At 51.3% G+C, this 135,852-nt stretch overlaps 12 protein-coding genes and 4 long non-coding RNA genes across 21 annotated transcripts; 12 read left to right on the top strand and 4 right to left on the bottom strand.

Annotated features, from left to right (window-relative positions):
* Positions 1–23,586: 23,586 nt before the first annotated feature.
* Positions 23,587–26,743, top strand: HOXA13 (homeobox A13). The gene is made up of 2 exons (XM_016135912.2): positions 23,587–24,531; positions 25,252–26,743. The coding sequence occupies exons 1-2, from the start codon at positions 23,610–23,612 to the stop codon at positions 25,494–25,496; spliced, it is 1,167 nt and encodes a 388-aa protein (XP_015991398.2). The 5' UTR covers positions 23,587–23,609; the 3' UTR covers positions 25,497–26,743.
* A 7,768-nt stretch (positions 26,744–34,511) lies between these two features.
* Positions 34,512–39,012, bottom strand: LOC107505655. Its single transcript, XR_004953942.1, has 4 exons — positions 37,439–39,012; positions 37,147–37,235; positions 36,850–37,043; positions 34,512–35,184 (listed from the first exon to the last, which is right to left on the bottom strand). It is a non-coding gene; the product is annotated as an uncharacterized LOC107505655 (long non-coding RNA).
* Positions 38,448–41,956, top strand: HOXA11 (homeobox A11). The gene is made up of 2 exons (XM_016135911.2): positions 38,448–39,221; positions 40,669–41,956. The coding sequence occupies exons 1-2, from the start codon at positions 38,507–38,509 to the stop codon at positions 40,899–40,901; spliced, it is 948 nt and encodes a 315-aa protein (XP_015991397.2). The 5' UTR covers positions 38,448–38,506; the 3' UTR covers positions 40,902–41,956.
* A 7,471-nt stretch (positions 41,957–49,427) lies between these two features.
* On the top strand, positions 49,428–52,548 carry HOXA10 (homeobox A10). Its single transcript, XM_016135947.2, has 2 exons — positions 49,428–50,388; positions 51,571–52,548. Exons 1-2 carry the CDS (start codon positions 49,428–49,430, stop codon positions 51,843–51,845), a joined length of 1,236 nt encoding a protein of 411 aa, XP_015991433.2. The 3' UTR covers positions 51,846–52,548.
* Positions 52,549–52,803: 255 nt separating this feature from the next.
* On the bottom strand, positions 52,804–53,641 carry LOC107505677. The gene is made up of 2 exons (XR_004953941.1): positions 53,291–53,641; positions 52,804–52,927 (listed from the first exon to the last, which is right to left on the bottom strand). It is a non-coding gene; the product is annotated as an uncharacterized LOC107505677 (long non-coding RNA).
* A 388-nt stretch (positions 53,642–54,029) lies between these two features.
* Positions 54,030–58,880, top strand: LOC118610666. The gene is made up of 4 exons (XM_036230211.1): positions 54,030–54,037; positions 54,150–54,180; positions 54,219–55,889; positions 58,804–58,880. The coding sequence occupies exons 1-3, from the start codon at positions 54,030–54,032 to the stop codon at positions 55,266–55,268; spliced, it is 1,089 nt and encodes a 362-aa protein (XP_036086104.1). The 3' UTR covers positions 55,269–55,889; positions 58,804–58,880.
* On the top strand, positions 57,983–61,375 carry HOXA9 (homeobox A9). The gene is made up of 2 exons (XM_016135948.2): positions 57,983–58,893; positions 59,929–61,375. Exons 1-2 carry the CDS (start codon positions 58,314–58,316, stop codon positions 60,165–60,167), a joined length of 819 nt encoding a protein of 272 aa, XP_015991434.2. The 5' UTR covers positions 57,983–58,313; the 3' UTR covers positions 60,168–61,375.
* A 5,482-nt stretch (positions 61,376–66,857) lies between these two features.
* On the top strand, positions 66,858–70,029 carry HOXA7 (homeobox A7). The gene is made up of 2 exons (XM_016135946.2): positions 66,858–67,586; positions 68,527–70,029. Exons 1-2 carry the CDS (start codon positions 67,208–67,210, stop codon positions 68,841–68,843), a joined length of 696 nt encoding a protein of 231 aa, XP_015991432.1. The 5' UTR covers positions 66,858–67,207; the 3' UTR covers positions 68,844–70,029.
* LOC118610713 lies at positions 69,873–72,214 on the bottom strand. Its single transcript, XR_004953940.1, has 2 exons — positions 71,684–72,214; positions 69,873–71,417 (listed from the first exon to the last, which is right to left on the bottom strand). It is a non-coding gene; the product is annotated as an uncharacterized LOC118610713 (long non-coding RNA).
* HOXA6 (homeobox A6) lies at positions 71,052–79,692 on the top strand. Of its 2 annotated transcripts, XM_016135941.2 has the most exons (4): positions 71,052–71,258; positions 71,342–71,423; positions 76,161–76,422; positions 77,888–79,692. In XM_016135941.2, exons 1-4 carry the CDS (start codon positions 71,068–71,070, stop codon positions 78,145–78,147), a joined length of 795 nt encoding a protein of 264 aa, XP_015991427.1. In that variant the 5' UTR covers positions 71,052–71,067; the 3' UTR covers positions 78,148–79,692. The 2 variants fall into 2 exon arrangements, with proteins under 2 accessions (XP_015991427.1, XP_015991428.1); XM_016135942.2 differs by lacking the exons at positions 71,052–71,258; positions 71,342–71,423 and having other exon boundaries at positions 73,264–76,422.
* Positions 71,127–117,181, top strand: HOXA3 (homeobox A3). 3 transcript variants are annotated; one of them, XM_016135937.2, is made up of 6 exons: positions 71,127–71,423; positions 83,633–83,736; positions 96,843–97,020; positions 101,278–101,360; positions 112,629–113,274; positions 114,668–117,181. In XM_016135937.2, exons 5-6 carry the CDS (start codon positions 112,749–112,751, stop codon positions 115,468–115,470), a joined length of 1,329 nt encoding a protein of 442 aa, XP_015991423.2. In that variant the 5' UTR covers positions 71,127–71,423; positions 83,633–83,736; positions 96,843–97,020; positions 101,278–101,360; positions 112,629–112,748; the 3' UTR covers positions 115,471–117,181. The 3 variants fall into 3 exon arrangements, with proteins under 3 accessions (XP_015991423.2, XP_036086312.1, XP_015991424.2); XM_036230419.1 differs by lacking the exons at positions 71,127–71,423; positions 96,843–97,020; XM_016135938.2 differs by lacking the exons at positions 71,127–71,423; positions 83,633–83,736; positions 96,843–97,020; positions 101,278–101,360 and adding an exon at positions 101,735–101,789.
* On the top strand, positions 79,814–83,736 carry HOXA5 (homeobox A5). 2 transcript variants are annotated; one of them, XR_001595762.2, is made up of 3 exons: positions 79,814–80,746; positions 81,739–82,050; positions 83,633–83,736. XR_001595762.2 is itself a non-coding variant. In XM_016135939.2 (2 exons), exons 1-2 carry the CDS (start codon positions 79,852–79,854, stop codon positions 81,987–81,989), a joined length of 1,146 nt encoding a protein of 381 aa, XP_015991425.1. In that variant the 5' UTR covers positions 79,814–79,851; the 3' UTR covers positions 81,990–82,280. The 2 variants fall into 2 exon arrangements, 1 of the variants encoding a protein (XP_015991425.1); XM_016135939.2 differs by lacking the exon at positions 83,633–83,736 and having other exon boundaries at positions 81,739–82,280.
* Positions 93,004–95,074, top strand: HOXA4 (homeobox A4). Its single transcript, XM_016135940.2, has 2 exons — positions 93,004–93,713; positions 94,270–95,074. The coding sequence occupies exons 1-2, from the start codon at positions 93,086–93,088 to the stop codon at positions 94,614–94,616; spliced, it is 975 nt and encodes a 324-aa protein (XP_015991426.2). The 5' UTR covers positions 93,004–93,085; the 3' UTR covers positions 94,617–95,074.
* A 2,216-nt stretch (positions 117,182–119,397) lies between the features above and the next one.
* HOXA2 (homeobox A2) lies at positions 119,398–123,082 on the top strand. Its single transcript, XM_016135933.2, has 3 exons — positions 119,398–119,581; positions 120,322–121,329; positions 121,972–123,082. The coding sequence occupies exons 2-3, from the start codon at positions 120,945–120,947 to the stop codon at positions 122,709–122,711; spliced, it is 1,125 nt and encodes a 374-aa protein (XP_015991419.1). The 5' UTR covers positions 119,398–119,581; positions 120,322–120,944; the 3' UTR covers positions 122,712–123,082.
* A 439-nt stretch (positions 123,083–123,521) lies between these two features.
* On the bottom strand, positions 123,522–127,291 carry LOC107505668. Its single transcript, XR_001595761.2, has 2 exons — positions 126,987–127,291; positions 123,522–123,656 (listed from the first exon to the last, which is right to left on the bottom strand). It is a non-coding gene; the product is annotated as an uncharacterized LOC107505668 (long non-coding RNA).
* Positions 127,292–127,377: 86 nt separating this feature from the next.
* On the top strand, positions 127,378–130,142 carry HOXA1 (homeobox A1). 2 transcript variants are annotated; one of them, XM_016135936.2, is made up of 3 exons: positions 127,386–127,813; positions 128,017–128,111; positions 128,571–128,696. In XM_016135936.2, the coding sequence occupies exons 1-2, from the start codon at positions 127,463–127,465 to the stop codon at positions 128,074–128,076; spliced, it is 411 nt and encodes a 136-aa protein (XP_015991422.1). In that variant the 5' UTR covers positions 127,386–127,462; the 3' UTR covers positions 128,077–128,111; positions 128,571–128,696. The 2 variants fall into 2 exon arrangements, with proteins under 2 accessions (XP_015991421.1, XP_015991422.1); XM_016135935.2 differs by having other exon boundaries at positions 127,378–128,111; positions 128,571–130,142.
* The last annotated feature ends 5,710 nt before the right edge of the window (positions 130,143–135,852 follow it).

Raw genomic sequence — 135,852 nt, 5'->3', positions numbered from 1 at the left:
AAAAGATCTGTGTGTTCACAAGCAATTGAGTTCAAGCTTACATTAAATGAAAAAGAATAAGTTGTAAAAAAAAAACTGTATATGTGGTATGGGTCCATATTTGTTAAAAGCAGAAAGAAATTGTAAGTAAATGTCTGCAAATCACTCAGATATGATTAATGACTTTTTATTTCATGGACGATTATATAGAAAGTATCTGTATATTTTATATGTACATACATCTGGAGGACCATAGACCCAACTATTACATTGTTTATCTTTGAGGTGATAATGAGAAGGAAGTATGTGGTACATTAACTTGCCACACTATATATTTCTTCAGTTTGTTTTCTTTTTAAATAAGCATCTTAGTTTTGTATTTCCCACACGCACACACAAAAAATAAATGTTTTTAAAAATCATACCCCTTCCCCATCCCAAGACCTCCAAATTGTTATCACTTGTCCATCGCTCTCTGATCTTTTCATTATTATGTTAATTTTCTTTTCAACCTCCTCTCCTCCTTGTACTGTATCTAAGAAATTTGCATTATTTTTATTTCAACTAACGAATTGCCTATTTTGTATGTGCAAATAGTTTTTAAACTCTTCAACCAAAATAATGGAAGAAGTGAGAATATTTTACTTAATCTATTCATACAATGCAAACAAAAAGATTAAGTGCAGTATTTTTTGGCTCATGAAAGCATTGCAGTTTTCCATTGCTTCTCAAGCTCTGAGTTAGATGTGGCCTGTTTTGTCCTCTAGCCATACATACTCTCTCTCAATGCAGCAAACCATGAGAGTAGATCTTTAAAACGTGGATTTTGTTTCTGTTTAATCCAGAAAGGCTTCATACTTTATGAAAGAGTAGCATTGAAAAATTAAACAGGATTTCCAGTGACAGGAATTAGAGTGGGAAGGGCACTCTTGGCTAAAGAAGGGACACTATGAAAGAGGCTGGGAAGAGGGGATTATGACTTGGGACATAGGCTGATTCTGGGGTTGTTTAAATCCTTCTGAATGTTGTTCCAGAAACATGAGCTCAGTTCAGACTATGAGAAAGGAGCATGGCCACACTTCAAACAAGCAGAAATGAAGGGGTTGTCTGGCATTTAAAAATATTTATATAGAAAAGTGGCACCCAGCAGCAATAATCTGAGATGATCCGCCCCCATCGAGACGTCTGGTATGGTTCTTATTTACACATAAAACAACATCATATTTCCTTAGGCAAAATCTCAGAATATTCCAGGCACGCACATTCACAAACGTAACTCAAGACTTTTGTTCAGACCGCTGACATCCCTCCCTTCCTTTTCATATGCATTTGTATAAATAGCATCAGAGTAAAATGCAGGTGCTCTGAAAACAAACTTCCTGGCTCTGCCATATGTTAGCTTATGACTTTGGTCACGTTACTTAACTTTTCTGTTTTGAGGTTCATCACCTCAGAAATGAAGATAACAACACTACTCGTTTTCAATATGTTGTATAGTTTAAACAAGATGATCTATATAAAACTTTAGAACACCATTTTTAGAATATTAAGACTATAGCTTTAAAAATATAAAGTTTTTTAGAATACTAAGAATTCAATAAAAGCCACAATTATTATGTACTTTTGCCTCCACCCAAAAAGCTTATTCTCTCCTCCTTAAGATACTGCCATCTCCACATTCTCCAAATTCTTAGCTCCATCCCTACTTAATGGAGATTCTAACAGTAGCTCCTTGCCTGCTGTTTGCCTTCTCTTTCCTACCCGGCAGGAGGCAAACAACTGCACCATAGCCTAAAGAACACCTAATTGGAAACCTGAATTCTGTCTTCTTCTGTGATAATTTCTGAGTTTTTAAAACAACTTCATTGACATATACTTTATAGATCATAAAACTCACCCATTTCGGGTGTACAATTCAATGATTTTTAGTAACTTTACCAAGTGGCACAGCATCACAATAAATCAGTTTTAGAACGTTTTCACACATACCCCCCATAAAATCCGTCATGCCCTCTACAGTTAATCTCTCTTCCCACCTCCAGCCTGTGGCAACTGCTAATCTACTTTCTGTATCTATAAGTTTACCTCTCCTGAACATTTCAGACAGATAGAATCATACAATAGGTAGTCTCTTATGTCCAACTTCTTTCGCTTAGCTTGAATTTTTAGGTTCATCTATGATGTAGCATATTTTAGTAGTTTAATACTTTTATTGCCATAAATCAGAATGATTTCTGCCATGCCTGTAAGAATTACATTATATAACAATAATAACAATATGTAATTAAAACTAACTACATTAGTCTAGGCACTTGGCTAAGTGCTTTATTTAAGAACTTAAACTTTATGACAGTTTTATGGGCTAAGTGATATTATTATATCCCTTTTTGAGTTGAAAAAACCTAATTTTAGAAATGTGAATAGTCTTGCCCAAGGTCACAAAGCAAGTAAGTGGCAGACTGGGGTCTCAATCTAAGTCTGTGTGACTTCAAAGCTAAAGCCAGAGTCACCCTGCACTTCAAAATTAACAAAGGGCCTTTGCATTCTGGATCCTTCCATCAACACAAAAACAAAACATAGGGAAATATTCATAGTAACCTCACCAAACAGATGGGGAAATGGCCAGTGCTTTGTCAATTGTAAATCCCCACTTGTATGTAAGGAATCCTTACTCCACCATTTTCTCCATTCCTGATGCTGGCCCTGTTCTGAAGACATCCAGCTCCCTTGGGAGAAAAGCTGGTATCATGAAAGACTCAGTTCTGCTGAATTAGGATTTCCAGTCTCTGAAGAGGTTGCCTTGGGCATTCTTCTGGTGCATCTTCAGGCCAGGCTTCCTGAGAAAGGGAAGCTGGACTTTACCCATCACCCCACCTAACAAGGAATGAATGTGTAGGGGGAAAAAAAAATCCCTTGGGATCTATGCCCCCTACTGTTAGTTTTTAGATTGGAACTCACTGTAGCACTTGTAACAGTGAGGATGGACCATTCCAACCTACCACACTGTGGTACTTGAGGGAAATATTCAGTATGAAGAGTCTGCATGCACACGCAGAAACACTCGTCTCTAAAGATTTCTGAAGGAATCTCCGGTTGTTATACAAAGTAACAGAACCTCTTTGAGGTTTTATTTTGAGCCCCATTCTCCATATTTATGATGAGCCTCAGACTGAAGACGTTCACCTTCGAACATGTGCTATTATAAATGTATTAACATTTGTTTCAGTAACAATAAATACTGCAACAAGCCATGCTCCAAATCTGTCTTATTTTTTTGAGCCACCCTCAATTAGTTGCAGAAGGAAGGGTCCTCAGAGCAAAGCCAGCCCCTTCATTCCTGCGAGGAAGCCCAGAGATCACAAGAGGTGCCTCGGTGTTCTGTGAGGGGCGAGGGAGTAGGTGAGAACCCAGGCCTCCAGGCCCTTGAAAAGATCCAGAAAGAGCAAGTACTCAGGTAAACCTCGTCCCTGCTCAATGGTGGCCGACTTAGATAACAAGGACTCTAACTGAAGGCATTTAATTGGCTGTGCGCAGTGCTCTTTCATAGCATCGTTCATTTGTTGGATGAAAACTAACTATTCGTTGGCGTTAGACGCTCTGCTCAAGGGGTAGGAAGGTGCTGGCTAAGTTCAGATTCTTGGTCTGTGGTTTGTTACACAGGTGTGTTCACTTCATAGTATTTTGTTGATCTTATGATTGATGCACTTTTTGTACATAATATTTCAATTAAATTTATCCAAAAAAAAAAGGCACAGGTAAAAGATAAGTATTTCAGAATGAAAAGAGCTTAGCGCACTACCTGTCATATAGCGGACATCACATGTGTGTTCACGGAATAAATGATCTCATTTGATCCTGTCATGCGGGGTAAGCAAACACATACAGCATTATTAGTCTGTTTTCGCAGATTAGAAGTTTCACGATTTTGCCGCGGTCACTCCGTTGGTTGAGAGCTGGGATCCTCCGTCCCTCTCCCAGAGATGAAAGAAGGCGGGGTGTAGAGATCACAGTCCCCTTTCGCTTTCGCCGCTGCGCGGGCCACCGTGCCCTAGCCCCCCGCGAGGCGGGCGGAGGAAGCCGCAGCCCGGAGGCGGCTCTGTCGGCCCCCGGGCCCGGGGGCAGCGCCCAGGATGCGGCCCCAGGTGGCGAGGAGGCCTCGCCGCCTCCTCCTGCCCCCGGACGCCCTCGGGCTTCGGGTTCGCGCGGTCGCTTTGCCGGGGTCGCGGGTCCTCCCAGCCCCGTTCGTCCTTCTGTCGCTGAGTCTGCCCACCGGCGCCTTCCCAGCCTCTGCACCGGCCCCCGGCCCCCACGCCTGGGCGACCGGGCCCTCTGACCCGCCCCGGAAGAGAAGACCCAATTTCTCATCACTTTTGGATATCTTCCGCAGGATTTGATGGTGGCAGGGGGGAAACACAGAAATGTAGGAACAACGCAGCTTTTTCTTACGAGAACCACAAACATAGGCCTCGCGTTTGGGCTTCCTTCACCTGGATAGATTTAACAGGACAGGTCCACCTGCGGACCTGGTTCTGAGAGGCTGGGTCGGGGCTCTGAAACCTTGCAGGACCTCTGCCACCCAGCTGAGGGACCCTGGACAAATCACTGATCCTCTGCCTCAGTTTCCTGATCTGTAAAATTGAAGTAACAACAGAGCTCAATTCATGGAGGAGTCTTGAGGGGGGGTAAATGAAATAATCCCTACAGAGTACAGCATCTAGAACATAATGGGTGCTGGACAGGTCTTCCCAAAGCCTCCCCTCGTCCTTAGGCAAACTGGGTTTGTGCTTGCCCCCAGAATCCCCCTTGCGTCTCCCACCCTCTAGGCCCAGGGCGGCCTCCTTGCAACCTCTCCCACATAGACCCCGCATGCCCACACCTCTTAACACACGGCTCCTGCTGCTCCTCCCCTGGGTTCTTGTCTCAGCCTTGAGTGTGATCATTTATGTGGTTGTGTCACGCCATCTTTCTCCCACACGTGCACACACATAAGTCTGCTTGAGGGTGAATGTCCCCTCGTTCGTGTGAAATACCAAGGGGTGCCCAGCCTGGAGCCTTGCGGACTCAATAAATGTCTGTCTCAGGGCTGTGGGTAGAGAAGGCCTGTTCCGCCTCCAGCCTCCCCCTCCCAACCCCCACTCCTCAGCCCCCTCCCAACTTCCCTACAGCTGGTGGTGCTGAAGACTAAGCCTCCACCCCCTCCCCCCAACTCAGAAGCCATATTCACCCCAGCCGTGGTGACAGGTTGATGACTCCTATAACAGGCCCCTTTCCTCCTCTGGGGGGTTCCTGCCTGCATGGAGCCTGGTGGAGGGGCCACCAGCAGGGCCGGAAACCTGGGGAGAATGTCTCTGGCTGCCACTGACTTCTGTTACTAGAGTTGGTGTTTTTCTACAATTACAACCTTCCCTCCTTCATTACGTCTTCTGTGTTCCCGAGGTAGTAAATACCAGGGATATGCATTACATTTCACATAACTACTTCCAATGATCAGAAAAGCATCTATTAATAGACCCACTGTTGACAGGGAATCTGGCTCTGAAGCTCAGAGGAAGGCTTCTAGAGCAGTGGCTGCCTGCTCGGCGCAGAGATGGCCATCTCCCCAACTCCAGTTCTCTGGGCCACTGTCTCTGCCAGCACAGTAACAGGAGGCAGCAGTGATTAGCGGCTGAAAACATGGCCCCTGTCCCCAATGCCTGGGTCCACTCCTGGCATCACCCTTTACTTAACTGGATGACTTTGGGCAAGTTACCGAATCTGTCTGGGCCTCTGTTTCCCCATCTGTGAGATGGGAAAAACGATAATGAGAGTTCCTAGGGTTGTTTAGTGGATTAAATGAGTTAATATTTGTAAAGTGATTAGCAGTCTATAAGCACTCAGGGATTTTTGTCAAATACCTAAAGCTAGGTCTAGAGACCCTGACTCCTAGGTGCCTAGCTAGCCTTAAATGGTAATAACCTGTTCTAGGGAGCGACTAAAGGTGTCTGTGGTTAAAAAAAGAAAAAAGAAAAAAAGAAAAAAGAAAAAAGCGTAACGATCAATTTAACCCTGTTCTTACTATTGATAGTCAAGACTGACAGAACAGTCCTTGTGAATTTACCAGCTTCTCTCAGTCTTTACTTTCCTTCATTTGTGTTGTATATGCATACATTTGGGAAGGAAAACTCAAAAGAAAGAAAGAGAGAAAGAGAAAGGAAGGAAGAAAAGAAGGAAGGAAGAAAGGAAGGAAGGAAGAAGGAAGGAAGGAAGGAAGGAAGGAAGGAAGGAAGGAAGGAAGGAAAAAGGGAGGAAGGATCTAGGTGAGATGGTTGGATTGTGGTAAAAATTCTTTTTTAAATTAGTTTCCATGGGCATTATAATAATAATGTTGAATGTCAATAAATTATGCTGAACTCATACTTGCCTGGATGTTACAGTTCCCAGAAAACCAAGGTGAGAGGAGATTGCTGGGTCCCAGAGCTGGAGGGAAGCGATGGCCACAGAGCTACAGGACCCCTTACTGGGTAAGAACCTGCCTAAAGGCATCATAGGAACCAACTCTCACCCCAACATTCACAATAGGCTTTCTACTTCCTGATACACTCATCAGTGCAGGTTGCACCAAGCACCGCCATTTCCCATTTGAAAGCCAGATGTGTCAAGGAAAGGAGTTTTCTTTCACTCGAGGCTGCAGGAAAAGGTGAGGCCTGGATCTCGATTCTCCAGCATCTGTCCTAAACACACACACACACACACACACACACACACACACACACACACACACACACACACCCTTGATTAGTGTGTCTAAACGTTTGGATTATATGCCCTCGAAGCTACATGCTTGTCCAAAGGCTTCATGAAGGTGTTGCAGTGGCAGTGAAGACAGCCCTGAGAAGGTGCTCAGGATCCAGCTGCCCAGAGAGGCCACAAGAGAGAGGCCTCCATCCTGAAACCCTATGAAGATCATCTCAAGCAAAGCACTCCACGTTTTCCCTAGAAATGCTGGCCTGACAGAGGTCTATACCAGTGGTTCTCAGTGGGGAGCAATTATGGCCCCTAAGGGACAGTTCCCAATGTTCAGAGACATTTTTGATTGTCGCAACTGGGGTAGGGGCTACTGGCATCTAGTGGATAGAAGCCAGAAATGCTGCTTATCATCCTGCTATGTGCAGGACCTGCTCTGTGGCAAGGAATTATCCAGTCCAAAATGTCAATAGTGTCTAGGTTGAGAGATCCTGACCAAAACCAAACTCCTACTGCCTTGGAAGAAGTAACCCTAGAACTCCTCCAGCTTCTGCCCCAGAGAGCAAACGGGAACGTCAGGAGGGGAGCCCAAGAGAACCCTTTCCCAGGCCCCACACTAAGAACGGGGAGGTCCCAGCAGACGCCTTCCTCCTTCTGCTTTGCCTCCAGGACACAAAACCCTGGCATCTGAAAAGATTAAATAAAACCCATGATTCCCAGCCCCTCAGGCTGCATAACCCTGCCCCTCAGATCCTATTTCCCTCCTGCACCCCCTCACTCTTGGAGCACAGTTGGAAATTCAAATTGCAATCTTTACTGTCCAGCCCTCAAAGGCTCTGCCTGCTTCCTCTCCCAGGGACAAAGTCTCCTCAACGTCCTGCCTCCCTTTGAGATGAACCCCCCAACCCTGCCTTTTGCGCCAACTGTAAGTTTTTCTTCCCCACCTCCTTCTACCACTCGCCTTCTCTTTCTAATTAAACCACATCCAGGGTGTTGGGAGGGAAGGGGAAAGGATTCTGAAGACTTCCGTGCTGCAGGTTCTGGGGGCCTACAACTTCATGGTTTTTTTTGTGAGGTGCCAACCACGCTGTGATCATTAAACTCCACAGTGGTGGGGGGATTTTCTCATTGCTGTTAACCTGGGAGCCAGCTACATCTTGTTTATCAGACTTGTTTTAATTCAGCTTGGTCAGGTTCCAAGTGTTGAGGTGGAGATTAAAGGCAACTGAAGAATCCAATTAGCTGCCCAGTCTTCTTTAAGCCAAAAAAATCAGGTCACAAACTAGATCAAAGTGAAATTATTTCTCGACAGCTCTGTTCATTAAGGGGAGGGTGGGAGCTCACACTGCTAAGCTGGGCTCATTACAGGGACTGGCATTTTAAATACAGTATCTCCCCCAAATTACATGTTTCAGAGGTTGGAGGGAGAAACTGAGATTATCTTACGTGAAGTCTCTGTTTGGCTAATAGAAAACAGAAAGCTGAAGAATGAGCATATAACTTCTAGGAAAAGATTTAAACAAGGCCCCAATTTTCCTGGGCCAGAAAACTAACTTTGAATACTGGATTTGGCAACAATCTCTCCCAGCCAGAGAATTCCTCCTCCGGGGAGTCTAGACAGCTGAGAAATCTCAGTTTTCCAGGTGGCCCTGCTCACCCATTTTCCAGAAAGCCCACCCCCTTTCCCTGGCTGGGTACAGCTTCAGGGGAGGCCCAGCCTTCCCCTGACCCCAAAACACAGGCAGAGAAACCACTCACCATTTCTGGACTCTAGGTCCCAGGCAGAGTCTCCCCTGGGGCCTTTCTGTGTTTCTGTGGGCTCTTTTGAGGGGGCTGGAAAACAGAAGAGGAGGAGGCCCTGATCTCACTCGCTTCCCAGAAGGAGGATCAAATATTGGATTGCCCTGAGGGCATTCTGAAACCCTCGCTTCTATGAAAAATTACATTCAAAAGAGCAGTAACAAGACACATCCCTTCTTATATGAGCACCGATTTTACACTGAGCCAGGAAATCTACATAAAGTGTCTTTTTTCTTCTTCTTCTTCTTCCTATCCTCTTTTGCTTGCAAAAATTCTTAGCCTCTCAGGCAACTAGCAATCTCTGCGTTAGAAGATGACCTTTTTTTTAGGCCCTCTGGGCCACAAACCTGCGGAACACTAAATGTGGTTCAAGTTTCTTTTTCAGGCTTTCAGTCATGGCCACTTCCGGGGTCTCTGAAATCTGAACCAGTGGAGAGACCCTTCCTCAAACTTCTCAGTCTCACCGTCCCACTAGGGCCTGGGAGTAAAGCCGCTAGTGACTGGAGGCCTGCCTGACTCCCTTGAGTAGGGAAAAGATGGGAAAAAGGAAAGGAGATAGACCCAAGAGGAGGAAGGAAGAACGGGAGAGAGAGTCTCGTAGTCTGTACTTCCTGCCAGGGTCTTGCTGTCCCCAAGTTCTAGCTGCTGAAGAACTAACCTACTCCCGCCTCCAGGTCTGGGAACCAGGCATCCAAGGCACAGAGTTTATTTTGGAGTAGTAGCCACCCAGGACCCCCCACTAAGCTTTCCCTCCCCCCCCCTTTCTTTCTTTCTTTCATCTCCTGCAGCCAGAGCCTGCTCATTCCAGGGCGAGATTGGGAACTCACATCTTAGAAACTGGCCCCACCATTGATGGATCTGAGGACCCCAGACCCAGGAGCCCAATGAACTGTAGCCCAAAGGGATTCTCCTTGGATGCCGCTTTTGGAGCAGGAACAAATCACGTCTGGTGGGGTTTTTTTCCCCTTCCTCTGTGTGTATTTCCCTCCCTGGGATTATGTCATGCCTCCAGAGCCTTCCACGCCCGCCTATTCTCCATGCCCTGGGGCCGGCAACAGCGCTGCCAGGCCTCAGAAAATGCGCTCTGGCTCCCACAAGATTTTCTTACGTGCCCCGCAACACGAAATGAGCGCCAAATGTGTTTTTTTTATCTTGTTTTGTTTTAAATCAACAGCCTGAAATGAGTTGCAAAATCTGGTCCTTTTCTAAGGAGACGTAAGAGGACACAGGCCCGCGGCAGAATGTTGCGCTGGGATTCCTGTGGGGAGGCCGCCGGCCTCCAGCAAAGAAGCCCTCGGGCGGGCGCCGCAGCAGCCCCGACCCGCCCGCCAAGGCTGCCCTGGGGGTGGCCCAGCCAGAGGCGCACTGACCTGGCAGCGGGCTGAGCCTCGCTGCGCAGCACACCTCGGCCTTGTTGTTCTTTTCCTAAAAGCCTGAGCCGAAATAGGAATTTGGAAGGAAGAGCGTTGCTGTTGGCTTGCAAACATACTCCTTTTTCCCTCGGAGGCCAGGCACCGTCTCGGACTGCTGTCCCTGCACTGGTCACTGTCACTGAGCAGGCGGAGCCGCTACCCGAATATGGGGACCGAGGTGTACGTGTCGCGGGGATGGGAGGCGCCAGCACAAGACCTTACAAGTCTCCCCGAGAGGCCGGGTGGGGGTGGGGGGCGCTAGACCTGCCCCTGGGTGCGGACGTGCCAGTCCCGGGGTGGAGGCGGGGGGTCCCCCATCCCAGCTGTTCTCTTGGCCCCCGCAGCACCCAGGACCCAAAATAGCACGTTCACCCGGGGTCAGCCCTGTGAGAGCCGACCACGCACCCCACCCCAGCAAGGCCTCCGCCGGCCGGCGCCTTTTCGAGAACCGCTCCCAGGCCTGGGGCCTCGGCCTATGGGTCGCGCGTTTCATCCCCGAGCAGCCTGGGACTGGGGTCTGCGGGCGCGCGGAGGTGGCCTGATGAGGAGGCGACGGGCCGGCGGAGGAGATCTGAACAGTCCGGAAAAGGAAGAGTGCTTGACGCTGCCCACGGTGGGGTCTGCCCGCGACAGCCAGCGAGGGCTCCTGGCCACCAGCCCCAGCCGCCCCGTGGTGCCCGGCCCGGCCTCAGGGGACCCGCGCCGGCCGCGCCGCTGCGCTCCTCTGCGTCCGCCTTCTCTCTGGCACAGAAGCCGCCCCGATAGACACTTCGAACAATACGGGAGAAAGAAAAAAAAAAAAAAGAAAGAAAGAAAGAAAGAAAAAGGTTGTCCGAGTAAACGCTACGAATCACTCTCAGTTTTTCTGGCTTCTTGTAAAGGTGGCCAGGGCCGTTTACAGTAAGAGCAGAATAATGTTTGCGACTGTACGACATAATTATCTCCAGACTTGCCACTCCTCCGCTCCCGACTAGGGTTTTCACGAGCGAAAGCGGCTAATGCATTTGCACACATTAAACATCTTGAACGCATAATTACAGGCTGCAGACAGGCTGGACAATAAAATATCTCGGCTAGATATTTTTGGAAGCCTTTTGCGACTGTGCCTGGAATAAATAACAACCGCTTTCTATGTCCTCGGCCATCTAACTGCAGCCACCTTTATTTCAAAACATCCCCCCCCCCCCCGCACCCTGCGCAGTTGAGAGATGGGTGTTGGGGGGCGGGGATTGGCAGGAGGGTGCCACCTCCTGTAGGGGTCTCCCTGGCCAAGAGCCCTGCTGCGGGGTGCATCTGGGCAGGGGTGACTGGAGTAAGGAAAAGAAAATACGTTCCGTTTTCATCATTAGAGGGACTCAAGTGGGGATTCCTCCAGGCCTACAGCAGCCTCCCCATCCTCTCCCTACTCAAAGGCTAAAGAACGTGAAGAAAGTTGCAGATCGTCCCTACTCCCTCCTCGCAACCACCCTAAGAAGAACATCTCCAGACTGAGCTGGTTCCTGCTACCTGACCGACCTGCCGGAAAAGAAAGGGCCGGGTATTGAAGCAACAAGACTGGCAGGAGGAAGCCGGGAGTGGTTCTTTTCTCCGGGGACTCCTGGGACGTTCTAGCGGCCCTTGAGTCTTAGTTGCCTTGTCGGTAAAATGGAGATGATTATAAAAACCTCAGGACTTACTTCACAGGTCGTTATGAGGAAGCACTTTAAAATTTTTTTTATTGCCATATAACTTACATATAGCAAAGCATAAAAATCTTAAGCACCCAGCTCGCTGAATTTTTATGTGTGTATGCACTTGTGTAACTACTACCCAGACCCTGATATAGAGCATTACGAGCCCCCAAAAGTCTCCATGAAGAAGCACTTTTAAAATTGACTTTGGTCAGTGATAATATTATTGTCTTTAACTCAAGGGGTCAACAACCCAGTCAAGTACATAGAGCTTCTTGACTCTTGGGGACAAGAATTGACAAACACACATATATATATACATAAAGGATATCTACCATTCACTCCATGGCTAGGAGCTGTGGGAATCTCTAATCTGAATGAGCAGCTAGGGGTCTTGTCTACAAACCCTCAGGTACTCAGGGGTTGGGGGAATATTGAAGATAAGGTTTTAATTCATTTTGAGATAATGGAGTTCTGTTGCTTTGCATGGCTGGGGCTTTATATCTTGGCTGGCATGTCCATTTCCAGGTTAGGGCGAGCCCAGTGGAGAAAGGCCTGAGAACTCCTCCCAGGAGATGGAAATCTGAGTGGCAAACCTAAAAGGCTCTGTCCTAAGCTTTGGGGTGCCTTATTTCAATGCCTCCTCTGAATCCAAGTCTGGGTTGTTGTGTGAAGGGAATTCTCCAGAGGGGTGTTTGGCTCTGAGTTAAATGGGTACCCTCTTTTATGAAGAGTGTTACCCCAAAGCCTAGCACATGGAATTGCTGCCCATTACAAACAAACACAAAAGAATTTACAGTAATAAATGAATTCTCCATAAGACCCTCTGACCCTCCCTTCTTCCCAGAGGGGCCACCATTACTGGTGACTTGTCTGTCCTTTCGGCCATGTGTGCATCTGCTTTTTAAAAGCACGCCGGTAGCCTTCACTGTATGGTGCTGCACTGGCCTTGGATTTTTTCCTAAATAACTGCCCAAGACAATTCTCCATGACAAGTGTGTTGGTTCAGAAAATTATGTTCAGCCCTGATGACTCAGCCCAGCTGAAATTCAAGCTAACCTGTGTGGCCTGGCACTGGGAAGGACCACTATAGCCTGAGTTCTAGATCTTGACCTACGTCAAACAGTCTTGGCAACCTTCAAAACAAACAACTAACTTGGCACCATCATTACTAGCAATCTCCGACCCCTCCTTGGGCTACCAGAATCACACTGGGAGAAATAATCAAGGCGCTGACCATGATTTTGGACCTACAACCATTCTCTGGAGTCAGGGGAAATTGTAAGTGCCCCTTGGAATTTTTAACTATTCTGTCTAGTAGCTATAAAAACTGTGCTCAGGTCATTAGCCCACCCTGGGTGCCTGCCTCCCATCCTATTTGCTCAGTCCTCTTTGGAGCTGTATGGGATGGCGGGCGTCCTGGCCGCCACCGAGGCCTGGGCAGAGGCGGGAGGGCACAGTGGGGCCTCAGTCACAGACTTTGGACCCCGCAGTGTCCACCAGGATACATCGGAGGAAATGCGTTTACCACCTGGGCGACCTTGACTGCAGCCGATTAAAGTTTAATCCGAGGTGTGTACTCAGGCTTGCTATGTTATTTAAACACATCAAAGGTCATAAAAAGATTCCAATGGCGAGAGCGATCCCGACAAAGCCCCACAGGGAGCCAGCGTTTGATTCTGGTGGATTTCCAGAGCCAGGATTTGGAGCGCAGGGAGGGGAGGGGACCATAAGAAAGAAAGAAAACGGTTTATTTTCCCAGCGGAACACCAGACTTCCACAAGCGGCGGGGGAAACCGAGGCGCGGGCACCGGGAGCCGACAGCGCCCTGCAATTCCGATTAACTGGGAAGACATCTAGTGGGAAGAGGTCGGAACTGCAGCGGCACCCTGCGAGCATCCTCTGCCTCTGCCGACCGCCACCTTGACTGCCGAGGGGTCGGGTGAGGGCGGGAGGGCAGAAGACAGAAGACCTCCTCTCCCGCGGCCATCTGGAAGATCCCAGGGACAGGGCGGGAATCCTGCTCAGGGCCAAGGCGATACTTCCACCTCGGAGAGGAAAAGTCCGGCTCTCATTGGCTTTCCTCTCTCCAGGTTGGGGTCCTGGTCAGCCAACTGAGGACACGTGAGACCCAGGATCTCCGGATTCCCGTCCAACTCTTCCTGGGGCTCCTGAACCCAAAGAGGGCGGAGTCCTGGAGCGACTATATGTGGGTTCTCCTCGAGGGTCCTGAGTGACTCTAAGGACAAATAACAGATTGTCACAAAAATCCAGGTGAGGCAGGAGATCCAAAGGCCATCCCACCCAATGGTGGGCTTTGAGCCCTCACCACCTGCTGTCTGGTGTGGGCCAGGCCGGCTGCAGAGCTGTAGAAGCTGAGCTTCCCAGTGACTACAGGCAGTATTTTCACCACATCTCTGTGGTAGGGCCTTTGGACTTTACCATGTCTGCTTCTTCTTGCCAAGACTAATTTCGATGGAGGACTGGGCATCTCTTAGCACTCTGAGGGGATGAGCCCCAGAAATGACATGCTGTCTCTTACCTTCGCACTCCAGAGGCACCAGCATGCTTGCTTCCTAACCTGAGAGAAGGTAGAAAGAGAGGAAGACCCCATGCTGGCCTCCTCTACAGCAGAGTTGCCAGTCACAGCTTCTCTATGGGTGGGCTTCACCTGTTTACAGTGGGGTATCCCTCCTCTGGGCCCCTTGGTTGACCACTTTATCTGGGTCTAAGTTCACTGTCTTCTTCCACTTATTGTGGCATTACCTCATCTTGGAATTGTCAGGAAGGAAGAGCAACAACAGGAAGCCTTCTGAAGATACAGAGGCCAAGTAATACATATGTGTCACATTTCATTGTGGGAATCCCAGGAGCCACAACTAGGTTTCCCAGCACTGGGCATGTAGCTCTACTGGTAGACTGCCGTGGACAGGGATGAATGCTGAGAGTTACCCCTATAGGAGGATCCCACTTTATGCTCAGTTCTGGGCTGTGGAAAGTTGTCTCCCCTCCTCCTTTTGCCCATCAAGTTGCTTTCTCCACACCTACCCATACTCCAGGGCTTGGCCCCTCTCTGATTCTCAAAGGAGAGCTCAGGGAACCCCCCCCCCCTTTTTTTTTTGGCTTTCTGTTATTCTCTCACCACCCTTCCACCTCCACCCCAAGACGAAACCTGAGCAGGAGATAAGTAGACCATTCTAGGCAAATGCCTTGAAGCCCTTCATCAAAATTTAGCCAGCCCTGTCATACGCCAAAGTGCACCCGCAAGGGAGTCTAGGGTTCTGGCCCCTTCTGCCCTCCCCTCTTCATCACCTCTCAGCTGGGTGAGTCTTGTCCCACAGGAAGGGAGGCTCCCTTAGGTTTTATTGAATCCAATACAGATCATTGGAGCAGTGGTGGGTGGGGGCGAGAAGGACTGCAGCTGTGTTAACCAGCTTTAATTTTAGAGAAAGAAAAGCCAAGGTTTAGATCCTACAGTAGATATACCTAAAGGCCTGGAGCAGTCTGGGTCCCCCAGGAGCTCAACGGGATGATGTGTGTGCTTGGAGCAGACCTGACTCCTCATTCTCCTGTGCCGATACACACCACCCAGAAAGCCCCTCTCCCAGCCCAGCTAGGTAAGCCAGCTTTGGACCTGTGACTGGACCCTATGGCCCCAGCCAGTTCTGCTCTGCTCCCATCTCAGTCCCATTGGGATGTCTATTCCTCAGAGTGACAAATGAGTCTGCTTGCTCTCAATGACATCAAATTACTTTGCACCAGCCAAGGGTCCCATGACCTGACATAACCCCACATTAGGTCCTAAAAATGTAAAGAAATATGGCCTTTTTAAAAGTAGCTGAGAACACGTAATTGCTAGCAGGCTCGATGGGTTGTCCCAAGTCTGGCTCGAGACCTATGCCGGGACAGCTGATACCAGCCAGAACTCCTTGCTTGGGCTCTCTGTGGGCAGAAGTTTCTGCCCACATTTAATTCTGGACTTCAGTTTCTCAAATCCCAGATTACTTTTGTGCAGTTAAAGAAGTCACAGGGAGACTTGCAACCTAAGCATCTGCTCCTCACCAGCGGGGGCTCTCAGCCAGGCTTCCTCAGCGCACAGGCTTCCGCAGAGAACGGGTTTCTGCAGAGCTTTAAAAACACAGGCCTGCCTTGGGCTGCCCTGACTTGACTTTTTGTTGAAAATAATGTTTTTTATTGCTTCTTAATTTTTTGCCCTTCCCTCTCTCCCTCTTCTTCCGAATCTTCTCACTCTGCAGTCCCCGCCCTGACCTTGACCGGACCCTAACCCCCATGGTGAACTCCATCCTAGAGTCAGGAGACCAAAGACCCTCAAAGGAGCTGCTGTGCCGCAAAACTCCAACAGGTATCAATCTTGTGGATGCTCCACAGGCAGCATGGAAGAGACTCAGGGCCAGTGTCTCCAGGGGCTTCTGCTGGGTGCTGTTGGAGCTGTTAGAGAGTTGTATAAAAATTTATGCACATAATTCTCCTTGTGCTTAATTTACACATTCCGTATGAGTTTAGCCAAATAGCTCTTTTCTAATGTGATGAGTGGTTATATTAGCATATTTAGCATAAGAACATCCCAGATATTTTAAATGGCTTTAAAAAAAAAAAAAAAAAGGTCATTAAGGAACATAAACAATCCAAACAGCAAAACAACCCAACACTCTACCACAGAAAGGACAATAAGTATTCATTCAGATGAGTGGAGTTCGAATTTATGAAGTGGCTGCCTGGTATAGAACGTGTCAAATTCAGTGGTTTGTTATTTTCCATGCTCACTGTCAATTAGAACACAGAATAAAAACAAACAAAAACAAACCACAGCACCTTTATTAATTCTTTTTTAAAAATCTTACACTGTGGAGATTTTTAAAAATACAGGAAATTGCACTTCTTTTTGAAACTATGATTGCTACAATGAGATATCAATCCAGCACAATGTTCCCTTCCCAGCTTAATTATTAGACATCTCTTTCTAGTTTCTACCAGGGGAGGTATGCTAAAATGTGAAATTGTCATTTGTCCAATAAGAAGGGAATGTATGTCAGTTTAGGACATAGAAAGAACTGAGCCATGGTTTTCACCTCTTCCCCAAATCCTGATGCAGCAGTAGAAATCTTCAATTAAAGGATGGCACGCTCCTTGAAAAGGGTTGCATAAGCTTCCCTCACACGTATGTGTATTTGACAAAGAAGAGACACAAAATTTCAGGCAAGATGTTCCATATCCCCGACCCCTTTTCTGTTCGGTTTTCTTTAGGGTGAACACTCAAGTTCTTTCTAGATTGTGATCAGAACAATTGAAGTTCAAACACACTGACCCCTTACCCTCAGACATAGGAAGGATTCCTTTTTATTGAGCAATTTTGCTCAACCTTGAAACTTATTTTTGAAACCCTGTGTTGAGAGTGGAATGATATGATGTCTGGAATGTTCTTTAAAATACTCAAAAAATGTGGAAGTGAGTGATCAAACATTAAAGACAAAAATGATAATAGTGGTTGAAACTGGGAGTTGGGTATATGGGGGTTCATTATACTTTTGTGTGTGCTTGGAAAATTCCATAATATATTTTTTTAATGTTGTGGTAGGCAAAGGTGGAAAAATTATCCCTGCCAGGGGGCTCAAATAAAAACATAGTCCATTTGGGTAGCACCTGGAGGTACCCATTTAATCTTCGTTTTCCAAGAACGGAAAACGACCTTCCCCCTTTTCATTTCTCCGGAATCTGCCGGCCATCCCCATGCTTTCTTTCCGGCAATCTCCTTTTCCCAACCCATAAACTGAGCATCCAAACCCGAGGTTGGGGGCTGATTAATGGAGCTTCCGTACTCGGCTCCCCTGACCAGAGTGTAAATACTCATAAAAACTAATATCAAAAGTTTTTATTGAGCCGTTTCGTTTCCCTGAGCGCTGGGCCGAGCCGGGCCAGAGCGGCGGACAGAGCAGCGGCGGCCGCGCCCTGAGCAGCGGCGGCTCCGCGCGGGGCCCCAGAGCCAGCCGGAGTTTCTGGGGAGAACACCCGAACCAGGTAAATGCCAGTAGGGGGGCTCGCCTTCCCCTGGGGTCAGGTGTATTTACAAAGCCGCGGGGGAGGGAATGGCGAGTGGTCGGGAAAATCAAAATGGGTAGAGAGAGGCGCCAGCAACCCCGAAGTATGTCACCGGGCTAGTCCGACAAGGTGAAATATTTTTTCCTCGGGACTGATGCCTGTATTTCACCCACGTGACGTTGGATGTCTTGTTCACTGTGTGTGGGAGCGCATATGTGAATCCGTGTGTGCATACCAAGGCGCACACATCGTTATGATTACAGCATAGAACGTGCTGGTAAAAGTCTGATCACACCTCTGGGTTCTCTGTTCTGAGTTCTTCCCTGTGGCTGAGCTGGTGACTTTCCCTCCCTCAGTTAGCTGCTCTCTGCGTTAAGAATTCGCAACCCGGGTCAGGGATCTGGGAGTCTTTAGGGTTCTGGGAACGTATGGACTCACGCGGGCCCAGGCTGCCCGGCCGCCTGCACCGGCTTCTCTGCGAGAAAGGCTGGCTGCGCGGGGCCAGGCTTACGTCCAAACACCCTATTTCCTTCAAATGCTCGAAAGTCTTCAGTGTATTTGTTGACATAATGAATCCACGGCCCAGCGCTGGTTTCCTGTTTTGCTGCAGGAGAGAACATCGAGCAAGGATGGGGGTGGAGACGGACGGGTGCGATTGCTTTCGGGCAGTGGCGGGGACAGACCGCGCCGGGACACAGACCTCCCGGCCTTTTCACGTCGCAGCCACCCGGGTTGCCTCCGGCGTCCTGCGCTCTCCCGGCACCCTGGCTGAGCGACGGGGAGCTCACTCCCTGGGTGGCATGGGCCCCGAGTCCAGCGGGCCCATCCGTACTCCCGCCGCCAGCCGAGCTTTCGAGAAGGCTGTTCCTCCTTCCGGCTAAGCGCTTCTCCTTGTTCCCTCTGCTCCCAACGCATGCTCCCGTCCTTTGAGCGAAGGCTGAGCATCCGGGTCCAGTGAAGAGCAGCGCTGCGGGGGCATCGTCGGCAGAGGCCGTGCTGCCCTGACCATCACCACCGCCGCCGGCCGAATCACCCAGGCCTCCCTGAGCCCGAGGGCGGGCGGCCTCAGACGCAGAAACGCGCCCCTCACGCCAGGTTCTCGCCAACCCTGGGGAGTCAGCGCGGCTGGCTGACGGAGGCGGCTGCTCCTCAAGGGAGCCTGGGCACGGGGCCGGTTGTTCTACAAAGTGTGTGTGTGGGAGGGGGCGCCCCATTCCCTGCTCAAGGACTTGCTGGGGGAAACACTGCAGGGCAGCGCTGCAGCTGGGGTCCTCCCTGGGCTTCTGCCGCGCTGCCCTTTCCGAGGCGCTGTGCGCTGGTGGCCTTGAAGGCCTGGCACTCCAAGGAAACCACTAGGCAGTGGGAAAGCCGCTCCTCCCAAAATTGGTTCTCAAAATCCACTGCATGAAGGACGCTTAACGGCAAAGTGGGATCTGCCTGGATCTTCCTGGATCTTAGGCTTCCATTTTCCACCATGTTAGCATTGGGTCACCACAGTGTTACGTGACTTCCCACAGTCCAAAAGTGTTCCTACAGCTTTGGGCCTTTTTCCTGCTTGATGAATGCTTCGAATGGACAAAAATCTAGAGCCAAAGTTTGAGCAAGTGACTCAGAATGTACTATTGTCCTGCCTACTGGCCAGCTTCAGTCCAGGTTACTTCGGAACCTACCCTTCCTCCTGAAGAAAAAGGTTACAGCTTCCACCATAGTGGGAATAAGAACAGGGAAACTTTAAATGCCCACCGAGGGACCCCCACTTGTCTTCCCAAAACAGTTTGGTCAACGGCAGATTCCGAGGTGCTATCCTGTTCCATTGTTTTTCCCTGGCTCTCTTTTCCTCTTAGCTTGCTTCAGCTCCTCCGCCATTTCCCCCTCTGGATCTTTCTTCCTTTGCCATTATCTCTGCGCCCCCACCCCTCCTGCGGTGGGAAAGAGAGGGTTAAGATGTTCTGCAAATGCAGCTCGTAAAGCTGCTTGGATACATTAGAAACACATGAATATCCTGAAATACAAAGTGTCTTTAAAACTAACAGAGGAATGTTTATCCTAATGCTGGATGGATGCAGCGAAATAGTGCCAGGGAGCAGTGCTGACAGCCTCCTCCTAGTTAAAGTGAGAGCAGGTAAATTTCATTTGCTAGTGAAAATCAAACTCAATTAAAACCTGGTTTTCCTTTGTCCTTTTCTCTTCTAACCTTGAGAGCCCAGGGCCCCCTGGCCCAGGCTGGCAGCGAGTCCCCTGACTGGCCCTCCAAAAATAAAAAATAAAAAATAAAAAACATCCAACCCAGGTCTCTTTCATCAGCAGGAGGCTCCAGGGCAGTAAAGCCCCATGGGGCACCCCAGCCTGCCCTAGGAGGTAAGAAGCCATCCCTGTCAAGGGTCTGGCAGTTCCTAGAACAAAGGCCAAGCCACCCGGCTGCCACCACCCTCGTGTCTTGCCCATGCTGCCTACTTAGGACCCCTCCGGGGGAAAATCGGGGAGCACCAGGCAGAGGCCACCCCCACCCCTGTCACCCTCTTGCTCAAGCGGCCACTGCCTTCTGCCGATCCCAATAGATGCCCTGGCTTCCCCAGCCTATTGCTTACAAAGGGTCTGAAGATAAATTGTCATCGCCAAGATTTAAGCTGATGGCACCTCCCTGCAATCCCATAGGAATTCCTGAGCCTGGTAGACAAAAAAGCAGAAGGTCAGGAACAACTAGCCGAGCAGGCAAGTGAGTCTTGACCTTGCCATAGGGGAAAAAAAGGAAGATCACTGAGATAGTCCTGTGCTTCCCAGAGCACACTCCATTTCTTCACTGCCAACAACCATTCTTTTCCCACAGCGAGCCAGTTTGGTGGCTGTCTGGAGGGCTAAGAGAATAAGAAATGATATTGGGAACCATTAATGAATCTCTTGTGTCCCTCGACAAAGGATAAAAAGGGGAGGAAGATTTTCTTGAGTCAAAGTGAGTAGAAATCCTAAAAACCGAGACCCAAAATTATTTATAGAACTCATTCAAATTCTACAAACCATCCCCACTGGTTAGTGGCTACAATTCAATATCTAACAGGACCTGCAGACTTTTAAAAACAGTGACGCACGCCAGGACGCCATTGACTTGCCTGGTAGAAAAATAATTCCATATATATCGAGATCTAAGACATGAAAGGAACAAGCAGGCTGCCTCCCTCTAAGTAACCATCTCTCTAGAGGTTTTGAAAGTTGATAAGGAGCTAAGAAAACATCCAGATAACTCGATCACTAAAGATCCACCACAAAGCTCAATAAATAATTCAGGCCTGAAGCCTTTCCCTGGCGGAGCCGCCAACTTTAGGGAGCAAAGCCTAATTTGAGATGCAACCCAAAGCCTTCCCCCAGCGCCGTCCCTCCCAGACAAACCTGCTTGCGGCTCTTCAGCAGACAAGATGAAATCTTGTCTCACCATTTTTGGTGAGGAGGGACCCAGTCGACTTTGGCAGTCTGTGGAGCTGGGGCCCTTCCTCTGCACGCAGGGCTCTCGGTCTCCGGTGAAGTGGGGAGAGGGAGTGAGGAATGTGGAGCTGGCCTTGGCCGCTGTGTGCACCGGCAGCTGCGCCGTGACCAGAGGTGAGCTGGCACAGGCGCCAGCTGGTGGGGGCTCCCCGAGCTGTGTTTTCGTTTTTCCGGGTCTGGCTAGAAAACAGAAGAGGCTTGAAGCTCGGGCCAAGAGCAGGGCGGAGGCAGAGAAGAAGAGTCTGTAAACACCGCCCCAAAAACTCCACGAAGGCAGCAAAAAATGCTGGGTAACCAAACAGAGCCAGAAAAAGGAATTCCGAAGGAAAAAGGAATCAGGAGTGAGGAGAGGTGGGCGGTGGGCCTTTCACAGCTGCCTGGGTCTCCAGGCTTGGTGGCAGTTCTCACACAGACTAGACTGCAACTTTCAACTTGACCTTGGCCTCTAGCCGTGTCTGACCCATATGTAGAACAGCCCTTAAGTCCTCAGGAACTGGGGCCTTGAACCCTATCCTGTCTCTTTGTCACCGTGAGTTTTACAATGCTACTTGGAGGAAGGAAGGGGGGTAAATGAACGCCCCAGAAAGTAACTCAAAAATCAGGTCCCTACAGAGGCTGCTTCCTTAGTCTGCAAATAGCCAGTCAGGGAGGAGGTAAACTGGGGGCAAATCAATATTTACCCGGAGCTACTAAAAAGACAGGAGGGAAAGGGCACTCTGGTTATGTGTATGGTGAAGGTTTTATTGGGCAACACTTACATTGGTCCGGGCAAACCCAAGGATCAGGGTGGATAAAAGCTGGAGCCCAGCCTCCTTGATAGAGACCCTGCGGGAAGACCAGGACCTTTAGAGAGCAGACCCGGGTGAGGGCTAGGGGCCGGGGATGTTCTGCAGTGCCCTGAGTTTAAGGCTGAGTCTGCAATCGGAGACCGGAAGGCAGGTCCTACCTGGCTGTTCACCAGTCTGCCCCGGGGTAGAAGGGAGTTTAGCTCTCCCCAACCCTGATGTACCTGTGGTATATACCCACTTTCACTTTGAACGCATGTTTCCCTTCTGGGCATCTGACCAGATCGATCGCAACCTCCACGACAGGAAATGGAAGTATGTGGCCCCAAAGCGACAAGACCCCCAGAATCCCTCACCAAAACATGGTGGCTACTTGGCTCTTCCACCAGCAACATCTCACCATGCCCTCGGGAAAGGGTCCCATTCCCCCAGGCACAGAGGAGAAAGGCTTCTCAGGCTGGTTCTTGCATGGAGGAAGACCAGGCACCCTCCCTCGGCAGGCTGGAGACAGTGTTCTCCCCTAATCCTAATGTGAAATGAAGTGGCCCCAAAGAGTCCCTTTCTCCTGTCCCAGAACAGAGTGAATGAAATAAGGAGTGCTCAGGTGCCTGGAGAGTCAGCTCCTGCCCAGGCTCTATGAAACTTCATTAGGCTCCAGAAGGGGGGTTCTTTTGAGTCCCAGTCAGCACCCCAACCAGCCTGTTCCTCTTAAACTCCTTGCAGGACAGGACAGTGCGGCTGGAGGTGTGGAAGTGCCGGAGAGCGGGGCACACCAACTTCTCTCTTCAACTCACAGGCTCTGGAAGAGGAAAAGTTGGTGCTGCTGCAGAGTGAGGAAAACTCTGTATACAGAAGTGTGAGCGTGTGATCAGGGTACACTTGAACCCGCGTGTGTCCATGTGGATATGATGGACTCTTCTAAGCCTGTGGGCCTAAGTGCGTGTGTATGAAATTGTCCACCAACGTTGTGGATGGGGAAGGGGAGGGGGCTCCCAGATGCAGTACAAGCTTTCCAGTGGAATGTCCTGGGACCCATGAGGCAGGCGCGTCCGCAGCCGTCCAGCCACTGTTCCCCTGGAAAGGGAGCCAAATCGCGACGCTCTAGAAGCGGACAGCGCTAATGTCCATGCGGGCGTCTCGCTGCAGAAAGACGCGTGGGTGGATATCTGAAAAGAAAACAGCGCGGGAGGCACCAAGAAACACCCAACCTGGACTACACCTCGCTACTATCCCATCCCCAGCCGCTCGCAGATTTACCTGACCTGTCCCCACCGCCTCAGGTCGCAATCCAACAGCGCGCCCCTGTCCCCTCCCGGTCTTATGCGGCTCTGAGCCCCACTGGGATAGGGGAAGGGAAGGAGAGCTGCGCGGACGCTGCCCTTCTCTCCCTGCCGCACCCTCCCGCGTCCCCCGCCTCTCCCCTGGGTGAACGGTACGCGGCCGCCCGGCGGGCGCTGGCGCTGGGGACCTCGCGGGCGGCGGCGCGGACGGCGGGTGCACAGCCCAGAGCCGGGGCTGGAGCCGCCCGCTTTGCATACGCCGTGGGCGGAGCAGGGGGGGCGGGCCAATGGGCGGCCGCCTGGCGCGACCCCGCGGGGCGCGATCCGCCCCCCTCGCTCGGGCCCCGGCCCCGCGCGGCGCGCTCTTCACTTCTTGGGGGCTTTTTAAAACAGCGCCACTGGGGTCTTCTCCATGCGGCTCGGGCTATGACAGCCTCCGTGCTCCTCCACCCCCGCTGGATCGAGCCCACCGTCATGTTTCTCTACGACAACGGCGGCGGCCTCGTGGCCGACGAGCTCAACAAGAACATGGAAGGGGCGGCGGCGGCGGCGGCGGCGGCAGCAGCGGCTGCGGCAGCCGGGGCCGGGGGCGGGGGCTTCCCCCACCCAGCCGCCGCGGCCGCGGGGGGCAACTTCTCGGTGGCGGCGGCGGCCGCGGCGGCGGCGGCGGCCGCGGCCAACCAGTGCCGCAACCTGATGGCGCACCCGGCGCCCCTGGCGCCCGGCGCCGCGGCCGCCTACAGCAGCGCGCCCGGGGAGGCGCCCCCGTCGGCCGCTGCCGCCGCTGCTGCCGCCGCGGCTGCCGCGGCCGCGGCCGCGGCTGCGTCGTCCTCGGGAGGGCCCGGCCCGGCGGGCCCGGCGGGAGCCGAGGCCGCCAAGCAGTGCAGCCCCTGCTCAGCGGCGGCGCAGAGCTCGTCGGGGCCCGCGGCGCTTCCCTACGGCTATTTCGGCAGCGGCTACTACCCGTGCGCCCGCATGGGCCCGCACCCCAACGCCATCAAGTCGTGCGCGCAGCCCGCCTCGGCCGCCGCCGCCGCCGCCTTCGCGGACAAGTACATGGATACCGCTGGCCCCGCGGCCGAGGAGTTCAGCTCCCGCGCTAAGGAGTTCGCCTTCTACCACCAGGGCTACGCGCCCGGGCCTTACCACCACCATCAGCCCGTGCCTGGCTACCTGGATATGCCTGTGGTGCCCGGCCTCGGGGGCCCCGGCGAGTCGCGCCACGAGCCCCTGGGTCTTCCCATGGAAAGCTACCAGCCCTGGGCGCTGCCCAACGGCTGGAACGGCCAAATGTACTGCCCCAAAGAGCAGGCGCAGCCTCCCCACCTCTGGAAGTCCACTCTGCCCGGTAAATGGCGCCCCCCTTCTCAGCCCCGGTCTTCCGGCTCCCCTCCAGCTTCTCCGCTCGCTCCCGGGTCACCCTGGTGCCCCTTTACTGTCTCTCCCTGGCCTGCCCTAGCGGCGCTGCACCCCTGGGAGCCCGGCCCCGGCTGACTGGCGCTGCCCATACTGCGCTTGAGTTGGACTGGCTCCTGGCTCTCTCTGGGTGAGGGATGGCTGGAAAGAAGCTCGCTGGGACCCTGGCTGGCTTCCTTCTCCCTCTGCGCCCCGCCCTCCCTAGCCCTTGACATCGGCTTAAGGATGGGAAATTGACCTGGAAACGGTTTACCAAATTGCCCGTATTCGTTCTCTCAAAAGTGGCTTCAGTGTAGAAGCGTCAAGTGTTAGTTAGGGCTTGGGGAATACAGAGGAGCTAGGCATAGAACCGGTGTCCCCTGAGCCTAGCGCTAATGTGTGGGCCGCTAGTCCAGGCGATCAAGCGAACCCAGCGCGCTGTACGGACTGGATGGCCAGCCTGGAAGGGTCACTGGAGGCCTGGACGATTTCATTTTAGCGCAGAACTAACCACCCTCTTCACCGAGCCTCCAGGTTTTGGCGGAGGGCTGGATTGTGCAGAGAGTGGCCAAGGGCGTCCGGGACTGCAAGGCGGGTGGCTCAGATCAAGTTGTCGCCTATGTCCTGCCTGGGTCTGATCCCTCTGTAACTTGCCTTCTTCCCTATCTTCCAGACGTGGTCTCTCATCCCTCAGACGCCAGCTCCTACAGGCGGGGGAGAAAGAAGCGCGTCCCTTACACCAAGGTGCAATTAAAAGAACTCGAACGGGAATACGCTACAAACAAATTCATTACCAAGGACAAACGGAGGCGTATATCAGCCACGACAAATCTCTCCGAGCGGCAGGTTACAATCTGGTTCCAGAACAGGAGGGTCAAAGAGAAAAAAGTCATCAACAAACTGAAGACCACTAGTTAATGGATTAAAAGTGGAGCAAGAGGGCAACTTGAAGAAACCTTCAGAACTGGTTGCTTTACCCAGATAATGATCATAATGCTTAATAATAATTGAAGAATGGGAAAGAGAAAGAGAGGCACTGGCAGTTTGCTTGTCTAAGGGAGATCTCTTTCTCCTTGGTGGAATCTACAACTCTTTTAAAACTTTAAGAAATGGTAAAGACTGCCAGTCCTTCCACCAACCCCACCAGACCATTAAGTGACAAACTCTAGAGTCAAATGTCAACCCCCAAATACGCAATTTCAGATAAGTTACTAATTTACTGAAATCTTGTAAGTATTTATGTGACCGTTATATTTTAGGACATTATGTTATATGGTTAATAATCCGAGAATTGGTTGCAAAAGCAAGCGGCTGTCGTAAACATCTGCTTGTCCTTGGGTTGCCATTGCCATTCCCTTTGCATGTTAAGTGACTGCTCAGGTAATTTTTAGTGAGAATCCTGCCGTTGTTGTATATTCTGCAAAACATGTCATGTATAAATTTAGAGGGGAAAAGAGAAGAAGGTACTTAAATAATGATTTGGGACTATTTACTATGAAGGGAGAAAGGGAGAGAGAGCTCTTCCCAGGATCATTTGTCTTGGTAGTAAATACAACCAGCTGAGCCTCTGAGGCTACAAGGGAACCCCAGGTCGGGAATGTCCTTCTCATAATAATTTTTATTTGCTTATAACAAGCACATTTTGTGGCATTTGGACTGTTTTCTGCCCTGGTATTGTTTACTTTCTGAAGGATTTGATATCTCTTTTTAAAATATTTAAAGCATCAGATGAGTCACAGAATTCACGTTATGGCAGATCTCCCGAGAGGTCCCACCCCAACATAGTGGACTTTGGTTTAAATACATTTACTTTTTCACTTAAATTGCTATTTCCAAATATTTACTAAACATTTTGCAGGAGAAATAATTTTCCTTTTTTATTTTTTAGAAAACTCAGAACAGAAATCCATTCCCCCTAAACATTTAGATGTTTACATTCTATATTTTGATCTATTAAGGGATTAGTATTTTTCCTTGTTTATTATGTTATGAGACTGCATTAGAAAGCTTAGGAATTCATCTTCACAGCACATTTTTAATCAAGCAGTTATTTCAATTAGCACATTCATTTTGTTCATATTCACTATAAAATGCTATCTTGTAAATAAAGACATTCAGCACACTGTGAAAATGTACTTGTGCACCTGCTTTCCAAATATTTCTACTAAAAATAATTATGAAAAACTTTAGACCTGTAGATAGTGCTATAGTGGTGTTCATTACCTTAATAAAATAGTTACTGCCATTAAAATCTGAAGGAAATACTGATTATTTTCCTATGCTAAATGTGCACCGCACAGAGAGAAAAGGAGCAGGCTTGTCCTATGCAAACCAAGGACCATTCTTTTCTATTATTATTTAGCTTTAGTTTTGCTACCAATTTTTTAAGCAAAGGGAGAAATTTCTCATAACTAAAATCCTAAAAATTTAGAAAACTGCTTCAAAAACGTTCAAGTGTCAGGTATTCTGGAAAGGAGAAAAGAGAAAGGAGGAAGAGATAGTAGAAATTCCCAGGCTCCCTGTGGAAAATGAAAACCAGTTGTTTAGTATCAGTGATGTCCAGGCTGTCGTATATTAAAATCCGCGCTTGGGTCTGCATGTGTCTGAGAGGGCAGGTTTTGATATTTGTTGAAATGACAGGACTAGGAAAGGCCTTAAACCTTGACCTTGACGAAAAAAGACAATTTGTGACCTTGACTTTTGACAGCTCATGAATTGGCCTCGGCAGGATTAGTAGATCAAGGGCGCCACCTCGCGTTGACAAGCTTCCTTGTAATTCTTCAGCTTCAAGGGAATGGAAAAGGTCTTACCTCCTTGACTTCTTAGAGATTTAGCACTCATTTCTCTGGCTCTAGTTGGAGTAAATTTGAATATATGTAAGTTATACACGTGCTTGTAAATATGTGAATATATATCATATATGTGTATACATATATGTATTTCCGTGCTTGTGTGTGCTTGTATATTTATTTGTAGAATCTGTACAGAGACAGTATCGTTCATTACTGATGACCCGATATTTTGTAATTTCAGATGATTTCTAGAAGTTGAGGTACAAAATGTACTTTACCTGATGCTGTTTTGCTCCTTTGCTTTAATGGCCAAGTTCAATTTGTTTTCACAGCAACTTGCTCTGCATCAGATTTCTGCAGATCTGCTTTTAAAGCTGTACATTTTTGTTACAATCTAAGCAGTGTTCTTAAATAGCCATTCTCTCCTGGCCCTCACCCTCCAAGGTGGTCTACCATCCTAATTAGAGCTAGAGGGGAGTCTATACGGCAAATAAAAAGTTTCAGATGCCTGCTAACTCTAGAGTTCTAGAGTTACATCTCAGAAATTCAAAGAAACCCACCTCTTAAGAGGCCAGTATGAGAGCTTAAAGACCTCATATCTACAAAATGACCATAATATGGATGCAGAAGGAGAGCTATCCTGGATAGCTCAGAGCCGAGTGCTGCTCCTGGGTTGCGTGCAATCTTATACTGATGTTTGAGAGTTTGCCAATTGATTTGTGGAAGAAATATATACATTTAACATTAACAGCCACCATTAAAACTATAATAATAATAATAATAATAATAATAACAATAATAATAATAAGTATTATATCTATGACTTACTGACCCCTAACAACACATCAGGTGCTGTGTTTAGTCATAAGTAATACATATGTATGTGTGTGTGTATAATGTATATGTACACATATACATATGGTAATGTATTTTTGTCAAATCCATACTATGCACATATGTATTTCAATGTTGGTGGGACCAGGATCCTTAGAATGTAGAATTTTGAGATGAGGTTAATTTCATCTTTACATTAGGGGAAAGTCATTGTAACCTGAAGAACCGTATTCATCATTTTATGGAAAACAATATTGATTGGTTGCAAACCTGGCTGATGGAAACCTCTCCAACCTGAAGATTTTGAGCTTCTTTACAAATGGACATTTATAGAAAGAATCTCTAAAGCTATCTCAAAAACAATAGAGTCTTGGAACATACTTATGGAATGGCCTTGTGAAGTGCAATCAAATTTTGCTGCCCTGAGGATTTTCACTCTATTTGTGGAAACAAATAAAAATGATGCCTCAGTTCAACCTTCCCAAGTCTCGTGCACCAGCACACCATTCCTGAAAGAGCTGCCGTCATTCCAAAGTCACAAATTTCTCCCCAAATGTTTAAAGTGGTGGAAAGTCTCCTGAAAACTGGATCAAACTGTGTGTTTATGAACAGCTCCAAAGGGGACTCTTCTGTTGATGGGGGATATTTTTCTTTAGATGTAAGAAATATTCTGAGCCTGAGGCCTAGGAAGGAGGCCAACAGCAGCTCTGCAGCCGGAATACCGCCCCTTTCACAAGCCATCGCCACTGCAGGAACTCTGGGTAAAGTAGTAGTTTTTCCTTTTTTTTTTCCTCCCTGCAGTTTTTGAAACTAATGACAGAAGATATATCAGATGGGTCTCCCCCCCCATTCTAAAAATAGTTGTTGTTAGTAATGTTGATTTTACCTAACTCCCTTTATTTAAAATTCCCGTGGATCTACCAGATAACCTGAAGTAAGCATGGATTATGATGGCTCCCTAATGACCAAATAACAAGTAGTCTAAACCTTCAGGAAAAAAAAAAAAAAAAGACATCTAAGAGGATGCCAGCCACCGTATAAGAAAAATGACAAAAGACACTGGGATCGTGTGGTTGAATAGCTGATTCAAGTATATTGTTTTCTAAAAGGAAACTTTTAGAATAAGACATAGTAAATATGGAAACAACTAGACACCATTTTCATCTGTTTAATTAACAAAGATTTCGAATCCTGTAATGGCCTGTCATGTTGCCATTAAATATATATATATTAAATATATATATATGATTTAGAAAAAAACTATTTTTTCCATTTGCTCTTAACACTGTCAAATTTATTAAGGTATTTTAAGTGAGTGATTGTAAAACGTCACTTTGCATTTCACCACTATTTTTGCCTGATGCAGAGCTGAAACCATTAATTTAAATTGTATGAGTTTCAAAAAAAAATTTGTTTTTAAGAAAGAAAGGGGGGAAAGGAAATTATTATTTTAAAAATTCAACCGAATTGAAATTTTTCTTAAAAATTCATGAGGCAGTGCAATTCAGCTGAGGGTGATAGTATGTATTCAGGTAGCTGGTGACACAAATTTCACCGTGTAACATATGTGCAGATTACACCCTGCCGAATGTGTTTGGAGGGTGGGGTGAAGATGCGGCCTCTCGTGTCCTCTCTGCGAATTCTCGAGCGGCTACCGAGGCCGCCCTGGGGACTGCTAAGCCTTAGACCGGTGTGGTCAGAGGCGCCCCTCTGGATTTGCGGAACTCTACGGAGGAGACGCTAGGGGCTCGCTGATTTATGCGCAGTCCTTTAAAGTTGATCGAATGCGTGTCAGCAGCCCGAGACCTGGAGAATCCGAGAAATGAGCAGCGAGTCGCTCGCGTCCCATTTTTCATAAGCAAAAAATGTAGCGTTATCCAAGAGGCCTGCGGAGATTTATGCCTAGGTTTTAAGACAGGCACACAATAATTAAGTTTTCATCTGCTAGGCCTCCGGGTAAATAACAGCCGGCTTCGTTCTTTATGAAAACACCCACTTTCTGATCTGCTGCTTGGGTCCTCGCGCATCTGTGCAGCGCTGACAAATGCCCGAAAGACATTTGCTATTTTTAATTGGATTTTAAAGGGAAGAAAAGAGACTCTGACACAGAAAAATCCCTCCGTGAAAGCAGCCAAGGCCTTGCCACAGTCGATTTCATTTCTGTCTGGCTCGGTAGCGCCGCTGAAGAGCTGGATCCACCCGGCAGGACTCAGGACGACGGCGCCGTGAGCTGGTCAAGCCCTGGCGCGCGGCTGGGCGGCGGCGCGGGGCTCGCCCCAGGTGCGGGGACCTGCGTGAGCCGGAGAAGCGCCGCTGCGGACACAGAGAGCTGCCTGATGTCGCGCCCGTCGGGGACCGAGAAGAGGCTCAAAATCCTCCACTCTTCCTCATGAACCCTCTACTCAAAATGGAGGCTCAAGCCCTCCCAGAGCCGGCCTCGCTCGGGGCTTGCGGGCGTGCAGCGGGACGTAGGCGGAGGTCAAGGCCCGGGCGCCCCCGGGCCAGCGCCGGAGGACGCGGGAGGGTCGCGCGCTCGAGCCGGCGGGTCGCCCCGCAGCTGCAGGCTGACGTCACCGCCGCCGAGCGGGCCTTCGCGGGCCTCTGCAGGCGTTCGGGGATGGGGACCAGCCGACGGAAACGAATGTTTTGTGTGGGTGCTCTCTTCTGCCCCGCCCCTCCCTCCCCAAGAGAATAATCGGGTATTTAATCTCTCCCGGTCTTAATTCTTGGCAGCGTGGAAGGTGGTTTGCAACGGGAAATAAAACTTGACAGGAGCATTTTCTCTAAAAGGGGGTGCTGAGACGGGCTGAAAAGAAACCGTGTTTTTCTCTACCAAATACTTCCGCTTTCCGCACCCCCGGCTGCGGGGTGGGGTGAGATCCGAGGGCGCGGAGAGCGAGCTGGGCCCGCAGGGCCACCCCGGGGATCCGAGCGACCAAATCCCGCGCCTGGGCTGCCGCGCGGGGCTCCGCCGCGGCGGGGAGACGGCCTCGGGCCTCGCTGCGCCCCGCGCCGCCCGCAGCCCGAGGCCGGGACCCCGCACGAGCGAAGCCGGCACGGCTGGTACCCAGAGTCGTACCTGGCGCGCTGGTTGCGGTCAAGCGAGAGAAGAGGGTGCTGGGGAGGGAGGGCCTTAGACAGCTTGGCTTTAGCTCCGAGTCCTTTGGCCTCGGGGAGCTGGGGACAGGAGCTCTGACAGGAGGTGGCAAGAGCATCGCTGAGGGCTTTGTTCCGGCTGCGGGCTTGCCGACGCTGCGCAAAATGGAAAGGGGAGTGGGGGCGAGCGGCGCAGCGGGCGTCGGTTGGCCGGGCTGCTGATGGGTGCAAGAAGCTGGAGACCGCGGAATCCCGTCCTGCGGGCTCAGAGAGCGACGTCCTCTGGAGCTGCAAAGGTCAAGTCCTCGGCGCCATGGCCGCCCCAGGGTCAGGGCCGCCGATCGGTGGCAACGGCCACCCACCCGAGGCGACAGGAAGGCACAGGACACACAACTGGGGTGGCAAGCCGCTTCTGATAGTCTGGGCTGGTGGACTGGAGGAAGGGATCTTTCTTGGCTTCCAACTAGGTAGCCCCCAGCCCTACTGAGTTCTCGCAGCCAGGGAGGGCCCAGGCTCTGCCTCGGTGGAGTCCTGGAAGAGTGGGGTCTAGGAGACTTCGGAGCCCGGGAAAGCCTGGCCCCGCTGAGAGGTAGCTCCTTGCAACGTGGGGAGGTTAGAGGTGGCTGGATCCAGTTCAAACTTTTGTAGAAACAAGGGCTCAGGCAAGGACAGTGGGGCCCACCCGGCCAGGAATTAGATGGGGGAGCAATGACCCCGCTGGGAGTGTCTCTTGAAGCCCCTGAGTCCAAGCCCGCTTTCTCAATGTGTGGCAGGCCTTTGGTGAGAACTTTGATGCTCTTCCTCTTCTGCTTAAAATCTGGGTCAAGAAGTGAGGTGCACTCTGCCAAAGGTAAAAATTCCTGATTCCTGGGCCCCAAGAACCCCCTCCCTGTGCTCTGGAGGTGTGGGAGCCCCTGCCGGCAGCAGGTCACCACATCAGGCCCAGTGGTCAGCAAATAGAGTAAGCCCAGTCTGCCGCTGAGCTTATTGCTTCAGGTGACTCAAAGAGGCCCTGCAAATGATTTTGTCTTTTTTTTTTTTTCTAATAGAAGACAAAAAAGCTAGACTTTGTCCTTAGGGCTGTGCCATGGAGCAGGGCCTTGAGGGGACACCAGCTGCTGAAGGGGTTGTCTGTGGTTAGGTACCTCGCAGAATTGCCTAGCAGGGCATGTGGCAGAGACGCTTAGGGCAGGGTTGGGCTGGACAGGGGCTCACTCTTCTCAAGTCTGGAATGTGAGCCATGGATCCTGGCTGAGTAGAAACAGAGAAGCCTGGGGTACTGTCTTGGGATGCAGCTGGGGCATGGGGTTTCCTGTGAGCCACAGCTGTGGAGACCAAGACCCCAGGGCCACCTTCTGGCTTGGCCACCCACATTTCTCCTCTTTATTGCAGACACACTGGGCCGGGAAAACCCGTATGGGCCGAAGTTGCAGGAAGAATGGAAGGCAGACGCTGAGAACCAGGGCTTTGCCCTTCAAAGTTCCCCTCACCCCATTTGTTCCCCCTCAGTAGGGGAAAAAAATCTCTAATGAGTGCACAATAAAAATAATTGTTCTCAAAGGAAGTAACCCTTTTTCTCCCATCAGTTTGGGACTCACTAAACTAAATAATAACCAGATTGTTTGGGTGTCTGAGACCCTCAGTTGAGCTCTATGCTTTGCCCTCCCTCAGAGGCCAGTGGAAGGATGTGGACTTTTTCAGATGTTTAGGGACCTCTGAGGATTGAACCTGTGGGTCAAGACCAACGAAAAGGTCAAGTTCAAGGCATTACCTGTTCTTATGCTTTTGTGCTTTCAGAAGGATAGAGGAGCTTGCGGACAGGTGGGTGCCTCGCCAAGCCAAGGGGATTAGTTAACTCTGCCTCCACCTGGCAGTGATATGGGGGGGGGGGTCCCAGATACTTCATGGTAACCTCAGTGTTGCCTCAGAGCAGCATCTGGAAATGTGATAGATTAGCCCTGATCTGCTCATAGACTTTTTTTCTGGTTTCCTGAGAACAAACATGAGGTGATCTCCTGGGCCTTCCCACACAACCCATCTCCCAGGCTCACCATGGAGGACAGATATACCTCTCGGACACCTCCCACTCGGAAGGAGAGAGCCCAGGAAGGGCTCTATGGCTATTACCACCCTGGGTCCTCCAGCTAGCTCTTGCACCTCTGTGCAGTATGGTCACCTGTGTTGAAATCATCTTCTGCGTGGTTTTCTAGAAACAAGTGTCATTTAAGGATAGAGGAAGGTAGGGGATCAGATCAGCAAGAAGAGGCAAAAAATTTGGTGCCCTAGCAATCCACAGATAAATGACTGTAGCTCTTTGGGAGAGAGTTTGTCTGCCAAGTGGGTCTGACTCCTCCCAGGCCGGCTGCTATCCAGGACTGCTGGGCCTAGAAAAGCGGGAGCTGGGTCTCAAGAAGAGAAGGCAGAAGTGTTGGTGAGAGAGGAAGGGAGAAGAAAAGGAGGCGGTAGGGCCTTGGAATGGAGTGCAGAAGAAGGTGAGAAATCCAGTCCAGATCCCTGGTGGAGGCCTGAACTGAGGAAGAGTCAGGAACCTAACAGCCCCCCTTCTCTGTACTTAAGTACTGGGTGCCCTCCAGTGGCACCTCAGTTCTTGCTCAGCTTACAGCCTACGGAAGCATAAGAAGAGGCAGGAGGCTGAAGAAGGGGGGCCTCGGCTGAAAAGAGGCCGAGGCCGGGTAGGAGAGTGACGAGTAGGAACCACAGGGAGACAAGACGGGCCAGGGAGGGACTGTGATGAACAGACAGCCTGGCGTTGGCATTCAGACTATGAAGCATCCACCAAGCAGTCAAAGTGCAGGCACTGGGGACGTCAGATTCTCAGATTTGGGGGACTGTGAGCCACTGCCGGCACCCAAGCCTGCCCCAGGGAAAGAAGAGGGCAGCCAGTTGCGGCTGGGAAACCTCGGAGTCTGGAGGTGCTCCCTGCCTCCAGCTCTATCCTCCACTGGACTGAGCAAATATTAAGCTGCCTATCAAGTGACAGTCTTTTCGGCTGGCTCATGTCCTTCGGTCGACTGTGCTAGAAACACCGCCAACACAACAACCCCGCTGGAAAGGCCTCACATTGCCCCGGTGTGCACTGACTGCCCCGAGGCTACCCAACCCTGGACACCTCCAACAGCCGCCCTCCGGCTGCTGCCCAGACCCCTCGGCTGCAAGAAGAAGCAGAGGCGTCAGTCCTGGGCAGAAGCACCTGGACACACTTTATTCCGATATCCCACCTGGGAAGGCGCGTGGAGCACAGGGCACACTCGACCCGCCTGAGGAGGGTCCCGAGGTGCTGAAGAAGCTCCCCGATCCCCCACCTTAAGGGCCAAATCAAAGGAAGCCTTGGAAAGGCTTGGTCTGCTTTGCTGAGCAAATCGCCTCGTTAGCTGTTTCCGCCTGACGAGGCCGGCGCGGGCTCCAGCCTTCTCCTCTCCGGGTGGCCATCTCCGAATGCTGCGTGGGGAGCGACAGGGCCGGCCCTGCTGGGGCTGCCTAAATCTTGAAGTTTGGAAAAACAAGAGGAGATTGAAACGGCTCCCTCCCTTCTCCGCAGACACACGCACCATCAGGCTGCCGCCACTTCCTGCCTTTGTTTTTCTTCCTCTCAAACATTTTTGGCCTCTTGCATTAGCTGCCGTGGGGCTTCGGGTTGACGATAAAAGGAAATACACACTGCAGACTGTTTTCTGGAGATGGCCCCGCGGTGTGGAGCTCCTGAGAAAGAGCAGCTCATGGGAAACCAGTCTCCAGGGCCAATGTCATAGCCTTGCCCTCCTCGGCCTCTTCAAGAAATGCAGCTCAGACTTGGCCTTCCAGGGCAGCCTAAGCCCCCATCGGGTCTTCCCCTGAGCTGGGTGGGCTCAGCTGCACTGTTGGTCCTGCAAAGCGGAAGAGTCAATTAGGCACAGAGCAAAGTCAAAACCGAGGACCCGCAGCAGTTCTGCTTCTTTTGTTTCCCCAAGATTTGGTCAGATCCTCGGAGCTGCACGCATCCTCGAACTCCTGCCCCCACCAAACGTTCACTCTGCCAGTGTAACCTGCATAAGAGGGGCGGGGAACAGTGGGCAGCCTTGGGGGTCTGGTCATCCCCTTCTGTCCCTGCTGGGGAACTGAAGCATTCGCCACTCCAGGCATTTCCCCTTCTCCTGGCATTAAAGCCTCTCCCCTTATCTATCTTCACGGCAGCGCCCCCACACACCCCCTTCTAGACTACAAGTCCCTCCCGGCACCCCACTTCAGTACAGCCTTCCGAATTGCCCTGTCTGCCACTCCCCGAGCGCCTTCCTCCCCTGCAGCCTTTCCTCTGGAACTCGCCTTTGTCTCCTGCAAACACCCATGGGACCTGCCAGCACCCTCTCGGCTTTGCTATCAAGGACACGGGAGGCGTTGGTTATGCGGAACAGAGCACATCCCCATACCGACCTTTCCATGGGAACCCCTTCTTCCTGGCACCAAGGGGAAAACCGATATAATTAGGAGAGAGGCTGCGGGCAGCTGGGGGAGGCGGCTGGTGTCCCCCCGCTGGCCGGCCACCGCAGCCGGTCTGCTCAGGCACAACCTGAAGTTGACTGCCAAAAGTGCTATAAAACCCCAGGTCTGTCTAGAACTGTTTTCGGTTCTCCTAGACGCCCCCGGGTTCAATTATAGTCTTAAAAGCCCTAATACAAGTGCAAGAATTTGTTTGCCTTCACCCAGGGGCGGGGCAAGCCCCGCAATGGTGGCGCCTTTGTTATGGCAAAGTCACTGAAACCCCTCATGCATTCCTTTTGTTTGAGGGTGAGGGGTGGTGGGGACTGGGTGGGCTACTAGGAGAGAGTTTGGGAGAGCCAAAATCAAGCCAGGGAATAACTCAAATACTGCTGTTCACAAACATCTCCTTCTCCCTTTTATGCTCTGTTTCCAGGAAAGAGATACTGTGGAGAAATAAATATTTTGCCTTGTTGGTCACTGCTGGAAATCGAAGTTTTTTTCGCTACAGGGCAATCCTATAACTGTAATTCCCAGCTTTAGGAGGTCTCAAGCTACCCTTCCCCAACAACCTTCCTTCTCACCAGACCTCCTCCCTCACAGCGTTACTGTCCTCTGCACAAGCCACAGTGGACAAATATGTCAAGCTGAAGATGCACAAATAATTTCGAGTTCAGCTCCCAGTGATTCAAGGAACATAAAAGTTCTTGCAGCAAACCCCAAATAAAGAGTTCATTAAACCAATGTGTCCGAGAAGTATGATTTGTGATAAGCCACCCTTGTAAAGGAGGAGGTAGGAGCCACATAAACATTAATGCTAATAAATTAGTTTACTCCACTACAGAGTAGTTACTCGATATTATTGATATTTACAGTGGGCATTCAAATGCAATAGTGGGCCATCATTTGAAGAAAATACATAATGAGAATATTTCTTTTCCAGTGCAATACATGATTAGATTTGTTATTGAGTCAGTTACAGTCCACTCAGCAATAAATAAATAAATCGATGTTGACACTTAAATACCAAAGATCTTAGAGTTTATACTCTAAATCTCCCCGAGATATATAAATACCTTTGGCTATTTCCTGGACAGGGAAAGGGAAAAGGTTATTCTTGTTCATTTTCGACTTTTCTTCAGGGGCATCCAGCTCCTTCCAAGAAGATAGGTGTGAGGAGGCCCCAGGCTGGGCCCCTCCCAGCTCCTGGCCCTGCCTGGCTGCTCTGTGTCCTCTTCTTTTGCTTCTCCCAAACATTGTTCATTCAATCCTGCAGGACAGTGAGCATTTTTCACCATCCATTTTTTAATTTCCTCTTCCCAAGAAAGCTCACACTAGTCGCTATGGCCTCTGCCTCTATCTTTAGTTCATACCTAGACTTTTTGAGGCGTCCTTTCCACCCAAGGTGCTGGAAGTTTGGGAAGCACGTCTCCTGTCTCTTTTCTTTGGCATTGTGTTCCTTCTGTGGGATGAGTAGTAGGAAAGGCACTTTTGAGTTTCTGCCCTGTGCATCCTTGGCTCTCAGGCTTTTCAAGGAAGGAGAGAAGGCGTGTTTCCCCTTTCTCAGCCACGATCTCTCGCCCTCGCCCCTTCTCGCTGTCCCCACTCTCCCTACAGCTCTGGAGTTCGCTAGCAGCTGGTGGGTCCCAGGAAGTTGTAGCATACCCAGGAGAAGGCTCCTCGGATGTCAGCGCCTCTAAAACAGCCCAAGTCTCGCCTCTACTGCTTGGTTCCCCGAGTCCTCAGCTCCAGAAGACCGGGCAGGAGGGCTAGTGCGCAGCGGCGCCGCCCCCGCGTCTCGGGCCCTGCGGAGCGACTCCGAACCCCGGCAGGCAGCGAGGAGGAGGGGGTTTCTCCGAGGGCAGGGCATGGGGTGAGGAGGCCGGCAAGGAGGATGAAAGGGAGGTGGATCCCGGGTAAGACGAAGGCCCTCCGGGACCTGCGGATCCCTGACAAACCGCGGGGGAAGCCGCCCTGGTTGTTGGCGGTTTAGGGACGGAAGGCACTAAAGCGCTTCGGAAGTGACCATGAATGCGAGCGTGTAATCAAGTCACCGTGCAAATCGGGCAAGCCATGAGGCCGGCACATCCACGGCTGCGAACCCTGGCCCCGAAGGGGGTCCGGCCAGAGTCTGAGGCAGAGGTGGCTCCCAGAGCAAGCCAGTGGGAGGGGGACAGCGAAGAAGGAGGCGCGACCGCAATCCTCCAAGCAAATTGATTCCAAGACCACGCACAGGACACGCAGCGACGAGCTCCCACCCGGCCACCCCCAGCGTGGGGCGCCCCTCACCCGGGGAGTGGTGGGTGGCAGAAGTTGAGTTCTCTCACCGCCCTGGGCGCGCTTGAGGGCCAGGACCGTGCAGCGGGGCGCGGCCCAGCTTTGCCGCGCGCCGGGGAGGCCCCCCAGCCAACATGAGTTACACCGGCGATTACGTGCTTTCGGTGAGAACACCGAGTGACGATCTGTTGCTTCCCCTGAGGTGGCTACAAAGAAAGGAAGCCGGGGAGGGAGGGGGGAGAAAAAAGGAAAGGGGGGGGGGAGGCCCGGACTAGCTCGCAGCTTGTCAATTTCAACATCGGGTCACATGACCAGCACCTCCCTGCTAAGGATGGGGATAGATTTCCACGTCAGCTTACGTCTCCAAATTTCTACTTCACGGATCCGCTTCAAAGAGGCAGCTGCAGTGGAGAATCATGTTAAGCTCGGCTACTGCGGAGAGCCCAAGGTAGCCCAATGATGGATTTTGATGAGCGTGGTCCCTGCTCCTCTAACATGTATTTGCCAAGTTGTACTTACTACGTCTCGGGTCCAGATTTCTCCAGCCTCCCTTCTTTTCTGCCCCAGACCCCGTCTTCGCGCCCAATGACATACTCCTACTCTTCCAACCTGCCCCAGGTCCAACCCGTGCGCGAAGTGACCTTCAGAGAGTACGCCATTGAGCCCGCCACTAAATGGCACCCCCGCGGCAATCTGGCCCACTGCTACTCCGCGGAGGAGCTCGCGCACAGAGACTGCCTGCAGGCGCCCAGCGCGGCCGGCGTGCCTGGCGACGTGCTGGCCAAGAGCGCGGCCACCGTCTACCACCACCCCACCCCCGCCGTCTCGTCCAATTTCTATAGCACCGTGGGCAGGAACGGCGTCCTGCCACAGGCTTTCGACCAGTTTTTCGAGACGGCCTACGGCACCCCGGAAAACCTCGCCTCCTCGGACTACCCCGGGGACAAGAGCGCCGAGAAGGGGCCCCCGGCGGCCGCGGCGACCTCGGCGGCGGCGGCGGCAGCGGCCACGGGCACCCCGGCAACTTCAAGTTCGGACAGCGGCGCCGGCGGCTGCCGGGAGGCGGCGGCGACGGCGGCGGCCGAGGACAAGGAGCGGCGGCGGCGCCCCGAGAGCAGCAGCAGCCCCGAGTCGTCTTCCGGCCACACTGAGGACAAGGCCGGCGGCTCCAGTACGTATAAAGGCAGCGCCCTGCGCTTTATGAAAGGGGAGTTGGAAATCTAGCGCAGCACCGCTGTTAAATTTTTATATGCTGTTTTATAAGCATATAAGGTTTATGAAGGGCCTTTAGGTTTCCCCCAACAAAACTTTGTTATAAAAGGCGGGATCACGTGGCGAGTGCTGAAATTGGCCGTGAAATACCCACCGGCCAAGCCATGCCTGCAAAAAAAAAAAAAAAAAGAAAGAAAGAAAAAAGAAAAAAAAAGAAAAAGAAGAAGAAAAAAAAAAGAAAGAAAGAAAGCCTCCCTTTCCCCCTGTTTTCCCTTCTCAGCTCCCAAAGCCCGGCAGCTCGACCCTGCTCGGGGCCAGCTTGGGGCTGGGGAGCCGGAGGTGGGCGCCTGTAAATTCCCCCTGCAAGGGCTCCAGGAGCCTTTGATAGCGAGGTAATCCGGAGATTTTTATAAAAGCCATGTGTTTCGCCGGGTCTCCAGTCCCGGCCAGGATTCAAAGGCATCGCTGTTTAACGACGGCGCTAGCAGCGTGTTTAACAGATAAAATAGCCCGCTTAGCTCGAGCAATATATTAAATGAAACAAATTAACCCAAACTTGGCCTTTTTGTCCAAAGGAAGCCATTTTCCTCTGGCGCGGTGGCAATTAGGTGCCGCCTCTGTCCAACTGTTATTCACAATTGTTATTCAATCTGTCAAAAGCGGGTTTTTGTTTTTTTTTCTTTACGTCTGGTGAAGTTTTATCGAAAAGGGGAGCAAGGCGAGGCTGCACAGCTGTGGGAAAGCCTTCTACCCTCCTCTCCATCTAAAACAGCAGCCCTGCCCTGACTCGGGCCCAGGAGGCTGTGTGGTCTTGGTGCTCAAAGAAGGCCCAGGAGAGGGGACTTCCACTGCCATCTCTTGACCTCGCGGAAGCCAGGAGGTTGGCCAGGGAGGCAGGAGCTGGTGGCCAGGACTCAGGCTGACAAAGAACCAGCAGCTGGCCCAGACGTTAACGAGGGGAAAGACTAGGGCTGGGGCCGCCTTTACTGCCTCGGAACCGGCCGCCCAGGTGCTGGAAGGTGAAATGTCCCCCGGCAGCTGTTTATTTAGTCTGGCCCGGCTGGAGGCAGCCGGCAACCCCCACTCTGTGGCTTTGAAAGCAGCCTCCGCAGCACAAACTCTCCTGTTGCTGTGAGGATCCCTCCTTTCTGCTCTGGAGGCACTGTAAGCAGCCTCCCTGGGGGCCTATCTAGGGAGCTGGCTTTTATCTGGGGCTGAGACTCCGCCTGCAGTCTGTCCCCAGCCCGCATTAGGAACCCGAAGGTAGTAGGGGCCTGGGGAGACCTTGACGGGGCTCCCGCAGGGCCTGCAGTCCCTGGGGCCAGCCCTTTCCCTCCACTTGGGGCTCTGGGATGGTTTTCAGACCCCACACCTGGCTCACTCCCTGCCTCTTTCTCCCTCCACAGGTGGCCAACGCACCCGAAAGAAGCGCTGCCCCTATACCAAGTACCAGATCCGGGAGCTGGAGCGTGAGTTCTTCTTCAGTGTGTACATCAACAAAGAGAAGCGCCTGCAGCTGTCTCGCATGCTCAACCTCACCGACCGTCAGGTCAAAATCTGGTTCCAGAACAGGAGAATGAAGGAAAAAAAAATTAACAGAGACCGTTTACAGTATTACTCGGCCAACCCGCTCCTCTAAGGCTCCAGCCAGCTGGAATTGGGTGGGGGGCTTCATGAGATTATATGCAGATTTTGCCCTTGACAAGGTCAAGGCACACGGTGACTTTTGAAGAAAGGATGTTGTGCAAGAGAGGGGCCGTTACAGAGATAGAGCCCCCCAAGGAGGCAGCCTGAGACTCTCGGGCATCTGTGGTTAAGATTCCTAATAATAATTGGATTCGAAGAGTCGTGCATCAACAAGAATGAATGGTTTGGGACCCCTGGCGGTTCGCTCTTGGAGACTGCTGGAGCTTCGGGCTGGGTGTGGTCTCCATCAGGGACTGGGCTCCCTGCCAGGCCCTCTGGAGATCGACCCCCGCCCAGGACCCTCCACATGGAGGCTGCCCACCCCCCAGGAGCCCTGCATCAACTAGCTATTCAATCTCCAAACACAGTTCAGCTTGGGGACAGGAGCAGGAAGAAATGGGAGGATTCCTAGATGTCCGTAATGGGGCTGCTTTCCAAAGCCAATGTGAAAGACGACTGGACTAAGGTGATAGGAGGCGGGAGACTGCTGCTGATCCTTGAGGGAAAACAACAACGACAACAACAAAAAACAATCTACCATTCCAGGTGGCATTAGTGGGTCTCCACCCCTCCTAGACACTCACTGAACTCGCTGTCTCAGGCCTCAGCTTCTAGCAGTTGCCTTCTGCAGCCTACCTAGCTTTTCTTACCAAGAAGGGGTCTTCATCGTGGTCCGCCATGCAAGCCTAAAGTCTGGTTGCGGAGCAGACTATTCCCTGAGGTAGAAGACATCAAAAAACTAAGAGGCTGCACCCAGGCCGCTGGCCCCGGGATCTGTGCAGGAAACGCTTGTGGACTGCGGTAGCTTGGCAAAGTCTCTGCCACGGTTAATCGAAGCTTGGATGTGCTCAGTGAAGGAGCAGGCGGGACAGTGATCACCAGCTATGAGGGACTCAAGACCACCAAAGCACCCGCTTCCGGAGCCGCACTCTGCCCTTCAATGCCCCAGAACTGAGCCTGGAAGCTTCCTATGACCTTCCAAGAGCTCAAGAGTGATTTGGAATTATTTTAAAAGATAAATATTATATTATATATATATATTTCCCTGCAGGAACCAAAGCAAATTTTAAAAGATGCAATGTAGAGGGGGGAAAGATGAAGAAAATATTTAAAGGCTCTATCTGTTTACAATGTTCCACGGTTAAACTCACTCACTGCTAAGAATATTTGAATGTACGCTTCATACAGGGATGGTGTTCAAAAGACTTGTAAATAAAGGAACCATAACCTATTTTGTTTGAATACTTTTTTGTTTGTTTGTTTGCCATTAGTTGATTTCCTTTGGACTGTTGGAGTGGGCGGGAAGGGTATTGGGAATGGTCTTTTTAATTTCTTGCAATATTTGGAAAGTGTTGGGTTTGCTCTGAGGTAGTTTAGCCCAACAGTGTCTGGGGACCTCAGCTGAGAAAGCCAGGACCCCTCCCATTGAATCTTTTCTGCCTCCCTGTGCTAAGAAGTTTCTGGTCACTCTGTTTGTAACAAGAGTGTTGGCCTGTCTGTCCTCCATTCTCACCAACTGCGTATGTCACAGCATGTATACAGGCGACAAGGCACAAGGAAAATAAAGACTGTGGAAACTTGAGTATTGGGTCCTGGTGTGACATTCCTCTCCTTGCTCACCTTTTGCTGCCAAATGTCTACCATCCAACACCATCCCCACCAGGAAAGGGGCAGGTCATCAAGCCCCTGAGAGACTGGGGAGGTGACTTAGTCAGGATTTTGATCCAAGGGAAGCCTGGCTTAGGAAGCCAAAGTGACTAGCCAGGTTCTTTGGGGGAAGTGGGGTCCCAGGAAAAGGGTGTCTCAGGACCAGGAATATGAGGATTCATCCTCTGACTGACCTCAGGAAGAAACCTCAGGGCTTAAGGTGGCCCATGGGTCTCATCCCAGGCCGGACTCCCTCACTACAGGACTAGCAGGATTGAAGTAGAACCACTCTAGGGTGCCCTGGGGAACCCTTCAGAAAGAAAGAGACCCATCTGGGTACAAAGAGCAGACTCTCGGGAGTCTCTAAGGGCACTTTCTCCCCAGCTCCCAGCTGAGGCTGCCTTTTCCCTTTGGGGAAAGAAAGATGCCGGTTTCCTCTTTGTTTCCTGCCTTTGAACTTCTGCCTTAAATTTGGACATCGCCCATAACCTTGAGGGGCAGGGCGGAAAGACCAGAGTCTTTTGTTGCCACCCCACCTCTACCCCACCCTCTCCCTAGCCACCCAGGCAGGGCCAGAGCAGCAGAGATCGAATTGGGAGAGGGGCCCCAGACCCCGCTTTGTTTATTTGTTTGTGTGTTTGGATAACTGGCTCCACTGGGGCAACCCAGCTGAAAGGGGAGCGGGACAGACACCCCAGATGAATGCCTAGGTTGATAGACACAGAGGTGAACAAGGACTCTGTTGGGGGGCAGGAAGGGGGTGGGGGCAGGGAAGCCCAGGGTTTGAGGGAAGACTTCCTTTGAGACAGTTAAAGATTAACCAAAGTCTCGCAGGTTGCTAGAGAGCGTCTAGACAGGAGGACTGCTCTCGGGCGGGCGGCAAGCGGGCGCGGGTTTGATTTCTGAGCCCTATAAAAGCCCATCCTCCGATGGCTGTGACAATGTGGTCGTAAACCCTTCCCGAGCCGGCCAATTTGCATATTTGGAATGCGCCACTATAAACCCGGCTGGGGTTTTGCAGCAATTTCTTAGATGTAAAAGTGAGATCTCTTTAGCAGCGGTCTGGGCACATTTTCTCCCTGTGTCTCTTCCTGGAGCTTGCTTCCCTCTCCCGGCTCGGGCTCGAGTTCGGGCACGGCCTAGGCGTTCATCCACCGCGAGATGGCGCACTTCCGATCAATGTCAAAGCCGCCAGGGAGCCGGGAACCCCAGCGCGATTCTTGGCCTTTGTTTGCTTCTGATACTAAGAGCAGCACGTTACATTATTTCACTGTCCCGCTCCCCTTCGTATATAAAAGGGGGGGGGGCTCACCTTCAAGAAGTGGTTGGTGTTGTAATTTAAAGCAACGCGCCTTCTCTAGACTTCGCAGGCGTCGCCGCGCGGAGAAGCCCGTTGTCCCTCAGCAGTGATTTCGGAAATGTGTCAAGGTAAGAGGCCATAGGTTTAGCAATTTCAGACTGGCTGGGGAGGGAGTGGGAAGGTGGCTGATGTCTGAGCAAGGCTGAGGGAAGTGGCTGAGTTTGTGAGCTCCTGGTTGACCGTATAGGTGCTCAGCCCACCCCACCCCCAACCTCTCCCATCGCTCCCTAAGGATGGAAAAGCAAGGGAAGGCCTAAGTGGAAAAGTTGACGATTTAAGCTCCCTGCGCCAGCTAAAAATCCAAGGCGATCTTTCGATTTTGTAAAAATGTTCATCACGGGATGAACCAGGGATGGAGAGGGGGGCATCGGAGCAAAGGGTCGCGCCTGTACCGGGATAGGAGGTTGTGTTGGCGACGAACAGGAGTTGGCGGTGCTGGGGAAAACAAAGTTTCTACTGCAAACAATGAGGCGATCAGTAATCGTGGCGGCTGCTTATTCCCTGGGGCAGATGTCGGGGTGGTCGCTAGTTTCTAACTAGGTGCGGCCTCTAGTCTGTCCAGCAGCCTGGGGTAAACCTTTGTTCTGAAAAAGGCGGATTCAGAAAAGTCGCATTTGATTTTCGAGGCTTCCAGAGAAGTCTGTATTGCCTTTTTTTTTTTTTTTGAATGTACCGCTATAAACCTGGCTGGCGTTTTGCAGCAATCGCATAGATGTAAAAATGAGACCTTTTGCTTATTTTGCAAATGTGCAAAAATTGTACTAGTAAATACCTATATATTTTCAAAAGCAGGCACTGAGAATAATCTCTGATCAACTTATCCCTCCATCAGGGTTGTCATAAAACAAGTTTTAAATAATCATTTCACTTACATGTTGGAGGCTAGATTCAAATGCTCTTTTCTTATATTTAAATCTTTACTCCAATATGTTTTCATTGGTTTATTGAAATGGTCATTCCCCCCCCCCCCAAATATACAGTGCATGTGTGTATAAGCTACCAAACGGCTTATGCCACCAGCCTGGCATTTACTCAGGCCCTAAGGGAATGTCAGAGAAAGTAGGTGCTGCCCGTGCTTGCGTGCATGTGTGTGTAAATTTTCCCTATTAAAGCCACTAGTCTTTGTTGAGCACTAGTTCCCAAACTCTGCTAGAATAGAGCAACCAAGGAGTGGGTGCCCACATAGTCCTCTCTGCAGCCTTCGCCTTCGCTAAAATCCCAGAGCCGCCTCGAGTTTCAAAGCCAGAGGTAGTTTATTATGGACAAAACTAAGGATATTGCAATTTAGGGGGTGTGTGAAAAGGCTCCAACACTTCCCTCATCAAGAGAGAAGGGCCGGATCAGTAGTTGAGTTTAGAAAAAAAAATTTTAAAGCGGGTCGTTTAAGGATGGATTGCACCTGATTGATTCAAAGCAAACACATCAGCTTTCCCTGGAAATGTTGATATTCTCAAAGACGATTAGGAAAAGAACATCATTGCTTACAAAAAAAAATTCCTAACTCTGCAGTAAATGCGTGAATCGGAGAAGTCCAGAATTTTTGTTAAAGCCCGATATGTGGAAGTAGTGTTTTTCTTCTATGGGGTTGAAGCCTAACGCCACCTCCAGTCAGATAATTTTGAGCCCAAAAAGCACTGATATCGACCTCCACATACAAATCATTCACTAGCGATCTCAGTCTCAGTACCTAGTATTTTAAAACAGAATTTTGGGGGGTAGTAACAGTTTATTATTTCTCCTCGTTCGTAAGGGCCTTCTTGGGAGGAGGAATCCACTGTCCAGTGAACTGCATCGTAACCCTTGCCAAACGGCTTATTCCACCCGCCTGGGTTTACTCCGGCTTCAAAGTCATGGGGAAGGGTCTGTTATTACCCAAGTAGAAATAGCTAATATTTACTCCTAGATGTAAACGTGGGCCTTGGTGGCTTTCACATAACTCTGCACAGGCCTGGTTGAAGCAAGCAGGCACCGAGAGTTTTAGGTCAAAGGCATCCCGAGGGCGAGAGAGAAATTCAGCAACTGGGAGGGAGGGGAAAAGGCAGAGAAGGCAAAAAGGCAAATGGGTGAGAGGGAGATGTGTCTGGAAGCCGACCCTTCCTGCAGTTGAATCGCTTTTCTTAATCTCTTGGAGTGGGAAATCTGGGGAAAACCTAGGCGATCAATAAATGGAATATTCCATAAAGGAAGCTAACACCTCGGTGTTATAGTCTGGGGAATGTGGGGCCTTGGGGGCGGTTGGGGATGCTGAGAGCTTGGAGGCAGACTGAGAGGATTTAACTGGAGCTTCTGCTGCGTGGATACTGCCCCATCCGAACCAGCGGCAGGAGACCAGTCTGTGTCCCTAGCATCCTCGCATGCTTTCCTCTGTGCAGCAAGCCCGGATGGGAGCGGGGCAGCGTTCCTGGCCCAGAGAGGGGCTCCCACACGGGTTCACACACTCTTTTTCTTGTTTTAAAGCAAGAAACAGCACGGACTCAACATCCCATTTGGTTTATTGAGGGGGGCGGATGGAGGTAGATGATGGAGAAAACATCTGGCTCTCCCCAAAGGTCGGCGAAGACCCAAGTGCCAATGCCATGGTCCGGGAGCCGGCCGCGGACCATCCACCTTCTCTACTCCGCAGCCAAGGGGTCTTCTTGTAGCAGATGCAGTACCAAGCTGACTTCTATATCTTGGGCTGGCACGTGCACAATCTTGGATTCCATCCAGCCTAGAAGCCCATTTGGCCACCCTACAGGGTCCTGACCAGACAGGGCCTGAGCTGCATGTACAAGGCACTGGGCTTGTCTTCCAATAAAATTGACAGGGCAGCTGAATTCCCCAAGAGCCCTGGAACATTCTGGAGGGCCTTCTCGGCTTTGAGGCATCTGCGAACGCCTTTAAAATGATGGATCGAATTGTGGGAATGCACAGATGTGCATTTTTCATAGGTTAAGATGCAGAACTTGGCTTTAGATTTTCCAAAGGGGCCTTAACGTTCAAAAAGGTTAAGAAAGACAGGTTTAGATCATTGTCTTTCACTTCATTTTCTTAGCCTCCACGACCTCGAACATTCTGTCTTATGGCCACAGGCCCTTCCCAGCCTGTGGCCTGGGAAGTTGGTTTCTGCATTTAGTCTAAAGAAGCATCAAGTCCCCATCCACTGGCCTGCTGAGGCTCATGATCTTAAGGAACTCTCTCTCCTGTTCTTGGGACCTACCTTCCACTTGGCAGAGCTTTCCTGAGAGGTATGGGCGGTGCGGAGGGGCAAAGCCCCCTTCTTAGCAGTCCTCAGCTTCCTGGCCTTCCCAATAGCACTGCTGAGCACAACAGTCCTGGTCAGTTCCACCCTCCTGGCACGGCGAGCTGGGTAAGGACAGGTCCCATCCAGGGAAGGGTCCTAGGCTTCGGTGCTCTGAAATTTTTTTGTACTCAAGTTTGTTGGCTTCAGGGGCCTAGCCAGGTTAGAATTTGCCTTGGCCTTGCGCATAAGAGCAATGAGGACAGCAAAGGGCAGCTCCTAATCCTGTGCACAGACCTGACTCAGTTTGGCTGCGTCGCTGCTGCAGCCTCAAGACCCCGTCTGGAGAGCACTGGCTTTCTCATGCTCTCTCCTCTCCCCTACTCTCTTTCCCTCTGTTCTCTCTCTCTCTCTCCTCTCTCTTTCTCTCTCCCTTCTTCCACCCCAGATGCTCAGTTCACAGAGTCAGTAATCTCCAGGCACAGTGGTGGAAGTGGCTGGAGCACAGCGCAAGCAATGGCGCAGCCTCCCGGGCTCCGCTCAGGGCAGCTTCGGCTGGCAGAGACCGCAACAGCTTGCATCTCAGAAGCCAGCCCTGAGGCTCTGTCGCAGCTCTCCCGTGCGCTCTCTCTGGGGCCTCTCAGGCTTTGCTTCCTCCTCTCACTGGGTTCGTACTGGGAGGAACAAGGCCAAGTGCCTGGCAAATCACCCAAGATGCCAGGGTCCTTCCTCGTTGCGTGCAGAGGCCCGAGCGGTCTGCTTCCTGGGATCCCGGTGTGCAGTAGCTCCAGTCAAAGCCTCTGCAGGAGCTGGTGCTGGTGGGGCGGGCAGGCCTAGGGCATCCTGGAGAGCTGTAGCCCCCAGATCAGGGGCAAGGCCGCGACCTCCTGGGCTCCACTAGATCCGGCCGGGCAGAAAAGGTCACATTTCCTGAAACATGTATGAGGCCCACACTTGGGGCTAGTGCCCTGTGCCGGCCATTTCCAGTTGACTAAAGACTAAGAGTGTGTCCTTATGGCCAGGGGAGAAAGGGTCTGCTGAGCAAAGAGCCTGGCCTCCAAAGTTCCTATAACTGGGCCAAGAGCCCAGCCGGGCCTCGCGGGGGACGCATTTCCTCACCGCGGGCCTCGTTAAAATGTGCACACCAGGGGAGTGAGGGCTGCTCTAGCCGGCGGGTTTGGAGGGGAGGGAGAGAGAGGGGTGGGGACAACGGAGAGGCAGGAGTGCGGTGACACTGGTTCTTGTCATAGCCTGCGGGAGCATGCGAATGCCAAGGCTAAAGGGAGAACTGGAGAATGTGTGGCAGAGGTGTCCGCTGGCCGCCTACCCCGCTCAGCCTCCCCGGCCGGGTCTTCGCCTAGAGCAAGCCATAGCCCCAGAAGACCAACGCTTCTTTCTCTTCCCTGAAGAGGCTTGAAGCTTGGAGCCTGCTAGGGTGTTGGGGTTGTGGGGTGCCTGGACCTGGCCCTCCTCACCTCAGAGCAGGGGTGGGGTGATTTTTCAGCCAAGGTTGCCAGTGGCTTCCAGCACCACCGCTTATGCCAGCCCACCGAGGCAGCCAGAGGCGAAGACCCTAACTGGGTCAACTGACTGGCAGAGGAGAGGAGAGTGGGGCTGAGAGACCCGAGCATTACGGTTTGGGGGAAATTCCCTGTGGGATACAAGACAGAAGGAAAATGGTCAGCTTCCCGTCCCCTCTGGATTTCGGACACTCTAAGGGACCTGGTGGCCTTGGGACCAGGTCTGTCACTTTTGGGAGACAGCTCCAGGTACAGAGTTACATGGGAAGAGCTTGAGGCCCCGACAGGACCCCTTAGTGCACCGAGGGCTAGTAGCTGATTCTGAAATAAGGATGGGGAGCACCCAAGGCAGACCGGGGTGCGCGCTATAAACATCCCACTTATTAACTACGCAGGGCCCCAGGGCCTTTCAAACAGACCCCAAAAGAGGGCTCACGTCCGGGCATCGGCTGGGCGAGCTCCAGGGCCAGGTGGCCCATCGGCCACGTTGGAGCAGCCCCCCGCAGCTCCTGGCCTTTGGGCTGAGGTATCGGGCGTGCGTCTCGCGGCCCATCAATACAGATTACATATTTATATCAATCGCGGGCTCGGAGGTCGCCCTCCGAGAGCGCCCCGCGCCTACGAAATCAAACTGGGAGTGGTCGCGCGGAAACTCTAGCTCAGGATTGGCTGCGGGCGCCCGCCGTGGTGCGGGGGGATTGCTAATCGTATTCAGCATGTTTTGCACAAGAAATGTCAGCCAGAAAGGGCTATCTGCTCCCTTCGCCAAATTATCCCACAACAATGTCATGCTCGGAGAGCCCCGCCGCGAACTCTTTTTTGGTGGACTCGCTCATCAGCTCCGGCAGAGGAGAGGCCGGCGGGGGCGGCGGCGGCTCGGGGGGCGGCGGCGGCTACTACGCCCACGGCGGGGTCTACCTGCCGCCGGCCGCCGACCTGTCCTACGGGCTGCAGAGCTGCGGGCTTTTCCCGGCTCTGGGAGGCAAGCGCAATGAGGCGGCATCGCCAGGCGGCGGCGGCGGCAACGGGGGCCTGGGTCCCGGGGCGCACGGCTACGCGCCCGCGCCCATAGACCTGTGGCTGGACGCGCCCAGGTCGTGCCGCATGGAGCCGCCCGAGGGGCCGCCGCCGCCGCCACCGCCGCAGCCGCAGCAGCAGCCGCCCCCTCCGCAACCAGCCCAGCCCCAGCCGCAGGCCACTGCGTGCTCTTTCGCGCAGAACATCAAAGAGGAGAGCTCCTACTGCCTCTACGACTCCGCGGACAAATGCCCCAAAGGCTCGGCAGCCGCTGCCGAGCTGGCCCCCTTCTCCAGGGGCCCGCCACCCGATGGCTGCTCCCTGGGCTCCTCCAGCGGAGTGCCAGTGCCTGGCTACTTTCGCCTCTCCCAGGCCTATGGCACGGCCAAGGGCTACGGCGGCGGCGGCGGCGCGCAGCAGCTCGGCGCCGGCCCGTTCCCCGCCCAGCCCCCCGGGCGAGGCTTCGACCCGCCACCCGTGCTCGCCTCCGGCTCGGCGGATGCAGCCCGGAAGGAGCGAGCCCTCGATTCGCCGCCGCCGCCGACTCTGGCTTGCGGTGGCGGCGGCGGGGGCTCGCAGGGCGATGAGGAGGCGCACGCGTCGTCCTCGGCCGCCGAGGAGCTCTCCCCGGCCCCTTCCGAGAGCAGCAAAGCCTCGCCGGAGAAGGACTCCCTGGGTAAGCAAGGCGCGCTGAAGGGCCTCAGGCGGGCAGGCAGGCAGGCCGGCCCAGAGAGGGGAAGGAGCAGGGAGCCAGGAGTCCGCGCGGCAGCCGGCTGGCCTTGGCCGGAGCTGCAGGCAGGCTGACCTTGTGAACTTGCTTTTTAATATTTGGGCGTGGGGATGCAGTAAAAATTCATGTCCAGCTTAGAGCCCCACACCAAGACGTCCTCCGCGCTGGCCTTAGCTCACCCCGACTGGGGGCGAGGACACCGGCGAGCAGCCCGCCTCTAATGCATGCCCTTCTCCGTGGGCCAGAGCACCCTCAGCCGTGGTCTGGGCCCAGCCTGCGAGGCTCGGCCCACGCTGGGGGAGGGGAGGGAGGGAAAGTAGCTCGCCCGCAGATAGCACGGATGTTTGTAAGGCATCCAAAATAAGCAGCCGCCAGCACCAATAAATAAGCCCATTAACCGGCGAAGTTCGAGTTTACGATCCCCCAAGCTTTTTTCAAAGTTGCTAGAGGGGCGGGAATCCTCCTTGCGGGTAGAAGAAAAAGCAGATCCCGCCCGGACGCCGGGGCTCTGAACTGATCCTCAAACACGGGCCGTTTCGCTTCCCCTGGAACTCAGAATCGCCCAGACTGCATGTCCCTGGCTCCCGGAGTCAGGGCGGGCCCTTGACCCCGAATAAATTTTTCGGGCCTTCCCCATGTCCCAACTGTGTCCTTCTCTCTCTCCTCAAATGGCCTTAGGCAAAGAGGGGTCTGGAGTGAGACATGGCCATGCTGTCCGCCCCCCCTTCCAAGTAAGCACCCCAGCTTCCAGCCTGGGGGGCTGCAGGAAATGCTTGTCTGCTTGGGGCCAGAAGCAAAGAAAAAATAAGGCGTTAAGTTCAAGATATACAGCCTCCCAGGCCGTTCATTCTGAGAGCACCTGGCAGCTTTGTGTTAAAACAGGTGTTTAGGAAAAGGTGAAGGGAAATTTAAATTGGGAGGGTAGGTGTAGATTGGAGGCCCACTGGATTTTGCACATGCCTTTTTAAGGCACATGCCATTTTTTTCCTGGGCAAGCGAAAGGGGGCACAATTCTCTTTATGTGACTTAGGGCACCTCTCTCGTGACAGAGGCCGCCCAAATTCACCCCGACAGGAAGTCCACAAAGCCTAGATTTAACCTTCCTCTCTTTATCCTCTTAAATGCCAGGCAATTCCAAAGGCGAAAATGCAGCCAACTGGCTCACTGCAAAGAGTGGCCGGAAGAAGCGTTGCCCCTACACGAAGCACCAGACGCTGGAGCTGGAGAAGGAGTTTCTGTTCAACATGTACCTTACTCGAGAGCGGCGCCTAGAGATCAGCCGCAGTGTCCACCTCACGGACAGACAAGTGAAAATCTGGTTTCAGAACCGCAGGATGAAACTGAAGAAAATGAACCGAGAGAACCGGATCCGGGAGCTCACAGCCAACTTTAATTTTTCCTGATGAAACTCCAGGCAATGCCGTTTTTTTTTGGGTTTGTTTTTGTTTTTGTTTTTGTTGCGCTTCCAGAGAGCCGTTCTCCTCCCTCTGTCTTCAGCCTTTGCCCAGGAACTCGCACCTGTGCGGGAGCCCCATTCCTCCCTCCCACACTCCCCATCTCCCTGGCCATTACATCTGTGCAGGGCTGGTTTGTTCTGACGTTTTGTTTGTCTGTTTGCTAGGTGCTGGTTTATGTGTTGTTTTCTGGGGGAAAAAGCCATATCGCTCTAAAATTCTATATAGATAAATATTATCCTTAAGTGTCAAGTGGTGACTGGGATAGTTTGCTGTCTCAGGATTCCACTGCTCAAGATGGCCCCTGTCGTCCCGGTGGAGCTGGTTTCCTGTGGGGGCCCCTGGGCAAATCTAGCCCGGAAGGCTGAGGTCCCATTGTAGGCGCTGAGGTGTCTGGCCTGAGGTCAGTGGTGCAAGGAGCTGCCACCGGGCTGCCCGGCCTGGAGTGTTGGGCTGTGTTTAATCAGGGGATATAGGCCCCAGGGTTTCTTTTTTCTTTCTTCCTTGGCAAAGAGAAGGGCTTATGGGCATGGACGTACAGGTTGGCAAAAGGGCTTGACTTTGGCTGATTGGAAAATCGAGAGTTAGAAAGATGAATTTTTCCTTCCTCTGTAAGATATCCCAGCTATAAAAGAAAAGAAAAGAAAAAAAAGACCAGGACAAGGAAACTTCTCTTCCAGATTGTGTAAGGTCTTGCACTGCAGGACTAAATTATTTCCCTTACCTCTGAATTTCCATATCCTCTGGCTGTAGATAAATAATCTAATGTAGTTTTATTTATACCTGCAGATTTAGTGGATTTGTTGTCATTAAATAATTGTTACCACTGGTAACGCACGACAAGCACACCACAATTCTCCCTATCTTGTGGAGGGTTTTTTTTCCCCCACTTTTTTCTTTTCTTTTCTTTTTTTTCTTTCCAAAATTCATGGAAGCCGAGGTGGGCTGGGGCAAGCAGAATAGACAAGAAAAGGGAGACATTGTTTGGGTTTCCTTTATACTGTGAAGTTACATGCATAAAAGGGTCAAACCTGTAGGTGCAGAAAAAGAAAAAAAACTATAAATGCAAATCTGTATAAATGTCTATTATTATGAAAAACTGCCAATCTTGTTTTATGCAAATGCATTCTACGTTATTATAAATGTTAGTTCTAGCTCTATTTACTTCTAATCTTAAATCAGAATAAATTAATATTGTAATGCTGCTGTGCGTTGAAAAAAAGACGATGTTTATGTTCTTATAGAAGAATAAAAGCTGTGGAATGAAGCTTTTTAATTTCACCTCTTTTTTTTGACTTATCTTCACCTTCCACTTTAGCCCGTCCACCACTTTTACAACAGGAGGACTAGCCCTCACCCCCTGCAATTACTTTAGGCATCTATTTAAATATTACCTAGACAGTCGTAATTTGTCTGGGCCCTATGGCCCTGGTGCCGTAAGGTTTGTCGGCTTTTGTTCGGTTTTATGACTTGCTAGTATATCTGGATTGTGGCTGTCTTGGACCGGTGGTTTCAGTTGAGAGGGGAGCTGCATTAGACAGAGGAAGCCAAACAGGATTTCTTTCGGGAGCCCCAGGGAAGCTCGCAGAGGCTGGTTATTTTGTGGGTCCCCTGGTCCTTGATAACCCCCAATCCGGGGAGCAGGCTGGGCCCAGGACGCGTCACTAGCGTCCACGCAGCGGTTAGGTAGACCGCTGCTGGGCTGCCTGGGGGTCCCCTCCCCCAGCACGGCCTCCCCCACCTGGTCGCCCTCCGCGGGGCCACGCGCTTCCTGCTCGCGGGAGGTGGGGGTGGGGGGCGGCGGCAGGGGGAGGGGGCGCGGGAGCGCGCGCCGGGGCTGGCTGCCTCGCAGGGAGGGAGAGAGGGGGAGAGCGAGCCGTGGGGAGCGAGCGCAGGAGGCCGAGACCAGACAGGGAGCCGGGCTCCGGGCTGTCCCTGGCGCTTTGGAGTCGCCCAGAGCTGCCGCCTCTCGGCGCCAACTTGCCGAGCTGCAAGATTTGGGGAACCAGCACGCACCCTGCTCGTCCTCCGTTCTCGTTCTCTCCCCTCCTTCCATTTTCCTCTCTCTCCTTTACCTTCCTTCCCTCCCTCTCCTAGGTTTACCTTACTGGGCCGGTGGCTTCTCCTTTCGCGATGCCTTAGCCGTAGCCCGGAACACGCAGTGGCAGCGGAGGGCGCAGGTTGGCGAGGGACCGGGCCGGGCGCGATCACTGGGTTCTCCCTTGGCGGCGGCGGTGGCGGTGGCGGCGGCAGTGGCGGCAGCAGCGGCGGGCGAGGCAGCCCCGTGCGGGCAGCACCAGAACTGGTCGGTGATTTAGGTAGTTTCCTGTTGTTGGGATCCACCTTTCTCTCGACAGCACGACACTGCCTTCATTACTTCAGTTGAAATCGTCTCCAGGTACCTGTGTGCGGGGGCCGGGCCGGGCCGGGCCCGGCGGGGCACCCAGGCTCTGCTCGTGCCCGGCCTGCGGTGGCAACCTCGGTTTCCCCCGCGCAGGAGCCTCGTCCTTGCCTCCTTCTCAGCGCTTTGCCAGGCTGCTCACCCTCCCGACCCCCCACTTGGCCCTGAGCAGGTATGGTCAGGTTAGCGGCTCCTTAGCAGACGCCGGGGGCGTGGTAGGAATTCTGGGTCCCGGGCCATTCAAGGTCAGGGGCGCGCGCTTCCATTCTGGGCCTTCCCGCTCCAGGTCTGTCCCTGGCCAGGGACCCCGCCATTCTCCTGCAAGGCTGGGACACCATCAGCCCCAATCCAGGATAGGAGATAAGGAAAGGTTTCTCTGTCAGTGGAGACGCAGTCTAATCTGGAAGAGAAGGGCAGGCAGGGACTGGGATACTGGCCTTGTCACTCACCCTTCTCTCTGCAAGCTCCTTCTGCTCACAGGAGTCGCCTTGGACTCTTTTCTTCCTTCTTTCTTTCCTTCCCGCCTTTCTTCCTGTTTTTTTTTCCTTTCTTCTTTCCTTTACTCCTTCATTCTTTTCCCCCTTCTGTTTATTTTTGTTTCATCCGCAGTCTCTCTGTGCCCAGTTTTCTATCTCTACCTCCTTTCCTCCACAACTCTTCCTTCTGGGGGACCCAGGGCTAGCTCGGGAAGAGCCTGGAGGGGGGTCTTATTTTCCTCTGGGCGTTCAAGTCGGAATCTGGTGAGGAAGAACTCGCGCGGGCGGCTGTCGAGGGCTGTGGACCTGGGCCTGGTGTGCCGCTGCGCTGACAAGGCCTCGGTTACGATCACGACCGGATGGCGGCGGCCTTGCGTTCCTCCGCCGCGAGTCAGCAGCAACAGCATAGGAGATCCCATTTGTGGGCATTCGCGGCGTTTTCGTGTGCCCGCACCGAGGGCAAGGAGGGCTTCGCCAGCCTTACTGGGGGCCTGAGGCTGGGACCTAGGCTGACGCTCAGCCAGGCTCGATGGAGTCTGGCCACAGAGGAAGATCTCCAGGAAGCTTCCTCCACTCTCCCGGCCTTGCGGATCTCAGCTCAGGCTTTTAACTGCCATAACAGAGTCCCGCTAAAGCAAAGATTGTCTGGCTGCTTGCTTGCCAGTAGCTTCTGTCAGGTTCAGAGTCTGTTAGATATGGCATCTTCGTGCGGAAGATTGCTGGAGAAGGGGAACTTCCAGCGCCAACCTGTTTCAAATAATAGGGGAAGGAAATTCTAAAGTCCACAACCATTGGAATACAAACTTGGGTCTTTGTTCCAAATTGTAGTCTACCGTTGGAAGCCAGTCGGACCATTCTCGGTATTACTGGGAACCCAAAACAACCTCCATCCCTCCCTAGCCCCCAAAACACACACATTCAGGCATTCGGGTTCATTCCCATGGAGTAGTTCTTCCCTTTCCAGCTCAGCTTCGGGCCCAGGAACTGTTTTCATCGCTCAGCTCCTGGTCCTGTGATCTGAAAGGCCGGCACACCACATTTTCAACAACTCTTCTTTGCCATTTTCAGGACCTGTGTATTGGATTTGTTCTGGAGGCCAAGGTTTTAGACTCTCAGGTGAGAAGAGGCAATTTGTAATCACTCCCATTTATTATTTCTTTATGCGCACGAAATCCCTTTTACTTCCAAAATAAAAGCAGATACAAAAGCCTGAAGTCTCTTCCCAAACCTCTGAGCCGAAGAGGGATAATTTTTGTATTGTGATTCCCGCCCCCTTCTACGCACCAGTAAGGACCACTTAACACTCAAGGTCTCCTAATTATTTAGTAACTGTCCTATTTTGGAGGCTAGGAATATTTAAAGGAATGATCTTTTATTTAAAATATTACTGTTAATAATTCGTGTCTTCTCTGGGTACAAAAAAAAAGTGGAAAAGGCAATCAGGTATGTCCTGTCCGTTTGCGGACAATTACATCAGGGGAGAAAATTTCCTCCCGGATTAATTTTTCTTAATGAAAATCTCAGAGGCCCCGCAAATTACCGGATATTTGGGACACCTTGGGAAGCGGTGGGGGTGGGGATGACGTGGAGGAATTTAGAGGGAAAGGGAAAATATTAGCGGGGGGGAGGGGGCTGAGGAGGCCAGGACCGGCCACGTCGGAGTTCATTGTGTGCGCCACTTCCCTCTTCCGGCGCGGGCTGAGAAAGGGGCACCGGGTTGGTCTCCACGCGGCTTCTCAGCCTTGCTATCAGGCAGAGCCTGGCATGTGAAGATCCCTGTGCCGGATAGGGATGTGTCAGGCCTTTTGGAGGGGGGGTATTACTGGAACTGTTGGGGAGGGTGAAGGCAAAACAGGAGATGGAAGCGCCCTCGCCGCCAGGGAAGTGGGCTAATGAGAAACACACTCTTGCATAGTGTTCACACGTGAATTTAATTACCCCGTTTTTAGGAGTCGCTGCTTTCTGTTTGGATTTGGGGTGGGTTTTTTCCCTTCCAATTAACAGAGAGGCCGAGGCCTTTTAATTTACCCCTGAAAGGCTCTAAAGGGTGAGAAACACCCTTCTCAATTTGGCCAAGCTAAGGAATAGGATTAAAGTCAATGCCCCGTGCCCCTCCTCGTTTTAATTTCTGGCCCTGGACTTGAGCTGCGGCCGCCTCACGTTGGGCCTTGTAACTCCGCTGAGCCGCGGGCCGCGTGGGTAACCGAGGCGGGCGCGCTCAGGACACGGGTCAGGAAAGAAGGACTCAGACTGGGCTCTGAGGCCAGCTGCTCCGGTACTGGCCTCCCAGCTGTGGAGCTGCCGGGTCTCTTAGGCCAAATTCTCCTTCCATCGGTGTCGCCTCGTGTTTTTGTTTTTGTTTGTTTTTGCAGCTCGGATTCAGGGAGTGCGATGAGGCTTGCAGAGCTCAGCGTTAGGGCCTTCGAGGTCGGAGCACAGGGCTGGGGTGCTTGCTGCGTCCAAGCCTGGGGATTGCGATTCCCGCCGACGCTAAGCGGGGCGCGCCCGGCGCGCGTGTGCGCGGTCGGGGCCTGCCGAGCAGCACCAGCAAGCCCCCAAACCCTCCGCTCACAGATGGCTGGCTGCTGCTTCCCTGGTCGCTCCTCGTGGGGCGCTCGCTGGAGGCGCAGCGGCGAATTTGGGCGCTCCCTGGGCACCCTGCACTCTGGTCGGGCAGATTCCAGAGGCTGGGTCCCGTGGGCGGCCTGTCTCTGCACAGCGCGCTCGGGCGGTGGCGGTGGCGGCTCAGTATGGGACTGCTACTGCGTTGAATTTGACTTTTCGCGGCCGGCCCGGGGCAAACTCGCATCTCTGGGGACTGCAGGGATTATTTACAGGGAGCTCGCCAACCAAACACAACAGTCTAATTTAACCTTTCCAAGTCCTCGTAAATTTTTACAGCTGGGAGCCACGGCGAGGTAAACGAATCTGTTGGTCGTTCCCAACTTCCCACCAGCCTGTGTGGCTTCTGAAACAATAACTCCTTATGAAATATCATAAATATAGATTTAAATACAGTAGAGCGAGAATGCGATTTGGCTGCTTTTTTATGGCTTCAATTATTGTCTAATTTTATGTGAGGGGCTCCGCTCGCCGCACTCGAACGCGGGACCCGCGCCTTGCTGATGGCGTGATTAATTGTGATATAAAATAGTCCGCTTAAGAAGTGTGCGTCTGGCGGTGGCGGTGGGAGGGGAGGGAGTCCGGAGGCAAGGCCAGATTTGATCTTTTAATCTTCGTTGGCCACAATTAAAACAAACCCGATCGCGGAGCGCCGCGATCCTTTTGCATAAAAACATATGGCTTTTGCTATAAAAATTATGACTGCAAAACACCGGGCCATTAATAGCGTGCGGAGTGATTTACGCGTTATTGTTCTGCCGGGCGGACACGTGACGCGCGCGGCCAATGGGGGCGCGGGCGCCGGCAACTTATTAGGTGACTGTACTTCCCCCCCTGGTGCCACCAAGTTGTTACATGAAATCTGCAGTTTCATAATTTCCGCGGGTCGGGCCGGCCGGCCGGGCGCAGAGCTCGGCGATGGCCACGACCGGGGCTCTGGGCAACTACTATGTGGACTCGTTCCTGCTGGGCGCCGACGCCGCGGACGAGCTGGGCGCCGGCCGCTACCCTCCGGGGACCCTGGGCCAGCCCCCCCGGCAGGCGGCGGCGCTGGCCGAGCACCCCGACTTCAGCCCGTGCAGCTTCCAGTCCAAGACGGCGGTGTTCGGCGCCTCGTGGAACCCGGTGCACGCGGCGGGCGCCAGCGCGGTGCCCGCAGCGGTGTATCACCACCACCACCACCACCCCTATGTGCACTCACAGGCGCCCGTGGCGGCGGCGGCGCCGGACGGCAGGTACATGCGCTCCTGGCTGGAGCCCACGCCCGGCGCGCTCTCCTTCGCGGGCTTGCCCTCCAGCCGGCCTTATGGCATTAAACCTGAACCGCTGTCGGCCAGAAGGGGTGACTGTCCCACGCTTGACACTCACACTCTGTCCCTGACTGACTATGCTTGTGGTTCTCCTCCAGTTGATAGAGAAAAACAGCCCAGCGAAGGCGCCTTCTCCGAAAACAATGCTGAGAATGAGAGCGGCGGAGACAAGCCCCCCATCGATCCCAGTAAGTGTCTCCTCCCTCCAGACCCACCGCCGCCTCCACGCCGGCCACCCGGATCTGCCGGCCCGCCAGCTTTCTTTTGAGCCTGCCTTCGCCTGCGCTGCAAGCCTCCTAAGCAGGGGCCCGGAGCCAGAAGTTGCTGTTTGGGACGCCTCAGATGGGGCCCCAAGTCCACAGAGCTGTGACAAGCGGGCCTGCGGGTCTCGGGGGGGAGGGGAGGCGGCTGCCACCAAGAGAGGGGGCGGGGCGGAAGCTACGGGCCGAGCCAAGACCAGCCACCCATCTCCCTGGCTGCCCAGGACCAGGGCAGAGATACTTTGGGTCGTTCTTCGAAAGCAGCGCGGCAGAGTCTTTTGTGCGGCTGGATTGTCCGCGAGCAACGGCGTCAACTGCAGCTAGGACACTGGGGAAGACGGCCGATTCCCTCCACTTCTTGCCTTCAGCCAGTGGAGGCGTAAATCCTGCCTTAGATGAGGCTGCAGGCGACCAGGCCACGAGAGTCCCTATGCCAGATTATTCAAATAAACTGGAGAAGTGATCAATGGTCTTGGGGTGCCTAGGGGCGCAGTGACGGCCTGCCTCGCTCCCACGGCCTTCCAGGGAGGTCAAATAAGGGGGGCGGGGAGAATAGAAGGAAAGGTGGGGAAGGGAAGACACAGAGTTAGTGAGAGAAAAAAGGAAATTAACCTTACTACACGAGTACAAGACAGCATGGCAAACGATCTTTTTCCAAATTTCATCGCTCAGCGTGCAGAAAGTGTGGGAAAGGAAAGGAAAGGACAGGACAGGAGGACAGAGGAAGGGAAAGGAGGGCCTCCGAGAGGAGGAGGGGGGCTGAGGTTTTACGGCGTGCAATTGTAAGTGACCGTCCCTGCGTCTGTCTGCCAGGGGTCCATTGTGTCCGAGCCTCTGCCGCCTTCCCTAACCAATTCAGCAGCGTCCTGCACTTTGGCCGAAGACCCTAGGAGGTTCCTTAGCCCCCAGAGGAGGAGGGGGCGTACTTCTTCTCCTTTTAAATCCCATTTCTCTCTCCCGCAGGCAACCCTGCGGCCAACTGGCTCCATGCGCGCTCCACACGGAAGAAGCGCTGCCCTTATACGAAACACCAGACGCTGGAACTGGAGAAAGAGTTTCTGTTCAACATGTACCTCACCAGGGACCGCAGGTACGAGGTGGCCCGACTGCTCAACCTCACCGAAAGGCAGGTCAAGATCTGGTTCCAGAACCGCAGGATGAAAATGAAGAAAATCAACAAGGACCGAGCGAAGGATGAGTGATGCCACTCGAGTTCATTTAGAAAACAGATGGAGCTAGAGAGAGAGAAAGAGAGAGAACGAGAGAGAGAGAAAGGACTGCCCATCCCCTTCTCCCAACCCCATCCCACCCGAGCGAGCCTCCAGCACCCCTCACAGAGCGGTTCTAAACTGCAGGCCTCATCTCTCCCTGGCATACCCTTCTCAGGCGGGCTCCTTGGCCTGCCGCTTTGATGAAGGAGGTATCGTAAGCTTTCCATTTTCTATAGGAAAAAAAAAAAAAAGAAAAAAAGAAAAAGAAAAAAAAAAGAAGGGGGCATTAGCGCTGATGGCTGTGTGTGCTAGCTTGTATATATTTTATAAAATCTACCTGTTCCTGACTTAAAACAAACAAACAAACAAAAAAAACTACCTTTTTTTTATAATGCACAACTGTTGACTGCAGGCTGTATAGTTTTTAGTCTGTGTAGTTAATTTAATTTTCTCTTTGTGAGGCAGAGCAATCTGCCCAGATACTTGAACGCTGTGTTTTATTGTGGTAATTATGTTTTGTGACTCAAACTTCTGTGCTGGGTGAAGCACCCGTTGTGATTGTGAAAGCTAGAATTCAATTTGAACTCAGGTTGTTTATGAGGAGGAAAACAGTTGCATAGGGTATAGCTCTGTAGTGGAATATGTCTTCTGTATAACTAGGCTGTTAACCTTTGATTGTAAATTAGCTGTAAGGATTTCCCAGTGAAATAGTTTTTGTTTTTGTTTTTTAAAGAAAAGATTCTCTAGGATGCATAGATTCATGGTTTTCTCCACTTTTGAAAATCAGGCATTTTAGTTTCTACATGCGCTATCAACCTGTCTTATCAATTGTATATATAAACCACATATTAAAGGAAAAAGCGATCAGACCAGCTTGAATATTGTTTTTGCACCAGACAAACCATGAGGATATTTGGAGCTATACGTATGTGCAGAAGGTTGCTACCTATGGTTTACGTTTAATTTTAACCGGGGGAAATGAATGCTTATTGTAATGGAGTTAATTTTATTGATAATAAATTATACACTATGAAACCGCCATTGGGCTACTGTAGATTTGTATTCTTGGTGAATCTGGGGTTTCCACTGGGCTGAGCATACACTGTATATTTTGCAATAGTTACCTCAAGGCCTACTGACCAACTTGTGTTGAGATGTTATTTAACTTTTTGCTAAATAAATATATTGATTCTTTTCTATCTATCTATATCTTTTTTATGTTACGGGTCTTTGCACCTTCTCCTGGGACAGGGAGCCTGGGTAGTCTCTGGGTTGGGGCTCGGTTGAAAGAGGACAGAACCTCGATTTTGCTCTGAGGGTTTTGGGAAGCTGGAACCTACTGCAGCCAGCCGGCAGGGCGGCGGGGCCTGAGTGCTCGCCTCTAGGCCCGCTGCCTGGCGGCGCAAGCGGTGGAGGAAGGCTGGGGGATACCCAGCGGCAAGGCCAGGCTCCAGGCTTTGTGTCCATTTGTGGGGCTGCCGAGGGGGCCTCTGAGGAGCTGGGCTGGGGTCTCGAGTATCACTGGCCAGTAACAATGAAAGGTCTCTCTTTCATCCTGGGGCCCCAAGAAATTTCCCAAACCCAGATCTGAGGAGACTGCTGGGCCATCCCTGACAGTCGGGGTGAGCAGGTGGGGGGCAGTGGGACCAAGAGCTGAGTGTCTGCCTCTTAAGGAGTCTCCAAGGAGGGAAACAGGAGTCGGATCGCTCCAACGTGGCCGCTGGGACAGACGTTTGGGGCTCTCAGGAGACTGAAGGCCTGTGCCCCCGCATCCCCATATCTTGTCTGGCTGGCCCGGGGAATTCTGAGCCCTGGTCTGCGCGCCCCTCTCTAAGCACAAGTCCCGGCAGAGGCAAGGCCGAGGCAAAGAAGGAGCCCAAAGCACCATAAAAGAAAATGAGGGCTGTTACCGTTTATGGGGTGTAAAGGGTTGCGGGAGGGAACCGCCACTACCTCGGAGTCCCTAGAGCCTTGTAGATGGGGCTGGAAGGTTCAACCTCATCTCCCCCTTTTCTTTTCTCGCCCTCTCCACCCTTCCCCCCCCCCCCCGCGTCCCCTGCCCCCTGCGACTTCTGCAACGATATCTGTAGCTGGACAAGTAAAAAGGGAACCAGGGCGCAGGGGGATGGGACATCCCTTGGCACCCCCACCCCCACCCCCACCCCGCCGCCAGGTTGAGACGCCCTCTGTTGTTGCAGACAGAAGGAACTTCAAAGAATGGGCAGTAAGGGTGTGCCATAAAGGCCGGGTCTGCGAACTGTCTGGAATTCGGCCCTTAATGAGTTTACAACTGTCCAGCTTCAATTAAGATTTTCCACCAAAGCCCTTTCATTTGTTTGCTCTGTCTGCCGCCGATAATGCGGCTGCGGAAACAGCTCTCTTTTATGGGCACTACTCTTTCGCCAGCGTAGATTCCGGGCTCCACGCAGACCCCCCGGGGACCCGGCCCTCGCGGGCTTTCGGGAGGGAGACGCCGGGTCTACCGAGGCTGCGGCCGAAGTTCAGGCCGGTTGCTGGAGCTGCAGTGCCAACATTCGGCCAGCAGATGGCAGTGTGGCTCCACGCAAGAGGCGCCCGCGCCGCCATCTCCCGCCGCCGCGACCCTGGAAGTTCCCTAAGATGTCGACTTGACGCGAGCCTTGCTGGAATGGGAGACAGATTTGAGTGAACAGCGGTGGTGTGTGTTTCGTGCTGCTCACGCTGAGGTGGAAGCTTCGCTAGGAAACAAGGAAGCGGGGCGGGGGGTCTCCTGACCCGCACCCTCCCGTTCCCCTCTACCCTATGCCAGGGGCCTAGCGCGGCGGGACTGCAGCCCCAGGCGCGGCGGTCACCGTGCCCAGCCGCGGATGAGCCTCGGGGCAGCATGCAGCTCGGAGAGCCCGGTTAACCGGCGGACAGACACAAGGACTAAGGCCTACAGCCCCAGGACCTGGTGACCCCCATCCCCACGCCCAGAGGGTGTGCAGAGGGCGCACACCTTGGCCAAGGGTCCTTCCTTGTCCTGGGAGATCCCTAAAGGCTGTGCCCCGATTCGGGGTCCGACTGACCAGCCGGCACCCGCAGGCGAGCCAGAACTCCGGGACTCGGCCGCCCTGAGTACGTGGCAAAATCAGGCGGTTGAAAACCCGGCTGAGTAAAGGCATTCTTGACGACTGTCTAGTGTGGGTCTGGCGGCTGAGTTGCTTGGGATGGGGAATCCTTGGGGACAGACTAGGAACTGCTTTAGTTATTTTAAAATAAGTGCGATATTTAATATAACGTTCTAGTTGAGGGATGGGAGGTCACGTCGTGAAAGCCGTCCTGCTTTCTCTCGCTGCTGAATTTCCTCGGCAGTGGAGGTCCCGAGGTTATTCTGGCGTCCCCTGCTCAGGAAGCCAGGAGGAGGGAGGGGACCCCAATCCAGGCACAGCCTATCCTGACCCTGGGCGGGGAACACGCCCTGGAGCCTTCCAGGAGGCTCCCTGAGTGCAGTGCGGGGATCGGCCCCAGGTGCAGAATGGTTTCAGGGGGAAAACGCAAAAGCAAAAAGAACCCTTCGAAGCACCGCAGAGCCCCGTGAGCACTCCACGCGAGGCATTTATTTGGGTTGTAATAGTCGCTGCCAAGCCCACAAAATGTTTACAACCTGCATCTCCATGCTGCACACGCTGTAAACCTGGGGACGGGATTTTGGCTGACATCTCTCCGGGGTCGGTCGGTCTCTCTCTCTCTCTCTCTCTCTCCCCACACTTTTTTCAGTTTATATAAACACGTTGGTATTATGGACATAAGCCTTCGTTATATTTCCTTACACAATACACAATGTTTCACAGCATCTGATTGTCAGAAGGGCTTTATAAGCTTCCTGAGAGCCGTCCGTAGCCACGATTCCAAGCGGCAGATAGAAAGCTCGGTTTATGTAACTACGAATAAATGGCAAAGGAGCAGATCGGTGGCTACCGCTTCTCTCCGCAGGTCGCGGAGGCCTCAGGTAGGTACAGGCCCGCCGAGGTCTCAGAGGCTTCACGGGCCGCCAGGCGGGGCCTCGCTTGCCCTTGGCCGGCGGGCGGCCGGGAGGCGGTTCTCTCCGCGCGGCTGCCTTTGGACCCGCTTCCCCGCACGCCGCCCAGACAGCACCCCGCGCCAGCCGGAGCCTCTTTGAACTCGTTGTTGATGGTTTGTCCCGGCGCCGCGACCAAAGACTGCTCACGGGCTGGAGAACCTACGCGCAGGTCGTGCGAGGGGCAACGGGGGACACGTTCGGAGAAGCGTGGCAGCCTTTCTGCGCTGCCCTGAGAGGCCTGGGTTTACATTCTTAGCTAGATTTAAATTGTGAGCACTAGTTGGCACCATGAAGCTGGGGAAACACATCGTGCTTGGTAGGTAGGGACCCAGACCCAAGAAAGCAGTGAACAGTGTCTTTATCTAAAGACAGCTGGGCGGCCGAGAACTCCGCCTCCATGTGCCCACTCCAGGCCAAGCGTCAACGAGTGTTTCTGTTAATAATGTCATATATAACCTAGCGCATTTCTGTCTTTTCAGCCAAATAAGTAGGAGAGCAATGGCTTAAGAACATGCGATTCAAGAGGCCTTATTGAAAGCCTGACTTTGGCCGTCTCGTTTTAAAACCCTGCTGCAGAAGGCAGGAGGAGCGCGAGAAACCCAGAAACGAAAGAGAGCTTTCGGCGCCCGCGGGACTCGGGTCCAGCGAGGCCGCGGCCTTGCGAGCAGTATCTGGATCCTCCTCGGCCCAGGTTGAGGGACAGCGCGTCCTGCTTGGACCGCTCCGACTTGCGGGAGACAAAACCCGGCAGTAACGGGCTGTGGCGCGGACTCTCAGCATTTTTTGGCCCAGACTAAGTTCCTTCCCGCGCTCCTCGAAATCGCTCCCTGAAATCGGTCTGTCGGGTCGCCTCACTCAGGGCAGGTTCTACTTTAAACGCCATCACTGTCGGCCGCTCCAGCCCCCCGAGTCTAGACGGCGGCAGCGGCGGGCCGGGGTCTTCCTCTTTGCACCTTGCTTCGTGTCACTCGGGGAACAATTTATTAGTCTAACGCTGTCTCATTCCTCGTCTTTGATCTCCTAGCCCTCTTCTTGTTTGTTGCGTCTTCCTTTAACTTTCTTAGGTTACTGTTTCCTGCCTGAAAGTGATAATATTTAAAATATTTGGGGTTTTTTTCCTTCTCTTTTCACCTCCCTCCTCTGCCCCCGCATTCCCCAACCAAAACAGCTATCATCCTGATCCGCCATAAAGGGCATCCGGATATTGCTCACCCCCATGGCCGCTGTACCTCCAGGGGACACCTCCCTGGCCCCACCTGCCCGGACAGCCCCCCCCTCCGGGTCCACGCCCTGGGCCGTCCACTAGACCAGAGCTGGGGCTCCGTTGCATCCGGGTTTAACCTCTCCCCGCCGCTGCCTTTTGTGCTTTTAGGACCCCCCGAGAGGGTGCGGTGAACAGGGGGCGGCCTGGACCTTCTGAAAGTGAGGGGAAGTGCTTTGTACACGAGGAACCAAACTCTATAATTTAGAGGAGAATTTCCGGGGCAATTCCATTGTGAGGTCGGGTTTATGATGTGCAATCGAGCTGAGCAGTAAAAGATATACTGACCTGGCTGCCAGGCTTCTAGTGGGGCCTGGGCAGTTTATGAGGCTTTAGGGGAAGGCTCCGTGGTTCCATCACCCTCCAGGGAGCAGCGGGCCACAGGGGCTTCGGGGGTTCCAACCCTGCGCAGGGGAAGGCAGGCTCTAAGAGTTGGGGGCCAAGATGAGAGGGAGGGAGACTACTATGAGCTCCACTCTCTGCGAGCTGGTCCTTGGAAAGGTGAAGCCGCCAGAGCTGGGTGGCTTTTTGGGAGGGGTCTCCCTATTTGTCTTTGGGGTCTCCAAAGAAATGGAAATCCAGACTGGGTTACAGTCCCTAGGAACCTGCCCCCCACTCCTTCAAACTGTCTGTCAAGCGTGTATTGCTCCCCAGCACTCAGGACCACGAGAAGCTGCAGAAGTCCAGGGATGGCCGGGGTGAAGGCTACAAGAAACCTCAGGACACCAGGGGTACCTGGAAAGGTGCAGGGCCTGAGGTTCCTCCCAGCTGGGGGAAAGAGACTTGGTTCCCCTTCAGCTAGGGAGAATCAAAGGTTGCCAGGGGGACAAAAGAGTGTCCAGCCATTTTTCGGGCTGCCAGAGGCCAGTCAAGTGCTCAGGAGCGAAAGCACAGAGTTTCAGGAGCCAGCGGTGTCCGGGAGGAGGGAAGGGAATCCCACGTTAATAAATCTGTTGGCAAATGAGGCTCATTAATAGATAAATATTTCACTGCTTCCTTTAGGGCGGATAAACAGTGCGCCACTGATTAAGGAAAGGAAGCTGAAGACCTTGACTTTATTCGAACCACATGGTTCCAGTTTGCTGTGGCGCTCTCGCTGCAGCTGGAAGCGACGCTGCGTCGGCCCCATCTGGATGGGCGTCTAAGTGGGCCAATCTCCCACCGGACCTGGGCGGGAGGAAACGCCGGCAAAGAGTCGATTTACCCAGAGCAGGGACTTGCCCACCGGGCCACCGTGAGGCGCGCGATTGCGCGCAGCGCAGAGACCTTTCCTGGGCTGGGTCAGTGGGCAGAAGAGGGCAGGGAGGACCCGCAGGCTTTGGTCCAGGGTTCGGTAATAGGCAAGAACAGGCTGTGCCGGCCAGCCCCGCGAGGCCTCTGCAGGCCAGGCGTCCAGGCTGGCGGCGGGTTGAGCGCTCCCGCAGAGCCTGGGGTCCTTCTGCCGCAGGACGCGCCAGGCCGGCCCGGCGCGGACAGATTCGTTGGGCACATATTTGAGCCTCTTCCCCTTCCATTCTAGGCTGCCGCGGGCCCCGCGGAGAGAGACCACCTGTGAGGGCTGCTGAGATTGGCGGAGGCGGTCATGTGGGCGGTCACGTGCTGCGGCGAGCTCCGTCCAAAAGAAAATGGGGTTTGGTGTAAATCTGGGGGTGTAATGTTATCATATATCACGCTACCTCGTAAAACCGACACTGAAAGCTGCCGGACAACAAATCACAGGTCAAAATTATGAGTTCTTCGTATTATGTGAACGCGCTTTTTAGCAAATATACGGCGGGGGCTTCTCTGTTCCAAAATGCCGAGCCGACTTCTTGCTCCTTTGCGCCCAACTCGCAGAGAAGCGGCTACGGGGCGGGCGCCGGCGCCTTCGCTTCGACCGTACCGGGCTTGTACAATGTCAACAGCCCCCTCTATCAAAGCCCCTTCGCGTCCGGCTACGGCCTGGGCGCCGACGCCTACGGCAACCTGCCCTGCGCCTCCTACGACCAAAACATCCCCGGGCTCTGCAGTGACCTCGCCAAAGGCGCCTGCGACAAGGCGGACGAAGGCGCGCTGCACGGTCCGGCTGAAGCTAATTTCCGCATCTACCCCTGGATGCGGTCTTCAGGTAGGCGCAGCCGCCAGGCGGGCCGGGTGGGCGGGTGGACCCGGAGCGGGGAGCCCGGCGGCAAGCCGGCGGCCCCTTGGCTCCTGGCGGCGCTGCCTTTCTGGTTTTAATTAGAGCCGAGGCGCCATAGCGTGGAGAGCCCATAGCATTGTATGTAAATGAGGCTCATAAAACTTTTTATGGCCCAATTAATGGGTTCAATCCTCGTAAATTTATTTAACTCCATTTGCCTTGGAATTTTAACATTAAGTTTGTTTGTTCTCTATTTTCTCTCTCTCTCTTCCTCGCTCCCTTTCTTCTCTCTCCCTCCCTCCTCCTTTTCCTTTCAGCCTGGCTCTTCTTTCTCAAAAGCAGGGAGAGCCTAACCCTTCAGGGCCCGTCACAAGCCCCTGTACCAGGGGCCATTTGAAGGCTGGGGTGGAGAGCGGGGACAGGGGGTCGGAGTGCCCCAAGAAGGTCTGCGGATGGGGGCGCTGGCTGCTGGGGAGGGAAGGCGCCCCCGGGGTGCGGGCCGTCAGAGGGTCGAACACTTGCCTAGCCAGGCGGGGAAACGGCCCCGCTTGTCTTTGAATGGCAAAAGCGCAGCGTCTCCCACTTGCCCACACTCTATATTTACAATTTCCCTTTGTCAGGGGGAAGCGGGACATTGTGGAAACCTAGCCGGCTGGAAAGGGCGGTTGTAAAGTTGGTATTCCGCGCCTTCCCCCCTCACGGAGCTGCCTGCGCGTCTGGCACCGCGGTTGGGGTCTCCCTCTACCATTCCCGCTGCGCCTCCGGATCAGGCCGGGGGCGCGGGGCGGAGGGGGATTCGAGCCGGGCCAGGGCCGGGAGGAAGGTGCGAGCTCTGGCACGGCGGTCTGGCTAACGCACCGTGCCGTCTGTGTGTGTCCCTGTCGGCTTGTCTGTCCGTGCGTCTGTGCGTCCATATGTCTGCTTGCAGGGCCCGACAGGAAGCGGGGCCGCCAGACCTACACGCGCTACCAGACGCTGGAGCTGGAGAAGGAGTTCCACTTCAACCGCTACCTGACACGGCGCCGCCGCATCGAGATCGCACACGCGCTCTGCCTCACCGAGCGCCAGATCAAGATCTGGTTCCAGAACCGCCGCATGAAGTGGAAGAAAGAACATAAGGACGAGGGTGCGGCCGCCACCGCGGCCCCCGAGGGCGCCGTGCCGGCCACAGCGACTGTCGCTGCCGCCGACAAGGCCGACGACGAGGACGACGAGGACGACGACGAGGACGAGGACGAGGAATGAGGGGCCGAGCTGGGCCCTTGGCTGCACCAGACAGTCGGGAAAGCGTCTTTAGAGACTCATCGATTTTATTTACAAAAGTGGAAAAAAATAAAAATAATAATAAAAAAACCCCAGTACCCAACCTGTACCCCATCTACCCCATTATGCACTCCAGCTCCCAACTTTCCTGGACTGAGCAGCCATTAGACTGAGCCCCCTTGGGGATCCCCTCTGCCCCCGAGGACCCCCAGAAGACACACCCCCTCGACCCAAGGCCGGCTGGCTCTGTGCTGGCATGGCTAAAATACTACCTAGCACAGGCCTCGGAGAGAGGCACCCCCAAACTACCTATGGGCCCAGCCCCAGCGGACCTCCACTCCCAGGAAGCCCGGACCTGTCCCAACACTGGCATACCCAGCACTTCCCCCATAATGTCAAGGACCTGACTCTCTCAGTACTACCTATTTGTCCCAAACTACCTATTTTATGCTTGCTGGCTCGTTTGCTACCTAGTGCCAGCCCCTCCCAGGCCGGGCCCCTGCTGCTTGCGGCTGGCAGCCTTTGGAGTCCCTGAGGCTGCGCTGAGAAGGTGCTGAGGTCTGGGGACCAGGGCATTGGCTTCTATTTAAATTGAAAAATAATATATTTATTCCAAAGCATTCTAAGTGCTACGACCCAGAATCCCTCCTCCTCTGGCCTGAGTACCCCAAGTTCAGGCCCATTGCCCCCTACTTCTGGAGGGGAGCATTCCCAAGCTAGCTGCAGATCTCTTGTGTTAGCTTCTGCTTAGTGGGACTGCAGAGACGCTCTCAGCTTCCCTGCTCCCTCCCTGGACCCTGTGTCCTACTGCCCAGCCATGTTGAATACGGACACCCTGACTTTTCCTACAATAGCAAATATTGTATATTTGAACAAGATTTTTTTTCGTCATTTATAGAGTCTTGGAGTTCATTTGTAGGGCAATGTCTTGACTTGGGAAGGATGTGTTAATGGCGTGACTTTGTAGCATGGTGTGTTGTCTTGAGCTAACTCCACAGCTGGTGGGGACGGTCTATGTCCTCCCCAGTGCCCTTCATCTCCTGTGTTGTCCTGTGTCCCTCTCATCCTTCTCGGCTCTAGCCTGGGGTTCCAGGAAGGTATGCTTCCCATCTTGCCACGCTAACCATGTTTTATGTAACAAAAATAAAGATGCTTGGTGACAAAGAAACGTAGACTACTTTATCTTGGGGGACCTGGGGGAGAGGGTGAGCATGGATGGAGAGCAAGCCCTGGCTCTGTGTGTGTGTTGGAAGAGGCTGTAGGGAAGCAAACGTACAAGGACACGTAGGGCTCAAGTGTTGGGTGTCTGTGAATTGGTGTGCATGCATGTTGGGTCCCTTTATATGTGGATTTTCAATGTGTGGATTTGTATAGGGTTGTGTACCCTTTTTCGTATGTGTATTTCTGTGTACATTTGTGTGTATTTTTACATGAATCCATAATTGTATGTATTTCTGTGTCCATAATTGAATGTATGTGTTTCTGTGTGCCAAAACTGTATATGTGCATTTCTGTGTGAATTTGTGTGTGTGTGCACAAACATCTTCCAAATCCCCTGAAAACGGAATCTTCGATGGATACATTATATTCCATGAATCTTCCTAAGACCTTCCATGAAATCGAAAATCTGCTCTTTCCTCTAAGGCCGTGGGGTGGGCTTGCAAAGGGGTATCAACCTGAGACCGATCCCGAATTCTCCATGAACCCTGAACCTGGCGCCCGGCTAGGAGGTGAAAGTCCGGGCCTCTGACGCAGCCCCTCCCCCCACTCCCATTCAGGCTAAGTGAGGGAGCCCCAGGGCCCAGCTCAGCAGCTGAGGGGTGGGAGAAGGGGCAGGGGCCGCAGACCCGGGCTGCAAGCCTTGGCGGGGGCGTCTGGGTGCGGGGAAGGGGCTGGGAAAGGGGCAAAGGGAGGTGGGGACGGCGCGGAACAGCGTGAGCTCAGCAGGCGAGGACCTCGACTCCAGTCTCCTGCCGGGGCTGGGCTCGCTTCTTCTGGCTCTTTTAATAAAACACAGCCCAACTGGGTCTGTGAAACCTGCGGCCCCAAGTCGGGGCGGCCTCTGTGGTAAGATGGCGCCGGTGTAAGAGCTGCCTCCTCTTAGAGATGGGGAAAGGGTCATAAATCCGTTGTTGTTTATGAAAATTTACAACTTTGCAATACAACTTTATGAGTTGTTCGGCCCTTCCATTGGCCGCTGTCGGTCATGTGGATGGGAACCGTGAACATGAACTTTTTTATAATTTCCCTTGCGAGAATAGAGCCGCATTCTTTTGCTCTGCACAGTCCTGCCTGCTTCGGAGCTCTGCCTTCCACCCTGGCTCGGCTGCGCTTTGTCCGGCGATGGCGAGCGAGACGAGGCCTCGGGCCGGCCCGGCCCAGCCGCTCCCGCTGGAGGTGGGGTGCGCCCAGTTCCCCGCGCCGAGGCGGCCGCTTTGCAACTCGCAACCCGGCTAATTTCCTGCGTCCTCTGGCACCAGGAAGGAGGACAATTCGTCTCCCCGGGCCGCCCGAGCGACAGCTGTCAGAGGGGCAGGAGCTTCTGGGAGCCGCCATCTGAAGGTGAGACATGTGGGGAGACAGGAGCAAAGGTGGTGAGATGGCAGTCGGCGGCGCGGCGGTGGGAGAGGGCACCCGGGCCGGCTCTGAAGAGGGGTACACTCCCTGTCACCCACACTCACCCGTTCGCATTCGCCCCCATCGCACACGACTCGTGCCCCCCCCCGCGCACACAGGCGCGCGCGCGCGCGCGCGCACACACACACACACACACACACACACACACACACTCATTCTCCCTCCCCCTCCTCTCCTTGGCTCACCGTGGCAGAGAATGCCCGCCTTCCTTCCCCGTGGCACCGCGCCCTGGCACGGGGCAGGGGCGCTGAGTCTCCCCGTCCCCCCAGCGACCTGCCCAAGGCCCAGAGGAAGTGCCCTTGCACCCTGCGTTCCTGCCAGCTCCTCGGGGTTGGATTCCCCGCCCCCCATTCATGACCCCGTTGGTTCGGCCGAATCCTCCAACAACTGGGGACAGTTCCCGACGTGGTAAGGTGGGAAGAGGTGAGGGCAAAGTGAATTAATCGACAGGCGGTTTATGGCATCAACACAGCACTTTCTATTCCGTGGGAATTTATTTCCGGAGAGAAAGACAGAATTAAGGGGGCGGGGGGATAACCAGAAACTTACTAATTCAGCCAGAGTCCTCTGTCGATTGCCTGCTTCCCTCCACGCGGTTTTCCGATGAGAGAGTGTCAGAAGCGCGGGGAGAGGGCAGGGGTGCGCGAGCGGAATTCTGTGTCGAAGGAGAGGATGGGGTTAATTGGGTGTTGCTCGGCGGGAAGTTTTGGTGCAGAGGATGGAGTGGTGTTATTGCCAGAGGCAGGGGCCCGGTAGCTAAGGTTGGAGGGAGGACTCGAACGGAGTCTGGGCGATAGGGGGACCCTCCCCTCGGCGCAGCTGGCTGGCGACCGCGCGCCCACCTTCTGCGAGCGGCGGGAGGACTGTGGAGCCGCCCGGGTGCACGCGCGGAGGGGCCCGCGGGCGCTGTCGCCACAGCCCGCGGTTTGGCCTGAGCGCCTCTCGGCCGGATTTGCCCGGGAGCTTCCTGGGACCGCGACCAGAAACCACCCTGAGGTTCTGGGCTCGAGTTCTTTTTGTGCTTTGGCTTTGGTTGTTGCTGTTTTCCCACCTTCGGAGAATACCTTGGCGTGCATTCGATAATGAAAAGGGGCTGCGGAGGTTCGGAGCGCCCGCGAGCGCTGCGGGTGCGCTCCGAGGGGGTACAGCGGCGTATTTGCATCGCCCGGCGGCGGGCGGCCTGACTGCGGCTGCCGTGGGCAAATTATTTATTGCGACCGTGCCGGGCGCTCTCTGCTGCCACGCTGTGGCCGTCGCCGGAACGACGCCAGCCGCAGCCCCGCGTCCTGCAGCCTGACGCGACTGCTGCGCGGGCCCCTCAGAAATTCCCAAGAAGGCCGAGGAGAGGGGGGCGAGGGAGGACTTGAGGGGCGGTCTCCCAGGGCCTGACTGGCTCGGAACCTCCCCCGCCTTGGCCACCTGACAGGAGCTGGACGCCCGACTAGACTCGGGTTCCCCCTCCCCCCCAGCACCATGGAGACTGGTTGCACAGGCCGCCTGGCACATCATGGCTGCTTCTGTCCAAACTGCGCGTCCCAAGGCGCCCTAGGGGCGCACGCTGGTTCGGGGAACGCGCGGCTTTGGGATTTTGAAATCAAAGAGACCACTCGTAGTCCTGAGGCCTGCAGGCCTGGCTGGCCCTGAGGAAGATTGGCTATGGCAAGGAAGGCGGGCTTTGGCTCCAGGCGAGGGCTGGTGACAGGCAGAGGCCGCACCTGTATGCTGTGGGCTCTGGCCTGGGCTAGAGATCCGGGCAGATGAGGTGGCCTTCAAGGTCCCCCCACACTGGCGGGCCGCCCTCCAGCCTGGCAGAAGTCGAGGAGCTCAGTGGGCAGCCCAGGGAAAGGGCAGATTGTGGGGCCCTGCTCGCCATCCAGTACCCCTTGAAGAGCAGCCGAAAGGTAAGTGGACTTTCTGCGTGGCTTTGACCAAGAAGAGAGAGCCCTGGTGGCCGTTCTCACCATCCCAGGAAAGGATGCGTCCAGAGTCTGGGGCTCCTATTCTTGCCTGAGTGCCTCTGCCTCTGCTCTGTCTCTCTGTCTGTCTCATTCATATATATATATATATATATATATATATATATATATATATATATAGTGGTGTAGTGGTGGTTGGGGAAATAAATTTGGGCAACTGCCAACATGATCTGTACCAGCCTTGGCTAACATGTAGAGATTTCAATTTAATTAATTTTTTTTTCCATATTAGTGCCTATAGAAGCCAGAAATATGTGTTTTGGCTGTTAGCTGAGAAATCAAATTCTCTCATTGACTGGGACCATTATTCGATTGAGAATTGAAGTCAAATAATAACAAATAATCACAATAGTAAATTGTTACCAGCCCCAACACTGTGTGGGACCTAGAGGAATGAAGCAGAAATTATAAATGTAAACATTTATCAACATCTTCAAACGGTCTTTTTCATCTTATATAATATCTTGCTTGAAATCACTGTCATCTGATGGTCTTGTTTAAGAAATAATAATTCGAACATGATTTTCCTGGAACATAGCTTTTTAAAAAAATCCCCCTTTCAATTTTTGACTCTTGAGTTTTCATTTTCATCTATTGGATCTTTTCCCTGAAGAAATGCAAGGGAAATGTTAAATTCTATTCTCTCCTGCCAACCTTTTTAAAATTACACACACACACACACACACACACAAAGGAGAAACTTTCCCAGCTTGGATTTATTGGGGCTTCTGGGCACAGCCCCCAGAAAGTGGGTAACAGCCGCTTTCAGGGTGCATTCTAGGCTCTGTGGAGGTCCACCGTAGCCCAGTTCTTTCCTAATTTTTTCCCTTTGGGGAAAGTGAGGGAGGGGGAAGTTGTTGCTAGGTTCCTGGAGGGACATTGTTGCCCCCCACAAGTCACGAACCCTATTCTCTGCATTTACCAGAGTTTTATAGATCTTATAAACACCTTCCGGAAATTCAACCAATTCGTATAAATACTCTTTTTTTCAACCTCCACAAAACTGAGGATTTAAAACTAATTCAAGGGGTTTTACAAGCCCAACAAATACAGTCGTAAAAATGCCATTGGAAAGATATCACATTTTACAAAATGAGATTGATCCATGCGCTGTAAAAGTCAACTCTCTCAAGGCACACCTCTCAGGCAAACCCAGCACAGGTTTTTCATGTCCTGTCTGGGGAAGGCCAGGCCTGGGACTGCGGTAAAAGCAATTCAGACGATTTAACTGGTCCCGTTCTGGGGCAGCTCACCCGGGCAGGACGCGGACCAGTCCCAGGAAAGGCAGAAAAGAGGACACACCCCAGGACAGTGAGGGGCTGTGGGGTGCCCAGAAACCCCGCACATCAATTATCCCGCTGCCTTGTGCCGGGCGGAGCTGCCCTCTATGCCTGGCTGGGCCAGGGACCCTGGGTCGCCCCGCACCTCTGGAATGAGGACAGAGGTTCCACGTCTGGATCTGTCTCAGTTCTGAGAGGTCCAGGTGAGGGAGGGCGATTCTCCAGGCGCTGGGCGATGGGAGCAGGTCCCAGGGCTGGCTTCGCAGCTCAGTCTCACCGCCACTCCTCTGTAGTTCCTTTTCTTATTGAAACCAGTGATTTCGGGCCTCTTGGCTCTTGGGTTCAAAGGCAGGACGGGGGTGCACAGCTTCTGGGGGCGCTTTGAGGCCAGGCGGTCGTTGGTCTATGGCTACTGGAGGGGAGCGAGTCCGGACTCAAAGGAGACGTGTTGTCTGCGGGAGGAGGGGCCCGCGGGGGAAGAAACTACGTTTGGCCGCGTCCTGGTCAGCTCCAGGTGAGCCTTCGGCCCTCGGTGGCTGGCAGGCCCAGGCCCACGGTGGGAGTGCGGAAGGAGAGAAGGAGGGGACGCGCTGATTGCTAAGCCGCAGGAGTGCGGAGCAGGGAGCTCGGGCCTGGTTTCTCAGAGACCCTCACCAGCCCTGGAACCCGCACCCACGACTAGACGAGTGCAGGGGGAGGGGCAAGCTCAGGGCCCCGCCGGGAGGGCAGGCCGCAGAGAGCAAAGCCATCCCTGTCACCGCCCCTCCGGGCACGGGGCTGTCAGGTTTCCTGTTTGGAGAGAAAAACCAACGCAATCTAGCGAAGCAAAAAGGAGGAAAGAGCGGGCCTGGAGCGGCCGGCGGCGCCCTAGCCCGGGTTTCCCTACCATGGCCTGATCCTCACGCCTCTGCCCGGGCCGTGCCCGCCGCTGGCGCTCGGGAAGGGAGCCGGGCAGGCCGGCTGTGCGCGCCCATTAATCTGCCGGGCGGGCGGCGGGCAGGCGGGCTGGGGGCTGTTTGTAACTTTGCTGCCTCGGTCGCCGCGGTCCCCGGGGAGCGGGCTCCGGCGCTCGCTCCCATTGGCCACCGCCGCGTCAGCTGGTGCGATTTGCTGCTGTCGCTTTTGGCGTTCGGCCATCCAGAAACAAACCAGTTCGATGACTACTAATAGTTATAGCCAGATGTACTAATACACAACAAATCACAGTCCTGCAGAGGGACGCGCAAATGAGTTCCTATTTTGTGAATCCCACTTTCCCCGGGAGCCTGCCCAGCGGCCAGGACTCCTTCTTGGGCCAGCTGCCCCTCTACCCGGCCGGCTATGACGCGCTGAGGCCCTTCCCGGCCTCGTACGGGGCGTCGAGCCTCCCGGACAAGACGTACACCTCACCTTGTTTCTACCAACAGTCCAACTCGGTCCTGGCCTGCAACCGGGCGTCCTACGAGTACGGGGCCTCGTGTTTCTATTCTGATAAGGACCTCAGTGGCGCCTCGCCCTCGGGCAGTGGCAAGCAGAGGGGCCCCGGGGACTATCTGCACTTTTCTCCCGAGCAGCAGTACAAACCCGACAGCAGCAGCGTGCCGGGCAAAGCCCTCCATGACGAAGGCACCGACCGGAAGTACACGAGCCCTGTTTACCCCTGGATGCAGCGGATGAACTCCTGCGCGGGTAAGGCATTTCCCTGCGGCCCCCCCCCCCCCAAGAGAGTAGAGGGAGAGAGGGAAGGAGGCAGGGAAAGAAGGAAAGAAGGAAGGAAGGATGGAAGGAAGGAAGGATGGAAGGAAGGAAGGAAGGAAGGATGGAGGAAACAGAGGAAGTCGATAGAGAAAAGAGAAACACAGGAGGAAAGAATGAACCAAGTTTATGTAGCTTAAAAAAGAGATTTTTTTTAAAAAAGCCCAACCCATTCCCAATGGGGCAATCAAGCTGTGGCAGAGTGAAGGCAGGGCACCAGTATAAGACACTGTGAGAGTGTGTGCAGGGGTCACTGCCATGCTTTGTGAGACCCGTGATGGGCAACCTGAAGAGAGAGCCAGGCTAGATGGGAGATAGTGCCTGCCCACATTGCAAGCTGGTAACACCTTGCTCAGATGCCCACCCTGAGATAGTCTTCTGCACTCATCAGTTATAACTCCCCATTCACTTCCCAACCCCCTCCCCTTTCTGCCCTTCAGAAACCCATATTGATAGAGGCCCTCATTTGGCCTCTTCCAGGGGCTTCCCAAAGCCTTGGAGGGCCACATCCCCAGCCTCAGTATTTTTCTCTCTCCGCCCTCCCCTCCTCCCCCTTCCATTCAACTGTTCACTTACAGCCAACTTCTGCTTGCTTTTGAGGCCCTGCCTGAATCTCATATACCCAGCTTGGGGGGATCCCCCCACCTATGGGCCCTTTGGCACCAGAACAGATAGCCCGTCACATTTCAGGAACCCCAGATGGCCCATAGCTCCATCTTTTAGCCCCTGGTTTCCAAAAACTCCACATCCCTGTCCTTGGAGCAGGACAGAGCCTAATGCCGATTTAAAATCTTAGAGTGTTTTGCTTTAAAAATCCACTTATTTTTTTTTCCAGTGGAGTTCCGTGTTTCTCAAAAGGGCCATACAATTTGGGGGGATTTGCAAAGATTTGAGAAGGCCGACCATTTTTAATTTTCCAAAAAGCGTATTAAGTACTGACATGGCTGTCCACAGTTATATCTTCACAGAGACCCGTGTATGAATTTGAATTGTCCACCTTGCTCACAGGGTCTCCTACCCACCATTCCCAGACACACACACACACACACACACACACACACACACATCACCACCACCATGTGCACAAAAACACAACTTAGGTACCCCGAATTAAGAGAATTAAGAATGCTTGTTATATTCTTTTGCTTGTAATGGTTTTCTTACAGAGCAGATTTTTCAAAAATAGTAATTTTTCACCCCAAGTCGTTTTAGGTGGAAAACATCTCGCTTTGTATGAAATAATCTCCCATCCCGCCGGCTTCCGGCCCAAGATGTAGTGGGAGAGGCTGAGGTAGAGGCGGGTGTTTTCCAGCCTAGAGGCCAGGGGCGCAGGGTGTGGGGCTGACTGGTTCCGCTGCCCGATCCTGGCTTACGGGAGCCTGGCCATTTCTGCCCGCAGGTGCCGTGTACGGGAGTCACGGGCGCCGAGGCCGCCAGACCTACACGCGCTACCAGACGCTGGAGCTGGAGAAGGAGTTCCACTTCAACCGCTACCTGACACGGCGCCGCCGCATCGAGATCGCCAATGCGCTCTGCCTCACCGAGCGCCAGATCAAGATCTGGTTCCAGAACCGCCGCATGAAGTGGAAAAAGGAAAATAAACTCATCAATTCCACACAACCCAGCGGGGAGGAAGCTGAGGCAAAGGCAGGCGAGTAGACGCCTGAGCAGGGACCAGGCCAGCGCGGCAACCTCTCTCGGCTTTGCCCCTTTGCCTTTGCCTGCTCCCCAACTTTTCTCCCCGCCTGCTCCCGTCCGGGTGGCTTCCACAGCTTTAGGGGAGCCCAGAGCTTTGCAAACGCCTGAGCATTAATTTCTTACAAAAAACAAAAACAAAAACAAAACCACAACCAATCCCAGCGGCGGAGAGGGGCACACTGCACACACGGTCCCGCTCCCCAAGGCTGCCCAAGTCCGATCCGGATCCCAGGACGCACCCCAAATATGTCCCTGGCTCTCGTGCTAGTGCTTCTGCTTGCCCCTGAGCTCGGGACGCGGGGTTGCTGGAGAGGAAAGAAACGCGGGACCGAGACCCTTTTGGTGTCTGGGCATTTTGGCCTCGGTTCCTCACCACCAAAGCCCAGAGGGAACCAACGAATCGACTCCGGCCAGTGTAAAGAGAAGGCCTAAAGGCTGGGGCCCCAGCACTGCGGTGGCCTCCCTGGCCGCCCCCAGACAGGAAGAAGCACAAGGAACAAAGAGGGCCCTGAGAGAGCCTAGCCTCTCGGTCCTCCGTGCAACCGTCCGTGGAAGAGAAGCAGCCTCAGCCGAGGCCAGCCAACCTGGGCGTGGGTGGAACTTTACAGCCTCGGGAGCGACTGGGCTCCTGAAGGACCCGGACTCTGGATTCTGGCTCCTTGCCTCCGACAGTGTCGGCGCTGCCACTGCAGCAGCTTTCAGGACCGAAGGAGGGGACCCAGGGCCATGGGAGTGGCAAGCGTTCTGGTTTCCAAATGTACCAGGGGTGCCTGTGACTCCCCGCCTCCAGCGGGGAGACCCCCACCCCACCAGGCCTTTCGGCTATATTTGTGATTTACTTTCGTCTTTCAGATTCCAGGAAAATAACTACGGAGATACTAGGCATTGCCATGAAATGCTTCTATTAACGCCCTCATTTTACTCCTGGAGGTTTAAGCAAGACCCTGATAAATGGGCCCACGGATCCCCAGCCCCCAAGCAGCTTCTGTGGCTGCGGGGAGCCTGGGCCGGCTCGCTGGGTTCACGGAGAACCTTCAGACTTGGGGCCCGGCTGGCTAGAGGAAAAAGACCCGGTGGTGAAGATTCTTGAGGCTGGATACTTAAAGCAAATTAAATAGCAAACTAATGACACGAAAACCATATTTACACGAAAGAAAACTCGAATCTGGTTATAAAAGTGTATGGAATTTGACCTCGCCCAGGAGAAGCACTACACAAAAGCTATCTTTAATAGACGCCTGTCATTTAAGAACGGCAGGGACACTGTACCTCATGCGCTCGCAAAAACAGAGCTGTAATTGTAGCTGCTGCTGCGGGGAGGATTTATTTCTCCAATTGGCTAAATGGCCTCCCCACTTCCCCGAAGGTGATATCTGTATTTTCAAATTTCAGAGCTCCCGGCAAGACGGGCAGAACCGACCCCAGCCTCGACACAAAAATAAGAGGGGCTGCACAGCGGGGAAATAAAAGTTGTTGTAAATAAAATCCAAGTCACCATCTCCCCCCCAGTCCTCTGCATCCTTGCCGGGCACGCGATCGGCAGCTGACGGCCTCACAATTGGTACATCCTAATGGAACTGCGAGGGAAATGCAATAATTTTGCCATAATGGGCTGTAACCTCAATTCGACCCCGGCCCTTGCAGCCCCGGGTCGGAAGCGGAGCGATGCTCCCTGCCTCCAGCGGGTGGCGCTCGAGTCCGACTGAACGGCGACGGCGGGAGGCGGGCACGCGCCTGGGGCGCGCGCACCACCCCTCTTGCCTCCACCCAACTCCCCCATTAGTGCACGAGTTTACCTCTAGAGGTCATCAGGCAGGATTTACGACTGGACAACAAAAGCACGTGATTCGAAGTCGTACCCCATATTTGGGTGCCTACGTAGGAGGGAACCAAGTACATGTCCCAGTCATTTCCATAATTCATCATAAATTGTGCAAGGGTGCTATAGACGCACAAACGACCGCGAGCCACAAATCAAGCACACATATCAAAAAACAAATGAGCTCTTATTTTGTAAACTCATTTTGCGGTCGCTATCCAAATGGCCCGGACTACCAGTTGCATAATTATGGAGATCATAGTTCCGTGAGCGAGCAATTCAGGGACTCGGCGAGCATGCACTCCGGCAGGTACGGCTACGGCTACAATGGCATGGATCTCAGCGTCGGCCGCTCGGGCTCTGGCCACTTTGGCTCCGGGGAGCGCGCCCGCAGCTACGCGGCCGGCGCCAGCGCGGCGCCCGCCGAGCCCAGGTACAGCCAGCCGGCCACGTCCACGCACTCGCCTCCGCCTGACCCGCTGCCCTGCTCCGCCGTGGCCCCCTCGCCTGGCAGCGACAGCCACCACGGCGGGAAAAACTCCCTGGGCAACTCCAGCGGCGCCTCGGCCAACGCCGGCAGCACCCACATCAGCAGCAGAGAGGGGGTTGGCACAGCGTCCGGAGCCGAGGAGGACGCCCCCGCCAGCAGCGAGCAGGCGAGCGCGCAGAGCGAGCCGAGCCCGGCGCCGCCGGCCCAACCCCAGATCTACCCCTGGATGCGCAAGCTGCACATAAGTCATGGTAAAGCCAGCCTTTTTCTGAATCCACGCGGCCGCGGGGGTGCGGCTCTCGACCCCCCTCTCTCCTTTACCGCCCCGTTTCCCCATCTCTCTCCTGGTCTTGTCTCTCCCTCTCAGCCCTGTGGAGCCTTTCCCCACCGGTCTCCCCTGCCTTCCTCCTTCCCCCTTCTCTTCTCTACAGCGCCCTGCGCTCGCTTGGGGCGGAGGTGGGGAACAGAGGGAGGGCCGCTGGCCAAGCAAGTTTAGACGTTGAAAGGGAGGAAAAGGAAAAAGCCCACGTTGAACCCCAGAGCCTTGGAACGCGCTCCCGGGTCAGGCTAACCGAGCAGAGTGCAGAGAGGAAGAGGATGGCAGTAGGGGCCGTGAATCGGGCTTGTCAGGGCGGATAATTTATGAGGAGAGCTAGCTGGGGAAACAGCGTTACTAATTAGAGTCCCCGAAAAGGGGTTGGAGGGGCAATAATCCAGGCAAGAGCCTGCGGGATTCTGAAGTTTGGGGGCAGGAGGGAGCACAGGAAAGGAAAGGGAAGAAAAAGAAAGTAGACGCCCCAAGCGTGCAGGCTGGAACAGTAGGCGGCTCGCGGGGCTGGAACTTTAAGGGAGGGTGACCTGGAGGCCACTTGGGCGCTCAGAAAAGGGCCTTGCTTTGGTGGGTTTCTGAGCTGTGGACAGCCTGGGAGGGCTGTGCCCCCCGCCTCGGGGCTCCAAGGGCAGGGCCAGAGGGCAGGAGAGGGGAGAGGGAAAGTCGGGCGATGCTCCGGGATGCAGCTTCAGCCTCGGATGGGCCGATTGTTCCCAGAGTCCAAATCGTATTGTTTTCTTTCTAGAAAGGAAGAGGGAAGGAAATTCGAGAGGGGTGGGCGGGCGAAAAGGGAGGACTTGTTGAGCTTTTCTCCCCTGTTCCCTGCTCAGGACCCTGGCCCATCCAGCTGGTGGACTTTGGTGGCCAGGGGCTGAGGAGTGGGTGGCTAAACCGCTGACTTTTCTGTTGCAGACAACATAGGCGGTCCGGAAGGCAAAAGGGCCCGGACGGCCTACACGCGCTACCAGACCCTGGAGCTGGAGAAGGAATTCCACTTCAACCGTTACCTGACCCGCCGAAGAAGGATTGAAATAGCACATGCTCTTTGTCTCTCCGAGAGACAAATTAAAATCTGGTTCCAAAACCGGAGAATGAAGTGGAAAAAAGATAATAAGCTGAAAAGCATGAGCATGGCGGCGGCAGGAGGGGCCTTCCGCCCCTGAGTATTTGAGCGTTTAAAGTACTGAGCAGTATTAGCGGATCCCGCGTAGTGTCAGTACTAAGGTGACTTTCTGAAACTCCCTTGTGTTCCTTCTGTGAAGAAGCCCTGTTCTCGTTGCCCTAATTCATCTTTTAATCATGAGCCTGTTTATTGCCATTATAGCGCCTGTATAAGTAGATCTGCTTTCCGTTCATCTCTTTGTCCTGAATGGCTTTGTCTTGAAAAAAAAAATAGATGTTTTAACTTATTTATATGAAGCAAGCTGTGTTACTTGAAGTAACTATAACAAAAAGAAAAAAGAAAAAACACACAAAAAAGTTCCCCTTCGACCTCGTTTAGTGCCAATGTTGTGTGTCGCACTCCAGTTATTTAACTGTGCATGTGAGTGGAAGTGTTCCTGTCTCAATAGCTCCAAGCTGTTAAAGATATTTTTATTCAAACTACCTATATTCCTTGTGTAATTAATGCTGTTGTAGAGGTGACTTGATGAGACACAACTTAACTTGTTTGACGTGTAGTGACTAGTGACTCTGTGACGAAAACTGTGACTCTGAGCGGTGTGTCCCTGCGTGCCTTTGTAGGACCCTTTGCACGAACTCTGGAAGTGGCTCTTATAAGCGCAGCTTCAGTGATGTATGTTTTTGTGAACAAAGTTACAAATATTGTCCAAGTCTGGCTGTTTAAGCAAACTGTGATCAGCTTTTTTTTTTTTTTTTTGTATTTGTTTTTAAGGAAAAAAATACTGACTGGAAACAAAAAAATAAACTTTCTATTGTAAGTTCTCTTGGTCTGGTTTGTGCCAAATAGTGAGCGGCTCTTTCTGCTCTTCTGTCTGTCAGTCCAGTCCTGGAAGCCGGTGAGTCTGAGGCTACCTGAGCAGCCTGCCTGCACAAGGAGACCTCAGACCAACACCCTGACCCGTGGCCTCCCTAACTCTGACCCATCAGAAAGTTCAGGGCAGATGTTGGAAAAGCTGTAGGTGGTTCCAAAGCCTCAGACCAACCTGCCCGTCTATGAGAAAGCCAAGTTAACTTGCTGGGTACAAAAAAGAGGAAGAGAGAGGAGGAAAAGCCCAGGGCTTTGTTAGCGGCCCTCGGCCCTCAGGGCCCACACAGATGCTGCCTCTTTCCTAAGGCCATCCTGGGCCTCCACTTGAAGAGGCTGCTCTGCCAAGTTGTGGCCCCCAAACCCTCGGCCCCTAACCCACCCAGGCACCCCTTCCCACTCCTCACCCTGAACCCAGTTGACTTCTTTTGCTACAATTAATTTGCTACAAATGGAAGGTACTTACCCCATCCTAGCTCGATTGGGAAACTCCTCAGAGCAGCTAAAGCGCAACTAGAGATTTGCACATTTACCGACTGCTTACACTGATGCCGTCTTTCCTTTTAAAAGTTATAAAACAGTAAACTTTATAAGCCCCAGTTCCGGCTATATGACATTTGGGTGCCAAATGAATAGGGTTTTGTCTATGAATTAGATCGTAAAATCATCCATAGCACAGACAGATCGGCTCACTGGCTATAAAACGTCACGTGGGGCCATTAAAGTAAGTTTTATGGTTTTGGGGAGTTGACATCCAACATTATATACCACATAACATATAATCTCACTGACGCTGGACTCCATTTGACTCTTTTGCAGGCTCCGTGTGCCGCCTGGTCATTCAAATTGTCAATTTTAGGTCCAGAAGTGTCCAAACCACAAGTTCTCAAAACTCTTTGAAAAATGGCTTCCTCGGAGTTAAGGTAAGCTGGCCTCCTGAGCGTTTTCAAGTTTATTTGTACTCTGGAAACTTTTTCCTGGATCTCTCTCTCACTCTTTCTCTCTCTCTCTTTCCTCTCTCTCTCTCTCTCTCTCTCTCTCTCTCTCTCTCTCTCTCTCTCTCTCTCTCGTTCAATAACTCTGAGGTTGCCTCTGAATGCAAAAGGGGCGAGCACAATTTGCCTTTGGCTCCCTGAGCAGCGCCAGGAGCCTGCTCTGCGGAGCCAGCACGGTGAACAGCGCCTGTGGCCGCGCCGCATCCCCAGGCCTAACTTTAATTGCTGCACCATCGCGGATGTTAATGACATCTGCTGCTCTCACTGGCGTGCAAAAGATTTTTGTGTGCGAATGGGTCTGTGTGGAGACTTGGCAGGGCCACCACCCCCCATTCCGGGGCTATGGGTCCTGGCTCTTCGGGAGGTCGCGGAGCCCTAGGGTGGGGGCTGAAAGACAGTGGGGCGCGGGCCGCCGGGCGCCGAGGGCCGCGCTGCGCTTGGGAGTGCTTGGCAGTTTGAGAGAAAGGCCCAGGCAGGGCCGAGGCGGACTTTGGCGGGATTCCTTATGGGGCTGTGGCAATATGTCTTCGCGGGCCTGGGTCATCTGGCAGGACTGAATTGAAGCGGCTGCCTTCAGGGCCGGGTTTCAGGCTGGCTGGTGAGAGCTCGAGGGTGGCAGAGGTCGGCGAGGCCCGGGCCGCACCTCCAGACTGGGCCCCTGGGTTGCCAGGCCGAGCCCAGGACGCTGGGGACCGCGGGTCCCCACCTCTGGGGAGGGCTCACCACCCCCTCCCCTGTACCCGGGACCAGGCCCTGAACCTTCCAGGCCTGCACGTTCTTTTTATTTTGGGTGGGACTGTTCTCACCCGCCTGTGAGTCTGAAGCAATAAACTTTATGGCCGGATTTAACTTTAGTGTTTGAATCCCCAGGCTAAATGAAAGGAGTTAAAGCGCTTTCTTTTCTTCCGCCTTGCCTTTCTTCTCCCTCTCCTTTTCCTCTCCTTCTTTGTAGAATTAAAACATCTACGCACAGGACGCTCAAAAGGCATCTTAGGCGTCCCCCTAAGTAACACTAAAGAATAAAGAAATTTACTCCCCCTCAACATGCCGGGGAAATTCTTCCAAACTGTGCCCTAAAGTTTGGGGGGAAATCGAGGTGTCTTCAATACTCAACTTAAAAGTCCCCATAGCCATTATGTTGTTTTCCCTGACACGTCATAAAGGGTAGTTTAGGGGGAAAAATTGGTTGTTTGTCAGTAGGAGATTTCCGCCTTTCTTTTGTTAGCTGCTCTTTCTGTTTGATCCCAGGAAATTTACATAATCTATGATTTCCAAAACAGTCCCCAGTATTACACCAACAGGTGAAGTAAGGTGAAATAAAATTTTCCTGGGTCCAATTACAGCTCGGCCTCAGTCACCTCCTCTGGCCCAAAATCCCCACATTCTTCTGTGGCAAAGTCTTTGATTGGAAATACTGTGGCCTGTCCTGGGGTCTTTTTCTGGATAGGTACCCACAATGGACCTAGCAGATTTCTCCTTATCCCGTCTGAGGAATTAAGCCAAAGTCTCCAACTCGGAAATGAAACAAAAAATGCAATCTTCTGTCTCCGAATGCTTTTCTCCTGAGGAACTTGATAGTGCTAAATTTCTGCAAGTGCTAATTGGTAAAGATATATTCACAAACTGCTTAAAGTGAAAAAATTCTAAAGTGTAGATTTGGAATTTCAACACACTTTATTGTGCAGAGACCACTTAGTCTCAACATAAGTCCAGCAGATGTCCCCAAAGTCAGAGGTCCCAAAAGCAAAACCTGGGAAGTTTTTTTTGAAAAATTGAAACCTTCCCACAAGTTCCACTTCTCCTGAATAGTGAGTGGCAAGGCGAATTCCTAAAGTCATCTTGTGTAACCTTTTAAAGCGAGCATTGCTATTCCAGCACTCAAGACAACGTGTCTGCATCTTAGTGGGGACCAGAGTAGAAACTCTCTTTGGGTTCTCTTTTAGTATTTTATGTCTGTGAGAATCCTGGAGTCTTTGTTTTGCTGCTCTGAGTTTCGGGTTCTTTATTGGAAAGTATTTAGGTGAAGGTTTGATTTTAGTTGCTCATTTGGTGATCTTGCTTGAGTGATTTCTTGGTGACTAAAATTAGTAGCAAAAAAAAAAGAGTAATAGGGCTGCTGGCAGGTTCACTTGAGTAACTCGCCTGGAGGAAGCGGCCACACCACCTCAGTGGCCACATCCTACCATGGGGTGTGGGAATGGGCAGAAAGGCTGTTGGACCCATATCTAGCATCACACGATATAGAGAATCTTTCCCATGATTTAAAATAATTAGAGGCTATAAATATTGTCAGCTTGCTTATTTCTGTCTGTTGTAATCTTCATAAAACTTTAGGGTTTAAGGAGCAGGCTAACTTGCATAGAGTTAAATGACTTTTTAAAAAATACAGCATCCAGTCAGACCTATGCGAGAGTTACCGGAGGAATTTTTTTCTTTTTTCCTATTTTCATAGGAAGCATAGTAAAGAGATGGCTGGTTTTGGAGATAAGTCATTTCTTCTCTTGCAATTTTTTTTTTTGGTAGAGGAACTTACTTAGAGAAAAATCTCTGTCACTGAGTGCTTTCTGAAGACACCCAGGCTCAGCCGGTGGCAGAAGTATCTGTCTGTACTCCTGGTCCTGTAAAAGGAGAAGGTGTCTGAAATGCAGGGCCTCGTTTGTTTCTACAAGCTGAGGAGACAATATTTCCTGAACTATAAATATAATAGGAAGCTTCTGGTCACACTCACTTAGGAGTTTGTTAGGGTTTCCATGGTCTAATTTCACAACATTATGCCAAGATTTCTTTTCTCCTGCTCTTTCCTCTGCTTCATTGTTGGCGGCTCTGAGAGAGCAAGACAGAATTTTCTACCAGAAACGGAGTCACGTTGATCTGTTGAGATATGAAGAATATTATATCCAAACAATTAGTGAGGGGAGAGCAAATTACATCCTGAAAGATGGGCCATTAAAGAGGCAAACAATCCCTTTAGCTTAAAAGATGCCCTTTGAAGCCTCTCTTCCGTCTCTGTTTGGGAGTCTTTCTGAGATTTGCCCACTATGGAGAGTGCAGAACAGTGTGGGCTCCATCCTTTTGGCTTCTAAGGCAGAATTTCTTTCCAGTCAGTGAGGAAAGTATAAACGGGGCCTCCAGACAGAGCTAAAGGGGTCAACCTAAGCTCCCGCCCATATAGGAGTGGGGAGCCACAGCCCTAGCCATTTCAGACCCCAGAACTGGAAGATCTGCCTACGTTTATTTTGTTGGATGTTTTTCACAAAGAAAGCGGTCCTTCTCCTACCAGGTCCCCTCCCCACAAACTGGTCATTTCAATAATAATATTTGTTATGAAGGTTATTGGGTAATTATTGCGATTTTGTGAAGCAGCCCTTGCTGGAGGTGAAGTCTGTCATCGCCTAACAAATGACGCCCGCGCAGTTCACTGCCGGGTTAAGTAAATGCAGAGAAGATAAATCTGCACACCCTAGGAATCGCCAGCAGAGCACGCTTTAGTACAAGTTCACAGTCAACTCGCCTGCTAGGGCCAGCTCGCCCAACAATTAGGGCAGCGTCTTTATTTTTAAATAAAGAAAAAAAGGTCTCCGACTTCCATTACCTGCTTTCTACCCATCTTTTTTTTCTTTCACTTTTTGTGAGGTTCCCCCATCCTATTCATTTTCCTCATAAATGTAATGATGAGTGATTTCAAAATAATCTCATTCCTATTTTAAGTGCTGACAAAAAGAGATAGGAGGCTGATTTCCCAGGAAATACAGTCACAAACACCCAAAAATATCCAATGCACCCTCCGATTCCAAAAGACAGTGGCAGAAGTCGGGCATCCCTGAGATCCTGCTGTGGAGGTGGGGGGACTTCCCCTTGAAAGAAGAGGCACAGCTTTGTATATCTTTGTGGTTAGTGCGTTGCAACTGCAGGTCAAAAAGTTGAGGGTCAAAAGTTTACGTTGTGCAGCACTCTTAGTCATCTGCCCAGACAGAGTTTGATGTCAATGTTAGAGCTGCGATCTTGACTATCAGCACAAAAGATAAAATGGCTTGGAGTGACGCGTGTATCACGGTATGGACTCCAGGTGAACCCTAGTGGTTGAATGACCTCAATTACGGAGAAAAGGATAGAAAATTCCTCTTTTCAAGAGTAATATGTGCTGTATTTCATCTTGAATTATCGCTCCCATTCTGAGGGAATAGCAGCAGGTAAATAGGCATAGATTACTGAAACACCAACACCTTAGACGTTAGAGAACCAGGAGTCTATGGGTTTGTCACAAAATAAAAAAGCTCAAAACTCATCAGTGGACCTTTAAGAAATAATGTAGCAAGTTTTCAATGTTCCATTATCCCTTCAAAGGCAAGAGAACGAGCAGGAAACTTCCTTTAAGAACAGTGATTTTAATTGGCCAGTTTTTTTGTTTGTTTGTTTTTTAGTACATGTAATAATCCCTAAAGTGTATGAGGAAAGGGAAAACACAGGCACTTCTTGGAAAAATGTATTCTTTGCCATTTTCAAGCATGGAGCATTTTCAAATGCTCTTTCTGAAACAGCCACCCACTAAATGTAAAGAGTTCTTAGAGCTGGGAAGGGGAGGAAGGGAATGGAGACCCTCTTGAAAGGGACAGGATCCCTCCACCCCTCCACCAGTGAGAAAATGCTTATTGGTACCATGAAAATGTTCCTGCTGTTGGAAATTTTTCATTGTTTATTGAAATGCTACAATCTATAAGTGAATAACTAAACTGTAAAGAATTAGCCATTTAAGCAGGAAGGTGGAATCCACAAATGCAGACCACCAGGACAGACTTCTATTCTCCAGAAAATACTCTTTAAAAATACATTTGGAATAAAAGCTAAGGAGAGGGGCCACCAGCTATAGAGGAAGGGTGAGAGCGTAGAAAAGAAAGGGAACAGTGTGTTAAGGAAGCCGACTGGAACCATGTCATGTGTGAGTTGTAACTGGAGAGCTAAACAATATTTTATTTTTTATGTACTTATATTAGCTTAAGTGTTGGTGCCATTAGAATCTATTGTCCGAGGGACATATTTCCCTTTTCTATATATTGATTTTTAAGTAATCATTGTAGGAAAGCAGAGAAGAGAAAGATGAAAACTTGTTTCTAGGTCTTTCTTTTTATTTTAGAGATAAGCTAACTCAACTATTCAGAATCTAAACTCTTGCAGGGATGTTTAAAAGCATCCCAATATATTCTGGTTGACTGAATTTGCTGGTGCCGGGTATATTCAGTGGTAAATATTTCCTTCTTGGAAGTAATCAGATTGCTTTCCTTGCACAATGTGTAAAGTTTTCACTCTGGCGAAGAGTTTGAAGCCAAATGGGGGTGTGCCAGATGAAAACAGAAGAAAGGGAACAACTGTGGTGATTGCTGTTACAGCAGTGAACACTTCCCCACATCTGGACTAGCAAAATGAAGGAAACTGAAACCCCCTCTATTACTCACCAAGATGATTATGTGTCTCCTGGAGAAAAACTTGTTATTATTTATTGGTTTAAAATGTTCCATGTCTCAGAAACATGTCAGCTTCAGTAATCATAGACACCTCTTAGCTAATTTTTAAAGTAAAAAGGACCTGCAGAAGTTATTGCTTTTAGATTACTTACCTTTTTTATTTGGAGAATTTTGATCTTTAGGCCTCTCATACAAGCCTAGTTAAAATTTATGTGTAATCCAAATATAAATTTCAATCCTATGCCTAGGTTGTATTCATAATTATAAACTACTGCAAGGAAATTACTCCCAAATAATTAATTGGTCGAATGGCTGATAATGTATTGCTTCCCTAAAATCATACCCCTGGTATGGGTGGGGAGGAAGCCCTTAAATGCCACCATCAGGCATTGTGAAATTCAGCCATTCCCGTGTATACTCCAGAGATGTGCTTCAGATAGAGAACAGTCAGTCTGGGGGACTCTTGCTCTAAAGAACAAAGGACAAATACAGTCAATACATTCCATAACCTTCACATTTCCTTTGCTTTCCTCTCTCTTGGTTTTCCCTGAGAAGGAGTGACCTGGGCAAAGCACCGTGCTCTCTAAAAGACACTGTATAGACCTTTTAGAACCGCAAAGTCCAAGGCCGAGGTGAACTTCAGGTCAGCGCGTCTAACAAATATGAAAATGTCGGCTGGTGAAGGGCGCGCCTTGTGATTTAACAAAGACTGTCAATGTGTAAGATTAATAAGAAACAAAATGCACACGGTGTCACTGTTCGGTCACTTTGAAACTTGGGACAGGGTTGCATTCAAGAGGAAAGGCTGTTTCAAATATATTCAAAATGATTCAAATCAGATTCAAACTAGGCTGCAAACACTGCCTTCCTCTCGCCCTCCCTCTCCCTTGGACTCCCTTCGCTCTTCTTCTCCATCTGGGATTTGAGGACATGATGAAAAGTTATTTCACTTAATGGGATTTTAAGAAAGCTTTTGTTGGGAATATATGTTATCCCTGCACGTGGAAATGAGAAAATGTGCATACCAGTTTCCCAAGAAAAGGATAACACTTTCACCCTGCTTGGGACTGGAGCCAGTTGGTGTGCGAAGATTAGCATGCTCCCTTTCTGCTCCATTTCAGAGCATCCTATCTTTTTCTCGGGCAAGATGCTGCTGGTAAACTTCAGTTTATTTATTAATTGAGTTAGTGTCTTCCTGGCTTTACTTTGGTGTCTTCGATTTTATGCAAAGGAAAGAGGTTTTTTTTAAAAAACGTTTTTCAAAAGATTATTTGATTCAATGGAATGATGCTATGGCTTGCACAGAGAGATTGTGGAAGGATCAGAAAAGGTACTGAGATTGTTTATTACAACCATAAATCTTGCAGTAAAATGTCAAAATGTCGGTGTGTGAGATAACACTTGGTGGTCCTGGCTCCGTTTGTGTTTATGATACGAACCGCAAAGACAAGTAACAGGCCTTGGGGGATTCCGTGTAAGCCCATCTTCCTAAAGTAATAGAACCACATGAAACACAGGCACAGTTAACTCGTTTAGGTTAACCATATACAAAACGGTGTCCGTGCCTTGTTAATACTTTAAAACAGAAAGCTGGTAGAAGGTTCTGAGGCTAAACAACATGAATTTTGCATTTTAGTGTTTGTAAATAATATTAAACAGACATGCTAAAGACCCAGTACTCAAGGCTAATGACATGAGGAGGACGGCAAAATTTCTTTGTCGTGTTTTTTTCTCTCCCTGAAGCTTAGAGTCAAGTTTTGTAAATTACATTGTGTATATATACATTATTCATATTATATATATTCAAGATATAAGTATATATTATTTTTTTCTTGCTGTAGAGAGATAGTGGTTTAGGCAGTTGTATCACAGGCTAGATTCTTCCCCGAGTTTAGAGAGGATGTCTGAGGATTACACTCAGCGTCAATTTCTGTCTGTGGCTCAGATTTCATTAAAAAAAATTTTCAGGGTGTCCCACCACGATGGACAGCACTCTTCACAGACACATAGCCAATGTGGAAAACCTCTTTGTACCACTTCAGAGTGATGCCAGTTAGAAAGCTAACATGATCCCTTTTTTAACCTCTTTTCCTAAATGAGTTTAAAGATTAGTCCCTTATAATAGACATTATGTGGCAAAGCATTAAATGACTATCCATCAAATGGATATTCCAGCATTTAGTAACTCTTATGAGTAACCGATGTAAATGAAGATAGAATTGACATTCCTTTTGAAGTGTCTCCAGGGTTAGGCTATAACTTTTCTTGTCTTCGTTCCAGACTCGGTTGTGAGAAGGCTGTTTATACTGCTCTTTGAAAAATCAAATAAGGTGTACTATCTGAAAAATCCTTGCTTTGCATGCCAAAAATGAAAGTATTTTTAGAATGGTGACTATGCTAGTTTGCACTGCTTTAATCTGGGTTGAATAGTAGAAGATCTAGGTGTGTCTGTTATTCAGAAAAGGAAAGGGAAAGTACACAGTAAGGCATCAGTATTTACTTCAAAGATCAACATTATGTGGAATTAATAAGTAATTTATTTGTTAATAACGATGTAATTAGTTTACCCATCAAATTTCAATTACCAAATGGCAGGCAACAGTCCTCTCTCCCCCTTTCTAGAGCTACTATATCGTTAATATGCTAATTTTTAGCAATTTAGAAATTATTGACTGTGCTGTAAATATAACTTTAGCTTCAGATTCAGTCCGAGAAAGCAACATCCAAAAGACAAAACATGAAATTCTTAGCTGGAAAAGGCCCGTAGGCGATCAGACTGGGCACAGTGCCTGTTCTATCCTTAGCCTGTTTTTGTTTGGGAATCGTTCTGAAATCGGGTTTCAAAGCTCGATTTTATGGAGGCGTCGCTTTTATACATTCCCATCCTTGGGCCACGTTCTTTCTCACAATTGCACATAGTAAATGCGAGCCTGTTTAACTCTCACATAGACACCTCCATCAAATGAGATGCTATTAGAAGGTTCTGATTTTTCTTAGAAAAAAAAAAAAAAAAGCTTGTCTCTAAAAGGAAAAATAAATAGTGCCCATCCGGTTATACTGGAATGGCCTCGCTCAACATCCTCCCGCTGCTCACCCACCCCATGCAGCTCCTGAGCGGCTTCTCAAAGGTGGGCGCGAACGCGGCGAACACGATGTGGGGAAGGGGATCAACTGGTGAGAAAACGGGACTGTTTTATTAGGGAGCCAGGATGAAAACTAGGATACCCTCTTGATCCCGACAGCACTCCTTCTCCCAGCCGGCCCCGCACCCTGAAGGATGCCAGGTCGGGTTAGGCTGGGCCGGAGGTCAGCACTGGGCCGCGGACGCCCGGCTGCCCTAGGTCCTAGGCCAGGAGTAGGGCACAGCCTGGGGGTCTGAGAGGACCTGAAGCCTGGCGAGCCCCGAATTCCCAGCGGGACTAAAAGTTGGGGGGGATTTGGGGGACTAAGGCGTCAGCTCCCTCCCTCCGCCTGGGGCCGGACAGCAGCATCCATCACCTCCCGCGCGCTTCCTGATCCGGGTCCGCGCGCGCGGCGCGCCCATTGGCGGGGGCGGTCACGTGGAGGGTACGGGGCGGGGCGCGCGCGGGGCCGAGAGGGAAAGCGCGCGCGCGCGGGCGCGGGCGGGGGAGGAGCGGCGCGAACTTTGGTGGCATTGGTGGTGGCGGGAGGGGGAGGGGTAGGCGCTTGACAGCGGGGGAGGGGAAGGGAGCGGAGGAAAAGGGGGATGGGAAACGAGGCAAGAGGGGGAGGGGCCTCGGCGAGCCCAGAAAAACGACAACGCGAGAAAAATTAGTATTTTTGCACTTCACAAATTAATGACCATGAGCTCGTTTTTGATAAACTCCAACTACATCGAGCCCAAGTTCCCTCCCTTCGAGGAGTACGCGCAGCACAGCGGCCCGGGCGGCGGAGACGGCGGCCCGGGCGGGGGCCCCGGCTACCAGCAGCCCCCAGCGCCCGCGGCCCAGCACCTGCCACCGCAGCAGCCCCAGCTCCCCCACGCGGGCGGCAGCCGCGAGCCCCCAGCCTCCTACTACGCGCCGCGGGCCGCCCGCGAGCCCTCCTATCCCGCAGCCGCGCTCTACCCCGCGCACGGTGCCACCGACGTCTCCTACCCCTATGGCTACCGCGGCGGCGCCAGCCCCGGGCGGCCACCACAGCCCGAGCAGCCCCCAGCGCACGCCAAGGGTCCTGGGCACGGCCTGCACGCGAGCCACATTCTGCCGCCCGGGCGACAGCCCCCACCGCCGCCTCCCCCGCAGCATCGCGCGGCGCCCCTGGCGCCCCCGCGGCGCTGCGAGGCGACTCCCGCCACCCCGGGCGTCCCGACAGGGGGCAGCGCCCCCGCGTGCCCACTGCTCCTGGCCGACAAGAGCACTCCGGGCCTGAAGGGCAAGGAGCCCGTGGTGTACCCCTGGATGAAGAAGATCCATGTCAGCGCCGGTACGTGGCGCCGCTGGGGAGGCGCGGGAGGATGAGCTGGGGCCGGGCCTGGCCCGGGTGTGAGGGTCGGGGCGGGGGTCAGGAGGAGAGACCGAGGGGAAGGAGGCCTCGGGAGGGGAGCCCCCATCTGGCCCAAGCTACAGTGGGATGTGGGTGTGTGCGCGCCAGCCAGCCGCCTGATCCCAATGTGAGAACCCTTTTGTACCCGGGGTCCCTTTATCTGGAGATTTACGAGACACCAAACTGTTAGGGCAGTAATTATAGCCCCCATAAATTTAATTGCCCTGGCAGAGGCTTCAGGCCATGTGTCTTTGAAGCTTTTCTTCAGCCCCAATGCCCAGCACCATTCTTTATGGCTCTCGGGTGTTTCCCGTTGTCAATAGCCTGTGAAACATTTTCTTTGCCGTTTTATGTATCTTGCGTGAACTTGGTGTCAGGTTATTATATAATGATGATGTCCAATTGCTCTTCCTCACCCCACCTTCTCTCTCCTCCTCCTTTCCCTCTCTTCCACTCCCTCCTCCTTGGCTTTCTCCTTGGGGTTATGGGCTTTCAGTCAACCCCAGTTATAACGGAGGGGAGCCCAAGCGCTCTCGAACCGCCTACACCCGGCAGCAGGTCTTGGAGCTGGAGAAGGAGTTCCACTTTAACCGCTACCTGACCCGGCGGCGCCGCATCGAGATCGCCCACACGCTCTGCTTGTCTGAGCGCCAGGTCAAGATCTGGTTTCAGAACCGGAGGATGAAGTGGAAGAAAGATCATAAACTGCCCAACACTAAGATGCGATCCACCAACTCGGCCTCAGCCTCAGCAGGCCCTCCAGGGAAAGCACAAACTCAGAGCCCGCACTCGCATCCCCACGCCCACCAGGGCCCCTCGACACCCACTCCCTCCTCCATATAACCTTCTAGAGATTTAGATCAGTTTCTTTCCCTTACCTGCTTCTCTCCTCTCTTCTCCCCCTTTCCTCATCCACCCCTACCCTTCTGGACCATAACAGACCCCAAAACAAAACCCAACTTGGTGAAAAGGAAAATGAAAAAGAAGACGACATTGTCGGGGTAAGAGTATGTGCTGGTTGCCACCCAAGAGAGGACAATGGCCAGGGTACTGGCTGGCGGAACAACCTGCTGGCCTGAACAAGGCTGCCAGTTTTGGGTACCTCAGAAGGACTACTTGGCATCAAGTACTTTTGAGATGGCTAAAGTCAGCTGGACAGCCCATGCTGATTTGGGATATGTACATGTATATGTGTTGCAAGCAGAAGAAAATAGACCCTTTTCCTATGTTCCTTACCTCCCCTCTGTCATGAAGGCAGCTCATACAAGCTTGTCTTGAACTGAATAAATGAGTAGACGTTGTGGACCTCACCAGATTATTTAATTCTCAAAATGTATAGACCTCGATGGTAGCTGTGACACATGATAGTTTCTTTCTTTGCATTTATTTAAAATACTGTTGTAGAGATTGTTGTCTTATTCTGAGGCACAATCGGGGACGGGGAATGCATCTAGACCCATGTGCAACTGTGCGAATTGTGGTGTGGCTATATAGAAAGCTATGTGCTAAGAATAAACTCTTTAAAAAAAACATTAAAATTCTAAGACACATTTGCGTTTCTTACTTTTAGTTAAAAAAAAAAAAGTTCTCTGGGTTGAGATGCTTGACCTTGCATGTGAAAATCTTGTAGATGGCTTGAGTTGTGTTCACTTGGATTTGGACTGCTCACATAATTTGTGTGAGTGTGTTCAACTTGAGCTGAACTCTTGTCAAGTTTGACCCACTGTGGGAAAAGTTCCAAAGAGCATGAAGGCTCTTGAGCTCTGAGAGGGCTCCTCTTCTTCCCAAACTTGGCCAGGCTTTCAGGCTTCAAGTCTCTGTAAGGCATAGAAACGTGTCCTTCCCTGCTATGAAAGGTGAAACCAAGCAGTGCTGTGGGCCCAGGAGTTTCTGCAGCTGTTCTACACGCTGAACTCTGAGCACACTTGGAAAGAAGTGGTCCCTTTGGTATTTATTGCACCTTCACACTTAATCTGCCTGTTTCCCTGGAGATAAAAAATAGTTTGCGCAGAGGGTTGAGATTGCTTTTTGTTTCTTGGCTGTTTTTGAGTTTCTCTTCGCTAACTACAGCTTGGGAATTTTTGTTTGTTTGCTTTTTATCCTTTTTTTTCTTCCTTCCTTCCTTCCTTCCTTCCTTCCTTCCTTCCTTCTTTCCTTCCTTCCTTCCTTCTTTCCTTCTTTCTTTTCTTTCTTTCTTTTTTGGAAGAGCTTTCAAAATAAACTGAATTTTCCCAGTACACCCTCCACAGTTTCTCCTGAGGAAAGAAAAAGTTTAATAACACTCCAAAATGCACCCCAAGCAAGGTAGACCTGGGAATATTTAGTGCTAGAAGAAAGCCAAACTCTGAATTAGGGTCACTTTCCTCAAATACTCCTAGATCTTTCTGCCCTGAGCAGAGATTCTAGATTCAAAGGGTCAAAAATCAAAATGCACCTCTCAATTTTTCATTACCATATAGTTTATTTACTGATTTATAAGTCAGTTAAGAGGATTTAGACTTGGTTGTCACTGAAGGGACAACAAGATACAAAAAACAACACACACTAGGCCCAGAGTTCAAGAGGTATCACTAGGCCTTGAAGGAGGGCAATATTTAGTTCATGTAACAATTTTAGCAGAGATGGGAGGGGGTGCTCACCTACTTCTACAATTATAGAGGAGTTTTAACCATTTGTCCATCAGTGGCAAGCCCTTAGCCAGTAGTCAGTACTGTTACTCCTGCCTCTGCTGCCCAGCGTTTGATACAGGCTCTCTACCTATGAACTAACCAGATCTGAGAGGGAAGTATGGACATCAGTCTCATAGGGGCCTCCACCTCTTCCCAAGAAAATTCAGGCGCAGATAAGTATCTGCCTTCTTGAGTCTAGCCAAACACGACATAAAGTGCATTTATAAGGTGTGAAAGGGTGCCAGGGATTTCTGGAGGCACTGTGACTGCTGCCGAAACTTATTAACCCTCCCCCTGCTACATGCACTTGTAAAACGAAATTAAATCACGCTGAAAATAGCAATTTCCCCAGGAATCATTAATCACCTCATACAATAAATACTTCTTTGTAATTCAACAGCAATTCTGAAAGGCATTCTCTGGGAAGTCTGTGGAGAAGCGAGGGATCTTCTTGCAAATAATGTGGTCTCGGGCAAGGACGCAGCATCTTGGCTGTCTGCTCAAAAAATGCCTAGACTCTCGGTGGAAACTGAGTGTTGAGCTGCAATACCTCAAATGGCAGATTATCATCATTTAAGGTAAATTCTTATATTCTCCTTTGTAGGGAAGGAGGAGGATGGGGACATTCATTAACTTCATACTGGAGGCAGCTGTATGGGGGTGAAGGGGGTAATTTTCTTTCATTTACCCTTATGGTTTATCCAGGAAAGGAAGAGAGAGGTTCAAGATTGTTTTTCTAATATTCCAGGACAAAATGGCATTTTAACCCAAACTGTCTTGATTATTAAAGTATTGGTAAGTTTTACCAAGCCAAAAATGGTTCAAAGTGATCCAAATGACTGTGTCATTTCTTCACAGTGTTTTGCCTGTTTCAGATTTTCTATTTAAGGGAGCTTGTTATAACAGCTGAGAAAGTCCCACTTTGTGCTTCAAAATCATGCATTGTCTGCCCTTTGCTAGGGCAACCATAAGAGTTCACCCAGAGGACAAATTTTCTATCTCATTAATTGTTTTTTTTTTTTTAAGCAAACCCTACTGGCCCCTCAAACCCTTGACCTTTAAAGACAGTATTTTGTGTAAGCTCTATAATTCTCTTACCCAAATGACCCTTACACATGCTCTCCTCTCTTTCTTCTCTTTCTCCCTTTTTCCCTCTAACACAAACTCATCTGCTTTAGTCACAGAGTCAAGTTGTGCATGACTCCAGAGATAAAAGTTTCGTCAACATCTGAAATCAACCTAAATCGGTTAGGAGACACTCTAATAGTCACAGTTTGAATTAAGTACTTAACACTCTCCCTACTGAAGAAAAATGGCACTTTGCAGGCTCTCTTTCTTATTTTTGCTGAAATCTACAATATACCTGGTGTTTTATTACAGGGGGAATTCAACTGTGACAGGCATAGTAGAATACTTAATACCCAGGATGGAGCTCATGGGAAGATTACCTAGATATACGGAGAGTGTCCCTCTGCACGGTGTCTCTGACTTTATACTCGGCTGTCCCACGATGCTCACATTCCCCCCACTTCTCAGCCTCCTTCCTATCTGGGTATCATCATCTCTCTTCTGACCCCCGACTCCCTTAAGCTTCCAAACCATACTACTCTTTTCACCTGCCTTCCCACCAGCAATTTCAACACTGAAACAGATCAATGACTCTTTAAAATGGAAAGAAAGAAAAAACTAGAAGAATCAATGTAGCAAACAGAAACCTGGGGCTTCCTGTCTGAAAGAGTGGGTTCTGTGCAGGCAATAGGCATTCTTTGCACTGGCTTGGTCTCTGCATCCCTAGCCAAGGTCCTGTATCGAAGAACGCAGGCTCACCCTTCTCATCGGCTTCTCCTGTTGCCCTTCTCTATATTACACAGGGATCCAAGAATAATTTGCTTCTCTCAAAGTGTACGGGCTGGGAAAAATAGGAGGAGGACAAGACATGTGTTCTAACTCTTTGATAGCATCAAGGAGGCTGCTGAGGCTGTTGTGAAATATTCTCATCTGAAAATTCTGTCTTAGAACTCTGTCATGTCGTCTTCTCAAGGCCCCAAACTCGTGGAGTAACCTCTGCTCCCCCCCCCGCCCCCCCGCTTTCAGGCCAGTCCCAGTCTTTCTGGAATTGATTCCTGAGGCTAAAAGAGAGCCCCTGATGGAAAGAATGTCCCAGGTGAAAGAGATCAAGAGGCTATTTTGGTTCAGTCTTCTCAGTTTCCCAGTGAGGAAACTGAGGCAGCTGAATGCTCCCTGCCAATGTTCTTTATGTTATGAATGTGTAGATTGAATAGAGCCTTTGGTCTCACCTTGAGTAGAGTAAGCACACAGAAATCTTTTTGGTGGAAGGCTGTTCTTCCCGGAATGGACTAACATCTGGGTTTACACTTGGGATGGATGACCACAGGTGTGCTCAGCCAGGTTAGAAGGGTAGGTTCTTGCCTGATGAGTCATCAAAGCACCTAGAGTGATTATATAACCAAATTTTCTTAGCCACAGTGCTGAGATAGGTGAGCTGATGTCTGGGCTCAGGAGGGCACAGATGTCAGGGTCCCTGGGAGAGTGGTGAACGTCCCACTGTCCATAGTTCTCATAGTCCCAGCATGACTAATTTTACTGTGCTCACCCTGGGATTTCACTGGTGTTCCCTTGCCCTCTAGCTTGTCTGCTTTCAGGAGGCCTGGGAGCTAAAAAAAAAAGCCAACCAAGAACCCTGGTTGCAGCAGATAAAGGTGTAGTGCCTGTTTGAGAGATTGAAATTGTAATCTCTGAGGTCACGTGACTCATTAAATAATTAATGCGAATCATCAGGAATGGATAGGAGTCTTCAGGGCCTCACTAAGAATGAATATCTCAGAAGTGAGACCCCCCAACTTCCTATTTGATTTTTAAACACACACACCCTCATATTTATCTCCGAAGGCTTTTAACTCCTTCAAGAGGGCTGGAGAGAGCCCTTGAGCGGGGAGGACCCTAGCTGGCGGGCCCACGTGCGAGGTTTCTGCGAGTCCGGGGTGCGCGCCGCATCCGGGGAAACGTGAGTTCGGGCTCGGGTTTTCTGCGGTCACATCTTGGCTTTGGTGATGAAGTGAGACGGATGCGCAGACAGTTGGTAATGTTCTGATTCACACTGGGAAAGGCTACGGAGATACCATAGGACCCGCGCGCGGCTTTGTTCAATTTTCCCGGTGTTCATAAATCACCCGCGCCGGGCAAGCGAGGGAGAAAACGAGCGCCAAAAACGCACAGAGAGGCCACAGCGGCGGCAGCGGCCATTGCAAAGGAAGAGTAGGGACCTGGGCAACATCTCTTTGTGACTCATTAGTCTGAACGATTTATGGGGAACAGCAGCCATGAATATTAGACTTGGGGATAAGGAAATAGCAACAATAATAACCATAATAATTACAATACTTCTAAGCATTGCAGGGGAGGCGTGGTGGATGGCGACATAGCTGTTCTTTCTGGGGAGATGTTAAGTGGCAACGTGCAGAGTAGCTAAGCCCCAACTTGCTCAGGGTCACAGCAGGAGCCCCAAGGCTAGGGGGCACTCCCTTTGGGGACATAGAGGGCGAACTTGAACAAGAGAGAGGGTCCCAGCATGGATTCTGAGTCCCAAGTGCCTGATAGAAGGTGAGGGCTGCAGGTCGAGGTGATGGCAGAGGGCAGCTAGCTGCTGGTTTTGGGCCACTTGTTCAATGCACTAGGGGGCCCTGAAGCATGAGGGTCGGGGGACTTGTCAGCTATTTGGTAGCCTCTCTTGGCGCTATCAGCAGGATTGCATGGATGCCGAACAGCCATCAATGTTTGGTTTGGGGCTGGTTGGAGTGTGCAGAGGCTGTGCGGGTTTGGGTGAATGGGGTGGTAGCGAGGGATAGGTCTGTGGAAGCAACCCGCCCTGCAGAGTCCCAGCCCCGAGGGAACTTCTCCAAGCCTGAGCCTATCCCGGAGGATGAGGATTCTGTGCCCCTTCCCCAGTGTCTTCCTGCCACCCCTGAGTTTTCTGACCACCGTTTTCTAGTTAAAGAGCAAGAGAGGGTTGCAAATATCTTGAGAGGTGAGGTAGCAGCAGAATTAGGGTGTCTAGAGGCTTGTCACTGAACAAGGCAAGGCCGGACAGGCCCCCCCATCCCCCATATCTGGTATTGTCCCATGGTCAGGTCTTTCCCAGTTTCCTCCTATTTCTAGCAGCCAAAGTTGGCCTGCTGTGAGGGACTGGACGCTGCGGTAGTCCTGCCAGCCCACTGGGACGAGAAGTGACGCGCCCCGGGCTTGAATGAACCAGAAGACAAAACCTCTCAAGGCCGTCCCTGGCCCATGGGCTGAGCTGGGGTCTGATTTCGCGCCAAACAGAAATGAACATCGTTAGTGAGGTTCCAGGAGAGTCCGTGATTGAATGCTCCCAGACAAGGCTTCCCTTTGTTAGCGAAAGAAAATAAAGCTCGCATTCACATCCTCCAAGTTGAGGTGCGTGAGGGGCTCTTTTAGTTGAGTCCGCACCAGCAGCAAAGCCGCTTCCACCTTCCTGTCTTGCTCCGCCTCGTCCATTTTCTTCCTCCTTCCCCCCTTCCCACCCCATATATAAAGAAAGAAAAAGAAGAGTGTGGGTGCGGAGATGGAGTATGTATTTATTTTACAAAAATAAATCACCATCTTCAGGCCATTTGTAGACTGGAACCTTTCGAGCAATGAGTGCGCCGCATGGACGAATGCCCTGGCGACTCCTCCGTGTCCGCGTCACCCCGGGGGCCACCCTGGCGTCCGCGCCGACCGCGCTGCCAACTCCGGTTCTCCAACTCCCTTCCTTCGCAGCCACCGTTCACCCTCTGCTGTTTATTTGTCCGCAGAGCGCCTGGACACCGGAAAAGGCGATTCCCTGAGCTCCCGGAGTTGGAGAAAATTTGGGGTTCGGTCTTAAACATCTTTCGAGGTAAGCGCTGCGCCCAAACTCATCACCGCGCGAGGCTTTGCACCGGGCCTTTGGGAGGAGTTTGCTCTTCTGGCAGCTGCAGCCCTTTGAAAGAGGCTCTGGTCAATATTTAACTTAGAAGGAGTTCTGGAGCTGGGTTCCCTCCAGTTGCACGCTCTGCGAATGCGGGGCTTCTGGTAGACAAAGAGTCTGCCCGCAAAGCCGGCGTCGTGCAGGAAGGGCGGTCGCAGAGACCAAAGATGTGTGTGCTTGGGGGGCGGGAGGTCAGAAGGGTGTATTTGTTTCTTCCGGCAAGTCTCAGACAAACCACTACATGGAGCAGCGGGGCAAAAGCAAAGTAGAGGCCACAGGCGCGTCGGCTGCTGCGTGGGCCGCTCTCCTTGTCCACTACTTGCGGCGCCTGCGGAGACTGTGACTTCGGGAATTGTGGTCAGTCCCTGCTCTGCGTTGAGAAAACTTGTCTCGTCGCCTTGCAGGTTCTCCGGTCCTTTTGCCTTTCCTTGGCATGAGGGAAGTTGCTACATTTCCAAAGTGTAGACCGTTGCAGGCAGCAGGGCTTCTGGCTTCCTTTAGCCGCTTTCCTTCGGCTGACCCGCTTTCCTCCGGGAAAAACACAGGTTTTCTATGTCTCTGCATTTTCTTTTCCTACTTGGAACAAGGGAAAACTCTTTAAAATTCTTTTCAAGTTCTGGCTTAATTTGTTCTCTTAGTTTGGGATGCAGAGAGGTAATTACTGTGTTTTATTACCTTGTAAAAGATCCATAAATTTCGTGCCTATTTGGGGGAGGGGCTGCTGGAATAGCTTTCAGAAGCTCGGTATGAAGGAATGGGTTTGCTTTGTTCTTTCAGGAATTACTTATTTTTTAAAGTTTTCTTAGATTTTGTTTTCTATTCCCTAGGTCTGAGTATCCTCTAAAATGTGTTCCCCAAATAGATACCATGTTTCTAATTAATTGCAACATGCTATTCAGTGATGCTCTAAGGTTGGTATAGTGTTCTGGATACAGTTATTTTGTTAGATAGAAAGTAAACAGAGTAATAGTAAAGTTGGTTACTTTCTCAGCTACTGTATGTTTATTTATATCAAGTATAGACGGAGCATTCAGGAATTTGTAACTCAATGTGTACATGATTTGCATCTGTACACAACAGAACCATTGCATGTATAAATAGTGGCCGGAGTTTGAGATCATGTGTATAAAATAATATACATTTTCATATGTATCCAGAGGACTTGAAGCCCATTAGTATTGCAGTTGCACCCCCAGGAAATATCTCATGTTAAGTAATGACCTATAACCGCCACACACACATACACAAAAGTGGGCTAAGAGGGCCTTACCTGACTCTGAGTAGAAAAACCACTAGAGTCAACTAAGAGGAGAAAAATGTTAAGTGTATTTTTGACAGAGAAATCAGATTACAGTGTTTGAATACAGATATATCTAATCTGCCAACAGCCTTGCAAATATTGACTAAAGCTCTGTATCCTGGGTCACCCGCTTCTCTGGAGACAACTTTTTGCCTATTTTGCCTCTGGTGGCCTGGATCTAGAGCATGTGTCCCCAGGCCTGGCTGGCCATGTTGGGGGGCTGAGGGAGTGAGTGTGGTGGGCCTGGCAGCTGGGTTTTCGAGCCTGGGCCTAGATCTTTGAGCATCTCTATTCTTGTTGTCTGGAATGGAACTTTAAAAGGCCTTGCTCCAGGAAAGTGGATTTCAGAGTGGCGAAGGAGGATTCTTAGCTGCTGGTCCCCTGGTGGCTTCCCCAGATCAAGGTCTCTCGTAGGGAAGCCGTTTTCACCTCAAGAATTAAATTTCTTTTGACTTCCTCAGATTTTTCCTTTCACATCCCACCAAATCACCCCATCCCACTCCAAGTCGTTAATGTTAATTGTTAAACAGCAGTTGGAGCATTAACGGGGTTGTTAATAGCGGCATGGAAGCTCCTGGCTGGAGCTGAGATGCCTCTGGGCCTTGCTGGTGTTAAGGCATTTCTCTGAAGCACTACCAAAGACTTCTCCCATTGATTTATGGCCTTGGGAATTTAGATTTGCTCCAGACTGTTCTGAGAGTTCTGAAGGGAGCCCCTTCTCATCTTTGAGCTGAAGCCTCTACAGAAACTTTGGGGTGTGTGTGTGTGTGTGTGTGTGTGTGTGTGTGTGCGCGCGTGTATGTGTGTGTAGTTTGCTAGTAATGTAATTCAGCAATACTTCCAGGTCCTTTCTAGGCTATCTGGAGAGTTCAGTGTGAAATATTTGGTGTGCATGCGGGAGGAGGAGGAGGGACAGGGGACAGTGTATTAGTGGTCTGAGTGCTTGGTGGGACTGGAGAGTGCTTTTTTGGTAACCAGATTTTGGTCCTTCCCCCCCTTCCCACCCCCATCCTCACCTCCAAACCTGAGAGGAGCAGGTTTTCACTTTAGGTTCTCACTTTAGCTTAGGTCAGAGCTGGAAAAGTTGACAGAAAGGTTCTCTCTCAGCTTTGTCACAGACAGAACCTTACTGGAATACTGCCACCAGCTTAAGCCAGGACTTAGTTCCAAGGGATTAGGTCTCCTCTTCTTTTATTGCCCTTCTGATTTGGACACCCCCATTACCAGGCCCCCCTTACTGAGGACCTTACATTCTCACCAGGCCCCTTCTGTTCCCCTGCAGGGAAGAAGGGGGGAGGGGAAGAATCATGCACAGCCTCTGGCAGCTGCTACAAGTTAGTCCTCACACTCAGAGGGGCCTAGCCTGCCAAATACCAACTCTCAAGGAACAAAAGAATATGGCATGAGGATCTCACCACCTCAGAGCACCCCTAAAGTTCATAAACTAAAACCTGAAAAGAGAAAATTTTCAGATAGCTCATGAGAGGGTGAAGTGTTAAAATCAGTGTCACCAATCAGAAGGCAGGAGTGTGTGTGTGTGGGTGCTTATTTGTTTCAGCCAGGTTCCTCCTCAGCATAGTTGGTCTAGTTCAGTTTCTGCTGCTGGACATGGAGTTGTCTTAGGGGAGGTGGACAGACCTGTCTGCAGAGAGGGTCCCAGGTTGTCTTGTAGGTTAATTCAAGGGGGAGAAAGTTTGGTTCTCTCTATTTTCCCCTCTCTTGCAGAGACAATTAGATCATTTTCCCCATACATTTTCATCATTGGAAACCTATCATTTGTGTATCACTCAGCTATGTACCGAAGAAATGTGTAAGTGCAGGTTTGGCCAGGGCACTGCGTCCCTCCAGATTTTGTGAAATTCTGAACCCAGCATTCTAGAGCCAAGCACGACTTTCCTAGGGGGCTCCCATGGAATAAAACCAACCAACTGGACTTGGAGGAGGTGCTTTAGCTTTTTGTCAGGTAATGATGGGCCTTTTGGGTTTCTTCAGTGGCTGTGGTGTATGGTGTGGGTGTTAGCAAACTCTGTACAATGGCAGGCCTTGAGGGAGTCCACCGACTAGGACAATTATTACTGGGTTTTCTTCTGGAAACAGGGCTTGGGTCTTGCCTTTGAAGTGTTGGTGAGAAGAGACGAGTGCGTGGGTGTGCGGGTCTGTGAGTGGGTCTGTGAAAAAAGTTACACGGACTCTAAGAATGGGGACAGCATTGTTGTTTCCTTGTGTTTGGATCGAGTGTGAAGAAATATACTCGGAGATAACTAACCTTGTGCGGGGCACGTATTGTGAGGGGGAGAGATGCCCCCAGTGTCCTACTACACTAGACAAAACTTTCCTACTGCTGGTCACGGTCCCTTACGCCCCCTTCTCCAAAGCTAAATGTTCCGCTTGGAAACATAGTTCCTTCAGTGATTCCCTATTTCAAATACAAGGATTTAAGTTGACGTATGACCACGTGAGCACATAATACAGCGCATTATTGTGGCATTTGGAGCGGAGACCCGGACGGCTCGGCTTCGCCTGTGATTACGTTTTCTAGATTCTCTACAGAGCAAGAGCTTTTCCCCCACCCCCAAGCACCCTCCTCCTCCTCCTCCTTTCCCTTCTCCGGAGAGCACTCTCCTAGCGGGTTGCAGTTTTCAGCGCTATGGAGCGGTTCTGGGCCAGCTAGCCGATGGGACTCGAGGCCACACCAGGAGGATGGAATTTATTTTAAGGTATTTCCGTTGATTGTTCATATTCAGAGTGAGTTATGGCTGTGAGAGACAAAGGTCAGGCCAGGAGACCCTGGTTCAGGGGCAGGACCCTCAGCCCCTCTCTTCCTTTGTTTCTCCTTTAGAACTGAAACCATTTGAAAGATCCCCAGTAGCACCTCAGACTGAGTTTAATTCCCTGGAAAGTGTTGGGGGTGTAAATTAAGGGGCACTCGGTGGGCCTGCTGGTCTCTAGCGCTAGGGTGGCTTTGTCCACTACGGCAGGGCTTGAGTCCCCGGAGCTGAGCCCTAGGCAGAAGGAGGGTCAGAAAGCGCCCAGGAAGGCTAAAGTGGCAGGCGCTGTGCTCCGGGGCGACACTGCCTGGAGGTAGTGGGGGCTGGGTGAGGGAGAAGGGGAATCGCTCCCCCATTGGTCCTGTTTGCTGGCCAGAGCTGGAGGGCTAGGGCCGACCTGGGCAGCTGGAGCAACTGGGAGAGGGAAATCAATGAGTGTGCAGATGTACTGCCATTTTATTGATGATGCTTTGGGCCACTTTGTTCAGTGCTGGGTTGCAGGGTGCGCACGCCTTCCCACACACAGGACGGAAGGAGCTGGACCCAGAGGATGCGCCTTTGTTTGCCTGAGCACTCTGCCTGGTAGCGGTGGAGAAGGACTGCTCAGATCTAGAAGAGGCTTGGGGCTGGGGGTGAGCATGCTGGATGTCCAGAAGCTTTGCTATTCTAATATTCAGGAGACAGGAGAAAGAGGGAGCACGAGCTGGGTTTGGGCTTCACAAAGTGTATGGCCCGGCTGCCCCCTTGTATGCCCCCAGCTGGCCCAGAGAGTTGGAGGGCTGGCCGGCGCACCCTGGGCTGGAGGGAAGTCTGGAAGCAGAGTCTGCAGGAAGCAAAGGCAGACTTTTCTCTGGCTTCGGAGAAACAGTGCAGTAGCCAGGATGGAGGCAGATGAGAATTAAATTGTGTGCTTCCAAATTACTGGGAAAGCCTTAGCTAATTGGGCTTTGGGGACCCACCACTCCCGGGAAGGAGGGAAACTCCCTAAAAGGGTGAAAGAAACTTGGCTTTCCTTTGCTCCCGGAGCTCTCAGAGCAGAAGAAAGGGGTGCCTACCAGGAGTCAGGAAGCTGATTTGCCGTGTGACTTAAAAAAAAAAAAATCTTATATCTTTCTGTACTCGAAAAAAAAAATCAAATTAGGTTTCTCCTACTTGAGTGGGACTTACTTCCTCAGAATGAAAGGGTTGCTCTGCCCTCCCCCTCTGCCAGCCTGGGCATTAACCGTGTTTAACTGAGGCAGTTTCAAGTGCTCTAAAACACCCCTTGGAAATAAAATGTAAGCTTTAATTGCTGTTCAATTACTTGTCAGCATTTCATTTGATTTATGACCCAGTTCTGGCGCATTTTTGACCCAGTTAAAGACTCATAAATAATATAGTTTCGCTAGAAAGAATGAGAGAGGGAATAGAGGTTTGTTAAAGGCATCTTTTTATTGTCGCTTCAGTACCAGCAAGTGGAATAAATATCTAAGGAAAGACTCTGGAGCTGGCTGGTTCTGTATAAAAGCGTGTACAGTGAGAAGAAGCCAACAATCACATTTATAGATCACTGGCTGTTTTTTCCTTCAAGGAAAGAGCTAAAACCAGTCTATTATAGCTAAAATATAACTATAAAAAAAGGCATAGTCCCCTGTTACCCTCAAAACTCCAGCCTCACTCTCACAGGCAAGCATATTTCCTCACTAATTTCCCATTCTGAGATTTCGATGCCTCTGCTTGCCAACAGTTGTTCCTCACCTTTGTCCAAGCTGCACAACCAGCTGCCCCCCACCCCAGCCACCAAGGCCCTCTCGGACATGCCCACAGGAAGACCCCTGCCCCCAGAAGGGTAGAATGGCACCAGCGCGCACCTTCGCTATTCCAAATATTCTTCTAGTGCTGAGAAAATGTTTTCTTCTAGTTCCCATGGGCAAGAGATCGGGGAGCACAGGGACTTGGGGGAATTTGGGGAGCCAAGCAGTCTTCTCAGTAACGTAAACCTCAGTGGTTTTGGTGGAGCCGGGTGAATGGCTGCGGGATTTGCCTAGAAAGAACATGGGGGACAGCACGGGTAATTTCTGGCGGTGGAAATCGACAGGCGGTATTTTTCTTTTAAAAAACAATAACAAACAAAAATCTACATCTATTATACATATAATATATAATATTATATATTATTTTTAAAACCATCTCGCCTGCCTTGCTCCAAAAGCCAGCCCTTTGGATTTCAGCAGAGAGGCCTGAATCCCAGCAGTCTGCGTGCCAGGGCGCGGGACCTCAGCCTTGAGGTCAGAGCCGCGCTTCTGCCCGCTGCAGCCTGGCGCCCAGAAGCCGCCCAGTCTGGGCCCCGGCCGGGCTCTTGCCCCAGCTTGCTTTCCGCTCTTCAGCTTGGGTCCAGTCCCGGTGTTTTGTCTTGCACGGGCTGAGTGCTGGTGGAAAGGTATGCGCTCCGGGCACTCCAGCTCTCACCTCGGCGCCCTCAGCCCCCTTGGCCCAGGCTGTCCCCTTCCCTGGCAGGTTCTCACAGAGAGCTGGCCGTCCCTGCAGCTGGGTTAGCCGAGAAGGCGGTGGGAGTTGCGTCAGCAGTTTAGAGGAGAAAGTGCAGGTTGATTATTGACCCACGCCTTCTTTCTTCAAATGCCACATCCGACCCCGCGGGTTTGAAGAGAAAATGCCGCGGAGCGGATTTTTGTGCCGGGTTCTCGCCTCCTACGCGGCCCCGCTCCCCCTTTCAAGTTGAGCTGCCGCAATATGCCAGAGGAGCAAGTGTTTGCTGTTTTGTGCTCTGTTTACAGCTTTGGGGCTCTGAGTCATAAATCTTGCCCAGCCATAAATGACAAAAACCATTGGTATGCATGAGGCCACCCTAGCCGGGAGTGCTTTTTGATTTCTCCCCTTTCCCTTGGCTTTGTTTTTGCTCTAAGGTGACACTTTGGCTCCCTGACAGTTTACACATACTACTTATATTTTTAACACCTTCCTTTGAGAAGGACCAGCCGTTGACACCTTGCAATTGCACGAAAGCTCCATTTCTCTCTTTTTGCCACACACACATACCCTTGCAGAGTTTGCTTCAGAACCTGGGGAGTTAAAGGCGGCATTAGGAGGGAAAGACCATCCTCCGTAAAGTTGTGGAAATATTACCAGGCACACGCAGGCCTTTCCTCTGCACGGCGTCTCTGTGTGCCACTAATTATGGGGGGAATACTGTTGATGTCCGGTGTTGGGGTCAGAGCTTTATGGGTCTTTCCCGTGAGTGAGCTGTGTGTGTACTGAGAACCCCACACACAAGAGCTGGAGACCTGGGTTTCTAGGCACCTTTCTGTGTACCTGAGCCTAGAGTGTCCCATTTCACTGCAGGCTACCATGTAGCTCCCCCAGGCTCCTTCCCTCCTGGCTGCCAGGATTTCAGGGTTTCTGTCTAAAAGCATAACCAAAGGCAGCCCCGCCTGCTCTTGGGGAGATCTCTCGATAAAGGAGACCCTATCCTGCCCTCCAAAGGTTGGCTTCTAGGTTCTTGGATTGCGGGTGGCAAGTGAGGTCAGCTGCCCAAAGTCCGGGGAACTCTTCTCGATCCCCTCCACTGTCAACTGGAAATGTCCGGGGCAGAGGGTTACATGGTTTCTCAAACGGGTTCCTAAGAAATAGAGCCCGGCTAGAGATCCCCTTTGTGAGAGCCGTTTGTCCTCATTAGCATAATTTTCCTGGACTTTAGTGACGCCCGGGAGGGAGGGCTTTGGGGGTTGTGGGGGGAGGCTGTCCTCCTCCCGCCGCTGAGCTCCCCCTATGGCTCCTGTCCCTCCCTTCGCTGCCTCAGCCCCATCCCCCATGCCTGGCCCGCGCTTCCCCAGCCGCCTCGGCCTCCCCTCCGCCCGCCCCCAGCACCCCCCACTGCACCCCCAACCAGCCGCTGCTCCGCGTGTAATATTCATAAGAAACATACCCAAGTCAGTGCCACTAGCCCAGGCAGAGCCCTGCGCCGCGCTAACGCTTATCTCCGGGCTGCGGCTGCTGCCCTCGGGAAGGGCAGGGGGCGGGGGTTTGGGGGAGGGGTGGGTGGGTGGGGTGGGTGGGAGGGGGGGTCCAAGCCGCCCCAGTTCGCCTTGGGCGAGCCGTGCCGGAGCAGCCAGGCGGCCACGCTCTGCACCGCTGGTGTCCGGGCCTCGGGGTCTCCCTCCCGCCTGCCGTCTCGGCTGATGCTGAGGGTCGGTGCCCATCCCGCGCTGAGGGGACCCGGCCGGGCCGCGGAGCCGGGCCGGGGGCCGGAGCCCGAGCCCGAGCCCGCGCTTGCAGCGCTCATCAGAAGTTAAGGTAAGCAGGGCCACATCTCGCCGCTCCCAGCGCTGAATGGAGGAGTTTACGTCTCGGTGATTTATGGCCGCAGACTTAAATCTCGGTTCAAGAAGAGTTCACAAGCTGGAGCTTCCTTCCCGGCAGTGACTGATACCCTTACACTTCGAGTTCAGGCCGCTTTCCCATCCCCGCCCCCACCTCTTCCCTCTCCCCTAGCCCAGCCGCAACTTTTCTGGGTTGGGGAGGGCAGAAGGGGTGGGCAGGGGACGCGGGGGCTCTTACCCTATGTTCCCGCTTAAACTCAGGGTGAAGGCAGGCTGAGGAAGGGGCGGGAGTGGAAAGAGAGAACAGTGTCTGAAGGAAGAAGCTTGAATTTGGGCAGATCTTCCAGAGACAATAGAGCTTGCTTCTTGCACTCAATTTAGCCTCCTCAACTCTCTTTCAGCTCTTGCACCTGGGGGTTATTGTCCAGAAACGCATCTTTTCGAAGGAATTTTCTCCCACCCCAGGCCCTTACTTGAGGGTGCAAGGCAAAGTTTCCTGGCTGGCAAATCTCCAACTTCTTTACTAGGTTGCAAACTTTGGGTTGGGGGGATTGTGTGGGCCACAAGGTGGTTGGTATACATGCTGACCTCAAACAATAGGATGTACTTTGGTGGGATCTTCCAAGTGAATTCATATTTTAAGTTTATGGGGGTTGTTGTTTGCTGGTTGACTTTTAAAGGTACTATTGTGATTTAACGAGATAATGCACAACTTGATGAAAAGACTTAGGTAAACAGCAGGCTGGTGTAGCTTGTGATAATGGATTAGCAAGTCACTTGAAATATGGCACGTTCAAAATCAGCTTAATTTTGTTTTATCTAATATCTTGCTGTTCAAGTGTCTGGAGTAATTTTTTTAACCTGACGTTTTATTTTAAACAAGCCTATAGTATCTTAACAATTTGTAATGGCAGACATTAACACTGCCAAATGTAATAGGAACTGTTTTCAGTGAAAGAACAGAAACTGAGACATTAAAATGCTATTCAGTTTTCAATTTTATTTTATCCTTTATTTACTTTCGATCGTGATATCTGTAGCTTCCTATCTCCAAAATAGAAACAATACTCTAGGACTCAAGATCATGCACAATAACTCCGGATAAGGGATGCTGTAATTTTTAATTGAAGTTCTGGAAAATTAATTGTGCTTGTTTTCCAGATGTTGGTCAGATTGTTGGTTTAATAATGAAATCCAAAGGAGTCTATTATTAAAAACAAAATTACAGTATAATCATCCACTGATAGATGCTTATTTTTTTCTAGTTATCAAAGTGTCTGCTATTTTTGGAAAAAGTGAATAACTCAAGAACTCAAATACATATAGTTGGGGTGCAAAGTGTAAACCATTTCTTTCATGGATTTGTCATTGGAATTTTGTTAAAGGATCAGAGAGACTAACATTCTGAGAGTGTGAGTATATATAAACTCATATGGAACTTTCCTGAGCAGAACTAGAGGTTGACCATGCAAAGGCTGAAAACAAAAATAAAACATAGATTTCACTTCTGAAAACTGCTTTCTAAATAAAAAAGTGTTGAGAATGATTTCCATTGCTTTTTAGATTTCCAGGGTTGCCCTTTACTTGGTGTTTCTGAAGCAAGTAAATAGGCCAAGTAACAAATATCAACAACAGCAGCACACAAAGATCAGGGAACTCTGGCAGGATTTTATGGCTTGTGCTTCCATCCCTTGTCCAGAGCCAAATGACCCCCATACATCAAATTACATAGCAGTTTCTAAGACAGAACCTATTATCGTTAAGTTGGAAGGAGAGTTCAAGCCGTGGTCATGGAGATGAACGCTGGTTTTTCAGGTTCCTGGTGGGTTTTTTTCTCTCTCTCTTTCTCTCTAATCCATCATGTTTTAGCAGGTAGAATTTGATAGTTGTCCTGAATAACAGCACCTCAGAAAGTCCAAGGCAGGAGGGTCTGGGGACCTTTTGTAACAGGGGAGAAGTGGTGGGAGTGGCTTGCTGGGGCACGCGGAGAAGTAGGAAAAGGAGAGGAGTAGAAAAGCTGTCCAAGATTTGAGTTTAGCTTGCTGGAGTGGATGTTGTTTGTTGGTCCCTCCCCACACAGGATGTTCCATCTAAAGTTTTCTCTCATTTTCTTAGTCACAAGGGGCTCATTGGAGGAAGTGGGTCATATCCCTGCACAAGCGTAGACTACCTGCCTGACAAGCTTAGTTTCTGAAATCCAGTAGGGTTGAGTAGGGCAACTGCTTGAAAAAAAATTTAGTGCATACCTCTCTTGAGTTCTGGAAGGTGCAAGAAGGGGCTGAATGGGAAGTTAACCCGTGTTGGGCTCTTTTGGAAAATGTCAGTCCTAAAGCGAGGATTGGAGGAAAAATTGGCGACTCAAACTCCCCCTTTTGCCTCCTTACTCCTTCCCCAAAATCTACAGAGGGAAGGAGTCGAGGGGCTCCGCTGGACGAGGCCAAGGAGCAGAGAAGGAAGGGACGCCCCGAGTTTCTTCTTCCCTGGAAAAGGATTCTAATCCAGTTCCTTTCTAGCCCATCAAGCCTTTCATCTTTTGGACTCCAGCTCTCGAAAACCCGGCTTCCAGCCCTCACTCTTCTCTCTCGCCGGAAAACCCCCCAACTCCAGACGCAAGTTAAGCAAATATTTGTAGCCGCCAGTAAATTCCAGCGGCTTTTTATAGTGCGGCTCTCTGCGCCCGGGGCCAAGTCGTGCTGCTAAATATTGCTGACCACTTTTTCTTTTATGGCTTTCATGTCACTTAGCTATTGAGAGTAAGATGGATTTGCGCGGAGCCCTCACGGCGCTGCGATTCTCGCCCCCCCCCCCCCAGGTCTGCGCACGGCGGCCATTGGCGGCGGAGCGTCACGTGACCGAGGGGGCGTGCCAATGTGCGCCCTCACGGGTGTCAAGCCCCTGTCAGAGTGTGCGATCAAGATCGTGAAACAACGCGATGCAAAAAGCGACTTACTACGACAGCTCGGCGATCTACGGTGGCTACCCCTACCAGGCAGCCAACGGGTTCGCTTATAATGCCAGCCAGCAGCCGTACCCGGCGTCCGCAGCACTGGGCGCTGACGGCGAGTACCACCGACCTGCCTGTTCACTTCAGTCACCGGCCAGCGCTGGGGGCCACCCCAAGGCGCATGAGCTGAGCGAGGCATGTCTGCACACCCTGAGTGGCCCGCCCAGCCAGCCTCCAGGCCTGGGCGAGCCGCCCTTGGCCCCACCACCGCCCCAGGCCGCGCCCCCTGCCCCCCAGCAGCCTCAACCAACACCGCAGCCCCCAGCACCAGCTCCTGCGGCACTCCCGCCCCCCTCTTCGGTCTCCCCACCTCAGAATGCCAGCAGCAACCCCACCCCCGCCAGCTCGGCCAAGAGCCCCCTGCTCAATTCTCCCACTGTGGCCAAACAAATCTTTCCCTGGATGAAGGAGTCTCGACAGAACACAAAGCAGAAAACCAGCGGCTCCAGCTCAGGTAAAGGGGTGCCTTCTGGAGGAGGGCCCTCTGGCACGGCTCCCTGTCCCCCAAGCCACCTCCAGCCACCTCCAGCATGGTCTGGGAAGGCTGGAACATTTCCAAGAATTCACTGCTCCTCCTATTTCCACCCTACAAAGATTTCCAGAGTCTTTGCAACTAGGGAGGTGACAGGACTCTGTGCCCAAGAAACCCCAGAGAGAGAAACCTTATGGAAGTCTCTCTGGACTTGCCCAAGAGCAAGTGAGGCCTAGTGAGTTTGAATCCTTTCTTGTTCCACACTTGGAGTTCCAACCTTTGGGCAGAACGAACCTGAGCCCCACCTTCTTTTTAGCACAGGAAATTGTGACACTCACCCCAATCTGAAATGTGGCAGCCCTAATCACCCTCCAAGTTAGAATCAATGCATTGCTTATAACCAGAGCCTATTTTTAATTTTTGCTCCAGCAGATGGAGTGGCTGCCTTACCTCTGGGAAGGCCCTACTCAGACTTAGTAAATTGAAGGCATCCAGGGATCTCCTGGGGGGAGGGCATTGGGACTTGTCATCCAAATAGGATACACATGGGCCTCCTGGAACCAGACTCCAGTGGAGGTTAGTTAGGCCCTGGAGTTTGGGCTTTCCAGTATCTTGGTTACCTTTGCCCCTGCCTTCTCCAGTTGCTAATGCTCTGTTCTGAGCCTGAGCATCTGGCACCTTCCTGAGCCAGGGTTTGGGGGTGGGGGCAGGGAGGACAGAATGGCACAAGATTAGTGGGCAAAGCTGGGACAGGCTGCTTGATAACATGGAGAACCCTAAGTAATAGGACCCAGCGTCAGAGACCAAGCCCTCCCCACCAGAAATGTATACTTTTGATGGGATCTCTTCCTTTGGGTAGAGAAGACCTTCCACTCCACCCACTTCTACTGGAGAGACTAAATAAGTGGTCAGTTGAGGCAGCTGTCCAATCCTTCACACAAAGAGTGAAGGTTTTATTGAGTATATATTAGGTGGCCCACATTTCAGTTACTGTGAAGAGAAGAGATGGTGAGACCTGCCCATAGGAAGCTTGTAGTCTGATAGGCCTGGAGGATCAATAAATAAGTCAGAGAATGAATAGCTCCAGGAGGGAAATACAGACCAGGAAGATGAACTAAAGGTTCTGCTTTTCTGTTTTTTATCCCCTTGGAGAGGCCTATGATTTGCAGTTTGATTGAGAGTCTGGCTTCCCAACTACTGGCACTGTTTCCCCACCAGGACAGACAGCACCTAGATCCTCCTCCCCCTTTCTAGGCCTTGACAAATGGAGGGCTCTTTGGGGCCTGGAGCAAGGAGGAGCTTGGCTGGGTCAGGGGCTGGGCGGGGCTGCAGGCAGCCCTTGACGCCCCTTTTCCTCTCTCTTCTGTCCCGGTAGGGGAGAGCTGCGCTGGCGACAAGAGTCCGCCTGGGCAGGCGTCCTCCAAGCGGGCGCGCACGGCCTACACGAGCGCGCAGCTGGTGGAGCTGGAGAAGGAGTTCCACTTCAACCGCTACCTGTGCAGGCCGCGCCGGGTGGAGATGGCCAACCTGCTGAACCTAACCGAGCGCCAGATCAAGATCTGGTTCCAGAATCGCCGCATGAAGTACAAGAAGGATCAGAAGGGCAAGGGCATGCTGACATCATCAGGCGGCCAGTCCCCAAGTCGCAGCCCCGTGCCCCCTGGCGCTGGCGGCTATCTGAACTCTATGCATTCACTGGTCAACAGTGTCCCCTATGAGCCCCAGTCGCCCCCGCCTTTCTCCAAGCCCCCCCAGGGTGCCTACGGGCTGCCCCCTGCCTCCTACCCTGCACCCCTGCCCAGCTGCGCACCTCCACCGCTCCCACAGAAGCGCTACACAGCAGGCGGGGCAGGCGCAGGGGGCACACCCGACTATGACCCTCACGGGCATGGCCTGCAGGGCAACGGCAGCTATGGGACCCCACACTTACAGGGAAGCCCCGTCTTCGTGGGGGGCAGCTATGTGGAGCCCATGAGCAACTCTGGGCCAGCCCTCTTTGGCCTAACTCACCTCCCCCACGCCACCTCGGCCATGGACTATGGGGGTGCTGGGCCACTGGGCAGCGGTCACCATCATGGGCCTGGCCCAGGGGAGCCACACCCCACCTACACGGACCTTACCGCCCACCATCCTTCTCAGGGAAGAATTCAGGAAGCCCCCAAGCTCACCCACCTGTGATGGTGGGCTCGGGGCTGTGCGCCAGGAGAGTCCCCCACCCCCCACCTTTCATCGTCGTCTTCGTTTGCTTTTTTTGTTTTAAGATTTTCCTGCCCCTGCCCCTCCCTTTTCTGTTTCCTCTGTCCTCCTACCACCCTCCCACACCCCGTTTTGTTTTCTTTAGTAAGGCGTTTTTATAGTTTATGTGACGTAGCAATCTTGGTTGCTGGAATGGCTGTCAGTATCAGTAGCGATATTTATCTCCTCCCGCCCCTTGCTCGGCCGCTGGCCCTGCACCCTTTCCCTTCTCTACTCTTTGATCAGAAACAGGGTATATGAACAAATTTTCTAGCCGAGTTCTTCAATGTGAATTTGTTCGTACATTATGGCTCCCGAGGGGAAGCAATTACTTTTTTTTTTTAATTTGACTTTTTTTTTAATTGCACTTGTAAAGAGCGAGAAAAAAAATCAAAGGCGCTTTGAAACAGGGGCTCCCTGTGCAAGGATGACTAAGTGTACGTCTTTCCGTGTGTGTATGCTGGTGAACAGTCAGATTTATTTATATTTTTTTTTGCAAGCATTGAATAATCTAAGTTTTAAATATTATTTATCCCCATCCGTTCGTATTTATATTAAAGAAATTCTGTACCCTGATTGTTCAGAAGGTTTCTTGGGCCTTTTGTTCAATAGTGTATTGGCGTATATAGGAAATTTTTTTATTTGAAAGGGAAATGTAATTCCTTTATAAAAACGGTAATGATGCAATAATACCAGAGAGGATCCAGCTTTCGAAAACAGTGATTTAAGTTTGTAACATCCGGCGAGACTGAAGAAAATCTGTAAACGGGAAAAATACTAGATTTGTTCTGAGAGTTCTACATTCCTTGCTGCTCACACTCTGAGAAACAAAATAAAGTTTTTATTCTGAATAATATCCGCGTTCGGAAGGGGTTCTTTGGCCGAAGATGGGGGTCTGCGTGGAATGGAGGCGGAGGCGAACTGGCTGAGCAGGCAGGCCACAGGCCACCCTGCAGCTCCGGCTGGGGCCTGGCCTGGCGGCTCGCCCTGGAGCACGGCGAATTCTCCCGAAGGCAGCGGGAGCTCCTGGCGGCCGCAGCTTCGGAGACGCCGAGCGGCCAGCGCGCTGCGTTGCCTGGTTCCCAGCTGCCACGGAGGCCCGCGGTGAGCGCAGGGGCTGCGGAGAACCGAGTGAGGGAGAAACAAAGGCAGCGGGAGGGACAAGGCTCCGCGGGGGGCGCACAGGTGCCGGGGCGGCCCACCGCCAGGGACTAAGGCAGGGCTGTCTTTTCGTCCACAATCTTGTTCCGGTCAAAGCGGACCAGCCAACGCCTTAACCCGGAGAATCGCTAGCCGCGCGGAGGATGCCGAACACTTTCAAGAAGCAACCAGACTGCGGATGCTACGTCAGGCCTTTATCAAGCCAGGAGAAAAGAATCACTTCTAAAATCGCTACTGGGAGAGAGGGGGCTGGAAAGAAACAGAGGCTCACCCGGGTCTTCAGCACAAGAAGGGCTGAGCTCCGAGGAGCCTCCTTCAGCCCGTCCTCGGACTGCTGGAGTCCCAGCTTGGGCTTCCTCCCGGAATTTAGGACTGGCATTCTTTGGATTTATTTCTTCTCCTTCTTCCCTCCCCGGCTTCCTTTCATGGCCCCAGGGGGAGGGGGCGAGAGAAAGGAGATTAATATCTTTCTAATAAAAATGCAATTTTATAAGTACTTCTTTCATTTGATGCTGCAAGAGCTAAACATTACATTTCCACTCCTGAATCTCAGATTGGGCTGCCTGCTGGCTAGCTGGTAAGAGGCAAAAGCAGGCATAGGAAAGGGAAATATTTTCATCTTCAGATTAAAGAATTGCTCGGAGAAGGGACCAAATTAAGAAAGTGCAAACGTCAGAACTGCATCCGCATCAGCATCCCTTCTAAAAGCTGGAAGTGAGGAACCACCTGGGTCTGGGGATCAGGAGCATCTGATGTGAGAAATAAATATCTCTTGTCCCTGGATTATATGTTTCTGAGGCAGAGGTGGAAAATGTCGCCATTTTGTTTGCAATCCAAAATATCCATCTTCATGGCCCCTATCGTCCTCTGGGAAGTTCCTTTGGATGATCTTTAGAAATGGGCATTGGAGCCATTTCTGGATGCCTGCTGGGTCTGCAGGAGCTACTTTTAGGAAACCTCACATTTTAAGGAAAAGAAAAGGGCTTGGAAGATGCAAAGCCAGGCAGCTGTAAAAATCTGGGTGTTTCTCTCACAGCCAGAAGTGCTTCCCCCATATCTATCCTGGGGGCTCTTGATATATGTATTATTTTCTTTTTAAAGAGTTTGAATTGTGGAATAAGTAGATTTGCTCCCCATCCCATGCCAATCTCCCCACTGAAATATGGCGCATCTCAGAAATGCAGCGGCTGGAAAACCAGTCTTTGTGAGGACTGGAGCTTCTGCGCTTCTGGTCATTCACATCTAAACTGAATAGACACAGGAGTCTTTTAAGTAATAATTTTATAGAATTGCATAAAATTCATAAAATTACCTGGGAAAATAAGGAACAGTGGGGTGGGAGAAATGGGGGGGGGGAGAGAGAGAAGAAGAGGAAGCAATCCACTTAGAGGGAAATCTTTCTGGGATACCACTATTTGAACCCTTTTCTAAAATCTACTCTTCAGCCGAGGGGAGGACTAGTTTGGAGTCTTCCTTCTTCCCTCAGGGTGTAGATTTAAAAATAAGATTCCAATATGATTTCCCACATCTTTCTAGTCAACACATTCAGTTTGGCTTTCAAAGAGAAAATACTGACCCTCCCCCAGCTTTCTAGATATTAAAAAAATCCTTATGAAAATATCTCTTGAGTTAAATAGATTTGGGGAAGATTTCAGTGTTGAATAGTCAAAGGAAAGTGTTTTCTTCCAAATGGTATTTGAATTAAGGCCGCTGAGACAGCAGAAAGCCCTCACCCACGCAGCCCCTGACAAAGCCTCCCCGATATGAGGGCAGTGCTGCTCCCTCTCTGTAGCTCCCCCTCTCCTTAACCCCTCAATATTTTCTGGTGAAAGCAAATGCCAAAACTGCCGTCCCAGGGTCCGCAAAGCACCTTTCTTTAAAGCAGCCTCATAACTCTCTGCGCTGCCAAAAAAATACCTTTAAAAAGACTAGTTTTCCTTGTTTACTTGCATTTCCTGCTCTCCTCTTTGCACGGCCACATTTGATCTTGGAAAGAGCTCGAAGCTGAAATGTGTTCTTAAGGGCCAGAAGCTGTCAAGGCTTTTGGTGAGCAAGATTGATCGCGCCCAGACTTCCTTCAGAGCTTTGTTTGGAATAAAAGCAAGAAAACTGAAAAACTTCACATTTTGCAAAATAGCATCTCTATCTGTACAGTGATGCTCTGGGCTAGTCTATGATGGAGGTCACTTTATTTCTAATTTCCAACCCAAGTCCCCTTTGATGCCGACCTCAAAGATGGAATCTATCTTTGCGCCTTGCTCAGCCTTTCTTGTTTTCTAGTAGGTTTTTCTCCCCCACCAACCTCTCTCTCCTTGGCCATCAGAATGATTTATTTTCCTGCCACCAATGCCTGCCGGCCTGGGGGAGTCTGATCACTTGGTCCATTTCAACGGAAGCAAAAGAAAATCATCATCCTCAAGGTTTGGGGGAAAAGAGATACCTTCAGATTTCTCTCTCAGCTTCCTGCCCTCTTTCTGGCTTGGTGGATTTTTTTTTTTTAAGTTATTGTTTGGTACCTAAAGGTATTATCTTTAGAACCCTCCAGCTCAATCCAGGATACCCTCAGTCTCGAGTCTCCGAAGTGGAAAATAAGAGAGAGTGAATAGAAAAAGAGAACCTTTATAATTACTCCTTGGGGTCATCCGCGGTTCTGTTTCCCACAACAGAACCCGAGTGCAAACATCCCTGGTGGCCAAGGACCCAGGAAGACGATTGTAGCTGCCAGGGAGCACTCACTGCATCTGAACCAACATGTCCCCACGCAGAGCCACAAGGAGAAGAAGGGGAGGAAAAGAAAAAGAAAAGGACAGAAACAAGCCTTCTCCCTCCCTGCTGTTAACTTCCAACAGACTTCCTGGAAATCGGAAATACTCACCGCACCCGAGCGTTACGGGTATGAAACCCAGAATGCCAGGAGTCGCACACGCCTGCTCGGGTCGGCATTTCTTTGGCTGGCCGCCGCCCTGGCTACAGGGATTTGGACACATGGATCTGGGGTGGTTGTCTCGCTTGGCACATGCATCTATCTCTCTCCAGCTACTCTTGAAAAGTTGATGGCGCAGGAAGGTCGGGAAGCTTTGAGAACCTCCTCCCGTTTTCCGCTTCCCTCTGGAGTCAGACGCAATAGCTGCCGTGGAAAAGCCTGCTAACAATGGGCCGGGTCCCAGTCCGGGGCGCGAACTCATACCCAGGCTTCGGGAGGGGGCCGAGGGCCTGTAGGGGGTGGGAAGGAGAGGTGGACAGAGGAGGGAGAGGGAGGGGGAGAGGGGAGAAGAGGGGGAAAAAAAGAGGAAAAGCAGGAAAGACAGAGGAAGGAAGATAGAGAGGAGATCAGGTCTGCTATCCAGGAACTGGTTTTGGAAAAGGCGGAGGAGGAAAAGGGAAATAAAGGGGGGGGGGCTCAAAAAGAATCCTCTCTCTCTCTCTCTCTCTCTCTCTCTCTCTCTTCCTCTCCCTCTCTCCCTCTCTCCCTCCCTCTCTCTCTTTCCCTCTGCCCCTCGCTCTCACTTCTGTCTCATCTCTCCTCTCTTCTGCTCCTTCCTCCTGCCTTAGCAGAACTTATGTGGCTGGAATGCGGGGACCTCGGGTGTCAAAACTTTGAAGATTAATGGATTACTTTGTTAATGACTGCAGGCGTCAGACTGAGGTGCTTAAATGATTTGTGAGGTGCGAGGCGTCTTCCCGACAGTCCCAAACAATGCGCTGAGTGTGCGGGGGAGGCAGAGGGCAGCCGCCGGCGGGACCAGCGGCAGGGCTCACTCGCACACACTCGCACACTCACACGCACTCCCAGGCGCACACACCAGGTCCTTGCTGTTTGGAAGGCAGGCAGGCACCCTCGCCCCCACCACTCCCGGTTACTCTCACCCACACCCACATGTATGTATTTTTGCTCTGAAAAAAGTGTAAATAAAGCCTCTCTGGCCCCCAATGAGGCGTTCCTTCCCGACTTTTTTGGATCAATCAAACAGACAGTGGCTTCTTTTGATTAAAGCCCAAATTGTCATTGGGCAGAAGCAATCATGTGACAGCCAATTCGGTCCAATTTCAACCTTGTCTCCATGAATTCAATAGTTTAATAGTAGCGCGGTCCCCATACGGCTGTAATCAGTGAATTAGAAAAAAAACACCCCAGCAGCGATCTTCTATGATAGATTTTTTTCCCCTCCGCACTCGCCTTTTTCCTGGGCCTCGCCCCCCCAAAGCCCCTCCAGAAGAGGGAACTTTTTCTCCGAGGGGGCTCCAAGGAGAAGGCCATGAATTACGAATTTGAGCGAGAGATTGGTTTTATCAATAGCCAGCCGTCGCTCGCTGAGTGCCTGACATCTTTTCCCCCTGTCGCTGATACATTTCAAAGTTCATCAATCAAGACCTCGACGCTTTCACACTCGACACTGATTCCTCCTCCTTTTGAGCAGACCATTCCCAGCCTGAACCCGGGCAGTCACCCTCGCCACGGCGCTGGCGGCCGCCCCAAGCCGAGCCCCGCGGGCAGCCGCGGCAGCCCAGTGCCCGCCGGCGCGCTGCAGCCTCCCGAGTACCCCTGGATGAAGGAGAAGAAGGCGGCCAAGAAAACCGCGCTGCCGCCTGCCTCGGCCGCCGCCGCCGCCGCCACCGGCCCTGCCTGCCTCAGCCACAAAGGTCAGTCCAAAGACTTGGCCCCAAGTCCTGGGACCCTCTTCCCCTTTGGGGCTGCCCCGAGAGTGGTTCTGGGGGGGAGGGGAGCGTGGGCTGGGAGAGAAGGCGGAGAGGTAGAGATGCTTGGCTGCCTTCCCTTCCCCTGTGGGCTCAGGAGTGGGTTTGATGGAGAGAAAAGGCATCCTGCACTCCACAATGAGACATATATATTTTTAAGAAGAGGGGGGAAACTTTCCCTAACTTGTGTAATGTGGGATGATTTATTTGAGTTGGAACTGACCTCCTCTTGTCTAGTTGTCCTAGAGTTTGGCTTTTTGACAGTAATGAAGAGTGATAGATCGCTCTTGCTCAGCTAAGCAGCTGATGCATTAATTATAAATTGTGGTGTGGCTAATATAAAGTTTGCTCCCGGATGAAGAGGTTGGGGGGAGCTCCAGGCAGGAATCGGATGGAGGTGGAAGAGATGGGGTCTCCCCGGGCTGGGGCTCCCAGGAAAGGCAGCACAATAGCTCTACTGCATCCAGGGGCGGCCATTTTGTTGCCGTTGATCTTTTCTGCTATATTTATTCTCCAGTGGAATAACCCCGCTCGGACCCCTCCACCTCCAACTGTGCGTGTGTCTCTTGTTGGTTTCCCTTTCCGCAGAATCCCTGGAAATCGCCGATGGCAGCGGAGGGGGCTCCCGGCGCCTGAGAACTGCTTACACCAACACGCAGCTTTTGGAGCTGGAGAAAGAATTTCACTTCAACAAGTACCTTTGCAGACCCCGGAGGGTGGAAATCGCAGCCCTGCTGGATTTGACTGAGAGACAAGTGAAAGTGTGGTTTCAGAACAGGAGGATGAAGCACAAGAGGCAGACTCAGTGCAAGGAGAACCAGAACGGCGAAGGGAAATTTAAAAGCCTGGAAGACTCTGAGAAAGTGGAGGAGGACGAAGAGGAGAAGTCGCTCTTTGAGCAAGCCCTCAGCGTCTCCGGGGCCCTTCTGGAGAGGGAAGGTTACACTTTTCAGCAAAATGCCCTCTCTCAGCAGCAGGCTCCCAATGGACACAATGGCGACTCCCAAAGTTTCCCAGTTTCGCCTTTAACCAGCAATGAGAAAAATCTGAAACATTTTCAGCACCAGTCACCCACTGTTCCTAACTGCTTGTCAACAATGGGCCAGAACTGTGGCTCTGGCCTAAACAATGACAGTCCCGAGGCCCTCGAGGTCCCCTCTTTGCAGGACTTTAACGTTTTCTCCACAGATTCCTGCCTGCAGCTTTCAGATGCAGTCTCACCCAGTTTGCCAGGTTCCCTCGACAGTCCCGTAGATATTTCAGCTGACAGCTTTGACTTTTTTACAGACACACTCACCACAATCGACTTGCAGCATCTGAATTACTAAAAACATTAAAGCAAAACAAAGCATCACAAAACAAAAACCCCTGTGACCAGGTGGTTTTGCCTTCTTTTATTCTGAGAGTGGATTTTTATTTTATTTTCTTCTTGACTTACCCTCTTCCCTCCTCTAAATGTTGAAGAGTTTCTGTTTAAGTGATTCCCCTGACCCAGTTTCTGAGGCATCTTTTACAGATTATTTTGGAGTTCTAGTTGCTTTAAATTTAATTCAACAATCCTCTATGTGATTTACTGAAAGCAATATATGAGGCCTGCAAGAAAGTGATCATATAATTGTATTTTCACTTTCTTTTTATTTTTGTATTAGGATGCATTGTCATGCGTATTTTTGGTAGAATAAATTCTCCTTTGCTATAAGTAGCTTTCTTATTTTTTCTCCCCCTCTTTCTCAAGGCTCCTAACGGTTTCTTTTTCTTCTTTTAGTCTAACTTGGTAAATAAAATTCTGGTCACAATTCATCTTCTTTTTCAATTTTAATATATTTATTAAGGGGAACATTCAAAATCTTCAACAGACAATCACAAAAAAGAAAGCCAGAAAATGGTTAGGGCGTCTGAGAAGTTTTTTTTTCTTTTCTTTCTTTTTTTTTTTTTTAAGGGAATGGATTTGTTTTTTCAGTGTAGAGGTTTAAGCCATAGATTTAAATTGGTAATGGAAACAGGATTGGGAAGCCTCAGAGTTGGGCCAAGCCCAAGCTTTTGGAAATAGAGGAATAAAGTGCCTATACAAACCATCAACTCCAGGAAAAAGGAACATGGAGTTTCTTAAACAAGCTACCAATCTCCGGGTCAATAACTAAGTTATCAACAATTCATTTATTTATACACATTTGTTTCAAACATCTACATTCTAACCCCTCCCCCACAAATCCCCAACATTTTCAGTGTGGTTGATTAGTCTCCCAGCTGTTGATGGGTCCAGGCAAACAGACCTAAAAGACAGAGAAAAACGAAAATAAAACAAAACGATGGTTACTACTTGGAAAATGCACTTCAGAGAGGGTTTTTTTCCAATCCTCTGGTTCAGGCATTCTAGGATTTTTTTTTTTCAGGGTCAGAAAAATCAATATTTCATTCTTAAATCTGTTTACATGGCAAATAATGGATCATTAAAGCTTTGAAGTCAGGTTAGCAAGTTGAAATTTAAAATAGAGTGTTTCTGCACCCTAGGTTATTAATTAACCCAGTTTCTAGAAAGAGGAAGAGAAAAAAGCACTTTAAATGAAATATCAATAAAATGTGATCTAGGGTATGTTACTGGGTTGTTCTGTTTTTTCCTCCCTGCTTCTTACGTCCCCTCATGTTTATTTGTCCCTGAGCTCTGTTCTGATGGCTACTTACTTACGGTGAAAAAACACAGCGTGTAAGCAACATGCGTGGGGGGCGGGTTAATTTAAAAACCCAGCTCTTAATAGAGGCCTTGGAAGTTATGATGAAATCGAGATCTTTCTCCACGGGTTTGCACTCTACATTCACCCCACCGCTTTGCCCCCTAAATCCCGGCCGCGGCGGAGGCATTTGAGGACCTCGGCGGGCCTCTCGCTCCCGGCGCGGCGCGGAGCAGGGCAGCCCGGCAGTGGCCAGCGCTGAGCCGCTGCTGTTTGAGATTCGTCCTACACTCATAAATCAAACGCTTTCTATGAATGAGAATGTCATCAAAGAGATCAATTGCAGGAACACACGCACAAATAAAAATCCTCTTACGTATTTGCCGGGGATCCCCGTCCGAAAGCATTAAGTTAGAAGGCGTTTAGTCATAATTCATTTTTATTGCTCTTTTAAAACAACAGCTTGGCTGAGCCGCGGATGCCATGAACAGCTCGCCGCCTTGGCGGCGTTTTGTCTCCTCCTCACTCCTTCCCTTTCTAATAGAAGCAGCCTGGAAGAGGCGTTTGGAGCCCAGCAGGCTGTGATCCTTTAAATAGTGACCAAGCTCGCTTTCCACCCACTCTCTCCGGGCGTTTAAAGAGACTTTAGCTCGAGTCCTAGGGCGCTGGCCTACTTCCCCAGCGGACTGAGGGTCTCCTATCCCCGCGGAATGAGCCCCAGGATTTCGTGGGGGCGGGGGGTGAGATGGGGTGGGGTAGGACTCGAGCTACGGAAGCCTGCGGGCTGGAGGCCAGGGAGGTTGCCTTTGTGAGCAGCCCTGGGAAAGCAGCGCTCAGGGCGGCCAGCCGGGGCGGAGCTGGCTCGGCTGCGAGCGCTGGGCCTGCGGGGAGTCCGGGTGTGCCTGCCTGCCTGTGTGCCAGGGCAAGCTCGTGATCTCAAGAAATACACCCACCCCTGCTGGCGCTGAAAAGAGCCCCGGAGGCAGGAAGAGAGGCGGATGAGGAGCGCAGAGGCGGAGAAGTAGCAGAGGAAGGAGTGCGGTTGCGGCCCGGGCGGGCTTTGTGGCTTGAGCCCTGTGGCCGAGGGAGCTGCATAAAGCCGGGGCTGTGGAGGCCAACAAAGCGGCCTCAACAATGAAATGAGGCCAGTGGGGAGAATGTACCGAAGAGCTTCGGCTTGGAGAGCAGATCGTCCTCAATGCCAGCACGGAACCCCTCATATCCTGCCACCTCCCCCACAGGAGCACCTCCTCTCCCAGTCGCTGGGAGGCCTAGGTGCTCCCAAAGAAGCCGCCTCCAGGAGGGCCGCCTTGCCTTTTCCCTTCTCCAGGATCAGGTTTCCCTGGTGCTGAAAGTGGGGTAGGAGTGACCTTTCCTGTCTGTGCTCCCTCTTAACCGTGATTGGAGATGGGTCAAAGGTCACAGAAAAATATCTAAAGGAAACGTTCAGGGAAAATGTTTCTTTGCTACTAAGGGAATCCATAGTCAAATGTCTGCGAGAGTTCTCCCTCTTGGGAGAACAGGTTTTGGGCGAAACTTCTATATGTGGAAAACAGAACAACCCGAAAGGTCGACTAACACATTTGAAATGTGTCTGCCTCAAGTAAAACTTCCTTCTTCTAACTGGGGAGGGAAAACTGGACGGAGTGGGAACCTTAAATGCAATACAATCCCCAGATAAATTTCGTCTGTCAGATTCCCATGGGGTAAACATGGTCAGATTAAAATCTATGCAGCACTGGCTGCAAAGCTTCCTGGGTGATCTCTGGATTTCTTTTACCTAAGAATGCATCAATTCTCGGCCTCTGTTGGCCTCTTCTCTCTACAAGCCAAGGGTTGACACGAAACCTAATAGTAAGCAGCAATTAACGACCCCAGCAGCATCAGGGTAGGATGAGGGTGATGGAAAACAGGACCCCTGGCCTGGGATGACGCTCAGATTTGCACGTGTCTCTCTAGGGAAAGATGTGAAGCTTTACACAAGAACTACACAGTCAAAGGAGAGGAGGTGTTGCTGGGGGAGAAGAAAATGTCCTGTCCACCATCAGCCATCTGTCCACCGCCCCTCCCACCTGCCAGCCCCCACCCCCACTTCAAACATGCAGCATAACTGGGGGGGGGGAGTGAATAAAGGAAGCTCTACCAACTCCTAACCTCCCCCTTTCAGAAAACAAGAAACGTTGGGGTGGGGGGCAATTCAGAATACTTTGTAGGAGCTGTGGTCTCGCCCTTTGAGGCTCCAGCAAGAGCGCGCAGGCTTCTGGGTCCTGGGGAGCCGGCAGATGGCCTGCAGCGCACAGCCCGGCCCCCACGCTGGCCACGTTCGCTAGCGTCATCTCTCCCCCCTCGCCCCCCGCCTCCTACCTCTCAAAATCCAGCCGCCAAGCTATATGCGGATCCCTTAGGGCTCCTAGAGCAAAGCTGAGTGGGGAGGAGAAAGGGGCGGAGAGCAGAGGGGGGGGGGAGGGAGAGCGAAGAGCCTGGCCACCCCCGGCCTTTTCCAGCAAGCTCAGCTCTTAGAGCTCATCCGGCTCCTAGGCGTCGAGTTACAGAAGCTCCTCTTCGCCATAACACATAGTTAGTGAGGGAGGTAGTGTGGAGGTTGTGGGTTTCGGAGACTCTCGGTTGAGAAGAGAAGTTTCTTTCCTTGCCTTAGTCTCCTCCACGCCCACACGGGTTCCTCACACCCAGCCCTCTTCGCACTTCCCTCCCCATTCCGAGCCTGGAGAGCTGGTGGCCCAGGCTCGTCTTACGCCACCGTGCTCTGCGTTCCTCACTGCCCCAAGGCACCACAGCAGAGGCTGTGCAGCGAAAGCCGCCGGGAACTCGGGCTGCGGTGCCGGGCGGATTCCTACCCTTCCTGCTCCGCGCGCTCCGAGCTCCGGCCCGCTGGTTCCCGACCCTAGAGAGTGCGGAGCACTCTTCCCTTCTCACCTCTTGCCAGTTCATCTTTCTGTGCGCGATGGGGAGGGGCGGAGACGGAGGGATGCCTCCCAGCCCCCACCTCTCGGGGCGGGGGGGGGGCGGGCGAGCGGAGTCGGCGCGCGCAGAAGGCAGCCTCTGCTCCCCTTCGCCCCAGCGCTGCGGATCTGTCCTTGCAGCCGCCGCAGCTGCTGCCGTCGCCTGGGCTGCCTGGGGGGGCGACTGCGCGTCACCTAGACTGAGGAGCGCCGGAGATTTAAATGCCACTGAAACGGTGATCCATCACCGCGGGAGCCAGCAAACTTTCGCAGGAAGCTCCGCCATTGGTTGGCATAGTCACGTGCCCCTCCCGTAGCGCCCTCCGCCCTCCCGCCCCCCCTCTTGCGCACTGTACATTCATATCATTTTTCTTCTCCGGCCCCATGGAGGAAGTGAGAAAGTTGGCACGGTCACCCAGGGCTTCGCAGGACCAGGTCACTCAGTGACAGATGGACAATGCAAGAATGAGCTCCTTCCTGGAATATCCCATCCTCAGTGGTGGCGACTCCGGGACCTGTTCAGCGCGAGCCTACCCCTCCGACCATGGAATTACAACTTTCCAGTCTTGTGCAGTCAGTGCCAACAGCTGTGGCGGCGACGACCGCTTCCTAATGGGCAGGGGGGTGCAGATCAGCCCGCCCCACCACCACCACCACCACCATCACCACCCACAGCCGGCCACCTACCAGACTCCTGGGAACCTGGGGGTGTCCTACTCCCACTCGAGCTGTGGTCCAAGCTACGGCGCGCAGAACTGCGGCGCGCCTTACAGCCCTTACGCATTAAATCAGGAAGCAGAAGTAAGTGGTGGGTACCCCTCGTGCGCTCCCGCTGTTTACTCCGGAAATCTCTCATCTCCCATGGTCCAGCATCACCACCACCACCAGGGTTATGCCGGGGGCACGGTGGGCTCGCCTCAGTACATTCACCACTCATATGGACAAGAGCACCAGAGCCTGGCCCTGGCCACGTATAATAACTCCTTGTCCCCTCTCCACGCCAGCCACCAAGAAGCCTGTCGCTCCCCTGCATCAGAGACGTCTTCTCCAGCGCAGACCTTTGACTGGATGAAAGTCAAAAGAAACCCTCCCAAAACAGGTTAGTCTTGCTATTCCACGGATGTGCCTTGATAATTCTAGAAGGAGATTGATTGTATGCTTTGTTTCCAAGGAAAATTAATATATTTTTAAAAAAGTTTTTGCTTTCCACCGGTGTTGTAGGGCATGGGAAGATTGCCCTGGTGTATCTGGGACTGCTGTGTTTTAAAAGGGGCCGAGTTTTAGAGGTTCTGATAGTAGTAAGAGGGAAGGTGCGTGTGCGTGGGTGAGTTCTGTTAATATTTTTAGGCTCCATTAATCACCAGTCTGACCATGCTAATGGTTGACTTCAGATTAACACTTTACACCTCGTCACTCACCCTCCCCAGCCCGGTTTGTGTTGAGGGAAATTTTTGATTTCCGTTTTACCAGAATATTGCTCTGAAGCTGTAGGGGATCCCGTAATGATTGTAAAATTGTATCTTTTTTCCCCCCTCATCGCTTCCCACCCTGCCCCCAGGGAAAGTTGGCGAGTATGGCTACGTGGGTGAGCCCAACGCGGTGCGCACCAGCTTCACCACCAAGCAGCTCACGGAGCTGGAGAAGGAGTTCCACTTCAACAAGTACCTGACGCGCGCCCGCAGGGTGGAGATTGCCGCGTCCCTGCAGCTTAATGAGACCCAAGTGAAGATCTGGTTCCAGAACCGCCGAATGAAGCAAAAGAAACGAGAGAAAGAAGGCCTCTTGCCCATTTCTCCCGCCACCCCTCCAGGTAGCGAGGAGAAGGCCGAGGAATCCTCAGAGAAGTCTAGCTCCTCGCCCTGCGTTCCTTCCCCAGGGTCTTCTACCTCAGACACTCTGACTACCTCCCACTGAGGCCGGCCCATCCCCAGACTCCAGACGCCCAGGCTACTCCTTGGTTGGGACTTCTTACCCAAAGCACATTCTTAGCTTATCTTCCTTTCCATTTGCAGCCTCTTTCTTTCTGATCCTATCTGGGGAGCTCCTGGGCAAAATAATGTGTTTTCAGAGAATTCTGAGCTAGAAGCTTGATTTGGGGTGGTGGTGGTGGTGGTGGTGGTGGTGGTGGTGGTGTGTGTGTGTGGGGGGGGGCGGGTATTAGTTCCTTAATGCAGATTGGGTGCCAGCATCAATTTTCTGATGGCCCCTAACACCCCTCCCAACTTTTAGGAGATTTCTGCAGAACCTACTCTTCCTTTCAGATACCCTTTGGAAAATAGTCTCCTTTGCCAGCAGAAACATGTCAGAGGGAAGTCTCTCATTGTTTATCGATCTGTATATTTACTGTTCTCCTTTACTTTGCCCTCAAAGTAGGATAGAGAGGAGAGTCCAGGAGCTCATGAAGAAGAGATGCACTATGAGCGTGTTTACACAATTAATTCATTTTTTAATTTAATTCAGTTTCATGTGTGTGAGTTTGCTGGTTGTAAATACTTTGTCCTGAGAGATTTATCTTTATATAGATTTTCTAGAAATGTTTAGATTAAGTGACTAAAACAGGGTGGGCAAACTCTCAAAGCTGGTACAATTTTATATGTGATTATAAGTTAAAGAGTAAAAGCTCTCAGTTAAACTCAGTCTGATGCCTCAGAGGATAACCTTGGTTTGTTCCTTTAGTGAGTTAATAGGCCTGCAGAATACAAGGTTCAGAAACCTTTCTTCCTGTGCATAAGTCTCTCCTCATCCCCACCCCTTTCTTGTTTCTCTGGCCACACTCTATTTAAACTTTGTGCTGTATTATTCGGAACCTAAAGGTATCATTCAAACCAGCTTCTTCCTCCTGCAGTTATTCTAGCTGGATTTGATGTCTCTTCAGCTCAATTGTTAATGTGATGGATGGCACAATGAATGTATATTTTGTGTGATTCGTGAATAGTCTTTTGCATGTCGCACAATGTTTTGATGTCCTTGAAGTACTACACTGAGTTCTATCAGTTATCCTTTGTGAGCCTATGATATTTCCCATTTCCTGTACAATCATGAACAGCTCTGAGATCCTGGAGTGATGTGATCCAGAGCAGAGTTTACGGGTCTTAAGATGTCTGTAATAAATATATTCAAGTTTCAGATATGCTGATGCATCTGTGTATTTGGCTTGGCTACAGTCTATCGGTTCCTACAAAGTTGGCCCATTTCATGTGGGGAAGGGGAGAAGGGTGGTGTGCATTTTCAAGGTGTGGGACTTTTCTTAAAAAAAAAAAAAAAAGATAAGTGCTCTCTCCACTATGTAGCTGAAGCTTCCCTTATGAATGTAATTGCACCTAACCAATGTCTATAATAAGCTGATTTTCTTTAAAATAACAAGAGCTTCTTTATTATAATCAAAGTTTATAATGGAAAAAATGGTGAAGGAATTTATAAAGCAGATCTATTTTTTTTTTTTTAAACAAACATGGGTACTTCCTGGGTCAAGTGCTAACCTTTTCACCTCCAACTGAATGTTGACGTATATATAAACAGAACCCCCTTCAAAGGCCCAAACTCTTCAGTCACTCTTTCCTCACATCAGCGAACCAAGAGCTAAGAGATTCACATTTAATTAGCTCCAGTATAAAGCTGTTTGAGGATGGGGCCCCAAGGCCACCCTTTTCCCTTCTTTTTAGATTGTCAGTGTTCCTGTATATTTCACTCTTTAAATTGAATGTGGTCTGTTTTCAGTAAAGCCCTGCCTCCCCCCTCCCATTCCTCCTGTCAATATCTATCCCTTCCTGCCACCCTCTATACCCCACCCCCATCTGCTCCAGGTTACACATTCCATGCCCATGAGATTTGGCTTTGATTTCATAGCCTTCATGGCTGTAATTGGTCCTCAGTTCTAATTTCATGCCACATAACCCTGAAAAAAAGTTTTTTATTTTCTTCTTTGAGCTTAACAGGTTCTTCCAGGTGAACTTGTGGAAGCTGTCCTGAAGTCCTTTTCAATATTCAAATTGCTTCTGACCAAGGCTTGAGTCTGCTCTCAGAGAAAGGCCAGCAAATCTGAGTTCCAAGTAGCTCTCCTAGACTCCTTTCCACTTTTCCTTTGCTTTCATACATTTTTAGAGGCTTTAACTTAGCCCCAAGGGTAGTGCAGAGATTTTACAGCATTACAAACAAATACAGACATATGACTTCCTTCCTCTCCAAAGGATGTTTTACAAAGGGTGGGCTGGGGGATGGGTGGGGAGCAGGACAGCCTACAAAACCTTAAAGATCGCAGGCTCCTAGAGCACCCATGAGATTTCCTGCACTTCCCTGTCAAAGGCGGCATGCCTGGACTTTGCAGGCACAGTTGCTGCGGCCATATCAAGGGCACCGGGTGCCCTCCCCTTGGCTCCTGGGTTCTGGGGTTGCCTCTAAAAGACTCAAGTGGATGGAGGAGAACTTCAAAGTCGGCCAACTCTTTCTTTCATTTTCCCCCGCCTGGCTTTATGCAGTATCTTTTGTTTATTAGTGTAAGGCCACACAGCAAAACAGATGGCTGGTTTCCAAATTCTTTAATGTGTTAAAGGATCATTTGCATGCCACTGCCGAGATTTCAATATCTAAAAGCAGGGCCCGACCCGCTGGAATCCCGGAGATTCCAGTCTTCAAGGTGCTGGTTTTAATGTAGCTGACAGAAAGGAGAACGATAAATTATGGCTAAACACCCCAAGCCTTCTCTAGGTCGTGGAATAAATCAGTTAATGCGCAATGCATTTAGGAAACATTAATATACCTTTCAACAAGAAAAACATTTGTATCTTTTTAGTTGTCGCAATCGATTAAATCCCAGGCGCTTAACACATCCTATTTCAAGGTCTCTCTTTTTCTTTTCTGGTCTCTGAGGAGCACAGTTAGCTTCTTGAACAATGACAGCAATGGTAACGAAAATGACAAAGAGGGAAAACAGAAACTGACATTTTATTGATAAATTTAAAAAGGACAAGAGTCTCAATTGGGATAAATGCAACATAGAATTCTAGTTTGCAAATGCTTTTTCCTCACTTCCCTCACATTCATGCAAAGTACTCCCGAAATTCAGGGTGTCCCCAAATTCAGCTGAGTTGAAATCTTGCTGTGGCTCTGAAGTCTGTTCTGGGCTTCACCTCTGAAAGTTTACTTTTGGAGGCTATTCAGATGCTGTGGTGTTTTCCTCTGGGGCAATCAGATTCAAACCGATCAATATTTACTCAGTCTGAAAGGGTTGTTGAAAAGGCTGCTAACAACAAACTGCTTAGCTGCTCACCCCTGTTTAATCTCAGGTTCACCGAAAGTTCAAGAAGAGATGAATGCAGTGATGGGTCACTTTAGAATGAGTCCCAGCGGTTTATCTGAGCTCTCTGCTAAAGGCAACAATTATAGTTCCATCCCTCTCTGGGAAAGGGGCAACTTTCCTATTATTCTTTTGCTAAACAGTGTTTACTAGAAAGTTAAAACACTTTCATCTCCTTTCCTGGCTCTTTTTTTTTGGGGAGGGGGGAGAGGAGCTTCCAGTTGCCCTGCTCCTGCCTCCTCCTCTAGCTTTCTGGCAATGCACCAGGTTTCATTTGACTTAAAATAAATTACATCGAATATTTAAAAAATGTTAAATTAGCCTGACATAAGAGATCTGATTTATTTTAGATACTATGAGCTATGAAATGAAGCTCTTTGGGCCATTAGAGTTTATCTTCTTTGCGAAAGTACAGGACAAGATTGAATTGAAATCCATTTGTGTTTGAGTAATATCGACAATCAGAGCCCCAATATCCATCTGAGATTGCTGTTTAGACAGGAGTCGGTGGAGGGTGGGGGTGGGGGGAGAAGGGGGAAAATTGACTTGTGCAAAAGTGGATACCTCAGGTGGAAAGTCAACTTTAAAATTTTATGCCCTCCTAGTGCAGGAAGGATGAAAAAGAAAGACCTAAGGAAGCCAGTGGGAAATGGTGGAAGAAGATGCTGGACACTGAAGCTAATTGCTACAGCTCTTCAGAGGTCAAAGTTCATGTAATCACTGCATAAATGCATACTAAAAAGGGATTTATTAGGCTTTTCTGATGGCTGAGCACGTCTGTGAAGGAATAAAAAAATAAAACGGTCACTGCCGTTTGTATTTCTTCCTGAAGAATAATCATCCTTGCAGTACAAGCTCTAGGAGTCTGTGTCTTTAATTTACTCTTTTGAATGACAGGCAAACCTTTTGTTTTAAAATGTTAAAATCGGTGCACAGACAGTATCTTTCTTTATATTGGATGGGACTGTAAAATAGATCTCTAACCTTTAGAAATGCTATGACTTTTCAATACACACAAGAACACAAGTTAACATGTTCCTATCAGATAAACTACTTACTAGATGGCTAATTTTGGTGATTCTCTGCTGTAGATAAGCCTACTTTTTTTGCCTGAATTCTTAGATTACACAAAAGTTTTGTCTTGAGACTTCTTATGTCTCGTTGACAAGAATTGAAAGGGACCCATTACCTAACTCTCAGGTTGTGAATCACAAAGACAGGGTATCCAGAGGTGGACTTATTAGACTTAGAGCCCATAGTATCTGTATTCTTCCTTCCTAAATAAAATCCAGGTGGCTTAGAACCTGAGGACAGTGTACTTCTTAATTCTAAATTCCTTATTTGATTTTCTCCCCTGCGCATTTATTCCATGTGATTCGTTTCAAGCTGGATATTATTTACATTTTTCCACTTCTAGTTTACTAGACACCTAGAGTTAAGTTCTTAATTTTGAGACCATCAGGATTCCTGAATCTTTGAAACAAGCTCCCAGTCAGATGTTTCTGCCATCTTGTTTGAACAATAAAATGTTGGGCTATTTGCTGTTAAAGACATATGTTCTTAAAACATGAAAACACAGAGTGGATGAAATTCAAAACATATTTTTGTTGTTCTTTTTAACCTTAGATTAGGGAAGAATAAATGAAAGAGAGTTGCCTTGCACCCAAGTTCAACTTCCATTAAATTGTAGAGATATCAGCTCAGAAATGCATAGAGATGAAAGAAATATGCCAGGAGGTGTCTTAACCCTGAATCTTTTTTCTGTTTTTGTTTGGTTTGTGTCACAGCATGTTCTCCTGAATTTCTTAATTTTCTCCAGGACCTACTCATGTACCCCCCCACTCCCACAGGCCAGCCCAAAAGATTAGTTTCCTTGGAACACAACTTTCCACATTTTTCTTCCTTGGTGGGGTTCAACTAATCTCAGCGGAACCTGCCGCCCAAAGGGACATTTATGACCATCAGTGTTTGAAAAGTTGAACTGAAATCCTAGAGTTTTAGAGCCTCATTTTTAATAACATTGGTCATCAACTATCTTTCCTTCTGTTGCAGAATTACAAACCAAATGCCAATCAAGCAACTCTGCTCCGTAGACGCTAACCTATGAAGGTTTTTGCCATTTTTTTCCCCCCAATCCCAAACCCCAACGACGTCCTACAAAATATTCTGGGAAGACTGAATCTTAGGTTTATTAGAAATAAATGAAAAGACCAATATCTCTTTTACAACATTTCCAGATACAAGAAAAACGTCTCCATTTTTTAAACAGCCCATTAAATTTTAATATTAAAAATGTGTTTATAAAACGTCTAGTCGCAAGGCTAATCTGCAGAAATTGGATGGTTTGCGTTTTCATTTTAGGCTTAGCTGGTTACTTGGTTAGGAAAAAAAAAATACACAACTGTTTGCAACAGAAAATAAAGGAACAATTATCTAATGGGGCTTCTCTTTTTAAACTGGGATACTTTCTTAGCCGCGCAGGAAAGTTTACAAATGATGACGACCTGCTTCCTTTTAAAAGAAAAATCGCCACGGTACCATAACGAGAATGCAGAAAACACTGATTTACAAGGGTAGGGACTCCCCGCCTGCGGTCATATCAGCAATACGGTTCCGGGACAAATCTGCGTCCCGAGGAACACACGGGGTCCTCCCTCCAGGACGCGCAGGGGCAGCGCCGGAACGCGGGCCGCTCGGCTCGCGGGCGCAGCGCGGCCGCGCGAGCCCGGGCGCCGCCTGCGTGGCATCGGGCGCGGCGCTCAGCGCCGGCCTCATGGCGGCCCGGCCGGTGCCTCTGCCTCGGGAGGATGCCCGGGTCTCCGCGGCCCTGCGGGGGTGGGAGGGGAGCCCCGACGCCGAGGTTAAGACGACTTTCCTTCCTCGGCAGGCGCCGCTGCGCCCCCCTCCCCCTTCGCGAGCCTCTGCGACCCACGCAGGGCAGCGAGGGAGCAGCATCCGGGCCTTTCCCGGTCGGCGTGCGGGCCTCGCGCCCCGGCGCGATCGGGAGCCCCGAGGGGCGTTGACGGCGAATGGAGCCCGAGTCGGGGCGCGTCCCCCGAGACACCGAAGGGCCTCGCTTTGTCTCAAGGGAACACTAGGCCTTGCAGTTCCGCATCCTTTTCCCGCCAGCATCGACCCGCTTCCAGGTGCTCGGGGAAGAAACAGCAGAAGCCGAGAGGTGCGGCCTTAGGTGGCTGCCCGGCTCCGGCTCCTCCGGGTGAGGGCCTCAGAGCTTCCACCCCGCGAATGCAGCGTGGAGGACAGAACATTTCTTCCCCGGGAGAAAAAACGCAAATCAGAAGCTTATCACCTCTACTTCATCTTGAGATTTGAAAGGAGGAGAGAGTTTTACTTCCTGCTGCCTCCCTTCTCCTGTATATTAAAAAAAAAAAAAAAAATACATTTAACTAAGTAACTTTTATTCCCTTTTCAGTTCAACTTAGATGTTTTGAAGGGTAGAGGTGGAGGTTGCAGGTGTGATGAGTAGAAGTTTCTAAACACTGGGTATTCCTAGACAGGCTAGTGCTTTTCCAGTCAGGGAGACGTA

This window comes from Rousettus aegyptiacus, unplaced genomic scaffold, assembly GCF_014176215.1.
Source record: "Rousettus aegyptiacus isolate mRouAeg1 unplaced genomic scaffold, mRouAeg1.p scaffold_m13_p_13, whole genome shotgun sequence".
NCBI lineage: Eukaryota > Metazoa > Chordata > Mammalia > Chiroptera > Pteropodidae > Rousettus > Rousettus aegyptiacus.
This window is presented reverse-complemented; position numbering and strand designations above follow the sequence as displayed.

Coding starts and splice junctions, on each gene's coding strand:
- HOXA10 (XM_016135947.2), top strand. CDS start 49,428: ATGTCAGCCAGAAAGGGCTATCTGCTCCCTTCGCCAAATTATCCCACA. Junction 50,389..51,570: donor GCCGGAGAAGGACTCCCTGG/GTAAGCAAGGCG, acceptor CTTAAATGCCAG/GCAATTCCAAAGGCGAAAAT.
- HOXA9 (XM_016135948.2), top strand. CDS start 58,314: ATGGCCACGACCGGGGCTCTGGGCAACTACTATGTGGACTCGTTCCTG. Junction 58,894..59,928: donor CAAGCCCCCCATCGATCCCA/GTAAGTGTCTCC, acceptor TCTCTCCCGCAG/GCAACCCTGCGGCCAACTGG.
- HOXA11 (XM_016135911.2), top strand. CDS start 38,507: ATGATGGATTTTGATGAGCGTGGTCCCTGCTCCTCTAACATGTATTTG. Junction 39,222..40,668: donor GGACAAGGCCGGCGGCTCCA/GTACGTATAAAG, acceptor CTCCCTCCACAG/GTGGCCAACGCACCCGAAAG.
- HOXA3 (XM_016135937.2), top strand. CDS start 112,749: ATGCAAAAAGCGACTTACTACGACAGCTCGGCGATCTACGGTGGCTAC. Junction 113,275..114,667: donor AACCAGCGGCTCCAGCTCAG/GTAAAGGGGTGC, acceptor CTGTCCCGGTAG/GGGAGAGCTGCGCTGGCGAC.
- LOC118610666 (XM_036230211.1), top strand. Junction 54,181..54,218: donor GCGGCGGGCGAGGCAGCCCC/GTGCGGGCAGCA, acceptor TGATTTAGGTAG/TTTCCTGTTGTTGGGATCCA.
- HOXA6 (XM_016135941.2), top strand. CDS start 71,068: ATGTGGATGGGAACCGTGAACATGAACTTTTTTATAATTTCCCTTGCG. Junction 71,259..71,341: donor CCCAGCCGCTCCCGCTGGAG/GTGGGGTGCGCC, acceptor CTCTGGCACCAG/GAAGGAGGACAATTCGTCTC. Junction 76,423..77,887: donor GCGGATGAACTCCTGCGCGG/GTAAGGCATTTC, acceptor TTCTGCCCGCAG/GTGCCGTGTACGGGAGTCAC.
- HOXA5 (XM_016135939.2), top strand. CDS start 79,852: ATGCTCCCTGCCTCCAGCGGGTGGCGCTCGAGTCCGACTGAACGGCGA. Junction 80,747..81,738: donor CAAGCTGCACATAAGTCATG/GTAAAGCCAGCC, acceptor TTTCTGTTGCAG/ACAACATAGGCGGTCCGGAA.
- HOXA2 (XM_016135933.2), top strand. CDS start 120,945: ATGAATTACGAATTTGAGCGAGAGATTGGTTTTATCAATAGCCAGCCG. Junction 121,330..121,971: donor TGCCTGCCTCAGCCACAAAG/GTCAGTCCAAAG, acceptor CCCTTTCCGCAG/AATCCCTGGAAATCGCCGAT.
- HOXA7 (XM_016135946.2), top strand. CDS start 67,208: ATGAGTTCTTCGTATTATGTGAACGCGCTTTTTAGCAAATATACGGCG. Junction 67,587..68,526: donor CCCCTGGATGCGGTCTTCAG/GTAGGCGCAGCC, acceptor GTCTGCTTGCAG/GGCCCGACAGGAAGCGGGGC.
- HOXA4 (XM_016135940.2), top strand. CDS start 93,086: ATGACCATGAGCTCGTTTTTGATAAACTCCAACTACATCGAGCCCAAG. Junction 93,714..94,269: donor GAAGATCCATGTCAGCGCCG/GTACGTGGCGCC, acceptor ATGGGCTTTCAG/TCAACCCCAGTTATAACGGA.
- HOXA13 (XM_016135912.2), top strand. CDS start 23,610: ATGACAGCCTCCGTGCTCCTCCACCCCCGCTGGATCGAGCCCACCGTC. Junction 24,532..25,251: donor CTGGAAGTCCACTCTGCCCG/GTAAATGGCGCC, acceptor CCTATCTTCCAG/ACGTGGTCTCTCATCCCTCA.
- HOXA1 (XM_016135935.2), top strand. CDS start 127,463: ATGGACAATGCAAGAATGAGCTCCTTCCTGGAATATCCCATCCTCAGT. Junction 128,112..128,570: donor AAGAAACCCTCCCAAAACAG/GTTAGTCTTGCT, acceptor CCCTGCCCCCAG/GGAAAGTTGGCGAGTATGGC.